A 122,674-nucleotide genomic window follows, 5' to 3' on the forward strand; every position below is an offset into this window, starting at 1 on the left:
AATATGGCATCTATGCCATGCTTATGGTACATAAAATTACCTGGGGTGTCCCTAGGGGGGATAGGAATTTCTTCCTCTAGTATCCCTTTCCTAGTTCCTATCTGCTTTAACTTGTTGAAAAACGGCATCTTGTTTACTTAATACTGAATGCTCAATCCTCACTACTTAATACTGAATGCAGCTAGTTATACAAGAACACATTAATGCACATTAGAAACAATCACACTCATACCACGACATTAATCACATGAAAAGACATTTTGAAACATATATGACTACCCCCTATACTGGATGTACTGCTAAACAGCACAGATACACTGCTAAAGCGGTGCAGAAACTTGAAATAACGGATGTACTGCTAAACAGTACAGATACACTGTCTAAAAACAGTGCAGACCGGCCTTGTGTACCCAAACCCGTCTAGATACGTCCCAGCAATGGTACTCACCGGGAAGCACGGAAACAGAAGGCCTCGGAAAACTCGACTGGACTCGACTCGACACTTCGGAAAACTTCGGAAAACTTCGGAAAAACTTCGGAAAACCTCAGAAAACTGGTGGGCCTCTTGACACCTCGGACCTTGCTTCTTTCGGCTAGGCTCTGGTCAGGATCCTCCGCACTCCTCACCGCCTCGTCTGGGTACTGATCGTAATCTTCGTCACCTCCGTGGGCCAGAGGGAGATACAGGAAATCCTGCCGGTACGCGTAGTTTCCTTCTAACTGATGGCAGGGGACAGAGCTTACAACGCACCAACCGGCGCGTGAGGTGGGGGAGGGGTCCCTATTCGGGCGCCAAAATGATGTAAATATATAATTTACCGTCGTAATTTCTATGCAGGCAAGTACTTAATCAATAATAACTCAATCGGAAAGAAAGAACCAGAGTCCGTGGTGTTAGAGTTCTTAGGGGTTTTATTCCTTAAAAAGGAATGGTCAAGACCAGGATATCATGTTCTTCCCACCACAGGGGTGGAAGAAGGGATAGAGCAATGTTTTATTGACATAGCTTATATACTTAATTTACATCGTAGGAAGTAATAGAGTAGGCGTAACAGCTGAGAGTAGACAAGATAACAGCATCCACGTGTTACTAGTGCGTAATCAGAAGGCGTGGACTAGGCGTAACTGGAGGTGTGTGCTAGAAACGTCACAGATAGGTGTCACAAAGGGGTGGCACTAAGCAGAAAGTTGCAATGTCAGCAGAAATCAGAGGCTTGGATGCGCGCGCAGCTGCATGACGTGTGATTGACGTGAAACTGGAGGGTGCAGGGGGCTTGACATTTGCACTGACGGAAAGAGACAGAAGTCTGACATGTCAGATCAACTTGTGCTTCTATCATATCTGATATCTGGTGTTTAGGAACTGAGCTATCTGGGCGGAAAGGTCTCTGGGGCAGAGGCTATTCTATACTGACTGTGAGTGCGTGTATAAGCGCCTGAGTGTCTGCATGAGAAGCGTGGGGCCATGGGCCTTCCATGGGAGCATGGTAACAGAGGCTATGAATTACTGGAATTACTTGCACGGAGCCAGGCAGGTCCTTTGGCTCTGCAGCTGAGGGGGATGTTTACTGAAGCTAGTAGGAAGGAATGTATTTTCGAGGAGCGGAACAGATAACTCGAAGGTTGAAGTCAGTCTTGGCAGGCAGCAGGCTGAGCTAAGCGCGGTGGGCCGTGCTGGAAGTAAGTCAGAGTTCACGGGTACAGAGGCAGCCTGGGCTGAGGCCTTCAGAGTCAGGAGGAAGAAAAAGGCTCGATGGCAGGACTTCTGGGCCTACTTTGCCAGAGCTGAAAAACATGTAGAGTACACTACAAAAAGACGTTGGCATAGCATACGTAGGAACGGACTATCCAACCCATTCAGGGTGGGTCTGAAAGAGGACATGTTAACGTTGGACGCAAATGTATTTGCGTCTTCATAGCTGGCGCAGGAGAGAAGTTACATGCACTTTAACTCGTACATGGAGACGGTGGGGTACACGCTAGGGAACACAACTCGACCAAAATTTATATTTCCTCAAGAGCGAGCTAATAGACTGCTTAAAGATGCTGTTCAGACAGCTATTTCCTCTCACAGTGATGTTAAAGATTTTCTTGGAAATAAGTTGTGGTCATATAATATCTCTCCTCATAGTACCACAGGAATATCTCCATTTTCTTTGTTAAGGAATAGAAATGTTCATACAAAATTGTGTCCCAATTGGTTATGTCAGAAGAATTTCAAGGCTAATCTTGACAAAAAGATTTCAGAGAATAATAATTTTCATGATGGTAATTTGTCAAGTAGAATTTTACAAAAACCAAATGTTATGAGAGACAAACATGATTTTGGAAAATGTTTCAGTTCAGTTGATTTAAAAATTGGTGATTGGGTTCTTATTAAAAATCCAAAGAGAGTTTCCAAAGGTCTTTCCAAGTTCTCCACTCCAGTTCAAGTAACCTCTGTTAGCAAAGCATCTGCTTTGCTTGGTAGTAGAGGGTGGTGGAATAAAAGAGCTTTGGTTCACTTAACCAATTCTCAAGCACGCTCTTTACTTAATTTGACAAAGGAACAATGTGATTAGTCATTTTGCATGGATGTACCAATTTCAAGTAACTCCTCCACATTGTGTTCTTCTTCTGATCAGACAGATTCTTCTTCCTCCACTTCTTCTGAAGTTTGTGAAGATGTTATTCATCAAACTTCAGAATCAACTGTAGAGGTGCAGAAAGTTACCTGTCAGATTTAATAATTATATTTTGGGATAAAATGTGTTCATTGCTTTGGAATAACAGGTTCTGTTTTAATTTTCAAATGTTATATTTGTATTTCATTGTAAAGGGGGAAAAGTTGTGGTATACTACAATTGTAGAGGGTACATTTCATGTTGTATTTATTCAATCGTGTTCTATGTTCTTTTCACTCCGTTCTGTTCCAGTACTCTAGACAACGAGAGTCAGTTGCCTGGAGTTGAGCGGGTGCGTTCACCTGTGGGTGTCTCTTCTGAAATTTAATAAAGAAGATTTCAAGAATAGAACTTCTTCCAACTTCATTTACATACTACAGTCCAACATATTGGCTTTGCCGATGCTTTTCATAATAGCATGCATGCACGAGTCAAAATGAATGCACACACAAGGATAGTAATTTTGAAATAGGTTTTTTATGTTAAAAAAAATCCATTCCAAGATGGCCCCCAGTGGAAACGCATGTGTTGAGTCATTTGTACAAGGGCATTGTGATGCATGCATGCGCGTGCTTCATGTGCCGACAGCCATTTATTTCCACCGGCAACCCTTGCTCGCTGCCCTTATTAGTTTAAGGTGAATGTAGAACATTATGCTGCCAAGTTGCAGCTAGGATTTATTACAACGTTTGCTCAGCCTATTAGTCAAATTTTATTTAAACAAATCAAAAAAAGCCTCCTGGATAACAGTTGAAAAATCTACATTTTCGGCCAGTCTACTGCTTCACAATGTGCTCTTCACCACGAGGGTGCAAGAAGCGTGCATATCCATGCTTTAGTGTACGGAAACATGAGGCAATCATTTTGAGATTTGTGAGAACATAGCTAACTCACTTCTCCTTTGATTTTAAATGCCACAAAGTATGAACTTTAACGGGCAAGAGAAATATCTTCACTAGCAGTTCCACACTCCTGGTGAAAAAGTATCCCACATATGATTGGGTACTGTGCACAAGAGTGGAGCAAGTCGAAACAACCACAACCTTGTCTGCATCCAAGGGGCTTTTTTTCATCAAACAATTGTCAAATGGTCCACCTTTGAGGTGCCTTGTGAAAGCCCGCCACCCAACCAAAAACTGCCAAAACCCATTGACAAGATATGGTGGAATTTATGGAGCTATTTTCACAAAGTTTTGTTTTGCAACGGATAATCTCACCAACAATGTAAAAAAATCAGTTTTTAAGCTCTGTGCCACTATACCAATGAAAAAATAATCAAAATGTGAAAGGTAGCTACAAATGTAATATAGTGCTGCATCCCAACACTCCCCCTGGTCAAATAGGAAGCCAATATTTAAGGGTGCACGGTCAGCACTGGACAGGGGATAGTCAGACCGCAACCATGTCCAGTATTATCAGTCACACTCACCCGGGGACAAACAGTGAGGTAAGCTGCAATCAGATTCAAAGGCATCTTGAGGCATGTAAAATAGCATGTGTAAAACACTTTTGTGTGCTTTTAATGCCTTTGTGAATAAGCCCCAAAACGCCTAAAATAACAGCATCCAGGGAATCTTCAGACATGAATAAAACATAGAACTGTCTCACAGGACGCTTCGGGCTACTACACAAAGGCATGTAGGAGTAAGCAAGAGTACTCTTTCCACAGTCGTAGAAGCTTTTGTGAATCAGCCCCACAGTCCTATAGTTAGGGCAGAAGAATAATACCATTTTGATATGTGAACTTTCCTAAAGGACCGGCAAACAACACGTTTCACAGATTCCTACATTCACTGGCTCAACTGACGAAAATGGTGGCAAGCCTGTTCCCAGAGGATGGAGATGCTTCAGAGCACCTGCATATGATGACTTATGAGGTGGCAATGTGATGCCTTCTAGAAAGGAGACCACCTCCTGGAAATTAGAGCGCCGTGAGGTATCCTAAAGAGCAACGCATCTCTATAACCTAGGCATACTGTGGATTTCACCCTTGCTTTCTTCTCCTTAATATTTCTTCTCTTCAATAGAGTAAGACATGAACACAAAATGCACCTCTCTGCCGACTTGCAAAGTAGGAAAATCCACCAATGTGTTCTAAGCGAGGAGCTAGATTGCGGAAGTTACCTGGCAGTCACTGGGAGCAACACCCTGTGTCAAGAGGCTTCCCTACTCTGCATCTTTTTTTTTCTTCAATCAAGCATACAACTACTACCCACAGACGAGTTTTAATGTGCATGGCATACATGGAGTAGCAGGGCCATGCCCTGCATCAGTAGACCCAACTCATTCTCTGTGTAATTACTTTTGTATGGAGTTTTAATGTGCATTACAAATCCTGTTAAAACCCCCCGTGCCTTTCATCTGCCAGGAGAGGATGAAGGATGGACAGTGACAATTCAGACGGCAGTGGGGACCAATCCTGGACAGGATGTATTTAAATCTCTTAACAATGGGGAAGTCCAGGGAGGTGTAGCTTGCGTGGATCCTCCAACATTTTCCTAACTAGAATCTCCTGCAAACCTCAAATTTAGCTGGAAAAAAATCAAATTTTCCTCACATCCTGTCTAGTTGTCAGACATGTCTGGGTTTGGTAGATTCCCTAGATGGTGACCGGGCCAGAGACAAAAACCCAGGTGACCACCCCTGCAAAACCAGGTCATTTTGTGATAGGTAATTTTGATGTCTCCACAATACACTTTGGGCCCTTCCCTGCCGTGGGGACTTGGCCCATCCACACAAGTGATGTTTCATTTTATCTGGAGACTTTGGGGAATGTGGGATAGGTGGAAGTTTCTGGATCCACACAGATTCCAGAACATTCCATCACCAAAATGTGAGGAGAATTTGTTATTTTTAACAAAGTTTGAGGTTTGCAAGGGATTCTAGGTAATAGAACCTCGTGAGAGTCACCCAAGTCACCCCACCCTGGATTCTCCTGGGTGTCTTGTTTTCAAAGATTTATAGGTTTGCTAGGTTTTACTAGGTGCCGCCTGAGCTTGGGTCCAAAATCCAGCTGGGCACATCGGGAAAAGAATTCTGTTTTCTCTAGAAAAATGCGATATATATCAATGTTGTCTTTCGGGCAGTTTCCTGTCACAGGGACTAGGCCTACCCAATGGTTTTTATCAGAAGACTTAAAGGAACACAGAATAGTAGAACAAGTTTTATTATCAATTGGCTTTCTTTGCATTTCTGCCTTCCAAATATAAGACAATTTCTAAAAACAAAGTAATTTTGAAAAATGGCCTGCAATTCAAATGTTTGTTTGGGTACCTACAATTTTGGAGATGTGCAAATATCTTAAGTTACTTACCTGTAATCCTAGTTCTCTTCCAGGGGTATCCTCATCACAATCATAAGCACTGAATATTCCCCCCCCACGTGCGGGGACCCCGGAAATAATATAAAATTATATATGTAAATTACATATAAATAGCTCCACATATGTATGCACATATATCATTTTTTCTCACACCAATGAAGCCCCAAAATAGAGGCTAAACAATGTAAATACTTATACATACACTGTAATTAGCAAGGAAACAAAAAACACATTAGGTCAAATAGCCCTTGAACTTTGTGTTTTAATGAGCAAAACACTCATAAATCCTGAAAATTGCTAATAAATATACATTGTTAGCCACAGGCTGCATTGAACAGCAATAGCATAGAAAATGAAACAATTTTCAACAAAAACTGGCACTGTGCCTTTAAGGCAGCCATGACCCCTGGCTTCCCATCATGCCTCAGGGGTGACAGTTAGGTCAGTTGTTCTTTGCATAACCCTGAAGTCAGGGCTCAAGCACAAGCCTTAGAACAGACAAAATCTCATTTACCTGCGGAGGCGGGTGGGTTGCTTATGACTTTGATGAGGATACCCCTGGAAGAGAACTAGGATTACAGGTAAGTAACTTATCCTTCTCTTCCAGGGGATCCTCATCAATAGTCAAACACTGAATAGAATACCAAGTCCAAACACCACCTGCAGGTAACTGAGACATACATGACCCAACCGAAACATTTGTAGCAGCCAGTACTCAGCTGCTAAACTGATTCCGCAAGGAGGCCTGTCCTACCTGGGTATCTGCTTTAGTGTCAGAATCAAGACAGTAATGTCTGGTAAATGTATGGATGGACCTCCAGGTCGCCGCCTTACAGATCTCAGACATGGGCACATTTCGGAGAAAAGCTGCAGTCGCCTCTCTACCCCTGGTGGAATGTGCCTTGGGAGAAAACCCCAGAGTTTTCTGAGCCAATTGATAGGAAAGCCTGATACACAAAACTATCCATCTTGAAATAGAACGTTTCAAGGCTGCATAACCTGCTCTGATCGAACCATAGTTGATCAGACCTACAAACAGACTTGGACCGATCTAGAAACAATTTTAAAACCCTTTTCAGGTCCAAAAAATGCAAAGCCATCTCAGCTGGAATAGAGGGATTAGGGAAAAAGGTGGGCAGAGAGATGGTCTGATTTACATGAAAATCTGACACCACCTTGGGTAGTAAAGACGGATGTGTCCTCAGAACTTCTCTATTCAAGTGGAACACCGTATAAGGTTCCTTTCAGCAGAGGGCCTGAATTTCGCTCACCCTATGAGCTGATGTGATTGCTACCAAAAAAGCAGCTGTCCAGGAAATATACTGCAAAGTAGCTTTATGAATGGGCTCAAAAGGAGGACCCATTAATTTTGACAGAACCAGGTTCAGCTCCCAGGGCGGGGAAGGAGGACGCACTGGAGGGTACACTTTTTTCAACCCTTGCAGGAAGTCTAACAGCTGGCAGTTGGAAAAAAGAAGGTTGTGAAGGTGATCGCCTATACGCCGTTATAGCCGCTAAATGCACCTTAATAAAATTAAACTTTAAGCCTGCTTTCACCAGAAATAATTAATAGGGAAGAACGACTTCTTCCTGACCCTTAATAGGATGATGACCATTTTGCATGCACCACCGATAAAAGCGCTTACATTTTCAGGCATATTAATGTCTCGTGGAAGGTCGTCTTGCTTCCTTCAGGATGGACATGCAGTCCTGTGGCAATCCTAGATGGCCATATTGTATGACCTCAGGAGCCACGCTGTCAAGCTCAGTGACAGACGGTTGGGATGATGAATCCTCGTGTTCATCTTGGATAAGAGGTCCGGCCTGCATGGCAGTCTCTTGTGAGGAGCCACTGAAAGATGAAGCAGGTCCGTGTCCCACCATTGTCTCGGCCAGTCGGGGGCAATGAGAATCATTGTTGTGCACGAGTGTGTCTGCTTGCTCACCACCTTCGGGGTCAGTGGAAAGGGTGGAAAGGCGTACACAAATTCCCCTGACCAGTCGATCAAAAGTGTATTCCCTCTTGTTCCTGGACGGTAAAACCGCGAGGCAAAGTCTCAGCATTTGGTGTTTTTGTCGTCCTCGAACAGATCTACGGTAGGACAACCCCGAGACTGAAAGATGCCGTTGAGAACCTCGTAGTTTAGAACCCAGTCTTCTCTGTCCTCGAAATGCCGACTCAGCACGTCCGCCCACACATTCTGTTCTCCTGGGAGGTGGACCGCCATGACTGACAATTTGCGAGCCAGAAGCCAATGCCAGATGCGCTGGGCTTCCAGTGGCAGAGTCAGTGAGCGCATTCCTCTCTGCTTGTTTAAGTAGTACATCGTGGTGGTGTTATCTGATTGTACTAATATTGATGTATCCCGAATCGAGGGAAGGAACGCTTTGAGAGCCAGGTGGACTGCTCTCAACTCCAGCATGTTGATATGTACATTCCTTGGGGGACCACAAGCCTTGCACTTGGAGGTGACCCCCAGCCTTGTAGAGAAGCATTGGTGATCAAGGTCTGTGCAGGAGGAGGTTGATGGAACAGAATTCCCATCTGCATATTCTGCTTCTTTGTCCACCATGGAATGGAAGCTCAAGCTGTTTCGGAAAGAGAAATCCGATCGTCCCAGCGAGCTGACTGTTGGTCCCACTTGTCCTCCAGATCCTGCTGAAGAGGACGAATCCTGGCATTCGGGACTAGAAAGATGCATGAAGCCATCAAACCTAGCAGGGAGGCAATCTTTCGCACTTTCTGAACCTTGTGGCGGAGTACCAGCTGACACTTTAGTGTATAGAAAACTGTCTCTCCTCCGAAGGAAACACTTTTTATACCTCGGAGTCTAGAAGAGCTCCTAGGAAGTGAATCTTCTGGGTGGGCTGAGAGACTGATTTGCTGAAGTTGACATGCAACCCCAACCAGTGACAGACCTGGATGCAGGATGGAATGGATTCCTTACAGCGTCTGGGGAAGGTCCTTTCAGTAGCCAATCGTCCAGATACGGGTACACGAAGACTTCCCTGCGTCGTAGAGCGTCGGCTACTACTGCAACACACTTCGTGAATACCCAGGGAGCTGACTTCAACTCAAAGTTGAATTGGTAATGAGAGGTCTTCACCTGGAACCGCAGGAACCTTCTGTGTTTGTGGTGCACTGGGACATGGAAGTAGGCATCCTGGAGGTCCATATAACACATCCAATCTCCCTTCCTGAGATTCGGATATATTTGGTGAAGTGCCAACATGCAGAACTTTTCTTTTCTGGTATGCAGGTTGAGCGTTCTGAAGTCCAGAATGGGCCTGAATTCTGCCTTTTGTCCTTTTTTCTGACCAAGAAATATCGGGAGTACACTCCTTTCCCCCTTTGAGCGAGTGGAACCCTCTCTATGGCTGATTTTTCGAGAAGTATCGCCACTTCCTTTTTCAAAAGGACGAGCTGATGATTTACGGTTTGCCTTGGAGGAACGGTGGAGGCAGGTGTTTGAAACAAAGACAGTACCCATGCTGAAGTATAGTCAACACCCATCGGTCGTGAGTAATGTTTTTCCACTCTGGCATATGATGCGTAATGCTTCCCCCCACTGCAGTGGTCAATGGCGCTTGCGGAAGAAAGGACTCATTGCTTTGGCTGGGACTTATTAGAATTGTTGCCCTGGCGTTGATTTTCACCTCCTCTGGAATTACGCTTGCACCTGAATTGGAACTTCTGTTGCCCTTGTTGGTCCTGACCCTTCTGCCAGTGAAGGGTTTGAACCTTCGGTTTAGAAGAGCACTTGTTTTAGGAGCGGTACTTCCTCTGAAAGTATTTCTTCTTTTCAAGCCCTACGTCCTTAAGAGTGTCCAACTCAGACTTCAGGCGTTGCATTTCTTCGTCAGCACTTGCCCCAAACAGTGATGTTCCCGAAAAGGGCAGGTTCAATATTCTAGCCTGAGCCTCAGGTTTTAAGGCTGTCAGGCGCAACCATGAAGACCTTCTCGCCGTTACTCCATGCGCTGCAAGGGTAGCCCCATCTGCCGCAGCACCTATAATCTGATTGGAGACCTGGCTGCCACCCAAAAGAATCTCCTCAAAATCTTTGCGGTCCTCTTGAGGGAGTTTATCAATAAGCCCACAGGGATCTGTAATACCTCCCCAAAAGGGCTTCCGCATTAGAGACTTTGAGGAAAGAGGCCGAGGTGTAGCAGACTCTTCTTCCCCACGAATCTGGCAATTTGCTTTCCTTATCCGGAGGTACTGTGGATGAGGAAGCTACAGCTCTGGATTTCTTCGCCGCCGCAATGATCACAGAGCCTGGTGGTGGGTCAGACCTGAGGAAAAGTATTTCCTCTTCTGGCTCGCGATACTTTTTAAGAATCCTTGTTGGGGGGGGAACTTTATAGTTGCTGGAGTAAGGAAGACCTCATTCACGGGATCTATAATTCCAGGTACCAAAGGCAGCAGAGGCTTGGGTTCCGATCTGTGATACAAGGTCTCAAAGATCACAGAAGTCTTGACCTGTGGCGTAGTCATGGGCACTCCCAGTTTCAAAGCACCCCTGCCAAAATGTCTTGAAAAGAGAAAATGTCATCCATAGGGGACATTCTCGATGGAGGACTGTCCGTCAGAGTCGGAGAATAATTGATATGAGAACGGGTCAGAGATGAAGAAGTAGTTGGAGATGTGCAAGCCCGTCTCCTGCTCCTAGACCTCGATCTTCGCCTACTGAAGCGCACTCCGTAGCGCGATCGCTCTCTGGGTCGGGAGACTTGGTTGTCCTGATGAGCCTGCAAACTGGCTGCTTTCTCCTTGTCTGGAGCCCAGTGATGGAGAGGCCTACACCATCTTGGAGATAGCCTGATGGAAGGAGACTTCTGGGTGCGCTCTCTCACTGGCGAACATGCCGGAGGAGGCAGATCCGTTTGCCGTGCTGCGAACGTGCAGGAGAATGCCTGGACCTCTCACTATCTGAGGAGTAGACCACATCGGAAGATCTTCCACGGTGAGAAGGCCGGGAACCCGAAGAGAATGAGGACAGGCTCACCGGAGACCCACCTCTGAGATGTCTGGAAGTAGACCTTGTGCGACTCCTTGAAGCACGCTCGTATGATACTCTTCGACGAAGGAAGCTGCGACGTCGAAGATTGGTGATGATGCTTCGGCGCCGGCTGTCTCGACGTCAAGCTCCTATGCTCCAACGGAGACCTTTCTCTCGACGCTGCACACCCCGTAGACAGCCACGGAGGTACCTTGCCTCTCGACGCAGAAGTCTTCGAAGGAAGTATCCTCGTCTTAGTTGACGGCCTCTTCGACGCCGAACCAGATGCTGAAGGAGAGCAATTCGGGACTTCTCTCGACGTCGATCACGTCCTGCGCCTCTTTTGCCTCTTAGGAGACCTACCTCTCTCAGAGAAACCATAAATTCGAATTCTCTCCCTATCTTTGAGAGTTCTCCTTGATAAAGTATTGCAGTGTTCACAAGAACTTGCAGAATGAGAGTCAGGGAGGCAGAGGATACACACAGGATGTGTGTCAGTCTTGGCCTTCTTCCCACAGGAAGGACAGTTGTCAAAGAGAGAAGGCATTTTTGACAGAAAATTTCCTTTTTTAAGACTCAAAAAAGGCAGCACTAACACTATGTCCAAAAGACGTCGAGTGAAAGTAAAAATTGTAGAAAATCTCAAGTATTTTTTGAAGAAAGTCAAAAAGAAAGGGAGCTGTTGAACCAGGGCCCTGACTGAAGGAACCGAAAGAACAACTGACCTAACTGTCACCCCTGAGGCCTGATGGGAAGCAAGGGGTCATGGCTGCCTTAAAGGCACGGTGCCAGTTTTTGTTGAAAATTGTTTCATTTTCTATGCTATTGCTGTTCAATGCAGCCTGTGGCTAACAATGTATATTTATTAGCAATTTTCAGGATTTATGAGTGTTTTGCTCATTAAAACACAAAGTTCAAGGGCTATTTGACCTTATGTGTTTTATGTTTCCTTGCTAATTACAGTGTATGTATGAGTATTTACATTGTTTAGCCTGTTTTGGGGCTGCATTGGTGTGAGAAAAAATGATATATGTGCATACATATATGTGGAGCTATTTATATGTGATTTACATACATAATTTTATATTATTTCCGGGGTCCCCGCACGTGGGTGGGAATATTCAGTGCTTATGACTATTGATGAGGATCCCCTGGAAGAGAACCACTGCTTCTAAACTCTATATTTTGTTCTGATTTCAGAAATATATAGGTTTCCTTGGTACCTATTTTTCACCCTTTATATTTTACCAAATTCATTGCTATAAACCCGGTACACAATGAAAAACCCTTGCAAGACGCAGCTCAGTTATTGGCTCTGGGTTCCTCTGGTTTTTTGGTGAACCTACAAGTCCTATATATCACCACAGCCAGAAGGTTCCAGCAGATGTAGCGGTATACTGCTTTAAAAAATCTGGCATACTTGGCAAAAGTTACAGGTGAAAATATTGGCACAAACGGCTGTTTTTTTCAACTCATTTTTAATATTTCTTATTATCAACTATTAGTTTCTAGTAAAAAAAAAAAAAAAAACCTTGAATAATCTACACAAATTACCACTTGCTGAATTCAGAATGTTGTCTACATTTCGGAAATGTATAGCTAACCGTGATACATTATTGGTTTCACACCCATTTCTACCATTAACTGGAAGGAGGTTGAAAGTACAAAAAGTAGCAAAAATAGGCTATGTCCCAGTAAAATGCCAAAATGGTGGAGAAATGTTTTGTTTTCTGACAAAGGTCTGTCTGTCCCTGAAAGCTGGGAAGATGGTGATGTCAGCACCACAAACCCTCTGCTGATACCATTTTCAGGGGGGGGAAAAGATGCATTCTTCTGCAGCACTTTTTCCCCATTTTTTTAAACCCTAATGTAGCTGTATTTTTGGCTAATTTCTAGGTCCCCTCCAGGGGAATCCATAAACCCTGGGTACCTTTAAAAATCTCATGATGCTGAAAGAAAAGGACACTAATTTAGCGTGCATACCTTATGTAGACACAAGGTTACAGGGTCCAAAGTGCGAACTACACCAAATAACCAAAAAAAAAAGACTGCATGGTTGGGGGAGGAGGGAGCAGCGAAAAAGTTAAGGAAATACCATCCTGTTTTTTAAACTCTCCAGCTGTTGCCTGGAATTCATGGAAGGCAGCATGGAGTGTCTCTGACAACAAGCACCATTTTCAGTATTTTATCGATTTCAAAAATAAATACAGACAGGCAACCCATTGTTTTCCGTCTGTATTAATATAGAGAATGGGACGGGTAGTGTTAGGTAATAAGTAAGGTGGATAATGAGTAGTGGTATAATATGCATACATCATGTTTAGTGGAAAGGACTGTTTAATTTAAAGTTAGGAAATAATTCAAATTGATGTAAATGATTGTGATTACGGTTCAAATTAATTTATGTGCATATGTAAATTCCGTGTGACATAAGTTAAGAGAGGTGAGAAGCACATTTTCTTATCTCAAACAAAATGGAATGAGGCAGAGTGTATACAACAGGCAAGCAGTTCCCCAAATGTAATTTGTGCTTGAGCCAATAATAAATGCTAATTATTTTTAAAGGACAGCAAAGGTGTGTCCATGACACTCGTTTTTGGCACGGTAGGATTGCAAAGAATTGAATTTTGCTGTCTACTGTTAATGCTGTTCACACGGCTATAAAGGAGGGACAAAAACCATAACAGTCAGTCGCATCAATTGCAGGTGCATCCACCACATATGCATGTGTATGCAAAATTAAGCAGCATTTGTTTTTTTAGTTTTTTTTTACTGATCCTAGGTGTAGGAATGTGGATATCTGACTATGGTTACCCCCAAACTTTTTGCCTGGTCTTTAGCTGGTTTTTGACATAGTTGGCCAGGGATCCTTCTATTCAGGGCCCCAGGCAGATTGCTCTCTCCTTAAATGGACTCCATGTACCTTAGGTGCATACACAATTGGAACTGGTTCACCTTATAGGCCCCTGTAACAGTGTACCATAGGTACCCAGGGCATAGGGGTAGCCAAGGCCTACCAGGGGCTGTAGCATGTATTGTGCCACCCCTGGCCTGGCCTCCATATTTTGACTCAACTGGGGTAAGTTGGTGTAATCACCTCTTGCTTAGATATAGTATCCCTATATCTAACCTTAACTGGACACATGTTAACCTATAAGCCATTCCTATGGAAGGCCCCTGCAATCCTGGGGGCAGAGTGCATGGTTTCATGTGAGATGGTGCTCTAGCATGAGCTGAGCCTGTATGCAGCTGTCGGAACCAACTCCCTTAGCTGTTCCGGGATATTGCCATACCATATACTCTTAAGTGCATTAGAATCCTCACGGTTATATGCTAACTTTGGTTTGGCTTTATCAAAACATGTCGAGTAAGGTGTCATACGATTTGGAATACTATCCCCTCGACAGTTCTGTCGACAGGGATAGCATTCCTCCCTTCTAGAGGGACACGACATGTACATAGCCTTAACCCCGGTTAAAGTTAACCAGAGCCTTAGCATCACAAAACGGATGCTGCCACCACAGACACAAGTCTGACCTCCTGCTGCTGGGAGTCCTTCCAGCGAGGGAGGCTTGGACAAAGGGTTTCCTGCCTTGGGAGGTGCAAGCACCACCCTAGACAGGATTTTGTGTATTGGGTAGAACAGGGCTGAATAGATTGAGACATGCCCAGGGCTCACAAGGTGTCCTCGTGCATAAGCCAATCCAAACCGGTCCTGGGACTTTCCAGACCCAGGCCTGGCGAGGAGCTGGACAAAGGAAAGGGGGTGTAACCGCCCCCCTTCCTGGTCCCACCCAGAGGAGGGACCTAGCAGGTGATCCACCCCTCAGATTGGGAATAAGAGTGGGAGCAGTGCCTAGCACCTCAGATCATCCTGAATCAACTTGAAACTAAGAAGACAACTGGACTTCGACATTCTGCTGCACAGAAGACTGAAGAGCATCTCCCTTGTGGCCTAGGAGTGGCCACCCTGTGAACACAGGCACCATCCAGCGACTCGACATCTGCTTTGCCGCCGCCTGCCGCCGGAGCCCGAGCTTAGAGCCTGACAAGAGCCAGACTCCCAGACTTCTCACAGCCCGATCCACAGTCCCTGCAAAGAAGGGACCCGTGGAGGCACCGAGAGACGTTGGACCAGACCTCTTGGAAGACACCCGAAGAGCTGACTGCGCAGCATCCGAGGCACCCTCGGCGTTGTGCTTTAGGGACCGAGAAGCCCCATTACCAAGCAGCCCTTGCACCGAAGATCAGCCCCCCAGCATCTCCACGATCTGAGTGGGGCCCTTTTGCATCGTGCCACTCAACGCGCCATCCCGGCCACTTGCCACGTGGTCAGCGGCCATCTTTGCGACGAAACCTACAAACTACACTGCGGGTCTGGTTGCTCCAGACTTGCCCTCGCTCCTGTAAAAGGGAGCACCCGCTCTGACCTTGCTGGTCCAAGTAATAAGCCTTTTTCGATTCCTGCGTGGCTTGGATTAGCCAAGGCCTGTTTTCTCCAATCAAGTTGCCGACACCGCCAACAGCGAGAAGCCTGCGTGGGACAGCTCGTGATCGACTCCTGGACGTCCTTGACCTCTTCGTGTCCACGTGGCTGTAGAGAGAAGCTACACCTCAACGCCTGTTTTCACCCGACATCGCCTGGTTCCAACCTGGTTCCACGGTAGTCACTGGCTAGTGACTTTGAACATTGTCCCCTCTGCTTTCAGGTCTTCACAACTTCAGATCCACCCTTGGATCCACCGGAACTTTTCACATCGAGCCGTCTTCAGCTCCAAGCACCATCGACCAGCGTGGCGAAACCCGACACTACTTCGCCCCTATGCACCCGCGTCCTGTGGGTGAGGTAACTCAGCAATGCCGGTGTTCCCACACTGGTACACACCTCTAGTGTCTGTGTCTTAAGTTTCACTCCTTTAGGTCACTCGAAAGGTTCCTAACTAACTAAATAACTTTTACGCACCATAGACATTGCATTGGTGAGTGTGTGCACTTTAAACACTGCACCCGAGTCCCGCGGGCCTTTCCCGACTTAGTTACTGTTAGTCCCAATCAGCTCCAGCGATTCCCAATGCCCTAGGCCTGTTTCCTTTTCGATTGGTATCTCTTATACCACTTTCTTAGTATATGGTTTAGGTGGCCCCTAGGGCTCATCCATATTGTGCAACTTTTCTGTATTTCAACTGTGTTTTGTTTTAACGCTTGTGCTTCTGTGCTCATAAAGAGTCCAGGGGATATTTGTAGTTAATAAATATATATATATATTTTCAATATATATCTGTGTGGTGTCCTTTCATTTGGTATTCAAGGGGGTTGTATATGGTAAAACAGCTTGCTTCACATGCCTTTCAGAGTTTAGCCTAAGACTGCTTTGTCCACGCTACCACTAGGATAGCTGGTCTATAAGGTTGGCTTACAACCAATCATCATAAGGGTTGCTTGGCATGGTACAAGGTGATCACTAGAACTAGTGAGCATCATATACCAGGCCAACTTCTCACATTGGTGAGCAGCGGATTGGGATCTGAGCTTGCTGTTTGTTTTACCATTACAATCTTTGAGATTATCATTTGAAAGATCATACAGGTACCTGCTAGGTACATATAAAACAAGACTAGTATACTTAAGTTCTACTGAACTTAGTTGTTGTAGAGGATAGGGAGTAGCACACCCTGACTACAACTACTAGATAGGTTTAGTAGGTAAACACCAGTGTAGGTAGATTGCAACATATCCACCCACACTAGAGCAATGTCTGGAGCAGAGGGTTCCACTGGGAATGTCTCTGTTGAGAGTGACCCTTCAAAGGCACCATCCAAATTTGCTATATTCTCCTTTAAGGAACTAAGGCAGCTTTGTGCCTTAAGAGGTCTGACGACAGGGCCATCCCCTACTACAGACCACCTTAGAGAGCTCTTAGACCAGTCTGAGGCTCTAATGACCTCTAAAGCAGACCCCACAGGGAATGCTGATGGAGGCCCTCCCACTGAAGATGACAATACTGATACCCCTGTCCAGATAGATGAGGATGACCAAGTCACTGGAGCTCCTCAGGTAGAGGAGGAGGAGGAAGAAGAAGAGGAGGAGACAGAAGGAAGGAGCAGTGATTCTGATGATGGCAGAAATAGTCAGGTGCTAGTCAGCAGGCTTAACCAGGCTAACTTAAGTGTATTTGGGACTGAAGCAAGGATGACCTTGCCCAGACACCCAGGTGGACTTAACCAGGAGCGTAGGAGGAGGCGGAGGAATCACTCAGGTGAATCCAATACCTCCCAGGCTTCTAGAGGTTCTCATGGTCACTCCAGAAGGGAGATGACTAGCCCTCAGAGAAGGGAACATGAGGCCAAAATGAGAGAGGCTCCGCTTAGGATCCAGAGACAAGAATTAGAAGTTGCGCTGGCCCAAGAGAAACTTGCTAGAGCAAGACAGCCTAGAGAGAGTGGATTAGGATCCACTGGTGGCAGCACTATCCCTAAGGATAAAGACAGGTCTTTTGATACAAGAAACCTGAGTAAGATTGTGCCCCCCTACAAAGCTGGGGATGATATCCACAAATGGAGGACTGCACTTGAGAGAGCCTGCAAAGTACAGCAGATCCCTCGGGAGCAGTGGGCAGCAATCTTGTGGCTCTCCTTTGAAGGTAGAGGCCGAGACAGACTCCTCACAGTTAGTGATGGGGATTCTAGAAACAACCTGGTCCTGAAGAGTGCTCTGATTGATGGGTTAGGCTTAACCACTGAGCAGTACAGGTTAATGTTCAGAGATACCCAGAAGACACAGATTCAGGACTCGTCAGAATTTGTTGAATGTGCCACTAAGGCTCTGGAGGGCTGGTTGCTGGGAAGTAAGGTTACTGAGTATACAGGATTGTATAATTTAATAATGAGAGAGCAAATCTTAAGTAATTGTCAAAATCAGCTTCTACATCAGCACCTGGTTGACTCTGATCTGACCTCTCCACAAGAATTGGGTAAGATGGCAGACAAATGGGTCAGAACCAGGATAAGGCCTAAGAACCAGGGTGGTGACCAAAAGAAAGAGACTACCAAGCCTCAAGAGAAAGGTGGGGATAAATCCAAAGAGAAGACTTCCCCAGGGGAACAAAACTCCAATGGAAAGGGTGGGCCCCAGAACACTTCCTCTACAGAGAAAAAGCCTTACTGCCATGCCTGTAAACAGGTTGGACATTGGAAATCAGACAGCTGTTGTCCAAAGAATGGTAACAAGGAAAATATACCCCCAGTTAAAGCTCCAACACCTCCTGGCACTGTTAGCAGTGGTCCCCCAGGTGGTGGGAGCACCCACAAGAATCTGGGTGGGTTTACCTTTGGAGCACAGGTGGATTCTGGCCTAACCAGGTCCCCTACCTCAGATACTCTTGTCTATGAAACTGGCATGGTGTTTGCAAATTTCACTGCCTGCCCAAACACTTTGAGCAAGTATAGACAGGAGCCCCTCATCAATGGTTTGAAAGTTGAGGCCTTCAGAGACACAGGGGCTAGCATCACCATGGTGGCTGAATGTCTAGTCCCCTCAAGGCATCTTTTACCTGATGCCACATATCAGGTAACAAACATTGATGGAATAGAAACCTAACATCCCATGGCAGTAGTCAATCTTAGCTGGGGAGGTGTCACTGGCCCAAAGAGAGTGGCAGTGTCAGCAAACTTGCCTGTAGATTGCCTACTTGGTAATGACTTGGAAATCTCAGCCTGGGCTGAGGTTGAACAGCAAACCCATTCTAGAATGGTAAATCTCCATGGAAAGGTTAGTGGGGCTGTGATGGCTACAGCCCCAATCTAAGATGTCCTTCCTGAAAAGGTTGGGAGGGCTGAGCAAACCTCAGCCCCATCTTTAGCTAACTTCCCTCCTGAAAAGATTAACAGGGCTGTGATGGTAACAGCCCATACCCAAACTGAGTCTCCTCCTGAAAAGGTTGGTGGGGCTGTGATGGCCACAGCCCAAACTCAAACTGATACATGGGTAGTGAAGCCTGAAATGATGGATCACTCCACCCAAACTGAGAGCATGGAAGAGGAAGAGAAATCTCCCCCTCACCAGACATTAGGAAAGGATCAGCCTCCTCTGGGAACTGATCTTACCCTTGATGAAGGAACTGTCCCAGAGGTTGTTAGGCCTGGCCTGACAGAGCCTCTGATGGCAGTGGACCCTTCTCAGGTGGGACCCAGTCTGGAGCAGGTAACCTGCCCCTCTCTACCTTGCCTTAGTCAGCCCAGGGCTGCAGAGGACAAGAAGGACAGTGAGCCCCAAAGGGCCCCCTGTCAAATAAAGCACCCTCATCAACAGATTAGGGGCACCAAAACTAGTAGCCTTAGTGAGGTGAAAACTTTAAAAACTCCTGAGGGAGCCCCCTTAAAAGTAGTTAGGGACCTCCCACAGATGGATTCTGTTGGGCACAGCCAAACCTGGGACCCCAAGGGCCCAAACCTGAACCGTCCCTCCAGTAAGCCAACAAGAGGGACCCAGCCTCCAGCTTTCGGTAGCCAGAGGTTGACCCTGAGAGCACAGTGCAACTCAGTCAAAGAAAGTAAGGCACACATGGTGAAGAGTGATTGGAGGAAGTTGAGTCCTACAGAGGACTCTCACTTCAGTACTCCATCCCCACACCAGCCTTTAACTTTGCAAAGACACACCACAGGTAGAGATTCCCTATGGTGGAGACCCTCAGATACCCTTGGGGTGAGGGATTGCTTAATGGACCATGACACAGTGGGTAACCAAGCTAGAGCTGGTACTCCCTTATATGGCCACTTAGGCAATATAGGCTTACCTGGTCAAGGATAGCCTTATCTCCTTTTGTTTGGGGGGGTTATGTAGGAAGGTGGATATCCGACTATGGTTACCCCCAAACTTTTTGCCTGGTGTTAAGCTGTTTTTTGACATAGTTGGCCTGGGATCCTGCTATTCAGGGCCCCAGGCTGATTGCTCTCTCCTTAAAATGGACTCCATGTACCTTAGGTGCATACACAATTGGAACTGGTTCACCTTATAGGCCCCTGTAACAGTGTACCATAGGTACCCAGGGCATAGGTGTAGCCAAGGCCTACCAGGGGCTGCAGCATGTATTGTGCCACCCCTGGCCTGGCCTCCATATTTTGACACACCTGGCTGATCACACAGCTGGGGTAAGTTGGTGTAATCACCTCTTGCTTAGATATAGTATCCCTATATCTAACCTTAAATGGACACAGGTTAACCTATAAGCCATTCCTATGGAAGGCCCCTGCAATCCTGGGGGCAGAGCAGTGCTTAATTTGTAAAATATGAAGTGCAGGTGCTCAAATGTTTGTCGGAGGCCACACCTACTTTTCTCTGGCTCCACCCACTTCATCCACTGGCTCCACCCACTTACTATATTAGCTCCACCCACCTTTTCAACTGGGACTGCTAAAAGTCAGAGGTAATATATATCTGGCTGATCCGAATTTGAGCATTGTGAACTAACTCTCTGACAAATGAATAGGAAGTGTTTTTTACATTGTGAGCCATCCACAAGAAAGGAATTTACATATGTTATCACTTACACACTTTCTTGCACAGATCTCTACTTCAGGAGGGCTAAAAATGTCTGGTTTTCTTTGTGTTCATTTGTAATTTTAAGTTTTGTATTTACTCATGCATGAATTAAAGCATGTTTTCTTTTAAAAAATAAAACACAGATTATTTTTTGATTTATTCAGCATCAGTGTTTGCTTGGTGGAGTTCTGAATTTGTAACACGCTCTAGTTCTCTGAATAAGTCTTGCACAGCAAAGACGCGCTACCCGAAAAGTCCAGTGCTAAACGGGAGATAGTGCTCGGTCTGGATCCAATAGTAATGTTGCCACAGGATACGAGAGATGAAAAAAATCAAACTGTCAAAAGCAGAGCCCAGTAACCCCGCGTTACACTGGCTGGGACCACCCAAACAATTACCAACATTTGAATCTGAACTGCAATATAGATGCAGTGTTAGTTCCCTCTGCTGTGGAATCACACACTTCAATGGCTGCAGTGCTTTTCAGTGCTGAGAAAAACAGCTGTAGCATGGCAGTGCATGAGTGCCGGCAGCAGGGCTTGTGTTCATGAGAAGTTGAAGTTCCTCCATCTTTTGACTTCCAACGGGCAGATCTGTGGGACAGGGACTTGCTTTTTATTTTCTGCTTGCTGTTTGGGTAGCAAAAGCAGTGTGGTCTGTTGGCTTAGCAGATGAATAGGTCCACTGTATAGGTCTGTGTTCGACCTCATGGTCAATGGTTCAAATCCTGATAAGTCCACTCTGCCTTTCATCCTTCTGAGGTCGATAAAATGAGTACCATTGAGTTGGACAACAATAAACATCTGTTATTCAGTGGCAAGAAGCCTACGAGTGAACGTGGGCTTTACAAATACACTTTATGTGTGGTACAAAGTTGACATAGAAAGCAGCAGTTACCAATGACATGGAAGAAAATAAGAGACAATGGCTGGTCTGTGATATGATAATAAAAGGTGGATCTGAGTGTGAGTTGTGGTTCTACTGCAGTTACTACAGGATTTGTATTGTATCAAAAAAGTAATCTTCTCATGGCACTCTAAGACCTTGAATTAGTGTTAACTTTGGCTAGGAGAAATTCTATACCCGACAGCAATATATTTGCCATGCCTGGCACAGGAGCAGGAGAAAAGCTGCCCATTTCAGATTTATTTGTCACTGCAGCATGGAAACATTAAATCTGGCAGTGGACGACAAGTAAAATGTCAGGTACCACTGATGGGTTTACATTAAATGAGCAAATCCCAATTAATTTTCCAGCATCCATCTATATGATGCTGTAGCTGGGATATTCAGACAACCGTGCAGGACAGGCAACACAACAGATTATTTTTGAGGCTGCGTGCCCTCCCTGCCCTGAAAAAAAACGAAACCGAGTCTGATCTCCACTGCCCTGCAAAAACGAAACCGAATCTCCTGATCGGTCCAGCAGCCAGGCAGTCTCCAGTTCTGAAGGCGCATGGCCAGTCGGTCTGCATAAAACGGTTGAAATTTGAATAGAAAGAAAAGACAAGTGACACGAAAGGGAGTCGGGGTGAAAAAGAAAAAATTGAATTATTGGAAGAGGTCAGAGGATGGATAAAAGGAGATAGGAGCTTGGTAAAAAAAAAGACAAGAAACAGAGAAGTCAGAAGAGAAATGAGTAGGTGACTGTAGACGATGAAGATACGACACTGAGGTTGGAAAGGGTGACGTGACAAGTGGAAATGCGGCAGGCAGAGGAGGGGAGGGGGACAGGGGCGGGGAAGGGCAGAGGGTACGGGCGTGAAGGGGAGAAAAGAAATGATCAAGAATGCGAGGGATGGGGAAAGAAGAAACAAATTAGTGGGAGAAGAAGGGTCAGATCGATGGCTGCGTGTACTGTGGCGTCATAACCAACAAAAACCCCATATAGGGTAAGACCTGGTGCCCTAAAGAGGAAGCATGATGAAACCAGCTTTATGCAAAACCCATAAACATTCCATATCATTCTTCATGTATCCACCAGCCCTGCCACAACTGCGCATTAATAAATAGCCACTTCCTGGGCACTACTGCCCACTGCAGTGCACTGGCATTCTGACAACAACATGATCACGTTGATGACGATGACGTCGATGATCAAACCAGGCGGGGATCAAAAACAACATTAACCAGTGACTGGCGTGACCCACGGTAGGCCTCAACTGCGCAACTTTTTTTTTTAATGTCACCGGCCGGGCCGGCCTATTACTACAGTCTGTCCCACCGTAGGTAGGCCTCAACTGCGCAACTTTTTTTTTATGGCACCGGCCGGGCCGGCCTACTATTACACCGCCTATCGTATCGGTCCTAAGTTAACGTCAGTGTCACCACCAGTCTCCCCGGCCCCGGCAAGGCCCTGCCTGCCTCGCCCTCACCTGCTGAGGAGCACTGGTCCAGAGAGTGACTGAGCTCCCAACTCCTGCTACGTCACCACCACCACACTGGTCTCGTCTCAGGCAGGAGCAGGGCTGGTCTCAGGGATGGCTGCCGGCCCTCACGCTGCTGCTGGTGAGGAGGTGCGGGCGGGTATGCTGGGGTCGGGCGGGCAGCCAGCGAAAATGAGTGTGCATGGGCATCTGCGCATGCGTGGCTGCCTCTGCCGCGCACAGCTCCCACCCCCGCAGCAAAGCCCTGCCCTGGCCTCCAACCAGCACAAGAACAGACTCCCACCCACACTAGGGCCCTGGCATGGCGACTCGACCCTGTGGCGGCCTGACCCGCTGCTGCCAGCAACTGGCAGGCAAAGGCAAGTTTTGAAGAAGTTGAACAGTCAGAGACAGTAAGGTAGGACTAGACTACCTACTACTCACGTGATACTGACAAGAATCCTGGAGAATCGAAACAACAAGTGCAGTGGACTGGCTCACGTCACGTCATCCCCCCCCCCCCCCCTACTAAGACTATCTGTCAGTGTCAACGAGCCCGGCGGCCGGCCCCGCAGTAACTAACACTCGGAGTCGGAATGCAGTATTTAACGCACGAGTAGTCACGACTAGAGATTTTAATTTACACAGTCACAGGTGCACTTAATCAATGCCGCGGCTGCCGTGACCTAGACCCGGCCCTCATAATTAGGTGCCGGTGCTAAGCACCGGCAAGCCCCGGCTCAAATTAAGCCCTGGGGCAGAGTGCATGGTTTCATGTGAGATGGTGCTCTAGCATGAGCTGAGCCTGTCTGCAGCTGTCGGGACCAACTCCCTTAGCTGTTCCGGGATATTGCTATACCATATACTCTTAAGTGCATTATAATCCTCGCGGTTATATGCTAACTTTGGTTTGGCTTTATCACAACATGTCGAGTAAAATGTCATACGATTTGGAATACTATCCCCTCGACAGTTCTGTTGACGGGGATAGCATTCCACCCTTCTAGAGGGACACGATATGTACATAGCCTTAACCCCGGTTAAAGTTAACCAGAGCCTCAGCATCACAAAATGGATGCTGCCACCACAGACACAAGTCTGACCTCCTGCTGCTGGGAGTCCTTCCAGCGAGGGAGGCTTGGACAAAGGGTTTCCTGCCTTGGGAGGTGCGAGCACCACCCCAGACAGGATTTTGTGTATTGGGTAGGACAGGGCTGAATAGATTGAGACATGCCCGGGGCACACAAGGTGTCCTCGTGCATAAGCCAGTCCAAACCGGTCCTGGGACTTTCCAGACCCAGGCCTGGCGAGGAGCTGGACAAAGGAAAGGGGGTGTAACCGCCCCCCTTCCTGGTCCCACCCAGAGGAGGGACCTAGCAGGTGATCCACCCCTCAGATTGGGAATAAGAGTGGGAGCAGTGCCTAGCACCTCAGATCATCCTGAATCAACTTGAAACTAAGAAGACGACTGGACTTCGACATTCTGCTGCACAGAAGACTGAAGAGCATCTCCCTTGTGGCCTAGGAGTGGCCACCTTGTGAACACAGGCACCATCCAGCGACTCGACGTCTGCTTTGCCGCCGCCGGAGCCCGAGCTTAGAGCCTGACAAGAGCCAGACTCCCAGACTTCTCACAGCCCGATCCACAGTCCCTGCAAAGAAGGGACCCGTGGAGGCACCGAGAGACGTGGGACCGGACCTCTATGAAGACCCCCGAAGAGCTGACTGCGCAACACCCGAGGCACCCTCGACGTTGTGCTTTGGGGAACAAGAAGCCCCACCACCGAGCAACCCTTGAACCGGAGATCAGCCCCCCAGCATCTCCACGATCTGCGTGGGGCCCCTTTGCATCGTGCCACTCGACACGCCATCCCGGCCACTTGCCACGTGGTCAGCAGCCATCTTGGCGACGAAACCTACAAACTACACTGCGGGTCTGGTTGCTCCAAACTTGCCCTCGCTCCTGTAAAAGGGAGCACCCGCTCTGACCTTGCTGGTCCGAGAGATAAGCCTTTTTCGATTCCTGCGTGGCTTGCAATAGCCAAGGCCTGTTTGCTCCAATCAAGTTGCCGACACCGCCAACAGCGAGAAGCCTGCGTGGGACAGCTCGTGATCGACTCCTGGACATTCTCGACATCTTCGTGTCCACGTGGCTGCAGAGAGAAGCTACACCTCAACGCCTGTTTGCACCAGACATCGCCTGGTTCCAACCTGGTTCCACGGTAGTCACTGGCTAGTGACTTTGAACATTGTCCCCCTCTGCTTTCAGGTCTTCACAAATTCAGATCCACCCTTGGATCCACCGGAACTCTTCACATCGAGCCGCCTGCAGCATCTTCAGCTCAAAGCACCATTGACCAGCGTGACGAAACCAGACACTACTTCGACCCTATGCACCCGCGTCCTGTGGGTGAGGTAACTCAGACACTAGAGGTGTGTACCAGTGTGGGAACACCGGCGTTGCGGTGTCTTAAGTTTCACTCCTCTAGGTCACGCGGAAGGTTCCTAACTAACTAACTTTATAACTTTTACGCACCATAGACATTGCATTGGTGAGTGCGTGCACTTTAAACACTGCACCCGAGTCCCGCTGGCCTTTCCCGACTTAGTCACTGCTAGTCCCAATCAGCTCCAGCGATTCCCAAGGCCCTAGGCCTGTTTCCTTTTCGATTGGTATCTCTTATACCACTTTCTTAGTATATGGTTTAGGTGGCCCCTAGGGCTCATCCATATTGTGCAACTTTTGTGTATTTTAACTGTTTTGTTTTAACGCTTGTGCTTCTGTGCTCATAAAGAGTCCAGGGGATATTTGTAGTTAATAAATATATACATATTTTCAATATATATCTGTGTGGTGTCCTTTCATTTGGTATCAAAAGGGGGTTGTATATGGTAAAACAGCTTGCTTCACATGCCTTTCAGAGTTTAGCCTAAGACTGCTTTGTCCACGCTACCACTAGGATAGCTGGTCTATAAGGTTGACTTACAACCAATCATCATAAGGGTTGCTTGGCATGGTACAAGGTAATCACTAGAAGTAGTGAGCATCATATACCAGGCCAACTTCTCACACTAGGTGGATCGGTAAATAAAACAGGAACACAAAAGTGTTCTGTGTTTTTTAAAGCAGGAGGAAGCAACACAGAGAGCAATGTGTGGCAACAACACGGAGAGCGAGGGTGGGAGAAAGTAGCACAGAGAGGGCAGGGAAGGGAAATGCACAACACGTAGAGACAATACCGTGGAGCAGGGAAGATTCTCACATGTATAAGGGAGAGTAATGAGGAGCTCGGGGAAGAGGGGAGTTTGGGTGTGTGGATGGGTTGTGGAAAATGGAAGAAGCACATGGGGAAAACAATGCAGGAGGAGAAGCACAGGAGGGCAAACAGACATGGAGGAGGCAGGGAGATGCACAGGCAAGAGAAAGCAACGAAGAGCACAGGGAAAAAGTACACAATGGAGACAGCTGGAGAAAAAAACATGTAATGCGCCCCTCGCAATGCGGTCAAATCTCATATCACAGAAGAGGTATAGTCAGAGTACCTAACATCTCACTTCAATCATCGGGATGAACCGAGACGGCTCAAGTAAACAGGGGCTTCAAAGGTGAATGAACCCTCTGAATTTAAGGACGAACTAAAATAGAAACACTATGTAAGGGCATGGAAGAACAAACACTGACATCAGAACAATTAAACGCCAGATCGCTAAAGGCAGGAGAGGAGCGCCAGAGCCAAACAACATCCCCCCGCTTTTTTTAAGCAGGACGCTGACTTTTGGGCCGGGGTCTTGGGTCCATTAGTCCAGGAAGTTATATACTTGGGACATGCACCCTCCTCTTGGGAGGGCTCCATTATTGCCCCCATCTATAAAAGTGGTGACAAATCTGCTCCGAGAAACTACCATCTAGTTGCCTTGATGGACAACGAAGCTAAATATTACACGGGCACTATACTGGAAGATCTTCAGCTATGGGCAGCGGAACAAGATATTATACCATTCAACCAAACCGGCTTCGCTAAAAACACAGGAACTTTAACCAATATCTTAACATTGGCATTACTTTTGGACAAGGCAACAGCAACAAAACAGTCACTTCATCTGTTTTGTAGACTATAAGGCAGCCTCTGATAATATTGCGAGAGGCAAACTTAACTTTGGGAAAAACTGGTAAACTGGAAGATCCCGCAGGCACTGCTGGGTGCAATAATATCTCTTTACACAGACACTTGGGTGAAGATCAAACTGGGCGACAGCACAAGCCTATCTAGGCAAATTCTAACAACCAAAAGACTCAAACAGGGTTGTGTGCTTGAGCCGACTCGGTTTAACCTCATATGGCCGACCGGATGCAGACCTTGAACCAAGGCAATGCACCCGCTCCAAGGTTAGGAGGGAAGGCTCTAACCAGCATCCTGTACACAGATTATGTAGTATTGGACAGTGACACCCATGTGGCTATGCAACATCTTTTAAACGCTCTTCAAGCTAACTGGAAGCAAATCTGGATAAAACTAAAACAATATCCATTAAAAGACGATGGGAAAACCCCCACCACTGGCACTTGGGGAATAAACAGCTACAAAACACAACAAATTACAAATATCTAGGGGTAATATTTGACAATAGAGGCCAGTTTACAAGCCAGCTAGAGTCAATCAAAAAGGAAAGGTGCGGCCCTGGCAACGATGCGGAGGCAAATAAAAACTTAGCTCCTGGGCCTGAGGCTTTCTCCACTTCTGATTGCGCAAGCCAAATCCTGCACACGATCACATACAGCAGTGAAGCGCTAAAAGGAAGAGAGACACACACCTTAGACAGCACCTGAATCAGGGCTTATAGAATAATGTTTAACATGCTCTCAAACGCATCTGCCGCCCAGATTCGGCTGGAATTTGGCCTCATCAAACAGTTAGGAAGGCAGCGGGGGTACATAACTTGCTGGCACAAGATCAAGAACGCCACCACAAACAGTCGAATCATCTACTGTGGCAGGAGCTTAAACAGAGAACAGCGGCTCCAGCAAGCAAACACCTATATCAGTGTCTACAGAACACCGGCCTTAGTCAGGTCTGGGAAATTCCACCCACACATGCAGTCTTGAAGAAAATTGTGGAGAAGACGATAAGGAGTATGACGCTTGTAGAAGACAAAGTTACCTTAGCGCAGAAAAAATACGCTTGGATAATAATAAACAGCTTTGTATCACTAAGGCCACAACCATATTTCAGTGCAGGGTACTCCAGGACCATCAAGGAAAATTTCCTGAAACATCGATTAGGAAAATTGCCAGCTGCTCAACATTTACCACCATGGCTGCGGGGTCAAAAGTCTCCAAATTGCAGCTTGTATAGTAACGGTGTCGAGGACATGGCTCAATTGATATGCCCCTGCCCCCGCCTAGGAAGAGCAAGATTGTGTCTGCTCAGGTTTAATTTTAAGCCGCGAGGGATCCAAACACGAAGGCAAGCTGTGATAGCCTGCTTTAACTCTGACGACCCACAGATAAATTGTAAGCTAGTAAATTTCTTAGCACGGATAGAGGAGAAGCTGGTCAACTGTGGTTACACCACAGGCAAATGTTAGAACTTCGCTGCTCAGTGGAAAAAACGCATATGATTAACAAACTGTTACAAACCTTTGCGCAAACTGGTTGAAGAACAAATCAAGCAAAGGCACAAGAGGGTCAAACCCAAGGACTCATGAACTTTGTCTAAACTGGCCTGGCAATTTGCACAATAATTTTTTTAACCAATAAATGTTTTTCTATCTAGTTTTAATCCCATGTTTTAGTCACACACAAGCTTCATTTTCAAGCTCTTTTTATTGTAAAATTTGTATTTATTTATTTTTTAAATATCTTTATTCAGATTTTTAACCATTGCTTACAAAATCCTTAACACCCACCCCCCTCCGTGATGGACAGGTAAACCATACTACACATTGTCATCAACAGTATTACATTGTGATTTACCATGATGATATAACAATCATATAAAACATTTTCAGCATACAATTTCCAAAATCATGTGTATTATTCTGAGAGAAAAAAAAGGAAGTAAAGAGGAAAAGCTACAAAAAGATATCCAGGAAAGCTAGTTAGAAAACCTTAAAGAAAGCTGAGAGCAGGAGGATAGTATCATACCGCTGTATTACTAATTTTGTATGGCGTGCCATTGTGTGAGAGGAGTCCAGAATCTGAGACCCCTTTTGCGGCTCTGTTTACCTTTCCGTTTGTAAATGGCTGCCTCAATGTTATGTATGGCCAATAGCCTAGCTAACCACTGCTGAAATGAGGGTGCAATAGGGTCTAACCATGCAGATGCGATGCATAGCAGCAAAACCACCATTGCGACAAATATGAGCTCATGGCTGCTGCCGGGATTGTCTGGATCGTCTGCCCCTAGTAAGATTACCTCGCTTGTCAAAGTGACCTCTCTATAGAGGACGGACGTCAAGAACCTCTCTATATCTTGTTTTAAAAATGTTAGTGCAGAACAAGAGGCGAAGATATGAATAGAGTCGGCATTGAATAATTTACATCTTGGACTGCAAGTCCCTTTGCCAGTTCCGCACTTAGCGATTTTGTCTGGTTTATAGTATAGAAAGAAACAGGTTTTATAAAATTGTGCCTGAAGCTTGGTAGAAATAAGAATGGTTTGCTCTAGCTAGTAGGTGTATATAAATCCCTCGTTTGAAATCTCAAGTTTGCTTTGCCACTTCAGTGATGTTTTATCTAAATCATCCGGGAATATTGCCATTAAAGAAGCGTAGACTCCGCTGATAGTGTGGTCCCTAGAGTGAATAATTGTCTCAACCGGGGTTGACTTTTCCCCTAATGTCCTCCCCCGAGGCTTGCGTAGCAAAAAGTCCCCCATTTGAAGATATTTTAAAGTCAAGTCAAACTAGATGAAATTCTTCTTTCAGGACTTCAAAGGATTTTCTCCCCTATGTTGTAAACAGACATCCTAGCTGAGTTATTCCTATCCTGTGACATTTGTTTATGCAGCTATCCCTGAAAATACTTGAATTGGATTGTTCATTACAGGAGTACAGTGCAAAATGTGTCCTATTCCTAGTATTTTACAGCTTTCCATACCTTAAAGCTACTGTACAAAGTCTTGAATCTAACTTTTTTTGTGCTAGCTATCATGTACATGCCTCCACAAGTAATCTCGGCTAGAGTTCCCCAAAAGCAGCTGAAATATAGATGGTGTATGTTCATTGCACTTCTTTCATCTTGTAGTAACTCCCTGCTGTAGAGTAATACGGACGCCCAATAGTACCTTCTTAGGTTGGGGAGAGCTAACTCGCCTCTATCCTTAGGGAGGGTGAGATATTTATAGGCTCGCCGGGGTTGTGCATATGCCCAGATAAATCTAGAAAATGTGCGCTCAACTGTTGTGAAACACTGATTGGAGAATTCGAGACAAACTACCCTAAATAAATATAGGATTTTGGGAAAGAAAACCATTTTCACTGCATTTGCTCTTCCGATTATGGATAGGTGGAGGTTATCTAGGCATTGTAGATCTTTTTGTATTGAGCCCAACATTGGTTTAACAATAATATCCACCAATTCCTCAAGGTCAGAGGAAATTGTAACTCCCAAGTATGTCGCTTTCCTCACCACTCTAGGATTGTCCATCGCACTTTTTTGGTTCAGGACAATTTGCATCTTCCCTAGATTGAGCGCGTAGCTAGAAACTAGGCCAAATTTCCTAGCTTCAATCTCGATGGAGTGCATTGCAATCGTAGGGGCAGTAGTGACTATAGCAATGTCGTCTGCATATGCTAATGTTTTTGTGGAGTATTCTTGCAATATGATAGGAGCTATTTCGTTGTTCCTTTCTAGGCAGCGGATAAAAGGATCTATATATACATTGCGAAGAGCAGTGGTGAGCATGGGCAGCCCTGGCGTGTTCCTCGGGAGATAGCAATTTACTTAGTTAAGCTTCCATTAACCAATACTACGGCCTTGGGATTAACATACATTTTTTGTATGGCCTGAATGAAGCTAGTTTGAAATCCTACCATTGCCATTGCTTTCCAGAGAAACTGCCAGGAGACCCTATCGAAAGCCTTCTCTGCATCCAGAAGGATCAATGCCATAGGGTCTCCTGCAGTCTACGTTCCGACAAAGAGCGTGATAGCTATGGATGTGATTTATTGTTAATCTCCCAGGAACAAAGCCATGTTGGCTTTGGCAATCACCTTATGTATTATAGGTGCAACCCTGTTTGCCAAGAACTTTGAATATATTTTTGAGTCTGCATTGATAAGAGTTATGGGGCGGTATGATCCTAGATGTTCTGGAGGTTTACTTTTTTTAGGTAAAATAACAATTTTAGTGCGGGACCAAGAATTGGCAGGCTGACCCCCAGAGAATATATGTATAACCAGATCAGTTAAGATATGCTTGATTTGTTCTAAAAATATACCATAAAACTCCGAAGGAATACTATCTAGTTTAGTGGCTTTCCCTTTTGGAAGACTTTTAACAGCGGTTAGGACTTCTGCTATTCTAGGGGATTCCTCCAATACCTTCTGATCGTCATCCTCTAATCTTACACTTTCACCATTCTCTAGATACCTCTATTTCAACTACGTCCCTCCCTACCATCTTCAGTATATAGATCTCTGTAAAACCGCCAAAAGGCTTCTCCGATATGTTCTGGGTCCCTTAATTGTCCTGCCACCGGATTTTTTATTTCTCTGATTAAGTTAGAGTTGGTCTGTTGTCGCATTCGAACCGCTCATTGGTGGCCCACTTGCTCATTAACTTAGTTTACGAATTCCTTTCGTGTTGTGGCTTTCCGAATTGCTTTATCTGTAAAGATGTTAGTGATGGGTGCTTTAGCAATTGCTACCTGAACTAGGATGCAGGAGATTTCTATGGTTGTGTCTCCTCCACTCGTAGCAATGGCCAGTTTTTCTTCTGCTAGCCTAAGTTCGTCCTGTAAACTCTGCATGATTTCCCTTTCTTGTTTATTTGCACTAAATGAGTACTGCATTGTCTCTCCCCAAATCCCGGCTTTCAAGGTGTCCCAAACAATACCTATTGAGGTGCTGCCGATATTCTCGTCTAGGAATTTGTGGATCCAATTTCTCATATGGAGACAGTACTTCTGATCACTCAGAGCTTTTTCGAATGTCCAGAGAGTAGGCTCTAAATTTGCATATCTAACGGTTAAGGTACACAAAAGGGGATTATGATCAGATAATACTCGGGGCAATTTCCTTGTTTGGCAGTTATTTTTAAGTGAATTTGATAGTAAAATATAATCTATTCTTGCATGTGTACGGTGTGGATTAGAAAAAAAGGTATACCCCGAGTCGGTGGTACTGGATGTCTGCCAGCTGTCAACAAGTCCATGTACAAGACACATATTTGTTAGGGAGCGATATACCTTTGGTTTGCGCCCCTTGTATACCCAGTCATCTTTCAAAGACCAGTCGGCAGGGAGGTTTATGTTGAAATCCCCACAAACCATTAACGGGAGAGGCCAGTGTGAGAGCTCATTAGAGATTTCATCAAAGACCGCTGGATCATCTGTACTGCTCCGATATATAGCGCATATTGTCAGTTTTTGGCCTGTTTGATATTGGCATTCAGTAATAGCCCATCGGCCTAATTTGTCAGCTTTAGAATGGTTAAAACAAAACCCACTCCCTTTGGACATAATGGCAACCCCCGTACCCGAGCCCCTTGTGAGGTAGCACACACCAATTTGTACCCTAGTGCATTTAACAGCTGGCTCTGAGATCCTTTGATGTGAGTCTCTTGAATGCATACAATATTTGTTCCCCCCCCAATTCCGTAAACCAATAGAGACTGTTTGTCTTTTTTTAGGATCATTCAGACCACATATATTTAGGGATAGTATGTTTAACCCACCCATATTTCTAATGGAGTTGTACCAGAGCTATCAGTGTAATATGCAGGTTATAACATTGTTTATACCATTTTTACCCTTATACCTCTCCTTCTGTCTTTCTATGTCCCTTAAGTGCTTGTTCCTATTCCTTCTTGACATGAATATTACTAACCTGTCCGTCAGTCCCACACCCCTCTTACCAACCCCCCCCCCCTCCCAGGTCCTCCGCCCACCACCCATCTTGGAGGTTACCTGGCTGCAGGCCAGGGGTGTGACAGCCGACCAACAATCCCTCAGTGAGCCCCCCAAGCCGTCCCCGTGTGTATAAAAACCTTCATTGTAGTGGTGGCTATGAAAAAAAAAAAATGTTTACAGACCCCATTTTTTATTATTATTTTTTTTAAATAAAAACACGGCATTTCAAGCTGAAGAGGTTCCCCCTATTCCCATAGCACATCTAGCTGCTCTAACAAAACAAACCATCTCTTGATGTGCTTTTAGTTAAGTGTTTAGCAAGGGGTTTAGTGGAGTGAGAAAAAGCACAGCAAAGAGTTATGATAATAGGAGCAGACATAGTTTGGTTTCCAAATGTGTCTACCTAAGACGGATCCATTTATATTAATGCCACATTAATATTGTATTTGATCATGGTTTGTGGGCTGCAATTTCCTCTAAGTAATTTTGGGCCTGGATTTCGGAGATGAAACTACGAGTAGCCCCATTAAAAATAACCTTGAGTCTAGCAGGATTTTGTAGGTATACTGTAGCCCCCAACTTCTGAAAAGGGTCAAAGAGTTGTCTTAATCTCCACCTACGCTCGACCGTGGCGTATGCGAAGTCTGGTCGGGTGAAAAAAGCGAATCCTTCAAATGACCGTTTGTTGTTGGGTCTTGCCAATTCAAATAGTGTTTGCCGGAGCAGAAAATTTCCAAAGAATACCAGCATGGCCCGAGGATGTTGTTGTTATGTCTGGGTTCGCTTGTTAGGGAACATTGGAAATCGATGGGCTCTTTGTACTTCTTTGTCCCAGTCCCAATCCTTCAGCTCAGGAAAAGTGCCTTTGAGAGTAGAAATCAAAGTTCCTAGGATCGTCCTTTTCAACTCCCTCCGGGAGCCCCAGGAATCTCAGATTGTTCCGTCTCTGCCGGTTTTCTTGCTCCTCTACCTTCCACATCAGACCCTTAACCGCTCCCTCATGTTCCTCAATTGTATTCTTGAGCTTGAGGACATCCTCTTCAAGTTGTTCAGTTCTCACTTCAACTGATGCCATACGATCCGCAATCTCTGCGCAAGTCTTTCCAACTTTTCTGACTGCCCCCTGTAGCTTCTTAGCGGCTAGGCGGGATCTGCGGCTGTCTATTTTACCATCAGCCTGGAAGCTCTTGATGATCTGCAAGATATCCGTTAAAGCAGGTTCCTGGTTGTGCTCTTGAGGCAGGATTTCTCTCCTAGCAGTATTTCCCGTGGTAGTCTGGGGTCTATTCAAAGGTGATTCAGGATTAGAAGGTACTGTAAGAGTAGTATCCTCATAGTCCCACTTTAGCTCAATATTGTCATCACTGTTAGAGGAGTCCTATTCCTTTGTTTTGCGTTGACCCCGGTGGTTCTTTTTTCTGGCCTTTTTAGTGGGCTGCCTGTGTTTCAAAGGGTCTGTATTCGAACTGCTATACCATTTGACTCCATCTACCTTCCCATTGGGAGCCTGCTACCGAAATTTTGAGGTGCAGTCAAAGGAGTTGAATTCCTGCTTTGGCTATTGTTCAGGGTATTGGAGCACTCTGGGCTCTTTGTCAGCCCCTCTGCCGCCACCCCCCCTCCTGTTGATTTGTAGGGGTGATAACAACTGTGGGTACAACATTAACAGGGGAAGATAATGTATTTGTACCTTCTTGTAGCAGTGGCAGCAGCACTTGGGCCTCACACACTTCTTTTTCCTCCTTTTGTGCCATTAGTACCAAGTCATCAGCATAGCTTCCCCCTACCATGGAGCCATTTCCTGCATTCATTGCTTTGCTTGTAGTGCCAAAGCTCGTAGTTACTAACGGTTGTGTGCTGGTATTGTCTTTGATGAGGCGCGCCGTGCCTTTCTTAGTAACAGCAGACTTTATCACCTCGCACTCAGTGCCCTCTGTGCTAGCAACTTCCACTTTTTTTCCTTTATCCCCCCCCCACACTTCGGCCTTGCTCCCAGGGACTCAGGTTTCTTTTGCCGTGTCAGAATCGGCGCTGTGCCACCCCTGGGAGGAGCTGGAGACATTCTTTATCTTTCCTCCGCAACACCCCCTTACCGGTCATGCTGTCCTTCCCAGAGCTGAATTGTAGGAGCGCTATGCCGATGCTGGTGCTTCTTTTTCGAGGCTGCAGAGTTCCCCTACGTGGTGCAGCAAATCTGTGATTCCTTTCCGCGTCCCTCCCATGTCGTGATGCGAGCGCTGAGATCGGATGGAGGTCACGCAGGGCAGCGGCAATTAGGGATACTAGAAAGGTGCAAGAATCCTTGCGGCGTTAAAACCAGCGTATCTTGAGACAGCAAGTGTTCCGAATGCCGGTGAGGTCTGTTAACAGCATCCCTTAGGTTTGCCAATATCCAGTGACATGATACGATTTTCCAAGGTGAGTCATAGCCCTTGGAGGCACTCTTCACACAGGGATGCTCAGCGGAGCTGCACTACGGCACAATCAGCCGGACGCCAGCTTTGCCTCAGGGGTCATATGATGCACCAATTTGTATTGGTTTTAATTAAATAAATACAATAAACTTACTTAAATGGGCTCAGCTTAAAACCGTGGGAGTGGAAGGACACAAGTAGTTAGGCCATGCTTCAGGCGGGGAACAAACACAAGAAGAGGAAGGAAAGCTCAAACATCCCAAGGAAACAAAATCATCAAAAGAGAAGGACGAGGAAGCTAGCCGATGGTAAGCAATGGTGCCTGACCATACCTCTTTTCGCAAACCGCTACATAGCGCTGTCCGGTAGGAAAGACCTAACACAAAGCCTATATCTAACAGGAAATGTTCTCTAAGGAAGTGTAAGATATACACACATTAATAAGTAGGATATCTGTTTTTAACTTGGGGCAGGCAGGCATACATACAGTCAGTAAAGAAGAAACTTGCAAATCTAAATAACAAGGTAGATAACGTGAAAAATATTTCCCATAATTCAAGTAGCATTAAGTTGGTCACCAGCATTTGATACATTTCGATGAAATGAAGTTCTTCAATGGAGGAAGTAGCGGCTCCATCACAGGCATTTGCAAGTCTGACAGACCGACTGGTCTAGTTTAAAGTGACACTTACAGTCCCCATTTGTTCCGTTAACAAATCTGCTGGAGTGGAGTGAAGTCTGAGAGCACCAATTACTTGATTCAGAGTATCTCTTATCCTGAAAGAGTGCCAATTTTATTTATATGAAGTGAAACCACTCCTCATCAAATGGAGAAACTCAGTGTTTCTTTGGAATTTGAATATTTACACAGCACTCACTAACATAGTCCATACAACTGTATTTTTGCATACCAAAAAAATAAGCATGCAATGAAAACTCAATATGCCCCAACTTGCCCTGGATATTAGATGTAACAGTAATTCTAGTGCACTACACATTTTAAATTTGGAGGCCACATAGTTCGCCAACAGTGGTATCTCGACCAATACATGAGGGGGAAAAAAAAGACATCTCCTGAGATGGTTTATTGGCTTGCTTAAGCTGCACCACTTTTGTGAAGGAATCATTTCTTTAAAAAATATTTTGTGTACAAAGCAGTTGCTATATCTTGGTACGGAGTGTCAGAGTCCGACTTGGTGCTGGGAATTCGGAAGGCCTGGCGCAGTTTTGGAGAGCGGAGAAGAAGATTGTGTGCTAAACCCACACAACTGGAGGATAACCAGTACAACGCCATAGACTAGAAGAGAGAATAATTGAAACAGGAGTCATTTATCCGACTTGTCATAAAAAATAGTGTACAAAATCTGTTGTGGATTCCTTTAACAAAAGGAAAGATCAAATAGTCAAACAAACACAATATCGAGAGAGCTCACAAACGCATTAGGAGGATTGTATACCTGGCACTTTTCTCTAATAATAGCTACCTCTTGATTTTGTGGTGCAGTTCAGGCCTAACCAAAATAATGCATCAATACTGTACTCTGCCAGCTAATTGGATAAAAAAAAAGTCTAGCAGGTCGCTTTTGGAAATGTCTCATGCTGAAGAGAAGACATGTTTTTGCTTGGAAACAGCATTGGGTAGGACTGTCTACAACAGTTACCACGCATCTTTTACCACGAAATACTGTTACAACGAAACTATTACAACGCAAGTGTATTTACAACGCAAGTATAGGTAAGTTTATCTTTTTTATAAAACATTTATTAGGGGTATTGGGTTATGGGGTACAGGAGTATTTTTAGGGTTCAGGGCGAAGTTTAGGTTATGGGGTACAGGGGTATTTTTAGGGTTCAGGGCTGGGTTTGGGTTATGGGGTACAGGGGTATTTTTAGGGTTCAGGGCTGGGTTTGGGGTACAGGGGTATTTTTAGGGTTCAGGGCTTGTTTTGGGGAACAGTGGTATTTTTAGGGTTCAGGGCTGGGTTTGGGTTATGGGGTACAGGGGTATTTTTAGGGTTCAGGGCTGGGTTTGGGTTATGGGGTACAGGGGTATTTTTAGGGTTCAGGGCTGGGTTTGGGTTATGGGGTACAGGGGTATTTTTAGGGTTCAGGGCTGGGTTTGGGTTATGGGGTACAGGGGTATTTTTAGGGTTCAGGGCTAGGTTTGGGTTATGGGGTATAGGGGTATTTTTAGGGTTCAGGGCTGGGTTTGGGTTTTGGGGTACAGGGGTATTTTTAGGGTTCAGGGCTAGGTTTGGGTTACAGGGGTATTTTTAACATATATTTACAAATTCTTAAATAAAAATTAATATTAATTAAAATATTTAAATAATGATAATAATAATTATTAGTTACATTATTTTAAAATATGATATACTTACCTATACTTACGTTGTAATGGTATGCGTTGTAATAGTATCTGCTTTGTAGTGCAATGCGTTGTAAAGGCATTCGTTGTAAAAGGTCCTGCGTTGTAAAAATTGCGTGGTAATGGTATGCGTGGTAAAAGTATGAGTGCTAACGTCATACATCCGGTAGGACTGGTTTCTCTGTAGTATCGCACAATGACATGGTCAGTTTGCTGCTCATAGCAAATGTTTTTAAATCACTCCTTTCACTAGGCCACTTTGGGTCTATAACCCAGCCGCTCAAACTCTCCTAACTGTACATCTGAAACACCAGCTACTTGGTCCCGCGAGACCCTGTCACCTTTCAGTTGTCCACAACATTGAGCTCACATTTTTACCAACTTCAGGACTATCACACCTCCATGCTACTAAGACTCCTCTTTTCTAGTCCTGGTCTTTTCTTTCACAAGTCACTGTCTTCAAGTCTATTGTGCCATTAGGTTGAACGGGAATCAACCAAAACAACAAGTCTCAGAACGGACTAATGTGATGAATGAAACTCTACACTAAACAAAGATCTCTTCACGACAAGGCATCATGTGGCAACCATAAATATGTGTTATCTAACAGGCCATGTACAAGGACAACCCAACATTCCTTACAAACAAGCTTCCCTCAGTTGACAGCACCCACAAGGTCCTTCAAGACCAGAACCAAGGACAATCCCTGCAGGATGACGACATTCATTTAGTGTTGTGTCCCTGCATGTCTCCAGCCAGACCTTCCCCCACCTTGATGCATCTCCGTTAACTCCCTAAGACTAATTTCAAGGTATAGATCTATTAAAAATCTATGGGAGTTCTAAAATACAAAGGCAACCCGTAACCAATCCACATACGTTCAAGCATATAACTTACAAAATGATTCAGCCTACCCAGCCAATATTCCTCTGTGCCCAGCCCTCCTACCGTCTCCCCTTATTGTTCCTCAACTGCAAGACCCAATTTGGATCCTGGATCCCAAAGATCCACCCATCACACCATCCGGACTAAATAGAGAACATTGGCTCCGGTGGCTACATTGCTGGAGTACTAAAATGTAAATGGATACTTGTATAGCGCACTACTCACCCGCAAGGGTCTCAAGGCGCTTGTACGAATACTGCTGTGGTACCCATCCTGGCTTTCCCTGTGAGGCGTCCACTCCTGGGCACCCACAAGGTGGAGGCCAGGCATCCTTAGCGTTGTGGAGATTAAGCAAGCTTTTGCCCAGAGTTGCAGAGTGGGACTCCATGATTGGAATAGGCACCAAGGCGAGAATTATCAAGTTCGTGGAATTTGAGCCCAAGACCCGCCGAGGCGGGGAATTGAACCTCTGCATCAGGGTCTGCCGCTCTAACCATTGAGCCACACTTCTCCACGCACTGGAGAGTAACGTAAGATAATTAATATTTCTAACACTATTAAAAGCAGCACCACGGTCCATGTGACATTTTTGGCATGTAAGAAGAAACAAATAAATATTAATAAGCACCCCTTCGATTCAGTGTGAGGGTTCTACATGGTGGATAAGCTGCCTCAACAGGTTTTAATGGAACGATGCTTAAGGACAGTGGATGATACAGACCAATCAATGGTACTTACAGAAGGAACAGTGGCAGCGATGGGGATCATAGCTACAGAGACTGCACGGATGAAGTTGGTAACATACTTCTGAAATCTGGACAGCTCAACTTTTCTTATTGCAAACATCTGTAGAAAAAGATACCTTTGATTTCAAAATGGGAAACAGCTGGTTGCTGGAAGAAGAATGGCTTCAAAGTTTAAAAGCAGCAGAAATCCACTAACACAAACACCACAAACTTCAGATAGAGAACACCCAAGTGTACAGTAACACATGTACATCAATATTGCTGCCTATCACACTGCTCACAACTATGCCCGCTACCCACTTATGTCATATACTACATACAATTCTTTAGACTGTCAAATACAAGTTTTTCCCAACACTACAAAGCACCTAGAAACACAACAGAACAAGGCAAATATCTTGCAATCTAGGAAAACAATGTGCGGAATATTTAACATACTTTGAAAGGCTCTACAGAAGATGTGCCTCCTCAGAGCGACTCATGGGCAGGCCCAGGGACCCTGTGAGCGAGGCAGAGAGAGGGTGGACATTTCGTGACTCAGGGCTTGTTACGGAGACAAACATAGGTAGATGTTTTGTGTACACCTGCCAGTGATGAAGACAAGAATTGAAAGCAATCTTCTTCATAATGAGATTTTAAAAACAATCACCTCCACGATGAGCAAATTCAGGACCCCTAGCGAGATTGGAATAATCCACGTGGAATCAGGAAGAGTGAGGTCAGGAAACCACAAGGTGCCGCCTTCTGCTAACTGCATCCGAACAGATTCAACTGTGAACCAAAAACAAGTATTCAGCTCTCTTATTGAAACAGGATTATGCATAGAAGTATTTTCAGTAAGAGACACACATCCAGTAAAAGAAACAACTCTCATTAGAAATATATGTTCCCTCTCAGTGTTGCATTGATGGCTCAAACGCGTGAGCAAAAACAAAGTGTAGGTCATTAAAATAAAATATTTGATCTGTCATGCAACTGAGTTGACCTAATGTTTGTTTGAGTGTGATCAAAGGCTTTCAGGCGTATCTTCAAAGTGTGACATTACAGTGGTCAAATATGGTTAGTGTGTCCCTGCGGCAATGACACTGAATCCAAAAGTATTCGTCATTCAAAATCTTCCTAGCTAATGAATGTATTGATGATAAAGACTAAGGGCCCTATTCAGAAAAGTAACTTACACTTTTGAATAAAGTTACACTTTTGAGTAAGTTTACTACGTTTCAGTAGTCACAAAATGCAGTTTTGTAGTTACTCCACTTTTGTGGCAACCACAGGTACTGCAACACCTTCCCATTTCAAATGAGGATAGGGACTTGAAATAAAACCATATAGGAAATAGGTTAAATTAAATTTAAAATAGTGAAGCATATTAACATAATTTAATGTTAAAAAGTATGCAAAAACAGTAAATATGTACTATTGAATTATAAAATATTTAATGTTTTGAATTTAAAAAATAATGTAACTATTAACAAAACCACAAGTTACTACAAAAGTGTAATTTGTGAATACCGAACTAGTAAACTTACTCAAAAGTGCAGTTTTTGAATCAGGCCCATGATTCGCTCTGTACTCTCCCGAAAAGCTTTTACTTTTTATGTGTCTCTACCAAGTTTACCAAAACCACAAACCTTCACAGGACATTCACTGACACAGATAACCTGGTCATATGGCCTAAAATAAGGAAATATCCAAAAAGAACAAAGGTTTAAAATAATAACTTGGTTAACTGTACCTCCAAAACAGAAAACAAAGCTAAAGTGACAAGGTATAGCAAAAAAACACAACTACAGATATCAAGCCAACAAATTTGAGTTAATGATGGAAATCCTTTATGGCGGATGCCCGAAAGAAAGCGTTACGATAAATTCGGCCACTGAAAGGGTAACTTTGTGACTGGTTCCTGGTGACGCAGATAGGAAGGAAGAATTTAAAGAAGACACTTATCGCATGGAATGTCCAGACAATGTTACTGTGTTATCTTGACATTTTACCAGTCCACTCAGTCTACATTATTAATCATATATCGGATCCCTCAGTGACCGATAATATACACAAGAGTGAATCATCCAATTGTCAATGGTAATGATTACCACATACACAAGTTTAAGGTTAGAAAATAATGGACATTCTCCTACAAAGCATTTTTGAATTTGAAAAATAAAAATGCAGATTGTACAATTTAACATAATATACATGTGAAACGTAATACTAGCAGGCTGCTCCAAAAGATGAAATGTGAAAGATGCAAAGTGTTTGTGAGACTCACACATAGTAGTATCAGGGAAATATAGTGGGCATTTACATACAGGTATGGCTACTACAGGTTTAGTTGCATCAGCTGCAGAGACTAATAATTTCCTCTGGGTATTGTAACTAAGGAGTACTGGCAGTTCATAATGTAGGAAGCGGACTCTTTACATAGTATACCAAAAAGAGGTATACTGTGCAAAGAGTCCAGGTTTTCCCTTATGAGTGGGCAGGGAGCTTGCTCTAGCAATCATAAGGAGCTCTTCTGGGGTGATAGGGGGTGGTCAAGCAGCCTTGGGCTTAACAGAGTAGTGATGGACTTCTGCAATACATACAGTGTCAATAAATGATGCACATGACTCAATAAGTAGATCCAGACCAATTTATAAAGATAACTCATCTTTATATATGTTTCGGCAACAAGATCAAAATCAGGTAAGTACATTTTGAGATAGAAATACTTTTAGGTCTCAAAAGTGACAGTGCAATTTTCAGAGGCGCCAAGTTATTGTATGGAAGGAAAGAAATCCTGCATAGAGGTACTTCACAGCGACATACAGGACCAATCTATTAGACTTAAGGCGAGTATGGGGCAAGGTCCAAGGCCACACCAACAGGTCACCTCAGGAGGCTCTGAGACATCTGGGTGCAGAGGCGAGTTGAGTGTCCAATGTTAGTCAAAGTGGATTGGTCAGGTCGGAAAGAGGCTACATGTTCAGGCTGGGAAGCTAGTTAATCTAAATCAACGGGGGAGGGGGTCACCCGATTTTTGGGGATGTGTGGACAGTTTTGGCCCACTTCTACTTGGTCCCGGGGCGACGGGTGCAGAGATGTCTTGAGACGTCAGGATTTTTACAGCGGAGTCACTTGCAATCAAGGAGGCTGCACAAAGAGGCTGAAGGAGGCATCTAGGAGTCCCCTCCTGGCAAACCCAAGGTGGGCTACTTCTCTGGAGGTCTGGGGGCCAACGCTGGTACCATTAACCCACTTCAACTCGGGCTTGGAGCGACAGGTGTAGTGGGCTTGCTGGAGTTTTCACAGTTCTTTCTTTGATACCTGCAGGGTGTAGGGGGAACAGCTCTATTGCTCCACAGGAGTTCCCGAGTCTGGGCAGAGTACCATAGGATACGCTTGGTATCCATGAGCCGAATGTGCCTTAGAAATGTTCAAATGTCACCTTTTATTCATCAAATGAAGCTAGCTCATACTCCACATCACATCTTACAAACCTAAAAAAGCCAACATAGCTACAAAATGATTTAAAGTGAAGTATTAATTAAAGCCCTGTGCGCTAAGGTTTACCAGTGCAGTCGTTTTAATTAAGGCTTACCTCCAAAGCTAGCAGTAGGAATGCTGAAGTTCCTGAGGGCCAAAGAAACAAAGACCCATATTGGGATCTGAATCCAGATCAGGAGGCTGGCCTTGAACGGATGACAGTTATCGCGGACGTACAAACCAGATATGATCCTTCGGAGATTTTTCCTGAAATGGAACCTAAAAGGAAAGCAAAATGGTCGAACCGTGAAATAGCTCATTATTTATACTTATTTCAGAGACACACAAAAGTTTTAGAAATCTATCGCTGTGAACAAACAAAACAAAGAAGATCCTTTTTTAGGAAACGTAAGAAATGTGAAAAGGTGTCATAACACGAACCTTTATCCCCGCCACACAGTTTTTCGGACACCCAGGTTGTCATGTGGGAGTAGAAAGCCTCTGTAAACCCCACACAGTAGTAGTATGGCAAACATCAGAGCAAACATAGAAATAGATTTAGTGAGATAAAAGTGAAGACTCTAAGAACTGTACAATTTCTAGTTAGTTGGGAGATCCGGACATTCTATAGATAGTTGGAGGATCTGAGATTAGGCTTGACAGGCAGCAATAAGACCCGGGAGGCAGTTCACCCATGGAAATCTAGCAACTAAGCCACAATCTCAGCAAGCCCTGACACAAGAACAACCCGATGCACCCGTAGTGAGCAACCGGCAGGAGAGATAAGGATCCTTGCAAGGTGTTGGTAGAAACACGGACTGTGTCAGTAACAATAAGATAAATCAACATGATATAAAGTACTTCTTTATCATACAATCACTTCAGAACAACAAGTGGTTTGAATATTTTGAAGACAAAGCATGAATAAAAATTAATTTAAACATTTCAGAACAAAAATCTACAGAACCAAAGGCACACCAGCAGAATGAGGTGACAAAATTATATGTTCTCAAACTCACATAAAAGAAGTGAGGGCACATTTGGCCTTTAGTAAGCTGCTCAGGGTGATCTTAAGGAATTGAAGTGTCTTGGAATAGTAATCACCAGAACAAGCCTTTGTTGTAAAGGTCTCTACTGGATACTGGACAATATATTATAACATCATTACATTGAAAATAGAAAAGAAACCCAATCATTAATGAGACTTGTGGGTAGGAAAAAGAAAGACAGTGTGTGACATCGGGATATTAATGCACTCGACATCTAATACAGAAGGCCCTTTAACCCCTTCACTGCGGCGGCTATTCCGCCGCAGTGCTAAGGGGGCGGGGCGGCCGCATGCTGGTGACGGAACCGCTCCGTCACCAGCGTCGGTTGACCTGTGCTTGTGACTGAGCGGTTCAGTCATGGCCCGCCCCGCTCAATAGAACGTCAGCGCAGGCGCGAAATTCGCGCCGCACAGGCCCGCCGAGCGGGCCATGACGGAACCACTCCGTCATCAGCACAGCTCACCCGTAGCTGATGACGGAGCGGTTCCGTCATCAGCACTTAAGGGGTTAAAGTACAAGCCAGGCAGCAACTGATGAAAACACAACAGGTGCCCTTTCCAGAAGACCATTTTAAAGTATAGCGAGTTACACACTTACTTTGCAACTTTCTCAGACCAGCCCTTCTGTTTTCCATACACCGATACTTCATAGCGGAGTTGCTTGGCTAAGTTGTCTATCTCAGACTGCAACTTTTCCACCTAACTAGAGAAAGAGAAGATTTTATAGGCAATCATTTAGATGTGGAATTTGATAAGCTATATTGTTAGAACAAGTATCATGTCTACCACCTAGAAAAATGGTACACATTTCACAAATCCAGCACCAAGACAGTAGTTGGAAATACATGACCTGTGTGGAGTATGTCAATTTGAATGAAAAAAGTGTGCTCGATTTGTCGAGATGTCCATCGTCTGGGTATGGATGTGCGTTCACGAGGCAGATCCAAATGACTGCTAAAGCACCTAGAGAAACACAATTCTGATTACACTTCACAATGAGACTTAGAGAGTGAAGTACTACCCAAAGTGATTTTAGCGGTCTGAGAAGAGTGACCCGAACGATTGATATATATATACACATATATAGCGGTGGAATATCTATGTTGACACAGGAATGCAGTCTGTAGATTAACTAAGGGATATCAATTATCTATTCAGAAATGGATTCGCCATTTTAGAGAGACCCATTAGAAGCAGAAATTACATTTTTTTTAATTCTATGTTTAATGAAAATAGATACATCTGAGGATGTGTGGAAGTTTTTGTCCACAGTCTAGTCTTTTAAATAAGGATTTTACCATAAATGGATTTTGCAATCAAATAAAGGTTTACATCAATTTCTGTAGAAAGATTATATGTTTATTTCCACTTGTCACATTCCTATGGTGTTGAGGTGAAGAATGCCAAGGGTTAAATACAAAGGACCAGGAAGTGAAATTGCGTACAAAGATAGATGAAAGGGAGAATGACTCAATGGTTTTTAATAGATTTTACACTCGGAAGAGGGTAAATTGAATTTACAAAAGGGTAAATACGTAAAGAAAGTTTTGGGCCCAATGTGTTGAAGGGGTGGCAGCTACTACTGAAGATTTAAAGGTAAACAAAGCTTCCAGCTATGCCGGGTTCCCCCTCAAACATTATAACTCCTCTGCTAAGATACCGTTGCCCATGCGAAAGAACTATACAGGAACTTATAAAATTGAGGAGAGTTGCACGCTATCCGAAGTGGTCTATATGGTGGTTCACAAACAAGGAAAAACACGAGTGTGTTCCTTTTATAGTCCCATTACATAACTAAACAGAGACGTTTATGAGAGGGTGACAGTTTGGAGTACATGCTTTCAGCCTCAAACACGAAAACCTTTGACAACATAAGGAGACTAGATCATGCTCTCAAAAAGGTTACTAAAAGAAGATGGCAAATATGGTCTTACTGGATGCGAAGAAAGCCTATGACAGGATGAGCTACACATTCATAGGCACGTAATGTTGAGATTTGAACTTGGGTAGGAATATAAATAGACTGTTGGATGGCGAACTATAAATCCCCTAACACATGTATTATGTTTAATGAGAAATTCTCGGAAACCTTAACAGTGTTCGAGGGGCACAACATCAAGTTTCCCATTACTGTCCCTGTTGTGTGAGCTGGCAAGTGAGGAATTGGCAATTAAAATAAGAGCCACAGAATAGAGCTGGGATATCCGTTTTGAAGTTGCAAACAAAAAGATATTGGTATTTACATGTGATGTAATAGTTTCACTCAAGGACCCAATGGTATTACTCCTACCTCTGATAGAAGAACTAGATGAAGATCTTCCATCTTGGGCTTTAAAATTAAACGAGAAGGTCAAGCTACTACACAACGACCAAAAAGATACAAATATTTTCCAAGTAGAAGTGAGGGCTTCATTCAGTATCTGAAATATTTGCATATCAGCCTCACCCCCATTAAGCTGGATAGTTCTACACGGCCAACATTACAATATTTTTAAGGAATTCTTTGGAAAGGTGCTAGAACCTATATTTATCCTGTGGGGGATAATGTTTAAGATAAAATGAATACCATACTCTTGTTAGTTACTTTTAAAGGACTTTATACTTAGACAGAAAACACATTTGGCAGAAAACCAGAGGGACTATGAAAACAGAGTAAAAAGTCAATCAATCAATCAGGGATTTTTTTTTAGAGCGCACTACTCACCCGTGAGGGTCTCAAAGCACGGGGTGGGGTAGGGCAGCTCGGTCATCCGAAAAGCCAGATCTTGAGGAACTTCCTGAATTCTTGCAATGTAGGGCTTCGTCTGATGTAGGAGAAGGATCTGCCTCCCGTTCTGGCTCTTTAGATGCAGGGGATTTCGGGCCAAGGCTAGGTCAGCGGAGTGGAGGTTTCATTTGGGGATGTAGAAGATTAGTTGTTGAGGTATTGGGGTCTGGTGTTGTGGTGGGCTTTGTAGGCATGTGTAAGCAGCTTGAAGGTCACTCTTTTTTCGACGGGAAGCCAGTGGAGGTCTCGTAGGTGCTAGCTGATGTGGTCTTGTTGTGGGATGCGGAGGACGAGTCTGGCTGCGGCGGTCTGGATGATCTGGAGTTTGTGGAGTAGAGATGTGTTGATTTCGGCATATAGGGTGTTTCCGTAGTCCAGTCTGCTGGTGATAAATGTATGGGTGACTGTCTTCCTGGATCCGTGCAGAGTATGCAGAGGGTGTTGAAGCAGAGGATATGGCGTTGATCTGTTGGTTCATGGTGAAGGAGGAGTAGAGTATGATACAGAGGTTGCGGGCGTGGTCTGTAGGAGTGGGAGGGATGCCGAGGGCCACCAAGTGTCATCCCCACGCGGATCGGGTGGATACGAGGATGAGGATTTCCATTTTCTCTGAATTGAGCTTCCAGCAGCTGCTGCTCATCCAGGTTGCGAGGTCCTTCATTCTTTCCTGGAAGTTGTGCCTGGCGATGTCGGGTTCCTTGGTGAGGGAGAGGAAGAGCCGGGTGTCGTCGGCGTAGGATACTGTGCCAAGTCTGTGTTTTCTGACAATGGTTGTGAGGGTGGGCATCTCTTCTACATCTGTTGAAGAGCGTGGGGCTGAGGGATGATCCTTGGAGTACTCCGCATCTGATCTCTGTGGGTTCGGAGAGGAAGGGAGGGAGTACAATTCTTTGAGTTCGGCCGGCGAGGAAGAAGCGGATCCAGATGTATAAAAAATGAAAAATTGCATTGTGGACAGGCCCAACCACAGTGGTGTATGTTGTACTAATAACCAGTGTTGATTTCAAATTGTTGAAACTATTTTTACATTGAATAGCCTTTACTCTGAAATCTTCCCCTTTTTCATTTTACTTCACACACAAGCACTTTCTCTGCACCCCTTTTCCCTGAGCAACCTTCCATTTCGAATACATATGGTAATGTCTTCACCTTACTTGTGCATTTTTTGAAAAGGTTAAAAACGAAGATTTCTACTAAAATAACAGTGGGTGTTTTCTTTTTTTGGTGCGTATCGATGAATGTTTATGTTATGCATTACTTACTATTGCTGAATATTTGACCAGCAAAGTACCTTATATTCTAAAAATAATTTTCCTTTGTGTTTTTCGAAGTACGCCTGGGACCACTTGTTGCTCATATTAAATTATAATGTGTGTCTGTGTGTGTGTCCCCTTACCCACGCTGCTCTGCAAAGGCCTACCATACCAGAAGTTAACAGTAGTGATGGTTACATTGTCTCTGGGCTGTGACAGTGAAAGCCTTTTGCCCATCTATCAAAGACAATTAAAGCCAAGTCCTGACAGACAATGCAATTTGTGACCGTGCAGATGCTGTTGTATTGTGGGCATTATGCCAGAAGTGCTGAGGTACCGGCAGTGGCTCGATTTCTACGAGATCTCCAGGACAGACAATCATTTGGTGGGCTCCATAAATGCCCGTGTGGACAAGCTCAGCAGACAGCATGTGACACCAATCAAAGGCATCTGCACCCAGGGATGGCTTCACCCTGGGTATATCTTTTTGCTAAAGCTAAAAACACGCCTCAAGGACCTCTGGGAGATGCAATGAGCTGGCAGTGGGACTACGGTCTCATATATGCATTTTTATCACTGCTGTTTCCTCCAAGAGTTCTGAAGGTAAGAAGGGAACGAAGCTCCTCTCATCCCGATAGCTCTAGATTGTCCCAGGATAGAGTGGTACTCCCATCTACTGAGCCTGTAATTTTATCCTCTCCTCTTTCGGCCTCTTTGGGAGACCTCCTGTCTCAGCAACAGGGCAGCATTGTACACCTGAAACTACATCTCCATGCCTGGTGATTAACAGAATGGTTTAGACATGCTCACAAATGTGATGACAGAATAGCTGCTTGGCACCATTATGCAAAGTCGTGGCTTGGTGCGAGGGCTGACCGTCTGATATTTGTTTTTTCACTAGCCCAGCAAGGCTTTGATGTGGACACTGTTAAGGGTTATTTTTCTGACCTTTCGTTCTGTATGTGTTGCCTGACCCACACTCATTGTGTAAATCACCAATTGTGATGCGCCTTTTAAAAGGGCTCAGATGTGTACAGGTTTCTCCTGCACCCTTTGTCCTGACACTTTGGGAACTTAACTGATGTGCACACTTTTAAGCTTATGCACAACTGTTCCCTATGACTGTTGACCATGCAGACTATTTTCATTATTGTGATTTCTGCTATATGCTGTGTCAGTGAGCAGCAGACGCCGTCAGTACAACCACTGTATTGTATAACTCCTTCACTGCTGACATATTGGTGCCTCAGACTCTGGCATAGTTTCTACTGAAAGAGGTGTTGCCTCTCCAAGTGGGACAGGACATCCATCCCCATCCTCTTTCTTTGCCACATACTTCTAATGAGGAGGAGCTTCAGAGACTGAATATAAAGAGGGTCCTTAGCTTTTAAATAGACTTGACTAAGGATTACCAGGTGAACAATCAGCTTTTTCAATAGGTTTGCTGGAGCAAAGAAAGGAAGGGCAATTCCAAAACGGTCCCCGTCTAGATAAATTATCCTATACATTAGGATTTGTTAGGCCCTGGCCAAGAAGGAGGCTTCTGGGGTCTTTGGGCACCTTGCACAAGAATCAAAGCCAGAACAGCATTGGCGAGGGGTGTCCCGGTGCTGAAAATCTGTTACGCTGCTACATGAGTGTCCGTCCACACTTCACCAACATTACTGTCTCGACTCAAGTCCGCAGAGACGGCCATTTAGCTCACTTGGTCCTGCATGACTGCCTAATGTAAAGTCCACTCATCACTAAGTGGAGCGTCTGAGAGGTGCTACTTGTATCTATTCAAAAGATGAAACATTTGAGGTTAGAATTCGCCTACATAAAAAAAAAGGTTTTTACCTTACCACATCCACAAAAGACTCACCAATGTTGGCAGTGTTTTATTCACATATACACCATAAAAAGCGATTTAAACCTACATTTGACTGGAGTAAATATCGAGCAACAAGTTTTCTCCTTGTGTGCTTGCATCCCTTAAAAACATTACTAGAGATGACCTGTGATCGGACCCACTCATTCTCAGAGATCTCTAGGCACACAAGGATGCCTGCCACTCTAACGTCTCACCTCCAACACCAAGTAGCACTCTTCGCTCTTCAGTCCTAAGAACTGTCTCTTTGTATATTATTACTAAAATGTACAATATTTTTCGAACTTCTGTCTTGAGGGTTTACATTTCTCTTCCTTGCTGCATTGGAAATATTAACCAACAGCTGCCTCTGCAGCACTCTTTACATTGACTGCGATACCCCACCCCTACCTAGAACTTGACCATGCCAGGGCTCTGCATAAAGTGTTGAGCAGAGTGACAAAACAAAATAAAAGACTGGCAGAGCGAAATATTGAACGGTTGCAATAACGTAATACAGTATTACAAAAGCATTTGATTTCCAAAATTGAAGCGACTTGACTGCTTTTGCAAACACACTACATTTCAATTTTAAATGCATGGAATTTCCTCTGCGAAGACTATCAGCAAGCCCAGCATCATAGGCACACTGACCGCTTCAGAAGCAAGCAGCAAGCCAGAGGGGACCGTGGCCCGTCTCCACACACTCCACCATTGTTACAATGTTTTACTATGGTCTAATGGATGGCTGTAACAGTGACATTCTCCACAAACCTCCCTGTGAAATTCGTTTAAACAAATGCCTGTTGTGATGAACTTGTGGTGGATACAATATGCAATAGTAATTGGTGGAAATTCTCTGGTCATAGTGCACACTTGAATAATGAACCCTGTACTCATTTTTGACTGAGGAGACTAAACTGCACATCATACACAGAGGCAGTAGCAAACGTGTGTTAGTGTTTCACATTTTGTTCACATTAATGCATTCACCACAGATTCAGCAGAGCAATTCCTCCACAGAGCCTGGGCAATAGATCGCTTGGGGAACAGAACAGCATTTGTGCCGGTCCTATATTGCTCCACTTGGTATTGTCTGGAGCCCACAGAAAGTGCACAAGTATTACAGGGAGTGAAAGACACTACTTTGATCCTCCTGTCTTTAAAGTTATTGCACTTCACGTGATTAGACGCTGCTCTGCTCACCTTATGTGACCACCTTCAGATAGGGTGACCAACTGGCATTGGTGCAAATTCAGGACGGTGAGTGTAAAAATTCAGGACAAAGGGTCAAAATTCAGGACACAAATTCAGGACAGGAGGTCAAAATTCAGGACAAAACTTCAGGACAATAGGTACGTTTTACAGACACATCAGAGGTTGCGTAATAGTATATAAGTAAGCCCAGCCATTTCCAAACATATTCAATCATTTGCAAACCTACCCATCATGTATCCTTCCATCTATCATTTCACTCAACCATCCCTTCATCCATCCCCTCATCCATCCTTTCACTCATCCTCCATTATCCATCCATCCATCCACCCTTTCACCCTATCCATCTGTACACTTATCCATCCACTCTTCATCCCATCCATCCATTCACTCATCCATTCAGCCATTTACCCTTTCACCAATCCAGCCATCCTTTCACTTACTAATCCTTCCACCCATCCACTCTTTTAGTCATCCATCCATCCTCCCTTTCTCTCTCCATCAACCCTTTCACTTAGCCTTCTTTCCATCCATCAATCCACCCACCCATCCATCCATCTACTCATCCACTCATGAATCCATCCATTGCCCCTATCACTCATCCATCTATCATTTCACTCCTTCACACATCTATTCATCCTTTTGTCCATCTACCCTCCCTTTCACTCACTCGTCCATCCTTACACCCACCCTTTCACTCATTTCTCCATTCATTCACCCTTGCACTTATCAATCCATCATTTCACTCATCCACCTACCCCCCATCATCCACCCACCCACCATCCACCCACCCACTCATCCATCCTTTCACCCACCCACCATCCAATCCATTGATCCATCCTTTCATCCACCCACCATCCACCCACCCACTCATCCATCCATCCTTTCACCCACCCACTCATAATCCATCCATCCATCTTTTCACCCACCCACTCATCATCCATCCATCCTTTCACCCACCCACTTATCCATCCATCCATCCTTTCACCCACTCTCCATCCATCCATCCACCCACCCATCATCCATCCATCCATCCATCCATCCATCCTTCCCCTCATCATCCATCCATCCTTTTCCCTCATCATCCATCCATCCTTTTCCCTCATCATCCATCCATCCTTCCCCTCATCATCCATCCATCCTTCCCCTCATCATCCACCCATCCTTTTCCCTCATCATCCATCCATCCATCCATCCATCCATCCATCTGTCCTTCCCCTCATCATCCATCCATCCTTTCCCTCATCATCCATCCATCCTTTCCCTCATCATCCATCCTTCCTTTTCCCTCATCATCCATCCATCCTTTTCCCTCATCATCCATCCATCCATCCTTCCCCTCCTCAACCATCCATCCTTCCCCTCATCAACCATCCATCCTTCCCCTCATCAACCATCCATCCTTCCCCTCATCATCCATCCATCCGTTCACCCCCCCTCATCATCCATCCATTCCCTCATCATCCATCCATCCATCCTTTCACCCACCCCCTCATCATCCATCCATCCACCCTTCCCCTCATCATCCATCCTTTCACCCACCCCCGCATCATCCATCCTTTCACCCACCCCCTCATCATCTATCCATCCATCCTTCCCCTCATCATCCATCCATCCTTTCACCCACCCCCGCATCATCCATCCTTTCACCCACCCCCTCATCATCTATCCATCCATCCATTCCCTCATCATCCATCCATCCATCCTTCCCCTCATTATCCATCCATCCATCCTTCCCCTCAGCCATCCTTCCTTTCATCCATCCTTCCCCTCACCCATCCATCTATCCCATCCATTTATCCTGCCCCTCATCCATCCATCCTTCCCCTCCATCCATCCATCCTTCTCCTCATCCATCATCCTTCCCCTCCCCCATCCATCTATCCCATCCATTTATCCTGCCCCTCATCCATCCATCCTTCCCCTCCATCCATCCATCCTTCTCCTCATCCATCATCCTTCTCCTCATCCATCATCCTTCTCCTCATCCATCATCCTTCCCCTCACCCATCCATCCATCCATCCCATCCATCCATTTATCCTGCCCCTCATCCATCCATCCTTCCCCTCCATCCATCATCCTTCCCCTCTTCCATCCTTCCTTCCTTTCATCCATCCTTCCCCCTCACCCATCCATCCATCCCATCCATTAATCCTGCCCCTCATCCATCCATCCTTCCCCTCCATCCATCCATCCTTCCCCTCATCCATCCATCCTTCCCCTCATCCATTTATCCTTCCCCTCATCCATCCATCCCATCCATTTATCCTGCCCCTCATCCATCCACCCTTCCCCTCCATCCATCATCCTTCCCCTCATCCATCCTTCCTTTCATCCATCCTTCCCCTCACCCATCCATCCATCCATCCCATCCATTTATCCTGCCCCTCATCCATCCATCCCCTCCATCCATCCATCCTTCCCCTCATCCATGTATCCTTCCCCTCATCCATCAATCCTTCCCCTCATCCATCTTTCCCCTCATCAATCATCCAGCTACCCTTCCACCCATACATCCAGCTATTTACATTTTCTCTCCATCCTTCCCCTCACTCATCAATCCATCTATCCTCTCTCATTATCCATTTATTCAATCTTTCACTCATCCATTCACCCTTTCACTAATTCATCCAGTCATTCACACATCCCTTCCCTTACTTACTCGCCCACCTTTCCATATTAATTTTGAGCTGAGCCCTTTTGAGAAAAGAGGCCCATCAAGAACTTCACCCTCGCTGCAGGGGCCGTTCCAGGACTGGGACAGAAGCCACCCAGGGCGGAGACAGGATTATTATTATTATTATTATTATTATTATAGAGCGAGTAGTCACCCGGAGGTATCCCAGCGCTAGGGGGGGACAGGAGCCACGGGGGGGGGTGGAGGTGGACTGGAGCCAACACATGGGGGGACAGGGGTGGGCATGCAGTATTCTAGTATCATCTTGGGTTTCTCGCCCACTCCTGCACAAGACAACGAGAAGACAGGCTCTCTGTCCAAAATGCCATCCCCCACTGTGATATACAGTACTTACAGGAGATATTCTAAGAGAACTGATTGAACTGATTGTCCTCCATACTTAGTTAATCAGTGTGGGTGTGATTGTGCCATTTCTTTATTGTATTACATTATGCATCTTTGAAGAACCAAGGTTTGCTTACAAATTAGTGACAGTAATTAAGCTCGGTGAAGAGAAGCAGGTGCTGCCTCGATGTAATCAGGGGTGTAATCTGGCCAAGTCTAGGATGTTTTGCGCCCTGGGTAGAAATGGAATGTGTGAGACCCCCTCTACATAGCAGATACAAGACACATTCAGGGCTGTTTGCATGTGAATGGATGCCCCCTGCTCCTGAACCTGCAGCCCTCCCTCTGTCACCTTCGAGCACCTCTTAACAGCTCATCAAGGGCTGGAGGTGTGAGGGTTGCCATCCCGCTGTGCCTCTACAGTGCTGCTGGGGGTCTGAGCTTTCACACAGCATCGGAGTCAAGAAGGGAGGTGGGGGCAAGCTGTGCCCGGTTAAAATTACGGACAAATGGCGTCCGTTAAAGAATCCTTCACGGACAACGGACAGACAGCCAAAATTACGGACTGTCCGTGAAATTTACGGACGGTTGGTCACCCTACCTTCAAATTCCGAACTCCCCCCACCCCCAAACACCCAGCTTTTAGAGATTTTGCGAAAGGCGATTTTCCATGAAATTTCAGAGGCAAACGGTTGCCGCTATTGCAAATACATTTACCACAATAAAACAAATGACTGCGCAATGTTGCGTGTGTTCCCCACTCATCAATGAAGCAGCCCTCCCACCAGAGGGCAGGCTTCGCTGCCTCAGAGCCACTTTTTAGGTGGCAGACAACCGAAAGTGAGGCAGCTTTCTCCCCATCCTCCTCCCTGACGCGAGGAGTCCATTGTCTCTTCGAGCAGACTCATGGCGACTCCTATCTGTGAAGCATATTTCGGTACCCAAATGGACACAGCACATACAACTGGTTCCCTCTTAGATCACCAACAGCAAGGTGGTGGAGTGGGGGCAGAAATGGTTCTAAGTTCATGTTTAAAAATCATCCCTTTTCATAAATAAATGTCTCTCAATGCAGTTTTAATCTGATGTACTAAGGTGAAAGGCTTTTACATGTTAAAAAGATATACTTTTTGAATTTTAATGGTACCTTATTTTCTACATGATGTTTGCTGGATTATTTGCATGCCAAACATTCCCGTGGCTTTAGTCATGCAGCTAGGGGTAAAACGATTATATACACTGTTAGATTTGGGGGTCTCTAGTTGGCACAGGTAAGTACTTGTGACGAATAGGGACCCTTGCCTCTAGTCAGGATAAGGGGATTACACTCCTAAAATAACTCCTGCTCACCCCCTTGGTAGCTTGGCACAGGCAGACAAGCTTTATCTCAGAGGCGTTGTGTGTTAAGCATTCGTGACCACATACAGTAACCCAGTGACAACACTACAAATGGACCACACACAGGTTTTATATAAAAAATAAGTATACTTTATATAGTTACCACAAGACCATGAATGACAAAAATACACAATACTGTTACTTTAAGATGGTAGATTAAGCTTAGTTCAGTTCTTAAGAATAGAGACTTGCGTCAATGTACCTTAGGTTGCAATGCGCTTCCACGACAAGCAATGTCGCAGCGAGGGAAATGCGGCAAAGTTCAGGTGCAAAGAAATAAAGACGTGAAGATCTACCAGGTGCAGTACGCTTCTCAGGGATGCGAGAAGTTCTCGGTTCCATGCGTGGACTGCAGCTGCGACACCCTTGCAATACGACGGCAGCAGCTCCGGTGGCGACACTCTTCTCCCACGATGCGTGAAGCTTCCGCTCGATGCGACAACTACAGCGGCGACATCTACGATGAGACTGCAGCACGTCCGGCGCGCTTCTCTGTGATGAGATGTGCTCTTGTTTGGTGCAGTGCGACAGTTCCAGCGGCGACACCCTCCTTGGAGTTGTGACAGCAGGCACAGGGACAAGCTCCGACTTCGTTGCGAGACATGTGGTGCAATGCGACAGCTACAGCACAACACCCTCCTTCGGAGTTGCGACGGCAGCAGCACGACACGCTGCCTCTTCGTTTAGGCACCCTTCTCTCCGATGCGGTGCAGTGCCACAGTTCCAGCAGGTATAAAAGGGGGGATAGGCCCAGAAACTAAAGGAATATAGCGTAGTTTTTTGCAAGTTAAAAAAAGTGTAAGTGACAAGGACACCAGGTATATTTTTGGGTACACTACAGTTCCAGTAGCGACACCCTCCTTCGGAGTAGTGACGGCAGGCACGGCGACATGCTTCTTCTCGTTGAGTCGTGCTTCCAGCTCCTTGTGACAAGCGGTTCCTCAGAAGGCCCAAAACAGCAGCAGGCACTTCCACAACAACTCTGGGGAGCTGGGGGGTGAAGTCTGTTGTCCCTGAGACTTCAGCAGGAGGCAAGCTCTTTTCCAAGCCCTTGGAGATCCTTCAAAAGTTGAAAGCAAATTACATAAAGTTCCTTTCTCCTTCCTTTGGCAGTAAGGCAACCACTGCAGGCCAATCCCCCAAGCAGCACTTCAGCTTGGGAATAGTCTCTCCTCAGTTTCTTCAGGTTCCTCGCCTCAGTAAGGTTTCTTCTTGTACTCCAGAAGTGATCTAATTTCTTGGGATCAGGGTCCCAATATTTATACCCAGAAATCCTTTGTGCCCTGAGGGGAGAGGGGCTTTTGCCCAGTCCAAACCAGTTCTGATGCACTCTGTTTACCAGACTTCTCCTTTCCTTTCACAGTGCAGGGGCAGGCACATCAGACGCCCCACAGGAGGTGGAGCCAGCCTTGTGCAAGGAAAGTACAGTCCTGGAGCACTTTGTTTACAGGACTCCTTCTCTTCTTTCAGTGTGCAGGGCAGAGACATCAGCCGCTCCACAGGGGGTGGAGCCAGCATTGTGGAAGGCAAGCACAGTCCTATTCAAGGTTCAGGTGCAACTCCTCCCTCCCGTCTAGATGCAGATCTCTCTATTCACCACTGGGTGACTCAGCCTGTCTCTTGGAATCCCCCAGCCCTGTCAAACACAAGACCAGAACAAGCATTTACAATGCAATAGGTCTCGCAGCATTAAAGTTTGAGTTATTGGCATTGTGTATGACAATGCCAATAGTTATAGCTTTTGCAAATATAACACCTATAGCATTTGTAATGCAATGTGTTGTATTTATGTGACTTATATGTATTGATATTACAAATAACAATGGCTTTTAATTTTTTTAAATAATTAATACTTGAATAAAAGTTATTGTAATTGAGTCGGTGGAAGGGTGAAGTGGGTGGGGCAGCAAGTTGTAGTGGAGAGAAAGGAGGGTGAAGTACGTTCTTTTTGTTTTATACTTTATGTTCATGTGGTTGGGTTAGATTAGCTTACTATATATACATTGCTATACGTAGCCCTCTTTTTTACGAGTTAAACGCTCACCACTGACATCGGAGGTGATATGCGGATCACAAATTCAAATCCTCGCAAACATCCTTCGGAGTGTGGTAAATGTGATAATATTAACGGCCTTTGTTCACAGATCTTAGCAAATCAAAAATGTGATAAAAAGCGTTACATAAAAAAAACAGTAAGCAAATATACTAAAATGATCACTAAAAGACAATCGGTATCTGATAAAACTATTTTGGCGAGAGTTCGTAATTAAGTGGAATTTTATTCATGCTTGGGTCTAAACTGCTTTACAAAATCACTACATACCACAATAGTTTTAAAGTGCATTTATCAACACAACTAGGTGCCCCAGGCTCGTGTACACGGAGCTAGGCTGTTATTGGGCATTCGACCTCAAGGCAACATGTCTGAAAACAAAACCAATGCAAGTCAAAACGCAAAGATAATAAATATATAGCCAAACAGCGCCAAGAATCGGGACATACTTGAGAGGTTAGGCGCCTTGTACAGCTGGCAACTTGAAAGGTCAGTGCGTCGAGCGCCATTTTAATTCCTATTTAAACCAGCTGTCATTAGTGGGCCGGTACACATGTGGTATAGACTGCTTCGCGTGCAGTTTAATATTTTACAGTCCAGCTCTGGTCAAGTTGGCACTTTTTATCGAGGGGGTGTGAATTACCTACCAAGAGCTGAATTTCCCAGGCTTCGTGAGATCCTCTGATATCAAACACAGCCAAACACTGACACCTACAGGCATGTTGCAGAATACATTTCTCTTAGGGGCGTATCAATGTCTCCTATCTATGACTCCGCAAACTTATTCTTTCGGGCCTACTCAATCACATTCTTTGGGAGGCGGAGGACAAGTACGGACGCATTTTTTATAGTCCTTGGTACAGTGCACTGACATGTTTTTTCATTTCCGGTACCTTTATGAATTTATATTTGGACATGTATACGCTTGGACAGCGTTAAAGCAGACACGTGCATGCTGGTATAATTTTACTTTTAATGATAATTCACCACCAATAAAATAGTGGCATCTTAATACTAACACTCGGGCACAACCTATTTTTCAACAAGTGTCCTTTCTTGTCCCGAGCTTAAACCGAACCAAAACCTTGGGTGGGACGGGACTTCAGTGGGGCGGGACTTCCGTCTTCGGAAGCCCGCGCACGCGCCCACAGAGAGAAGCAGTGCTGGTGACGCGGGGCTCCCATGCCCGAGGGAGAGCCCCGCGGAGGCTGCAGAAGTGTAGAATGGCGGTAAGTGGGGTTGGGGGGGGGGGGTGCACTTGTATATATGTATGCGGCGGCGAGGGGGGAGGGGTCTCTGTATGTGTGTGTGCGTGCGTGTAGGTGTGCTCGTGTGTGTCTGTGTGCGGATGCGTGCAGGGGGAGGTGTGCCTGTGTATGTTTGCACTTCCCAGGAGACAGCCACGGCGAGTTCGCGTGCGCGTGGCCTGCGCCGATCGCCTTATGCGAGATGCGCACGGCCAGGTGCGGTCTCCTGGGAAGCTGACTCAGTAACAAGAGATCTCCTGGCGGACACAGCGCTAACGCGCGGTTACGCCACGAGACCAAAAAAGGAATACACAACCTAGCAGAGGCAGGTTTGAATGGTTAGACAAGCAAATAACTACTTTCTAGAAGTGGTATTTGCAAATACAGAATGTTAAAACCAACTTCACTAAAAGATGTATTTTATCATTCTGAGTTCAGGCATACTAAACTCTAATTTCTACCATGTTCTCTGAGACAGTTAGGATTACAAACATGTAATAATCTAACAGCCCATTCTGGCCTATGGAGAACAGGTAGCCTTGCAATAGGGAAAAACGAAAATGGCTGTAATTCACTATTAGGATATGCCACATACATCAAGGTTTGTCCTACCTTATACTTGCAATGCACCCTGCCCTTGGGCCTACCATAGGAGTTACTGATATGAAGAAAAGGGAAGGTTTAGGGACTGGCAAGTGGGTGCACTTGCCCAATCAGCATGACAGTACCAGACTGAGCGCAGGCTCTGCAATGGTAGACCTTAGACACATTTTACAAGGCGGCTTCCATGGGTGGCACAACCAGTGCTGCAGCCCCACCAGCAGCATTTAGATTTACATGCCCTGGGCACACTCAGTGCACTAGGCTAGGGTCTGACAAGTAAACCAAATAGCCAAACATGGAACCACTGATAAATACATCAATTTACAATGGGGAGCACTTGCACTGTGGCACTGGATAGCAGTGGAACAGTGCCCAAAGCATCTAACATCAGTAAAAATACAAGAGGCAACAGCAAAAATGGGAGGGAGACCCACGCCAATGATGCCAGGTCTAACAAGTGTCCCCTCCAGCTGAAATGTGGGGAGAGCTACTCTAACTCCTGGAAGTTCTCATCACTAAGGCGGACAAATCTGGACAGACCATCAGCGTTGGCGTGTTTTGTACCAGGGCGGTGTTCCACCGTAAAGTCCATACCCTGTAGGGAAATAGACCACCTCAACAGCTTTGGATTCTCACCCCTCATCTGCATCAACCATCTGAGGGGCCTGTGGTCTGTCTGAACCCGGAAGGGAGTCCCAAACAGGTATGGTCTCAACTTCTTCAGTGCCCAGACCACAGCAAATGCCTCACGCTCAATAGCACTCCACCTCTGTTCCCGTGGAAGTAACCTCCTACTTATGAAGGGTACAGGTTGATCTAGGCCCTCCTCATTCATCTATGACAGAACAGCCCCCACGCCATGCTCTGAAGCGTCTGTCTGAACGATAAACTCACTTGAAAAGTTGGGTGCCCGGAGCACGGGCGCCATGCACATGGCAGCTTTCAGGGCCTCAAAAGCATTCTGACAGGTGTCAGTCCTGATCACCTTCTTGGGCGGCTTCCTGGAAGTCAGCTCGGTCAAGGGTGCAACAATGTTGCCATACCCCTTGACAAACCTCCTGTAATACTCTGGGAGACCTAGGAAGGCTCTCACCTCTGTCTGGGTTTTGGGTGGCTCCCAAGCCAGGATGGCTTCAATCTTGGGTTGTAGAGGCGCCACCTGGCCGCTCCCAACTTGGTGTCCCAAGTACACCACAGAACCCTGCCCGATCTGGCACTTACTCGCCTTGATCGCTAAGCCTGCCTTCCACAGCGCCACCAACACTTCCCAGAGGTGGCGCAGATGTTCCTCCCAACTGGCAATGAACACTGCGATGTAATCCAGGTAGGTGGCACTGAACTCATTCAGTCCAACCAACACCTGGTTGACCAACCTCTGAAAGGTGGCAGGGGCAGTCTTCATCCCAAAAGGCATAAAACAGAACTTGAAATGCCCATCTGGTGTGGAGAATGCGGACCTCTCCTTTGCCCCATCCGTCAAGGCGACCTGCCAGTACCCAGACGTTAAGTCAAACATGCTGCGGTATCGTGCAGCCCCTAACCGATCTATGAGCTCATTATCTCGGGGGTGGGGTGTGAGTCAGTCTTTGTGACCGAATTAAGCCCTCTGTAGTCCACACAGAACCAGAGTTCGGGTGTGGCACGCGGCGCTGCAGCCTTCGGGACCAAGACCACTGGGCTGGCCCAAGGACTGCTAGAGGACTCATTCACCCCTAGCGCAAGCATCGTTGAGACCTCCTCTTTGATGCAAGTCCTTACCCGGTCAGTTACCCTGTAAGTTTTATGCTTCAGAGGTAAGCTGTCTCCTGTGTCCACATCATGGACGCACCAATCTGACACCAGGAATTAGGGGGAACAGATCATAAAACTGTCCCAGCAACTGGCGGCACTCATTCTGTTTCTCATGGGTCAAGGTGGATGAGAGGTTAACACCATCCACTGACCCAGCTTGCTCTGAGGCTGACAGCAGGTCAGGAAGAGGCTCAGTCTCCTCCTCTATCCCAGCATCTATTGCCAAGAGCATGCCCACTTCAGATCTCTCTAAGTGGGGCTTAAGCCGGTTGACATGTAGTACCCTCAAGGGGTTCCTAGGAGAATGCAAGTCAACCAAGTAGGTAATCAGACTCTTGCTCTCCACAACCTCAAAAGGTCCGGTCCACTTATCCTGGAGCGCGCAAGGCTCCACGGGGGTCGTGACCCACACTTTCTGGTCAGATTGAGGCTTTACCAGAGTGGCATTCTGGTCATACCAGAGCTTCATCTCCTCCTGGCTGGCTCCCAGATTCACTTCAGCGAGTTGTCTGAAATGCCTAGTCTGGTTCCTGAAGGCCAGCATGTAGCTATACATCCCGGGGAGGTCTCCTGGGAGATTGCTCCCAGCCTTCTTTAACCAAACTCAGGAGATCCTCTGACTGGGTGTCCATAGAGAAGCTCAAAGGGACTAAACCCTAGAGATTTCTGCGGCACCTCACGGTATGCGAACAGGCATGGTAAGAGGACGTCCCACTTACACCTCTTAATCCATAATCATGCCCTTTAGGGTTCGGTTGAACCGGTCAATCAACCCATTTCCTTGGGTGTGGTAAGGAGTGGCAAACTTGTAAGTTACCCCGCAGTCATGCCACAGGGACTTCATATACTTGGAAATGAAGATGGTTGCCCGGTCAGACACTTCCTCGAGAGGGATTCCCACTCTGGAGAAAATTCCCATCAGTGCCCGTCCCACCACGGGGGCCGTCACTGTCCTCAGAGGTATGGCTTCCGGGTACCGGGTGGCATGGTCCACCAGAACCAGGATGAACCTGTTGCCCATGGCTGTCTTGGGGTCCAGTGGCCCCACAATGTCAATTACCACCCGCTCAAAGAGAGTACCGACTACAGGGAATGGCTGGGGAGGAGCCACTCTTTCCACTTGCCTGGCAAGCCTGACAAGTTCTGCAATGAGTATCTGAACTCTTGCGCATTTGGGGCCAATGAAAGTAGGCAACAAGCTTTTCAAAGGTCTTGTCCTGCCCAAAATGTCCTGCTAATGGCACATTAGGAGCCAGCCCCAGTAGGAAGGCTCTGAACTTCTGGGGTACTACCAGCACACGGGCTGACCCAGGTTCAGCAACCTTAGGCTCACTATACAGGAGACAATTCTCCCAGTAAATCAAGTGTGACCTAACTGATCACCTGCTGTCTGGCTTGTAGCCTGCTGCCGCAAGCCCATAAGAGAAGAAGGGCATTCTCTCTGCTCCTTGCAAAATTTCTCCCTGGAGGGGCCTCCTTCTTGCTGCCAATGGGTCAGCTCAGGCAGGTCCCCCAGTTCAGCTACTTGCTCCCTGGTAGGCCCCAGGGCATCCCCCTCAGGGTCTACCTCCTCCTGGGCCGTGGGAACTTTGGGGGACGGTTTCCCGCGCCCCCCGCCACTTCTCTCTTCGGCAGGTTCCTGGGCCTCCCTCTCAGGCTCCAGTGCCTCTTGAGAACCCCTACTGGCTGACATTGACCGAGTAGTCACGGAGGCCCAGTCAGGCAGTCCAAACATCTTCAAGTGAGTTGTTTTCTCCACCTTTTCCCAAGAGGAGCTCTTCAAATCATTCCCCAACAAACAATCAACAGGCATGGCGGGCCTCACAGCTTCCTGAAGAGTACCAGAGACCCCTCTTTCCCTCGCTCAAAGGGAACCAGAGGATTGCGGTGAGTAGGCGGCTGCCTGACCCCACCAACATCCTTTGAGACAAAAACTCTTGGTGTTTCACTTTAAAAATTGTGCAGCGCTTTACGTATTTCTTTTCAAACTTAGCAGCGATTTTTAAAATGATTCGCGATTTTAAAAACTGTTAAATTTGCCTAACTTTGCACACTTATACGACTGTACCTCTCTTGGCTCCCGCCTCGGTCCCCGCAGCTGTGTGAGGTTTGTGTGGAGGGCGTGGAGACCGGGCACTAGAACGCGCAAGGCGTTCCCGGCAGTACATGGGGCGGAGCCGATCACGAGCTTCGCTCACTATTTAAGCTAAGGATTCATTACTGCCCTCTGAGGATTGCGGTGAGTAGGCGGCTGCCTGACCCCACCAACATCCTTTGAGACAAAAACTCTTAGTGTTTCACTTTAAGAATTGTGCAGCGCTTTACGTATTTCTTTTAAAACTTAGCAGCGATTTTTAAAATGATTAGCGATATTAAAAACTGTTAAATCTGCCTAACTTTGCACACTTATACTACTGTACCTCTCTTGGCTCCCGCCTCGGTCCCCGCAGCTGTGTGCTGTTTGTGTGGAGGGCGTGGAGACCGGGCACTAGAACACGCAGGGCGTTCCCGGCAGTACATGGGGCGGAGCTGATCACGAGCTTCGCTCACTATATAACCCATGTGTCAGGGCGCGCTCAGCGGGCGCGCCTAAGGCAAGCCCGTCTGCGCCTGTCTCGCGCCCAGCGCCGGTCACTCTGCCCAAATCGACACGACAGAGTGCCGCAGGTGGACTAGAGAGAGTCTCCTAGAACTTAGACCCACAATAGAAGGTAATCACACATGGTGCAACCCTGCGCTATTTCAGGAACGGTTTACCTGTACAGACTGCCCTTTTTCCCTCCCTCCCCCTCTGCCACGTCCACGCAGGGACATGAGAGAGGGACGCTTCCCTACCCCTCCATGTGAACTTAAAGCTTGCCTAGTTAATTGCCGGTCCCTGCCTAAACATGCAAGTGATATCTGGCTCTCCCTCATGTCTAACGCCTGGGACGTGAAGTTCCTTATGGGAACATGGACTAAAGATGCCTCTAACCCTGATATTTCTCTAGCAGTCCCCCCAGACTATCAATTGGTCGGGTTAAACAGACCTGGATCAAAGACAGGTGGAGGCATAGCTATTATTCTCAGATCCCACTGGAAAATTTCCTCCAGAAAATTAGTTAACCTGGGATCTATCGAAGCCATGTACTTCAGCATCTCCAAGGCCTCTCTTCTTATCTGTGCGGGCTGCTGATTTATAACCCACCCAATACCCCCCTACCCATATTACGGATTTACTTACGATCTTGGCCGATCTCTCCCTAAAACACCCCCACTTCACTGTCCTTGGTGATTTTAACCTACATGTAGACGACAGTAATTGTGCAAAAGCATGTTCCCTAGTAGAAACTATGGCGGGCATTAACCTTTTCCAGAAAGTTGTGGGCCCCACACATACAGCTGGTCATACTCTAGACCTCATTTTTACAAACTTACCAGGCCTCTCTACCTCGCCCCCCTCCGTCCGACATGGTCAGACCATTTTATCATTCCTTTTAACCTTAAATTCCCCCCTACCACGGCCCCCATATGCAGGACAGAGAAAGTGGGAAGAAAGTGGTTCAAAGTAACGCTTGAGGCGATAGAGCCTGCATTAGCTGAGCTCAAATGGCAACCATCCAAAGATATAAATATTGATGTAGCGAACCTAAATCAATACTTAACCATGGCCATTCAGAGCATCGCTCCCTTAACTAGTCTCTCTTCAGCCAGAACTAGACCTTCTGCACCCTGGTTCTCCCAGTCGTTACGGGAAGATAAAAACAAAATGTAAACGGTTCGAACGCCTTTGGCGCCGTACCTACAATCCAGTTGCCAAAACAACATATAGAGTGGGGCTAAAAAAAATTCACAAAACTTAAAGCATTATGAAAGAATATTTTGCCAGCAAAATTAAATCCGCAGACAACTCAGCAAAGGTGCTCTTTCAGATTGTGAAAGACTTCACCAACCCTGCGGCCCTCACCCACCTGACAGAGCCCTGCCAAGAGCTGTGCGATGGACTGTCGGATTTCTTCCACGAGAAAATCACTGTTATCTATGCCTCATTTAATGCGGCGAATAGGTCCGGCACAGAGGTCGCACTTCCCACGCATTCTCCAGCTAAGGACATAAGGCTGAGTGCGTTCAAACCTATCACCTTAGACGTAGCATTGAATAAATTACAGCTATGTAAATCAGGTTTGCCCCTAGATCCTATGCCCGCCCAGGTGTTCACTGCAGTAGCTCCTGCGATTGTACAACCCCTGACAACATTATGGAACTCCTCCCTCTCTTCAGGTCAGTTCCCGGGGACATAGAAACAGGCCATTCTTATCCCCCTCCTGAAAAAAACCCGGGGCTGACCCTGCTGTATTCAGCAACTATCGCCCTATATCATTGCTCCCAAAACCAGCTAAAATCCTGGAAAAAAAAAATTGTCCAAGAACAACTTTCCGACTATTTAGAAACTAATGAACTTCTACAAGACTCACAGTCCGGTTTTAGGACCGGGTATAGTACTGAGACAGCACTAATGGAGGTCTCGGAGACCGTGTGGGAGAGCGTGGACAGAGGAGAGGTAGCCATGCTTGTGCTCCTCGACCTGTCCTCAGCTTTCGCCACGGTCTCCCACGCCATCCTCTTGAACAGACACCTAGAGATGGGGGATTTGTGATACCCCGCTGGCCTGGATCACCTCCTTTTTGACAGACCGCACCCCGCTGGCCTAGATCACCTCCTTTTTGACAGACCGCACACAAGTTTGGTGCCGACCATTTTGGTCTAAAAATAAGAAACCACTTGGCTGTGGGGTGCCCCAAGGATCTGCCCTCAGTCCTCTTTTTTTTTTAACGTTTATCTCGCTTCCCTGGCAAAGGTGATTGAGACATTTGGGGTTAGAGTGGTCTCTTACGCTGACGATACTCAGCTCATTTTCTCCTTTAGAGACCACTCGCCCCTCGGTTTAGAAAATGTTAGAACCGGTCTTTCCAACATTGTAGCCTGGATGACTGAACACGCTAAAACTTAATACAGACAAAAACGGAGGTGTTGTTCTTTAATCAAGCGACCCCCCTGTTACCCGCCACCTGGTGGCCTGCGGAACTCAACCCTCCGCCCACCCCGGTAAAGGTGGCACCCAATCTCGGTGTCCAATTCGACAACGAACAGTTTCTATGTGGGACTTCCTGCCTACCTTCTCCACAGGCTGCAGATCGTGCAGAACGCCGCAGCCAGGCTGATTTGTAAGGTCCCCTACCGACATTCCAACTCACCTCACCCGAGGAAGTTGCATTAGCTCCCCATCACTGCTCGCGTCAAATTTAAGGCCCTTGTACTAGTCTTCAGGGCTTTGAATGGAAAAGGCCCCAGATACCTCAGACACAGACTAAAAATAGTCCAATCGTCTCCTAATCTCAGATCAAACCACCTCCGTCTCTTGCTCCCTCCCAGATTCCACCTTGCAAGAAAGGGTGGTAGAGCATTTGCAGTGGTGGTATCGAAACTCTGGAACTCCCTACCCATCAGTCTTCGTCTCATTGAGACCGAATCACAATTTAGGGGTAAACTGAAGACCTTTTTATTTTCCAGCTGCTAAATTCTCTGTTCTTTCCGCTTGCAGTCCTCAGCGCCGGGACACCCCCGTTGGGGGTTGCCGTGCGCTCAATAAATGTCAAAATAAATAAATAAAATAGGACAATGACTGTTGTCGGCTGCAACAACTGGGCAGAATGCATGTGGAATAATCTGCTCTTAAGACACCAGGTGACACCTGACAGCTGTCACACTGGCTCCTATATCTCCAAGAGCCTCCACCTTTTGCCCATTGATGGTCACTAGCTGCCCATATTTCTTCGTTTTCCTGGGTAGCTGAGCTCTCCTAAAGAGACTAAGGTCATCTGTGTGGGACCCTAGCCACCTCGGACATCAATATCCTCCCTCAAGGCTACACCACCCATCTGCCGGGGCGGAGCACCAGTGGGTGTTGGTTTACCAAACAGGCGCACCTGGTATCATTCGTCTTATGACCCAGGTCGCCACACTTGTAACACTTCAGGGGCCCCTGGGGAACAGGACTACCTGTCGGGCCCCTTGCTTCTTCTCAGGGGGAGGCTGGGAACCTTTCCCTTGGGGACTACTTTGGGGACCCTTTGCGGAACTCCTTCTGTTTACCCTTGTCTCACCCCCCCTCTTCTGCTGGGGACCCTGCCCACCTTTGGCCGAGTCTCCCACATGACCCTTGTGGACCCGGGCGCCTCCTCAGCAAGCTTCCTAGGGTTAGTCAGCTTGCTATCTATCAGATTCTGGTGCAGCTCTGGAAAACAATTATCAAACAAGTGCTCCCATGCAATCAAAGAGACCTTGAAAATCATTAACCTTGCTGCCCTTTACCCAACCATCCTATGCTCTGCAAAAGAAAGTGACATATTCAGCCAAAGTACTGTTTTCTAACTTTTTGCATTTCCTGAACCTCCGCCTGTAGAGCTCAGGTGTCAAACCATATCTAGACATTAATGCATCTTTCATGTGGCTGTATGAATTGTGGACTTCAGAAGGCAAGTCTAACAATGTGTCCCGTCCCTCACCAAGGAACCTTCTCCACAACCCTGCTTCCCAATCTCTCCCAGGGACCTGGTGGGAAGAGAAGGCTACCTCATAAGCTCTGAACCACTGACCAATATCCTCATTTTTGTAAAACTCCTTCACCACATCCTTGGGAATATACACTCTACTTTCTGTATGTACTGACGGTATAGTGCCACCAGAGGGAATAACTTCTAAACTTCAACTCCCTCAAATCTTTCTCATGCTCAAACTGCATTTTATTTTCCTCCATGTCTAACCTTCTATTTTCTAATTCCAGTTGCCTTCCTCTATGTCTAACCTTCTATTTTCTAATTCCAGTTGCCTTCCTCTATGTCTAACCTTCTATTTTCTAATTCCAGTTGCCTATTCACCTTGAACTTAGTCATCTCCATTTCATGTCTTCTTGATCTCTCTCTGTGCTCCAACTCCTCTGGAGACAGACTTTTGCCTGAACCAATGCTACTGCATGCATGGGGTAGGCACTCTCCTTCCTCCTGAGCCCACTGACCCTTCCTGTTGCACAACTGCCTGGTTATCCTCTTCCTCAATCTCAGGAGTTTTCCTTGCTTCTACCCAGGCCCTCAACGCCTTGTAGAATTCCTCCTTTACTTTGAATCCAGAAGTGGAAACCTTGAATTTCTTGCAGAACTGCTTCAGCTGATTTACTTTGTAGCTCTCTAGCTTCTCTTCTTCCCATTCACAATCAATAGAGGCTATGGATTCTGTATCTCCCATGACAACTAAATCAGGCATTTTAAAGAAATAGAACAAACATCCAAAAAGGAAACTACCAAAAAGTATGTGTTTGCGTTATGGTCTGAACTCACTACGTAGTATTCACCAGTCACTGTACATGAGTCACAAATGCAAATCCAAAATCCCTTCCGCTGACCAACAAGGTTAGATTTGGGAGTCGCTAGTTGGCACAGCAAGGTACTTGTGACAAATAAGGACCCTCGCCTCTAGTCAGGATAAGGGGATTACACTCCTAAAATAACCCCTGCTCACCCCCTTGGTAGCTTGGCACGAGCGGACAGGCTTTATCTCAGAGGCGTTGAAAGTGCAATTTCCTTTTTTATATATCATGGAACTTTTTACCCCTTTGTACGCGTGACATGGATTTACTCCAATTCTTAGCCTTAACACCTCTCTCCTTAATGAGCAACTAGGTAGCCTGTCAATATAGGGGAAGTGTAATTCCTTTTGCCACGCTATGGCCATTTGGAGAACTGAGCTTTTCCTCAAGAGGTAATCTTGGTCCTGTACTTGAGATATTTCTTTTCTCAGGATCCTAAGTTCCCTCTTATCTATCTTAAGTTGAAGGGTCTGGGGCACAGCTTAAGCTTTAAAATATTACATGCTTTCTTGACAATATCTCTGGTCTCTTTTACCCAATTTAGCTCACTATTTACAATTTCATTCCTACACCATTGGGAGATTTTGTGTTCTTCACCCAAACGTTGCCAAAAGCGTAGTAATGCCATGCAAGTTGTTATACCCCATGAGGTAATTCCCAGTTCTAGCCTCACTGCCTTCACCATTTTCGATTTAGGCAGAGAGAATAGATTTTTCAAGCTATTTCCCGCTTCTAAGTCCCACCGATTTCTACCGCTCAAGTAAAGGACTTCTGCCCCAAAAAAGAATTGAGGTGGAACCATTGCGGAGTAGGCTTTTAGGACCGGCCGGTCAGACATTTCGCCATACACATTGTTAAATCTTTTTAAACCCTACACAGAGGTCGCTGTCCTCAGTTTTAGTGCGTCGAGATGGGTACGCCATTGAAGGCTTCTTTCAAACCACATCCCCAGGTACTTATATTCTATTACTTTTTCCAACTTTTCGGTCCCCAAATACCAAGAAAACCCTGTTTTCCTTCTACCGAAGCATAAAATCTTGGTCTTTTCCATATTAACCACTAGTTTTTTGACCAGGCAGTATTCTTTAAACATGTTTATTTCCTCTGTAAACCAATTTCCGTCTGGTCCATGATTACCACACCATCCGCATAGAGTAAGCACGAAATAGGTTTCCCACCTTGTTTTAGGCTTGCCCCTTTTGCATTTTCTAAAATATGGGGCAAGTCTGCGATAAACAGGGAAAAGAGCAGAGGGGCCAGTACGCACCCCTGCCTTAACCTTTTACCAATTTGGATTTTCTGCGTTAAACTCCCCTCTAAATAGGATAACACTGAAATTGCCTTATTACATTTTTTAAGTGTAATTTCTAATTGGGAAGAGATACACCCTTTAAGTCTGCTGTCTGTGGAATCACAATTTATAATCTAAAGTTATGGGGAAAGAGGATTTTAAATTGCAATTCTGAAAATGACACTTTTATAAAGTTCGATAGCTTACTAGGTGTTGGGCCTATTTAACATCAGCATGGCTAGGCCACAACAATATCAAAAGAAAAAAGCAACACCAGTGCTGGCTACAACACAATGATTTCAATTGTAATCACACAACTTAATTACTATGATTCCCCCTTTAATTCTTCATTGTACATAAATCATTTATACCATATTGCGTAAACTGTCAATGACAGGAACATCTGCATATTACAAATACAGAGTTGTATTACATAACTCAAATTAAATAAACATACGCATTGAGATAATCAATTAAATATGCACAAAAAAAGTAGAGCACACACAACATTCAATGGATCAGTTCTGAATTTGAAAGCAACCAAAGGGGTACAAGGTAAAATGCCCTTAATGAGCTCCCACTTTATTGGTCTATAACCTAGGAGAGTAAAAATACCCTTTCCTTTAGTTTAAGGCCTCACATTGGGATCCTATATTGGTCTTTAACATCTGTTGGTTATTCTTGCTGGCATGAACAACAGCAGGAATAACTGAGACATTAATCGACATGTTTGAAAACTAAGACTGAAAGAACATCCGTCCTGAAAAAAACAGTTGAAGGGTTGCACTGCAAATAACTGCACCAAAATATTTCAAAGGAGACAAGATTGATATATATATGCACTGTGTCTGAACTAAAAAATAGACAAGAACAAAAAAATTAGGAATAAGATTACGGTAAATATTAACACGGTCATAGGTTTATAGTAAAGTCCTATCTTCCTACAGTTAAGACAACAAACATTGCCTGAAGCAAGCTCAAATCACGGAGCCTTCCATACATTGAAAAATACTTACACAGCATGTGTTAAGTTCAAAACAGCCTCAATCTGCAAAAATGGAACCATTTTTTGCTATCCCATTAACTAATGGAAGGACACTTTTTTTGGGGTGCCCGGGTCCATTTTCATTTCCAATTCGATCCTGCCAACAGAGCAGTACCTAAAGGAGCCTCGGAAAGAAAGACAGCCCTGTATTTCATCTTATGTTGCACTGCCCGCTATAATGCAGACATGTATTGTTACAAAGTAGAAATCAAAGTCTGTAGGTCGATTAAAGCTTTTTAATATGGAAGCACTGCATTGCCAACCCCTCACAAGAAGACAGCCGAAATGCCATCCTGCATTCCACAGGTACCTGTTCAAACATAAATGCAGCATCCACACGTTTACAATATACTAACGAGGCAACATATATATTTTTGTTTCTAATTTGATTTGTGAAATTCTTTCATCATCAGGTGCCTCTTGCACTGGACCCTGGTGTAATGGTCTCGAGTAAGCCCTTGCAAAAGCTAAAATGCAACACTGCAACCCACCTTGGCGATAATGTGCATCTGATAGACCGCCAGAGGGAGGGTGACCACTGTCCGCAGCACCACGGTGGCACAGACGATGTTTGCCCACCATGGCAAGCCGGTGGCTTCATGCAGAGAGAGCAGCAGGCTTTCTGCCAGGTGGACCGGGGCGGTGTCGGCCACGCTCTCGTACCAGCCCAGCAGGCCCCCGCTGCCGCTGCTCGCAGGCCCCGAGGGGGCCCGCAGACAGGCCGCCGTCACCAGGGTCCTGGTCTGGCGGTGCACGGGGAGGCTGGGTCCCAGGAACAGGCCTTTAGGGTGAAGGCTGGGGGCAGTCCTTGCAGGTTTCCCGGCCGGTTGGACACGTCCCTGGCGGGCCCTGGTGTCAGAGACCAGGCCGGTATGCTGGCACACCCGCCGCCATGGAGGGCGAGGCGGAAGACCGAGCCCGCACCGGCGGGCTGCCGGAACAAGGCACCGGCCGAGCATCCTCAAGTCTGAAACGTTGAAATAAAGAGAAGCCATCCTCTCTCTCTTCTCCAATTAAACGTTGTCCTAACCAAGAGACTACCGGCACTTCAAACACCCTTCAATCGACATGTTTCTAAGAGTCCGAGGGCTGACCTCAAACCTACATGCAGTGACAACCAATCAAACACCAGTTCGTGCTGATTGACAGAAGGAGCGACTGTTCTTGGAAAGATTGGTTGGGTGTACAAGTGCCATCAATTTCACGATTGGTTAGGGAACATAAGACCCGCCTGAGGAAAGGCGCTTGACGCTCCGGAAGTAAACGCCTCGGAATACGCAGGAAGTACCTGTCCAGCCGCTATTGAGCCGCCATTCATTCTTGCAAGGACATGGATATAAATGGATGCGCAGCGCTCTCCTTTCACTTGAGGATTTATCTGTCGCTCGGGTGCTTAGGGAAAAGGACAGAAGGGTTATATAGTGTCAGTTTTCGTAGTTGGTGGAGTGAAGCTAGATGGGACGCGAAAGTGTGTCTTTTGAGGGCTCATTTGCAAGGCTGGAAGTGGTGCTTTCTTGACAGAGGATGATTCACATACGTCAACATTTATTTTCGGAACAGAGAGAACATGATCAAAATCTGGCTTTATTTTTGTTTCCCATTGACTGACATTGAAACAGAGGCAGTTTTAGGTGGGAGACCGCTAACAGTTCATATTGCGCTTTAAAAATGAGGAGTTTCACCTAAATGTGTTATATTGGCAAGTATGTGGTCTCACGACAGTACAAGACTGTTAAATTGAAGACTTAAGAGAAGTAATGTTCACACATGCAATAGGTTTTAGAAGTTGAATGGATGAATGCAGTTAATTAGCAAATTATCCCACTTTAAGTGCTTAACATATGTTTTGCCACAATAATTTAACACTACGAGATGGCCACCATAGTTCTTTACGCTTCTCTGCCATATTTATGCCTCTCTGACAAGCTTACAGGACTTGACAAGTGATCCAGCGCCCCTATAGAAAATCTGTCTCAACAACACTACCCAACACCATGATACTCACCATTAATCATAAACCCTTCACAAGGCCCATAAATAACTGAGACAAATAATGGGCAGCTGAATCATGTGACCTAATTAATCGGAACTATTCACAAACTATTTACACATTATATACAACTGCAATTTGTCATCATCATAATCAAAAATATAACGGAATCATTTAATTAAGTCACTTTAGGTTAATGGATCAACTGAAGGTAACTAGACTAAGAATAAACAAGACCAGCTTGTCATTTCAAAATCTATTTTATTAATTTTATTTTCAAACAAAGAGCATTTTAGAATTAAGAAATCTTTTTATTAGCATTTATGAAAGCATCCTTTAATCAAATAAAGGCACATTAAACTGGCACTTTAAAACAGATCAGCTTGTAAAGAATTAAAGCAGCAAAGGTCTCATTCCCTAATTTCTATTTCCCTGACTAATCTCATTAAAACCTAAAAGGAAAAGTCATTAGTTCGGCTATCCTTACGTGAGTCAAAAGTCCGACAGCACTTCACGCCCTTCAGGAATCAGGAACGAGCCAGCAAAGCTCCTCCCAAGGGGTCAGGTTTTATACCTTTTCTCTATCTAAAACTAACTAAAGATTACTTTTTCTCCGTCATTCAGCATTTCTATTGGCTGAAAGCCGTCAGTCCATATGATATCATAACCTTTTTCAATCCAAAGTTGTGCCTTTCTAAAACGTCTTTGTCCTTTGTCCACAAGCGACCTTAGCTTCCGAGGATTTTGCAACATCTTATTAAATAACAGTTCGCTGCTTCCTCAGCTTACTGACGGACATCATTGTGGCAAACTTTTCCACGTTCTTAGCTGTGCTCGGCTCAACACGACAGGATTCCAAACACCCTTTTAAAAAGCTAGGCCTCAGGCCTCTTTCTTGAATGCTAATATGCAAAGAAACACAACACATTAATTAATTCGAATAATGAAGATTATTCTGTTACCCACCCCCTTGCTAAATATTAACCCATTAGTTTATGTTAACTAGCTTTAAGCACATGAATGCAGCATTATAAAAACCTTCTTCTTATAGGCCTCCAGGATTCTCCACGAGCCTTTGCCACATAAAAGACACGACATAGACAAAAGCACATTAAAAATAAGCACATGCCATTAATTAAACAGCCGCAATTAATATTGACAAGACAAATAGACAAGGTTAGTTCATTATTCTTCAACGTACTTGCAAGTGCAACAAAGAGCACATAATGTTAAACCCATATGTCGTGAATGCATTTTAATCTAGGTTGATTAGTACATTTTTGTGCATAAACTCATTAATATAATTAATTATTATGGAAGTTTAACTTCGCGAGCCAAAAACAAAAATTCATTTCTGAAACTCGCTTCATCACAAGCAATGTTCAACATCAATAACAGCACCTGCAGCTCCATGTCAGGAATGATTTAACAAAATGGGGAGAGGTCCCCATAGCTGCCAAGGTTTTAATTGCTTTGTGTGACATTTTCTTAATTTCTGTGTAATTATGAGTGACATTGTTGTGTTGTAGAATTCTTAGTTTTGAATGTAGGGGCATCATTAGAATAGGAATGTATGAGTGGGGATTCCGGGGAGGGACAGTTGATGAGGGAACGGGAAGATGTTATGTTATGTTAACAAAAATGTGTTAAATGCTCTGCAGCCGACTGGTTTCCTGGCGCTGTTAGAGACAGAGGACGAGTCAGAGTTTAGGGCCAGGACGTAAGCAGTATGCTTGTTGGTAGAGCCAGGTCTTTAGAGATTTCCTAAATAACAGAAGGTCTGGACATAGTCGAATCTCAATGGGGAAGGCATTCCACATGCGGGGGGCCAAGGTGCCGAATCTGCAGCCGCCCGAGCGTGTGCGTTTGAAAGATGGTATCTGTAGGAGACATTGGTGTGCCGAGCGTAGATTCAGGGACGGGGCATGCTTCATGATGAGTTTTGTAATACATTTAGGGCTTTTGCAATGGAGCGCCTTAAAAATCATGCAGCCGACTTTGAAGGTGCAACGCTGAGCCACAGGGAGCCAGTGAAGTGCCTTCAAAAGGGGAGTGGCAGGTTGCCATCTGGGCTGGTTCAAAATCAGTCTGGCTGCTTGATTTTGTACCATCTGAAGACGTTTCAGAAGATACTGAGGGAGGCCTAAATAGATCGAGTTTGCGTAATCAAGGTGGGAGATTACAGTAGCAATCACCACCTGTGTTAGAGCTTCTAGGGTCAGGAAACGACGGGCCCTCCGAATTTTCCTGAGTTGGAAAAGGCACTTGGAGACCACCTGGCCCACTTGTGTTTTGAGAGAGAGGTCGCTATTCAAGGTGACACCAAGCGTCTTTTCCGAAACGGAGGGGATAGGTGCCTGACCCATGTCTGTAGGCCAGTAATGTGAGCCCCAGTATTTGACACTGTCCCCTGTCAAAACCAGCTCTGTTTTTCCTGGGTTAAGTTTCAGATGATTTTGGTCCATCCATGCTTGGATGATCCTCATTGTAGATTGAAAGATGGAAATGGACGTTGCCGAGTTATCAATTGTAAAAAGTAGTTGCAGGTCATCCGCATAATTGAGCACAGTAACCTGTTTATTTCTAAGGGCCTGGATTAAGGGGAAGATGTAAAGGTTGAACAAGTGGGGTGATAGGGACGAGCCCTGAGGTACACCGCACGTGATGACCTGCTTAGTGCCAACTAAGTCACCCAGACGAACTGCCTGGGAGCGGTCTTCAAGGAAGGACTTCAGCCAGCAGGCCGCCGTGCCCCCAATGCTGGCCTGGGTGACACGGTCGATCAAGATGGTATGATCGACCGTGTCAAATTCGGCCGACAAATCCTATAGCACCAAAGCCTGCGGAAGACGTTTGTCGGCACAATCCTGAAGAGTATCTATTACTGAGACAACCACCGCCTCCGTTGAATGGGCCGGACGGAAGCCTGCCTGATGTGGTTCGAGGCAGTTAGCAGCCTCCATAAAGTTGGACAGACAGTTGGCAACATGGGCCTCCATCACCTTTGCTAAAAAGGAGAGAAGGGAAATTGGGCGATAGTTTGCCTTGCAGGTGGGATCTGCCCCAGATTTCTTTAACAGTGGTATTACTGTTGCTTCCTTAAATGCAAGGTGAACTTGTCCAGAGGCTAATGATTTGTTTAAAAGGGTGTAGGCAGGGGCCGGAATCACTGAAAGACATTCTTTCAAGATGTAAGGAGGGCATTTGTCCGAGGGTGCACCTGACTTTACTCTTACCAATAATTCCTGAAATTGGTCTGAGGTGATGGGAGTAAAGCTGCTAAGTGAGCCCATGATTTTAGGATTTACAGTGGTCGGGAAAGTTGAATTTGTAATTTGTGGGATACTGGCTTTAATGGTAGCAATTTTCTCGATAAAAAAGACGTTCAGTGAATCGCAGAGCGTCTGGGTCGGGGGTAATTTCGGGCGGGCATTGTCAAGGTTCGTTAACTCATTGAGAATGGAAAAAATGTCCTTTGATTTATTTGTAGAATTGATAATGCGAGAAGAAAAATAAGCAGCCATCGTAGACAGGATAGATTTCATGTATTCTTTCCTAGCTATGATGTAGCGGGACTTAAGGTCAGGGGCGTAATTGCGGCGCCAATGGCGCTCTAGTTGGCGCAAGGCCAGTTTCTTTGCTTTAAGATCTGGCGAGAACCATTTTTGGGCGTCTGCGCTCCGAGCTATTTTCACCTTTTTATATGGAGCATGGAGATCGCTGGCTGTTTGCAGCCAGCAAGAGAGGTTGTTTTCTGACATATTAATGTCAGTGTGATGTAATGGAATGGAGTTGGCAAGTGTTAGTAAAAATTCAGGCCTGTCTAGGGAATTCCATTTCCTGGCATATCCGCCTGCTGTCGTGGCGGTTATCTTTTTAGGAGAATAAATGAGATTAAATTTAAGAAGGAAGTGGTCAGACCATAGACATGGGCTAGTTACCGGGGTTGTAACTAAGAGAGAGTTAGACCAGACCTGATCCAAGGTATGGCCTTTGCAATGGGTTGGGGAAAGCACTTCTTGTTCGAAGTTTAAATTTGTGAGGAGCTCAGTAAATTCACATGATTGAGGGCCTTCCAAAGGGTCATTAAACCAGTAATTAAAACCCACTACCAGGAGAATCCTGGCGTGGTCAACAGCTAGATTAGCGATTTGTTCGCTAAACATAAGAGGGAAAGCAGGCATATTGTTAGGGGGTCTGTACAAGAGGACACAGGCCACTGTTGTGTAGGTGGTGTTAATTTTTAGCTCCAGATTTTCAGTGTCTGGGAGGTTCAGACTGGTCAGGGCAGTGACTTCCAAATCATGGCGGAAAATGGCCGCCACTCCCCCACCGAGTTTGCCTGATCTGCGATCAGCATGAATGATGCAGTAGTTTGGGGGCAGAGCCGCTATTATGTCTGGGGAAGAATCTTGGGTCAGCCAGGTCTCGGTGAGTAATAGAATGTCCGGCTTATCCATATCTAATTACAGAAAGAGGTCTAACTTATGTTTCACCATGGAACAGGTGTTTAGATAGAGTATAGACAGAGAATGGGACAGCGAGCTATGCTTTGTGTAGCTAATAGAATCTTGTTGTTTTGTTTTTGGGTGGGAAGTGCAGTTCGCTAAGATCCCCAGTCTCTGGGCCCAGTTATATGTTGCCTCAGACAGGTGACCCTGGCCATTATTGATGTTTAGCAGCTCCTCACAGGAGTATGTAGTCGTTCCGGCAGCATAGCTGGGCCCAGGGCCCGTCTGGGTGCGGACGGGCGCAGACGGGCTTGCCTTTGGCGCACCTTCGGCACGCCCGCTGTGCCCGTCCGCTGCGCTCCTGGGGCAGGGGAACCATTTTGTACCAGCGTGGGCGGGAGGGGTCGAGCACAGGACCGCTCGCCAATTCTTCACTCAAGATGGCGGTGGCAAAAAGCTGTAACCCAGGCAGCGCCTAATCGGCTGCAATGGGCCCGCGACAGAGCAAGGAGAATAATTGGCGAAGTATTCAGCAGTCCCTTGTCAACACGGGAGTGCAATTCAAGTTAATTAAAATTATCGGCGAGGTGAGTTGTAGACATCGCTTAATGATGTATCGTAGCAGAGTTGCCAATAAAGAAGACTTGAATTGAATCGGAGTATGAGTTGACTTTACAGACATTTCAACGACTATGAGTGACACTTTCTCCCGACTAAAATCAAGCAAAGAAGACGAGTGGAACATATAGGTTACAGCCAGCCAGGGTGCTGTTGTGTGTAAAACAGTATGTCTGTCCCCTTATGGGAAAATCTGAATATATGACAGACGATGACACGCACCAAAAGAGAAACGGTTAATGTTTGACACAGACAACAAAAGGGGTATGCAGTTATATATTTTTTTTAACACACCATACATTTTGGGGGGAAGGAGTACTTCTTTATCAGTTTCCCAGCTCAGGACGAATCCCAATAATCCTAAACACAAAAGCCTGGAAGGAGTAATACAGTCAGAAAGATTAATGGTAGCAATATGGAAAGTGTAATGGCCATTCCTGAATGACATTCCCCCTTAGTAACCACGTTGAAGAGAAGTCATAAGCATGAAGAAACTTTATATATGCACTGTAGCAGCATATAAACAGGTAAAAGCTGTCAGCCAGACTATCAGTGACAGAGAGAGAATAAAAGAGAGCTGCACTCGAGAGACAGTGAGTACTGTGGACTGATACTGAGCTACAGTTGTTACCTGGCCTATTAAATATAACGTGCATTGTTTTAAATAGTTTTCTTGCGCGCGTATTTAGCAAGAATTTATTTTCAAATTATATTGCTCAGTGACACTTATGCAGGTTACGATTTTTAGTGCTACAGTGCGTCAGGATTTTAAGGCAAAAGCAGAAGAGCTATGTTGTGCTCTCTACCCTGCGAAGTGAATGAATTCTTTATCCTGCACTTACCTTACTCGCATCTTTTATTTGGCTCACGCAACAAGCTAATAAACTATAATACAAATCTTGCTTTAAATTATTCTAGGTAACAGTCACTGTATTCGTGGCCACCTCTATTCAGGAAAAACACCAACTTTTCCCTCGCAAAGCTCGAGGTTAGCACAGCTCAGTAATGAGTATCCATGTCACAGTATCTGCTGCATATGAAAACATTGTCACTCTTACCGTCATTCAGGTGAGGCAGGTATACATGTCAAGTGCATGCTGATGATAATCTACTTCAGAGGTAGCAGATTAGTTGCTTGGCTCCCATAACACTTAACCAAGTCTGCCCTTGAACTTTTTGGCACGCCATAAATTACAGGCAGGCTCGGGCCGCCAGCCACCGCGGGGGACAAGCAATTAGAGTATGTACCCCGGCCTGCCTCCAGTGATAGTCGCACAGGCCTGGGCACTGTCCTGTCACTCTTGCGAGTTCCGGGCGGCCGGGGACGCCCAGTAACAGACTGTCCTGGCGGCTCTTGAGTCACAAACTCCTGTCGTTCGGCCGCAGTAAAATATTGAATTCTCTGGGGGGTTGGGTGGGAATAACAACAGGTAGCACGCAGGGGACAGGGTTGGAAAGAGCCCGAGGCTGGTGCCATGCGCCCTGATTATAAGCAAAGCTCCCGGCTGCTCGCAAAACGTACTCCTCGCGCTTGGCAGGCGGATTTGACATCCCGACCCACGTGATGACGTCAAGCTTGCTGACAGTAGGACCTGAGCCCCAGCAGTTGGCAATGTATCACAAATGTGTGATACATTGTACCAGCTGAGCTAAAGCTACCACCAGCTTTAGCACAGCTATGAAACGCATGCCTGCTTGATTTGAAGCAGTGCGCGCAAGTCACAGGCTGAGCTATGCTACAGACTCGCGGTTTTTCTCAGCGCTTTTAGTGACACACAGCATAGGCGTGACAATGCATTTCAGTGCGGTAATGCGGAGTACCTCACTGAAATGCGTTAGTCTAACGCCTGATGCGTGATACTTGGCAGGACTGGGTCCCTTACCTGTGGTACTCATCTGCAGCTTTGTATATTACCAATGTAATACTCTGGTGAATGGTAAAAAAATATTTGCAAGCACCTCTTGTTTTTATGTGACAGTACAAACAAATGGGGAAAAACAAGCGGCTCAGCACTTTCATGTATTTATATTTACTAATCTAAAAACAACCAATGCCGCATTACTCAAAAGAGCTTTCTGTTACTATTTCTTATACAAGTGTTACTGCATGTGTCAGATTTTGTTTCTAACAAATGTCGGCTTAAGATATTAGGCAGTCTTATCCGCAGTGTAGGGTAATTAAGGCTGATGTTTTTCTTGCAGTTTTAAACACAGTGTCTTCAAGGAAAAAATAGACCCCCCTCCCTCATAACTATTTTGGTATATCTCGGCTGCTGCTTTGGGGTTATTGTTTTGTTTGGTGTTTTCATGTGAGCTGCCCCCTATTTCTCGCATACATTTCTACAAAAAATGTGCTGAGCCCCATTTAAATTTTTTGCATTTGCAAGCACATGACTGTTACGAGTGTGTAGTACATGCATTACGTGTATAATTGAGCCAGAATATTGGAGGCCGAAGGTGCCATTCCATGGCCTGTTCCTAGGCAGGTGGAGGTGATGTTGTTTTCCCAAACAGTGGAAGTGTATTACTGACATTACTGAAGCTGGAGGGACAAGACCAAGACATTGAAGTGGGGGAAGAGGAGAAAGGCTCCTTTGGAAATTAAATTAGGCTCTTTTAGCGGGAAGGGCTGCTGCTTTGAGCTTGGTTGAGCTTGAGTGGTTTCAGAAGATGATTCTACTGAATATAATGAAAGTTATAAAGCTTTCCTGGACGCATGATCAAATGATGTTTAATTAGGGGATTTTGCTTGTTTGAAGAAGAGTCCTAAGCAGATAACATCCAGATTACGCAAAAGACATATAAAAGACTACAGTGGCCATCAATGAATGGACATTTTTATATTGCCTACTTAGGAGTCATAATATAGTTCTGTGCTTCTATACTGAGCAACATAAATGATGCAAGTTTGAACTCATTATGGGAAAATGTTAAGATGATAGATAAGTGGTGTTCATTAAGTTGATATTCCTTTAACCTTTTAATTTGGCAAGAATTGTACATTAATGTGTTCCATTTAGGGGTTAACTAATTTGGCACAATATGCTTAGAACATACAATGAGATACATTATTAATGACTAAGCATTGTATTGTCATCATTATTGTTGTCAAGTCCTGTCTTCTTAAAAAAAGCATGCGTCTGTCTTGACAGAGGCAACTTTTAATTGCCTGAAATACGTGTTAGAGTGTTGTTCCGTGCTTTAACAGGGAACAACACCAATGATGCGAGGTCCAGCCTCACTAATATAGTCTATATATATATATAGTCTCTATAGCAGCACAATTAGCAAAAACAAAAAAGCTCCATTCATCTTGGTGCTGGCTTTAGACAAACAACTTTGCGTTCCCCAGATGTGGACATATCATAATGGGTTGAATATAGTTGGAATGTCTCACAACTGAAGCACCCAGTGGCTATCGTACTGGTTGATCCAAAATATGTCTGACAATTTAATCTATGCAATGTTCCTTAGTACAAAAGACATAGAGTTTGAATGGTATGTCAAATAAGCAATGCTGGCCCAAAGCCTACTATGCATTGTTAGTATTATTTCTTCTTATCATTATTATTATTATTAAATGTATTAGTAATAAAACATCTGTTATGTTATGTTATGTTAAATGACTCTTGTAACGCGCACTGTCACCAAAGGTGAAGGTGAGGAGAAAGCTTAAGCTGTCTCCAGACAATCTGGTCACAATTATGAATTACAAACTCAGAAAATTACCACCTCTGTTCGAGTGCTTTCCAAACTTTTCATGTTGGTGACACACTTTTTAATCATGGATCATTTCGCGACACGCTAATTCAGTTTTACTAGCAACCCGGAGGTTAAATTAACTGCATTTTTAGACATGCATCATTTTGCGACACAGTAATTCAGTTTTACTAGCAAACTAGAGGTTACATTAACTGCATATAAGAAATAGGGATAGATACATATGTCCTAGAAATTGTAAATGACAAAATGTATGGGGACGCAACATATCTCACAAAATCCTTCGCTTCACCAGGCCCGGGGAACGGCAGCGCAATGCTCAGTTAGGGTGACTCCCCCTCTCCTTCCATCCGCAGGAAGCAGCAGCGAGAGCCGAATAGCGACCCCCAAGCCTAATGGAGCTGCCGGCCTCCACCTGCCCCTGCCGGTATAGGCTGGACGTGTACAGGACTGCAGAGCAGCCAGCTGGAGTCGCTACAGTATATTATTTAGCGCCGCTGCAGCGGGCTCGCAGGAGAATGGCAGCACAATGCTCCTCCTCTTCCCCCTTCTGCTGATAGAGCGCGCAGGTTACCTGACTCTGTTTTACCATACTAACTTCGGCCCAGAAAAACAACATATAATGAGTTTTAATCAGGCAACCTGTGCTTTTACTCTTATCAGTGATTTATAAAATTTCATTTAGGACCTATACCATTGACTTAGCAATCCTTGTTATCGATACCTATAGTCCTAAGGGATCAAAAGGATTTAGAATAATAGGTAGAATAATAACATTTGCACTCATTTAATAACCACAAACTCGGGAAAGGTTTAAACTCTTTACCTAAATTTCTTAAATCTCTTAATCCAAATATTAAAGATCAGAAATCTTTCAATCAGGAAAATAATGATTAGAATGAGAATATGCAGAGATCTTATAAAGCAGTCTTTACGCATTTGACATTAGGGTGGGAAGAGAGAAGGAAACAGTACAATGACATACCCACATTGAATATTTACCTAGAATGGTATGAAGAACTAACGCTGGCCACGGGTCAGTTAGAGGATAGAACCCAAAGTGCAAGTGCCAGAGAGTCAACAGGTGCCGACCAGAGATCAGGACACGTGCAGCCAAATTTGGATCAGGACAGAATCACCACAGGCTAAGACCGGCACCCACAGTTAAAGTTGCTACACCAGCACTACAACCCTCTCTGCAGCTAACAGCCTTACCCCGATTGGGTTATCGAATCTTCGGTCAGAGTGCTCTGCCAGCACCCTTGCTCCTGAACCCTGATTGGGTTATCGAATCTTCTGGCAGAGTGCTCCGCCAGCACCTCTGCTCTTAATCACCTATTTAGTGCTTTGGGTCAGTGTCAGGTCAGCTATTCGGACAAGTCGAACAAAATAGCTAACTAAGCCTACTCTAGTTATACTATTTTCCAGGACAGTGTACCACCTCCCAATGTTGCAAGTGTAAGGATCCCACATTTTGATTGGACAAGAGATGGGGAGAGATCATCACACCATACTAAAAGGAAACTTTTACTTCTGAATATTCTATTAACGTTCCCGCCCATCAATTTTAATTTTCCGATGCATCTTTACTCCACCCAACAATGGATATTCTCATAGAAATACAATGTTAACAATATTTTCTTCCCCTTTGGGTCAGCAGGTTAGATTCCCAGGCGCATCTTCTAATGTACTGTAAGTTTGGCATGGTTTCAATGTCAAATGACTTCGTCTTCTTCTGGAGTTTGACATGTGCAGTGTGGGTTTTCAAGATGGAGTAACAACGCCTCCCAGGCCCAAGATTATCGTTTCATGAATAATAGAAAAGAAACAGTTTTAGAACACGAAATAAATGAATGAACTGTATACCACTTATCTCTACTCTATTCCCATTACTTTAATTCAACTATTGTGTTAATGATTAGGCAAAACAAACAGCTTAGCTAAAGCAGCAGTGCAAGCTTCATGCATGCTGTAACACAAAGCAGCCATCTTAGTTCTAATGCGCAGAAGCTAAAGTTTCCCTCCAGGCTGAGAAAGACGTCATGTCACATGAGTATGACAGACGCATGCCCAGTAAGAAATCCCGTGTAGCAGCGGCCATTTTAGTGCAAGCGGATTATTGTTAGTAGAAACACATAAGCAAGCTTCTTCTAGATACCCAACGTGTCGTGAAATGGAGTGTTAATAAGACAAACATCTTAGTTAGTACATTAACGTTATGTCGAGAGGACTGAATACAAGCAAGTCGCATTACCTGCGAATCTTTGCTCCATCACCGCAGGAACAGGTATTGCGGCACTAGCATACGTAGTACTGTCCTACATGATGAATAGACCACGTCTCGTCGTCGTGCGACACCCCCACACATGGCAGCCAACACAGTAATGTGTTGCAACACAGAGTTTGGAAAGCTCTGTCCCACACATGGATGGTGCTTCACTGTCAGGCAAATTATCATAGAACAGGTCTAAGATCACACTCATGTCACGGGAGAGGCCTAGGTTTCTGCACAAACATAAGATTTTTTTTATTTTTTTATTCACTCCATGAAGCCTTGTTTTTCAAAAGGTGTCCCGTCTGTGATGAATTGAGATGGGGGAGGGCAGGGAGGGGTTGAGAGGGGTCGAGATGTGGTGGAGGGGAGGATGAAAGTGAATTAGGAATGTTAGGGAGGATGCATTGGTTAAGGGGAGGTTGGAGAGAGAGCAGGGGGGAATAGAAGGATAGTTCAATGTTATTGATTTTATTCGTAAAGAAGCTGTCGATTTCTTCGCATCTATCCACAGAGGCTGCTAATTTAGGAGCGCCAGAGGAAGTTTGTTTTTTAACGATATTAAAGAGTTCTCTGGGGCGGTTTCTAGCCTGGTCAAGTTGAGAACGGAGAAAGGAGGCCTTTTCGTTGAAGATATGTTTTTTATCGTGGGTTCTGGTAGTTCTCAGGAGAGCCAAGTGATCAGAGGTGGGATGACTCCTCCAGGCACGATTGTCTGAGGGTCCGCCTTTCATTATTAAGTACGGCAATGAACCAGGACTTGGGAGGGATGTTTTTTTGTTTTTTGAGTTTGATTTGGGCAATTAGGTCGAGGGCTTCACAAATGGAATTATTGTAATGGCCAGTAAGGTCGTTGGTGTTAAGAGAGGGAGGGGGGAGAAGTAAGCAAGTTTTAATTGTAGATTCCAGTTCGCCAGGTGGAATAAGGTGAAGGCTGCGAGTAGGTTTCATAGGTAAAGTGCTCACAGGGGTGGGGCGAGTAATGGGGCTATTCAGGGTGAAGAGGATAAGGTGGTGATCAGACCAGTCTACAGGAAGTATATTGGAGAGAGAGGCCAGATCCTTGCTCGTCAAAATAGCATCGAGGGTGGCACCTTTAGAGTGAGTCGGAGCATGGCAGAGATGGATCAAGTCAGTGATGTCTAAGGCTTCTTTAAATAGGATGACAGCAGGGTCATCAGTTTTGTTCCAGTGAATGTTGTAATCACCAAGGAAGAAATTCTTGGAATGGGAGAGTGATGCTTGAATGATAAGATCAGTCATCTCTTCAGTAAAGGGGAGGCAATTTACGGGGGGGGTGGTAAATAGTGTGTAGCCGAGTTGTGGGAAAGCCAGGAAAAGTGAGGTTGGCGCAAAGGTTTTCAAAGGATGAGGGGTCTTGGAGCTGAACAAGTGAGATGGTAAGTTCATCTTTAAAGATTAGGGCAAGGCCTCCTCCTATTTGATCGATTCTATCTTTCTTAATGATAGAGTAGCCTGGTGGGATAAGCAAGTCAAGAATAGGAGTGGAGTGGGCATTGAGCCAGATTTCAGTAAGGAATGCGATGTCTAAGTTTTCATTAAGAATGGTTTCCGCAATCTCAGTTGCGTGGCAGGAGGCGGATCTGCAGTTTATCAACATGCAGCAGAGGGGACAGGTAATGGGGTGGGGGGACAGGGGTGGATAGGTCTAAATAGTTGGGGGGGTCTGGGAGAAGTCAGAAGCGGGGGAGTCTGTTCGTTCCTAAGAGAACTGGGATAGTGGATTGACTGGTAGGAGGGGATAGTGGATGAGGCAGAGGAGGGAAAGACAGGGGGGGTTCTAGACAAATTAGCTCCCGAGGTTATAGAGCAAATATCACTTTGAGGAGGGGAGGTTGTGTTGATATTGCAGGGTGGGACGCTTAAGGAGGGTTCAGTGTGTTTGGATCTGATAGTGTAGTTACCAGGGAGGGGGGGGGTGTTGGTGTTGGTGATACGAATAGGAGGTCTGTTTGTGGGTGGATTGAGATGAGTGTCGATGAGCGACGGTAAGGTGTGTTGTGAGGAGGTCGATGTGTGGACAAGATCTGAGGGGAGGGATTTAACAAGGAGTGAGATATTGTTTCTGAGAGAGGAGAGTTCTAAAATGAGGAATGAAAGGAGAAGTTCGAACTTAAGGAGTAATTGAGTAGGAATTGAAGAGAAAAGTGTATCAGTAGTTTTTGGGAGGTTGGAAAGGTAAGGGTTATCAAGGGGGGGATAGTTAGGGGGAGAAGGGGAGGAAATCCTGTAGGAGGTATGGGGGGAATTGTAATGGGGGAGGATCATTTTTGGGGGTAGGGGGTAAACAGGAGGTAGACTTAAGAGTGGCATTCAATTTAGGAGGACATATAGTTGAATGAGGAGGAGAGACAGAAGGGGTTGGTGTGTCTGGTATATTGTGGGATGTAAGGGCGAATAAGGGAGTGTGAGAAGGGGGTATCGGTGGAGGATATGGGGGGACTGTTGGGGAGGTGTCGGGGATGGTTAATCGAGTGGAGAGAGTATGAAGTGCAACAGAGGGTGAGGTTGAGTGGGAGTCAGAAGGAGGGAGGAGAATTGAAGAGAGAAAGTTATTAGAATGGGGGATATAAGGGGATAAGTGGGGGAGGCAGGAGGCGTCACTGAGGCGTTGTATAGGGTGGAGGAAAGGGGGGATTGTTCAGGAGGAGATCAACAGGAGGGGAGCGTGTAGCCGCAAAGGGAATTCGGGGTTAAAGAGGTAGCCCAAGTAGGCGTGGGGGTAACAGGGGAGTTGGGCAGTTTTGTTGGAAACATTAGGTGTGGTGAGAGAGTCATGAGTGGAGGGGGAAGAAAGGGGGACATGTACCTTGTAGGACTGGGAGACATTAGGTGACTGGGAGATATTAGGGGACAGGGAAACAAGGGTGTCGTAACAAGTTATAATGTTCAGAGCAAGGGAGGTAAGTAGAGATTGAGAATAATCCACTTGATTGGGGGAAGAGGAGTGTGAGATGGTGAGAGGGGATAAAGGTGGAAGAAGGTAAAGGGAATCAGTGTTTGTAAGGGAGATGGAGGCAGGGGAGGTCAAATGCTGTTGGGTAAGGGTAACGATGTGGGGTGTACAAGAGGGGGTTGGTAAGTTAGGGAGAGGAGATAAGGGGGTAGGTGAAATGAGGGATAAAGAAGGAACTGAGAGATGGGGTAAGTACGAGAGATGCAACAGGGGGGCAAGGGATAAGATGGAAGGAGTTGGGTTTAGGGGTTCCGGAGGTGAGATGGAAGTATACAGGGATTGTGTGAGGGATTGGGATAGCGAGCTAAAGTGGAATTCAAAGATGTGGAGGTGATTTTCAGATGCTTGGATGAGAATGTTTTCAGATTTAAAGATGGAGATATCAATTTCGTCCGGAAAGGAAGGAGAGGGAGTGGTGGAACGTTTCAGACCTTATGGGAAATAGCGGGAATTCGTGATAGGGAGGTGTCGGAGAAATAAGCTTTTCCATTTCGAAGTGCGTTTGGTGAAGAAGATGTAGTTGGTGATAATGGAGGAGTTAAGGCTATTATGGTGATCAGCAAATACGGTTTCTGGGTGGAGACAAAGAAGTTTGTGCTTGAAGTTTTTCTTACCATGTTTGGAGAGATGGGAGGGGTAGAGGATAGACCAAGAGTTAGGGCCGAGTTTAGAGATGTGTGAAGTTGAGATAGTGGGTGGAAGTGAGAGTGGAGGCATGATTAGCAGTATAGGGAGAGAAAGTAGGAGCAAAACAGGTTAGACCGTACAAACCCACTAAACAAAACTATAAAAAGCGGAAGTGGGGGAGTCAGGAAGCGTTTAGTCAAAGCAGATTCAAACAGTGAGGGGCATGGGTGAGGCCAGACAGAGGGACACTGTGTGGAGGGGTAGCGTATACAATAGAAATATACAGGGCAATCTAAGAAATGGACAGCCAACGAATAGTAGGAAGAGGTAGGAAAAGGGAGAGTGTAGTTACGTTTAGTCAATGCAAAAGTAGCAGCAAATGTGATAATTCAAACAGATATAAGCTAAAACCTAAAATACAACATATACAATGAAAAAGGGACACATCATAAATTAAATATAAAGAGTTAAAATAAAAACGAAAAGGATGTAAAACAAATTAATACTGACACCGATGTGAGCCCATAAAAGTGAATAAATGCCGCTGAATTAGGATATAAGCTGCGACAATAGAGCAATATAATATAAATATGTAAAAGCAAACAACATGTATAAATAAAAAAAGGGGAGATATACAAAATTAAACCAACAAAATATATCACAATAATAAGAAATGAATAATGCACAACAAAACGAGGGGGGATATAAATATGTATAACCAATATGTATTGTCAATAACGAAAGATTTAGATTAGAGGGGAAAAGTAGAAGAGAGCATCAGTGGGATGAGAGGAAAGGTGAATATGGCTAAGAAAGATATAGAAGAGGGATAAAAAAAACTTAGGGTGAATATGGCTAAGAAATATATAGAAGAGAGATAGGGAAATCAAGAAGAGAGAGGAATATAATTTGAGGTGATGAGATAGTAGGCTGGAGTTACATTCAACTTGTAATCAGGGCTCTCTTTAAAGATGGCCGCCGATTTTGTGGAGGTGGAGTGAGTCCTTTCTTAGTGTCTATTAATCAGCAAGGCAGGGGACAACAACAACAAAATACAAAAAAGGCATAATGGAGGCCTAATAAAAATTGCTCGTGACTTAAGAGACAAAATGGTCACCACAAGTTTGAGACAACAAGGGGAACCAGCCATACCATACCTAGGCAGAGTCATGAGGAGAAACAAACAAATAAACAATCCCAGAGGGTAACAACATAAAGGTTAGGGAAAAAACGTGCCAGAAGAGTCGTTTATCAACATCTTGACATGTTGTAAATAGTCATCTCAACTGCGTGCCGGGCTCAAGAACGTCATAGCCGAGACAAAGGCAGCCTGCTGGGGCAGATTCGATCCTCGCGAAATCTGGCGGACCAGGGATCAAACTCAGAGGAACTGCGGCGGCCGAGGAAGTGTACTGTAGAATGAGTGAGGTGTGGGCAGGGTGGGGCGGTCGGTGAGCCGAAGTAGCAAAACGGTCACGAACATAACCGGGGCCCAGAAAGCCTCCTCAGCAATGTGGCAAAATAGGGACAAAGGCTCAGGGAATAGGAACTACGAGCCGCAGCCTCAGCGTCATGCGGGCAGGATGTGGACGGAGGGCGCAGTACGGCCCCGAGCAGCCTGCACAACCCTGTCCCCAGCCCGAGGGGAACCGGTGCAGCACCACAGAAAGAGGCCCAGGACAAGGGAGCATCCAGATTCCAGAAGACGGCAATCACGGCAGCCCAACAGGGAGCATCGGGGCGTATGATCGAGGCGACGGAGTCATCAGCCCTCACGACGCTGCAGCATCAGACGGCGGTGAACAAACCAGCAAAGTTGCCCCAGGCTCAGCACCACCTGCGGAGCCCGCGCTGCTACGTCTTCAAGGACAATCCAACCACGTACCATACAAACTCCCCACAGTGGTGCTCGAGAGAGGCGGACGGTCCAGACAGGTCCACGGGAGCCGATTCCAAGCTCAAAGCGGCCGAACAAATCTTGCCACGGCGAAAGCAATATATATTAGATATCTGAATGTATACATTCCCAGTGCAGACATATCATCCTTTAAAAACCCCAGCAACATAACTATTGGGGTTATCTCAATCTGCACTCCTGTGACTTCCGGTAAAAAGATCTGCATCCTATTGATCAATGATTTTATATCTGGGCATGTGGCGAACATGTGAACTATATCTGCCTGATCCTCCCCGCACCATTTACATTTATCCCCCCCCCCCACGTGCAATTTTCGCCCATGTATAAAACAAATTGAACATAGTTTTATACTGCTGTGTTTTTAGGTTGGGCGATATTAGAAGTTTGTCAGCTAATATAATAGATTCTAGTAAAATATTACCCTCTACAGACAGCCTGGCATTCCATTTAGTATTTTGTGCCTCCACGTCATCCTTTTGTATCCTTTAGTGCTTAATATATTTTACCAATTTTTTCCTGGCCCTTCACAACTTCTAATAGATTATTTTTCTGTGCTAGGCGTGAGGCATCACCTCTTTTGCTCAGATAATTTAGAATCTGTAGATATTTGAAAAAGTCTGCTTTGGGAAGATCGTAATTAGCCATTAATGAAATATATGTCCTAGTACCACTACTGTCTACTAGGTTTCCTAACGTCAAAATTCCTTTGGTTCTCCATCTGTTCATGATGCCATCCAAGAAAATAGCTGGCAATAGAGCTGTGGCATCCGTAGGGGTATACTGATTAATCCTACTCATCTTCAGATGTCGCCTAATCTGAAGCCAGGCCTTGTGGGCAGCCTGAAGCACCTTAAAACATTTTTATAATAACTGGGCTCGAGGATTTTAAAGAAAGTTCTCTTTGCCGTGGAACCTAATAACAACTGAAAAATATGAGGAGTGTCCTCTATGTTTTCCTCATTTGCCCCAACCAATATACTGCAGTAGGCACGCCCAATAGTAAAACTGGAAATTAGGACCTGTCCAGCCCCTTCATTCACGCGGAAGGGTCATAAATGTCCACGCTCGACAAGGTTTTCCCTGTGCCCACAGAAAACTAGAGCAGATAGACTGCAGTCTTTAAATCTGTTTCCTTGTAATTTCAAGTGGGACTGCCCTAAAAAAATAACAAACCTTTAGTAAAATGTCTATTTTTAGAACATTACATCTTCCCAACATAGATAAGTGAAGACCTTCCTATCAAGTTCGTTTTTAATCTTGCACTGCAAAGGCTCCCAATTAGACATGACCATCGAGTCAAGGCATGCATTCAAGCACACCCCCAAATATGTTGCCTCCTCCATGACTCTTGGGTCATTAAAATGTGCTTGATCAGTGCATATAACCTGTGTCTTTGCTAGGTTTTGTTTGTATCCTGAACTCCTCCCATAAATTGCTGCCAGTTGTTCAGACTCTACCAATGAGGTGGTGGGATCGGGTGAGACTATCGCTATATCATCTCCGTATGCAAATATTTTAACCTGTTCCTGTCTAGGGCCTAATAGTGGTGCATTTAGCCTTTGTTTCAATATGTTTAAGAACGGATTAATATATAGCGCAAATAGCAGGGAAGAGCAGGGACAGCCCTGTCGGATACCGTTTGAAATGGATACAGGGTTCGATTCTAGCCCTAACGCACTGTTGTGTGCTTATCTAGGATCCTGATCGATACTGTGACCTTATGCCCGTATTCGGCTATAAATCCACTTATTCCCTATATTGGCATAACCGTTCAAGTACAATATTCAGAAAGTCATCTCTGGCCTCACACGAACAGAGCCACATTCCAGAATAGTTTTCTCTGCCACTTCCTTTGCAACCAATTAGTGCAATGACAGAGCAGAAGTCACTATCTGAGATTCCTAGATTAACACTCCGAGTTCTTCAACAAGATAAAAACTCAGCAAACCTGGAAATCCCCGCTTGCTGTGTTTTGATTAGTAATGGAACTCTAATGAGCAACTGATAGCGATCACTTCCTAGTGACATCTTTAATTGACGTCTTATGTCCAGCAAACTTACGTCAAACATGGCACCTTTCAGGTATAAATATTACCAACGTTGCCTTAAGCAAATGCTGTGTTGCTGCTACCGTTGTTAGCTGTCGTTCGCTGAAGCTAGCACCCTGTTGCCCGTCGCCTGAAGCTGCTGTTATGCTGAAGATATCATAGCTGCTATCGCTACTGCTATCACTGCTAACTGGCGAACGATGGTGTGGTGAAACTAGGAGCTGAACAGCCGTCCTCTGCGAAGAGCCCAGCAGATGCAAGCTGCCCGCGGACGCTGTCCCCCCTCCTTCTCCTCCTCGACGCGCTGAAGAGAGACGCTGCCTTTCTCCTGCCGAGAAATCCAGCTCCAGCGTTTCTGGTCTACCCTTGCGGGTGACTGGGATACTGAGTTTCCCTGAAGGAGATACCAGACCTCCATCATTCTATTCAGAGGTATGGTGTTGACTAAACCCTTAGTGAGAATTCTTGAAGCAAACCTTGGCAAAACCAACTTAACTTGAAGCTACTTACTTACTCCCCTCCCACGTATTAGGCTTAGGTCAGGTACACTGGGGTAGGCGTAGTTAGAAGCACCAGTTGAGTATTTTAGCCTAATGTATATATGAATGTATATATGTTTTATTACTTTTAAACCATTATATGGCTAAGAAACCATATCAATGCTTTTACAGTATTATCTCGCAATACTTATCTTACTGTACATACTTTTTATAATAACAAGTCTTGCAATTGTGGCAATTCATTTCTCTTGTACGAGAAGAAAGACTGTTCAATAAATGTTAACCCTTTATTGACAAACGCCCGTCTCTCTATTCTCTACATATTGTGAAAGTAATCTGCACTAACCTGACTGAGTAAAATAACTGTCTATTGTTTCACACGACCCTAGAGATTGACTCTTGATCTGAAGAGCAAAGTTGTCATGTTGCACGGTTGTTGGAAAACTGAATCCCTTCTTGTCTGTGCCAGGGAAGCTGATCACTTCCTATTTCAGTCAAGAAAGTTTCCAGTGACCTCTGAGCTAGTTGGTAACAAACCCAATTAAGTTTAGCATAGTCAGTGGAGGCCTGGAAGATCCGCACTTCTACGTCGATACTACTGTTTATGTTATTCCAATGCGCAGGGCCTAGTGGGAAACTAGGAACTACACTACAGCACAAACTTGCGCATTTGGTAATCTGTACTTTGTTTTAATTGCCTGAATAAACCCAGCACCAAACCCATACCACCTCATTGTTGCCCATAAAAATTCCCAGGAAACACGGTCAAACGCCTTTTCTGCGACCAATAGTATCACCCTGCATGGCAATCTACGTGTGTTGGCGATATCCAGCATTGTCATAGCTCTACTTATATGGTTGACCGTGCCCCTACCTGGTATGAATCCATGCTGGTGGACCGACCTAAGGGTTTAATCACACGAGAGAGTCGTGATGCTAATATCTTTGCATAGGTATTCCCATCGCAATTTATAAGCGATATCGGTCTGAATGACCCTGGAAGTGTGGGAGGTTTATCTTTTTTAAGAAAAATGATGATACTAGCTTCATCCCAGGATGCAGGGGCAGCGCCCTCTTGTGCCTCCCGATAAACAGCTAGCATGTCTGATTGTATTTCTGGCAATAGAAGTTTATATAAATCTAATGGAAGCCTATCGGGCCAGCAGCTTTCCCTGTAGCTAGTGATCCTACAGCGTCTATAAGCTCTTGCATTGAAATAGGTTCCTCTGGCATTGTCTGGTCTTCTTCATTCACAATTTTCCTATATGGATCCCTATACAAATCTTCCCCTGCTCTTTGAGTGTCACTGTCCTCTGAGTACAATCCCTCATAGAAAACCCAGAATACCTCTAAAATCCCCTCCGATGTTTCTACTATGTTCCCTGCTGAATCCTCAATTGCCGCAATGGAGTTTTTCACCTCTTTACATCTGATCTTTTTCGCAAGGCATCTACCTGTTGCCTCCCCAACTCGTAACACTTGCTCTTAAAAAGATGATATTCTTTGTAATATCTTTGGCCCATTCCTCATTCATCCTAGCTTTGCACCATGCCACCTCTGTTTGTGCCTGTACTGCTTCTATCAAATTGATTTGGAGCAGCGTAGATCCTCCTATAGCAACATTTGCTGCTGTCTAAGTTGTTTCTGCACATTTAGTCCAAAGCTTAGTATCTCTCCCCTGAGTCCAGCTTTCATTGCATCCCAGACTATACCGTACTTAGTAGAGTTGCGATTTATGGCCAGAAATTGTGTTACCCATTTTCGTATGTGACTAATAAACTCTTCATTTAGTAATAACTTCCTGTCATAGGAGAATGTACTTCTGGGTCGTATTAAGCCTTGTATTACGAGTTTCAATAGGACTGGGTTGTGGTCTGAGGTTATTTAGGGGAAAATCTGTATGTTTGCATCTTTTAGGTAAGTTTTTGTTACAAAAAATTGTCTAATCTGGTTAACTTTGGATCAGGGCAGGAATAGTGCGCGTACCCTGGCTCTGGATGTCTTAACCTGGGCCATACATCGACTAGACCATGTTTGTAAAGAAGTTGCTGTAAGGCTTTATATATCTTAGGTTTCTTGCCAACGTATTTATCTCCCACCCAACCCATGAGTCACCTCTCCCAATTAGATATTAAAATCCCCCGTAAATATTAGAAGGGTTGCCCAATTGGCCAATTCTGTATTCAAATATTCAATGACTTGCGTTTCATCATGATTAGAGCCATATACGGAACATATTGTACACTTCTTATTAGCTGTGATACATTCAATCATGGCCCATCGCCCATGTCTATCTGCTGAACTTTTCCCGATTTTTAAAAGGCCTTTTTTAGCAAGTATAGCAACACCTCTAGTGGTAGTCCTTGGGTCATACACACCTGCAACTCATATCCTAGCTCCTTCAATATTGTGTGTTTGTTTCAAGGAACATGTGTCTCTTGGATACAGACTACATCGGGTGACATATTCCTTATTTCACGTGCCACTCTTTGCCGTTTCCCCCTCTCGTTAAGCCCCCGCACATTAAATGTGCACACAGTTAGAAATTCCATTTTATCCTGGTTTAAAAAAAGCAGATATCGTTTCCGGTCTCTCTTAACATAATCTTTCTTTCTTTCATAAGTCCTGTAATTACTGCTGGCTTTTTTATGATTTTTACCCTCCCAGCCCCACCCCCCTTGGTAGCACCCTCCTCCCTACACCAAGGTGTCACCCCTCCTCCCTGCTTCTGCCTTCTCTACAAAGTGAAGGCCCCCCTCCGCTCCCCAACATGGAGGCTGATAGACCCAGCAGTCTACAGTGATGGAGATCCTCGTACCCACCCCTGTACCCCCGTATCCCCCGAGTGCATAATACCCCTAGCTCAAGCATATAGCAAAACACTAAGATAACGTTTAAACAGTAAGAAGAAGAAAAAATTCACTGGTATGTGACTCAGCATAAATCTACAAGAATCACAAACATTACTCCTGCCGGCATTAGCTAGGGTCTCCTTCACTTATGTGTTATCTTCCCTAGGACTTGATTTCTCTTTTGCTTTCATCTCGGATGTAAAAAATCTCATTTTCTCTTTATATATTATTTTCAACTTAGCTGGGCTTAGCAGAAATGCTTGTGCACCCTTTTCCTGAAACGGCTTGATTAGCTGCCGTAGTTGCCATCTTTTTTCCACAGTAGTGGGACAAAAATCGGGACGAACAAAGAACTCTACTCCAGCCGCTTTTCTCTGTCTATCTGGCCTGGCTCGATCGTACAGCGCCTGCCTAGACAGATAATTAGACAAGCATATCAGTATAGCTCTGGGCCTCATATTAGTTTGGTTCTGTTTCACTTGAAAGTGAAATCTGTGGGCTCATTGTATCTCAATATCCCATGTCCACTGGACCAGCTCTGGGAAAGCCTCTGTGAAAAGTTTCACGACAAATTTCCGTGGGTCGGAGCCTTCAAACCCTTCAGGTATGCCAGCGTAGACGATTTTCCATGTCCTCATTCTTCCAGGATAAATCATCCCCGTGGGTTGGCAACATGTCAGTGACTGTTTTCTGTGCTATCATCTCATCCTCAAGAGTAGAGATTCGATTCTCGGCTTCGGATATCCTTTCCGCAATTTCTGAACAGGATTTAGCCACCCGCCGAATCGAGTTCTGCAATTTCCTACACACGCCTTGAGTTTTTTGACTTTCCGCCCGGCTTTCTTCTCTATGTGCCATCATTGTCTCATATATAACTGTCAGTGAAATGTTCCCTGAGCGTTCTGCTGAGTTGTGTTGATCTTGTTCCCCTAATAAAGGCTCATTACTGGATCCACTACCCAGTTTCTTCTTTGAGGGTTTGACCCGGGGCGGCCTGTATATCAATCCGCTGTGGTTCGTGTGGTATAGTTTTCTTGCGTACAGTGCCGGAGCTAGACATCGGTTATCTTTCCCAGGGGTCTCCTCATCCTGGCATATACTGCTGGGTTCACTCCACCGCCCACTTGTTAAGCTGAAAGGGCCCTCAGATATCTGTAGGGATTCATCGCCGGATGAGCTAGAGTGATCCGAGAGTGAGAAAAACTTCCCCTCTACATCTGTCCCCAGTGTATTTACACCCTCGGCGTCTACACCATCACTAGTGCCATCTATTTTGTTTGCAAACAACCTGCTGCCAGATGGCAACAAAGATCCTGTTTCCAGGCTTTTGGGTACTTCAGAAGTCACCACAGCTGACGAAGCCTCCCTCCGAGCATCAGGCTGTGAGATCTGTCTTTGCATTACAGGATTGGAACATAGCTCAGAGTCCCCCTCTCTCCCTAACATTGTATTGGTCACAGCAGATCCTGCAGTCCCACCATATCCCTCGCACACCTTGGCAGAGGGTCCCAGTGCAGCAGCTTCCTCGGAAGTGCCCTGTCGCAGAGTCAGCTTTTTGCTTTTCCTGGCTGCCATGAAAATTGTAGGAGTCACTCTCTTCCCACAGTCGGTATTACTGACCGGGCTGTTGTTGCAGCTATCTTCCGCCGCTCCATGTCGTTGTTTGTTTTGGGCGCTTTCCGATGGCTTGCTCAGCACAACTTTTCCTCCTGCGCCGCGGGTCTTTCCACTTATTGCACTCTTCGGCGGCATCCCGGCCCGGCTGATAATCCGGTCTCGTCCCGCAGATACCCGCCAGAAAGCTCCTCAACAGCCATGGAAACAAAGCAATTGCGGGCAACCCGCTATGAAATGTTTTAACAGAAGTAATTCCCGCAGCATTCCAAGGGGTATTTAGTAGCCTGCTAGTAGTTCTTTCCGTTATGCATGTCGATCCACCATCTCACATGGGGGGGATCAAGGAGATCAGGTTACGAGCGCTTACTCAGCTGAGTGACCAGCCTCCATCATGCCTCCATATGCAGTCCCGGTGCCGCACACACACAAGATCAGTGTGAGTCTAGGGCCAAAATAAAAAATCAGGAAAAGAAAACAGAAAACCAAGAGTACAAATTTCCAAAATAAACAAACAGAAGTCAATAGTGCAAATTTCCATGGTACACCATTGGTTTTCTGCAGTCTTGACATTCTTCAAATGCTGAGCAGAGCCTCAGGATGAGTGACTATCATACACGGTGATCCTGCAGTTGTGGCTCAATGCTGCTATATAGTAACGAGAAGGAAATGGCTAATAAAGGGAAGGGCTTGGCAATCGCCAAATCATACTTGCCTTTTCATGAATTGGATGTTCCAGCATGGCCGTGAGATCTCCCACGGACCTTTTTTTCATTCCTCTACTCCCTCTTGGTCTGTTGTCTCTAAAAGGCTTTTACCAGTGTCTCTCCTTGCTTGTACCTCACCACCTGGTCATCGCTCTAGAATGTTCTCACCTGTTTCCTGCACAACCAGATGAATAGCTTCATCTGCACATTTCACAAAGCCCAATTGGTTGACACTTTCCTCCTGCAAGAGCTCCAACTTCTGTTCTCAACAAAGAAATAGCACAAACTCTTGTGAGAATTCGCCTCAAGCTTTGTGGCAGCTGCTGCTCACCCCCAGAGACTCTGATCCCCTTCACAAAGTGGCTTGGGTAAGTTATTTAGGCACCATGAATACAGACTCTTTAAAAAGACCTTTGCTATAATGGCTTTTAGTTGGTTTTGTGTAAATCCAAAGATGTAAAAACTTTTGAAAATCTCTTTTTACTAACATGGGTCAGCGGACAGCCTGGGCAATGAGTTGTAAAGGGAAGCATGCAGTTGAAGTATTAGCCTAGTGAAAAGAAGTATTTTTGAACTCAGGTCAACTTTTTCTTGGTTCGGGACAGGAAAATCCAGGAAGAGTTGCAAAGAAGGACTGGCCCACCTTCAGGTGGGCACGATAAATAGGCTACAGATCCTTCCCAACATTTACCTGTTTTTCCTGTTTTAAACAAGATGAGGAGATTAGCAGGTGCTGTAATATGGATTTTCTCCGGTATTCCTCCAGGCTGAGGCATACATCTTGCTATATTCCACCACAGGCCTAGGAAGAAAGTTTGGCAGAATATACATTCTGCATAGTTTGGAATTGATGTCTTGAAGCATGTCCACTTGTTTTTCTTCTTAGCGCAGTGCGACTAGGACGGAGACTGATGTGAGTAATGTGGCCTAGTCTAAAGGACACACACACACCACTCTAGGATGTAGAAACTGATGAGAAAGATGCCACACTATTACTGTAGCTTAAGAGAGACTGCAGGATGACTGCCTAGAATGGTGTCCACCTTCGCTCCATCCAGGTGATGCAAACAATGAGAGCCCTTCCTCTTCCTCCACCATTCTCCCCTTGAGGGACTATCCTGCGCCCAGAGGCAGAGTTATGTTCCATTCCCACTGGTCCGTCTCTGATTTAATGTGTATCAAGAATAAATACCCCGAAGTGAGGCAAAATCCCACTGGCTTCCAAGAGGAACTACAGTGTGTTCAAGGTGTACAGACTCAGCTGGGCACATGTAAATCAGTCCTTGTGATGGGTGATGAGATAAAGAAGGGTGGAGAAAGCGCTACGGCTAATGGTTTCTTCCATGAAAGTAAGCTGAAAGATTCTACTATACATGAGAAACATATGCTTTGAAATATACCTCTAAGTGTCAGAAAGAAAGAAAGAATTGTCTTTCATTTTATGTGATGTACAGACAGGGAGTAATATATACCTGGTCAGGTTATAATTGAGTTTTGATAAATTATATTACATGTACATATTTGAAGTATTAAGAAAAGGTGTACATTGGACAAAGCATGTTCAAGGTGTCAGTTCTACTGTATGACATGTGACAAATAGTTTTGGTATGGTGTACAAGACATCCACTACCATAGTTCACAAGAATCAGTGATTGAGACATGCTCAACCAAAGTTAACGATGCCACAAACAAAAAGGGAGAGCCGCAATGAATATTGGCTATTTACACGTTTTGTCAGCAAACATTCATCATACTCACCACACACTGCCAAATGCATTACACACATTACCAATATTGTGCGATGTATGTGGGACCAATGCAAACACCAACCATGTACAAACTTTGGTGAACCTGTGCTTATTAAGTTGCACAGAGTGTGATGAGCAGACTGCAAAGAACAGCTCGCAGTTTATCAAAAATAATTGTGCGGCAATGTGTGCATAAATGCATGACTCCACCAAGGTTTTGCTATCTCATCAAAAGACACATTGACATGCCTGCTAAAATGTTAGACCCAGTCACTATATATCCAGTAGACCAGAAGCAACTGGGTATTCCAAATTCTATTTAGTATCTGAAAACCCCACCAGTATTATACAGTACATTTGAAATAATGTTGGAATACCCTGCAGCACAGGTATTACTCATTCTCTGCCGTGAGGAATGGAAGCAACGAGGAACGCTTGTGCAGCCCAGTACTGTCTGGGGGTCAGCAATGCAATTACTTGAATGGTAATTGCATTAAGGTAATGCGCCTCCCGGCCCCTCACAGTTTATGAAAGTAAGTACAGAGCAGGGGAGCCTGTGTGGTGGTTCACCTGCTACAGTGCTGGAGGGACCTGGCAGGCAAGCGCCACACACAGGTTTCACCTGGAATAGTTACATTCAAGAGAACTGTGAAGGGTAATACAATTGCCATCAAGTTAATTACATTGCACAACCCGCATGGTGCTTCTATAAGCAACAATGTTAGGCTGAATGGAAAGGATAACAACAAAAAAACACTTACCTGGCTACGGCCGGCTTGCCGACTGCTGCCTCTCCTCAGTCCTCTTCGTCTTCTTGTCTTTTTCCAGTCTTGCCCGGCATCAGGAAGCAGCCGAACTCCCAAGCTCCCAGCTAACCACAACGCTGCAGCACCTGGGCTCCCAGCAGGGCCGTACTGGATGTAGCGGGCACCAGGCGTTTTGCCGGGGAGCTGCCAGGGTGTGGGCTGGTATTAGATCCCTGGGGGCCGTTTTTGTTAAAGGGGCTGTTTTTGAAGCATTGCTGCTATACCCGCCTCCAGCAACAAAAGCGGCACAAAGCTTTCCTTTCGCTAGCACAACGCCTTCCCCCAGGGAAGGCCAATCTATTTGCCATGACCGGTTTCGCTTCCGAGTCCGGCCCCGGCTCCCAGCCAATCCCAATGCTACAATGTAGCGATGTGATTGGTCTGAGCGCCTTGGTTCGGCCCTCAGGCAGGGACAGTGAACCTGAGCATGTTCTCCACCCAGGTTGTAATTCAGCCTGGGTGGAGAACATGCTAAGTGCGCATGACTGTTTGGCCGGCCCAAGACGGCTTGCCAAACTGTCATGCACACTTGGAGAGTGCCACCACTCCTCCCCCTGCAGTGCTCTGGTGTCATGGAACCCATCCCCACCCACAAGAAATAGACAGCTCAGAAGGGCTCTGGCAACGTTATCCAAAAGCGCAGGAAAATAGGCACACAGCCTTTGCTTACCTCCAAAGGCTTGTGTGACCACAGAGAGCGTGCAGTCAGCCGTTTTGTGTACATACAGCACAAACGTCTTCTGATAGTCTGGCATACCAAGCACAGGTGCAGAGCAAAGCACTGCTTTTAGTTGCTCATAAGCTTGTTGGCATTCATGCATCCAAGGCAAAAACTCATGCACATCCTTAGTGGTTAATTGTAGGAGGGGTTTTGTTAGTAGGGAACAGTTAGGGATCCAATGGCCACAATACGAAGTAGTACCTATGAAGGCACGCACATCCTGCTGCATCATGGGAATGGGCATTTTAGCAATAGTATTAATACGCTCAGGTGTTCCCTCCTTCAACAGTAGGTGACCTAAGTAGGTGACCTGTCGACAATATTGGAATTTCGAAAGCGACACTTTATGCCTGTGTTGCGCCAAATGTAGCAAAAATTTAACTGTGGCGTCTTTACAACCTTCTTCTGTGTCAGAAGTAGTCAGTAGGTCATCGACGTACTGTAGCAGTACATTACCTGAGGGGCATGTGAGGGAATCCAATCGAGGAATGGTCTCCAGACCACACCCAATATTATTCAAGATGCCGCCATATTTACCTAAAGGCAAGACAAACTAACCTGGTGCAAACAGGTCGAGCAAAGGTATTCTCCACTGCTGATTCTTCTGACGAAACAGTCAGATACAAGGGTTTTGCCTTTACGGACCCCAGTCGGTATGATCGCTGGGCGAGGCACCGCCCGATCAGACAGGCGGAGCAGCTGCGAGAACTAAGCTCTATCATGTCGGGATTCCCGATCCGCCCATCTGACCTGACGTTGCCCCGTCCTCCACATCCAGTTGCCGGCGAGATGGGAGAGCCCGGTGGAGTCCCTGTGCGGGCACCATCTGAAGGAAGTAGCCCGAATCAGGTCACCTGGTTCACTAGTGACCACCTCTTTGCCTTTCAAGAAATGAAGAGTCGAGAATACAAACCAAGCAATTTTATTAATAGTGCACTGCAGCGGATTCCGGTCTGACCAGCTTCATAGGATAGCTGCCAAGGGACTGACTCCCCCCAACATTACATCAGATATTATACATTTCCAGATCCCTAAGAACCTGCCCAGACTGGAAAATTCTAGTCAGGTCACTTATGAACAAAGGGGGCATAGAGAGAGGAGCTACCACCTGCAGAACGGGTACATCTTATCACATTCGCAAGCTTGCCTTCCTTGAGCCCAGCGCTCTTCAACGTGGGAGCAGGGATACGAGAGAGGAAAGGCATGCGAGGGCAGAATAAACCATTTATTAATACATTATGCTACAGCCTTGAATATGATACAGGGAAATAACTAAATAACTCGAAGCTGCCTCCTTCGTTGAGGCAGGCAAGCAATGAGACAGAGTCTTACTTTTCGATCATAGTACAAAATGGCACCTACATACAAAATCTTTTGACTGGGGGAATGTGTGACATTGATCCACATTCGGTCCATCACTTGTTGTTTTTGCAATTGCCGCCCTAAGTGCGCTGGGGATGCCCAGACGTGGGTCCCAGGCACTCCACACCACTTGGAGTCAAGCTAGCCGGGCTGATGAGAGGTGTTACCTCGAAACCGGTCCGGCCCTCGGATGCTTGATTCCGTTCTGGGAAGGACATGGCTTTTGTAGTTCGGACTGGACTGTTCCCATGGGGCAACAGGGTCAGAGCTGATTTGCATATCGCCATTGTCTAACCCAGGGTGGTGTGGAGTGCAAAAAAACGATGGATTTGGGCCCAGATCTTTTGACTGGGGGAATGTCAGCTAGACCAATTTTCAGTCCAACAACTGTGCGGTTGCTCTTCCAAAATGGACGCGTCACCATCTCCGTACTACCTCGAACATCAAGCTTCGCATAGGACCTTAATTGCCAGATTCATGCATTGCTTCTTACCACAAGATGTTCTGCCTCTGTCATGTTATCCTACCACATCCTCATTCCTCCGCATACTTTTTTAGGTTTCGCGTTTGGCAGCGCATGCGCTGCATGCGCTGTCTCAGCGAGACTTAAAGTAATCTGTATATTGGCTTCACCTCAGTGTAATTTCTCCTGCCCCTCGTGATTGGTTTAAGTTTGGCATTGCTGTTGTTTTCTTGATTTCTGTTCGCTGTTGGCCCTATGGTCACTTCCGTGTAGTCCCGAGGCAGCGGTGCCTAACTACAGTTTTCATCCACTTCTTGGCTCGCACTTAATTGCCTGATGGATGTGTCAGACCCTGCCGACTAATGGTTGGAGGCGTGACCCCCTTCCACTCCCTCCTCACCTTGTTTAAGACGCACTTTCTTTTCTTGCCGGTTTATGCGTAATATGAGATTTATTCCTGCTGTGTCTAAACTGAAATGAATGCATTGCTTTAAAGTGGATTTTTTACAGTTCTTCTCTACTTGTTTTCAAAAGGAAGGCTTTGGAGCTGTTATCTGCGGGTGAACTCTTTCAAGCGAAGAGATGGCAGTACATTTCCCTCTTTATGGGCCGTTTGCAGCGCTGTAATCCATTTTCTGTTTGACCCGACATAAAATCTGAGCCGCGTTTTACAAGCATGACAGGCGTACAGTGACTCCGCGCAACCCCCACTCTCACGGGCTCGAGAACAACAAGACTCACCAGTTCTACAAGTGGCAATCCATAATAGGATTCACCCAGGTTGGGGAAGGCGCTGCGCACAACAATTCATCGTGCCGAGATGCGGTGGAATTTGTAAGAGTAAAGATGAATGTCTGACATAATATCGACAGACAGAATATCTACATACAAAAATATCGACACAAAAATATCGAAATCAAAAATATCGGAGTCATATCTTCATAAAGGTAAGAACAAAAATATCAAAAAATTAATATCGTAGTACAAAAATATCGAAATTAAAAAGATCGTTTTTTTAAATGTATTAATAATAATGTAAAAATAATTTTAAAATACATACAATTTTACAAATATTAAATAAAAATATTAAAACATAATTAAAAATTAAAACTAATACATATACATTTAAAATAAATTAAAAACTTAATAATTTAATGTATTTTTTTTTTAATTTCATTTAATTGATTTAATTTAAAATTATTTTATTTTTACCCTGTACGACTGTACCCCAAAAACCCAAAACTGACTCTGAACCCTAAAAATACCCCTTTATCCAAAAACCCAAAACTGACCTTGAACCCTAAAAATACCCCTTTACCCAAAAACTGAAAACTGACCCTGAACCCTAAAAATACCCCTTTACCCAAAAACCCAAAACTGACCCTGAACCCTAAAAATACCCCTTTACCCAAAAACTGAAAACTGACCCTGAACCCTAAAAATACCCCTTTTCCCAAAAACTGAAAACTGACCCTGAACCCAAAAAATACCCCTTTACCCAAAAACTGAAAACTGACCCTGAACCCTAAAAATACCCCTTTACCCAAAAACTGAAAACTGACCCTGAGCCCTAAAAATACCCCTTTACCCAAAAACTGAAAACTGACTCTGAACCCTAAAAATACCCCTTTACCTGAAAACTGACCCTGAACCCAAAAAATACCCCTTTACCCAAAAACTGAAAACTGACCCTGAACCCTAAAAACACCCCTTTACCCAAAAACTGAAAACTGACCCTGAACCCTAAAAATACCCCTTTACCCAAAAACTGAAAACTGACCCTGAACCCTAAAAATATTCCTTTACCCAAAATTAATTAATATTATTTAATTACCAATTAATTAGTAATTAACAATAACAATAAAGTAAATATATTAGCACATTAGCTGTAATTAATTAAATTTAATAATTAATATTATTTTTTCCCAATTAATTAATTAACAATAACAAAAAATTATATATAAAAAAATTACTCTAATATAATTAACGAATTAATATTAATTAATTACCAATTAATTATTAATTACACATATTTACAAACATATATTAATTAATTAATTATTATTAAATTACTTCCCACCCTAGTCCCCTATAAACCCACAACCCGCTCTGATACTAAAACGCAAAATGTAAACAAATTTACAAATTTTCAAACATACATTACAAAACATGTTTAACAAACATATAAACAACATAATAAAATACATAACACTAAAAAAAATTCGATATTAGTAAAATTCGATATTAGTAACATACATACCTTAAAAAAACGATATTCTGTCTGTCGATATTTTGGACATCGATATTCTGTACTGTCGAAATTAAAACATCGATATTATTGTATATCGATATTTTAATTTCGATATTTTGTCTGCCTACCAGTAAAGATAGAACTTGAGGCCACACTTGCACTCATAACGGAGAACACATCCTGGAGCGATGCCGAGTTATTACTGCTAGAAACGCAATAACACAGAATAGCATCCCATAAAAAGCAGCCCTTAACGCCCCGGTGTCTGTTGGTTCGCGAGAGCTGAAAACTCGAAATAATGGCGAATGGTTTACAGCACCCCTGCATTTAATATTTTGAGTACATATTATAGTTCACACACTGGTCACTGTAAAAGACTAGCAGTGCATGTTTTACTTAGTGCTACGCGAAAATGAAACGACTCTCAGCACGACCTGAAATATGCGCCCCCATCCTATGGCCGGGATGCCCGCCACCCCCTCCCAACACCAATTCCCAATGGGAGTAGACAGACACAGGTTTGAGCTTTTGGAAGGCGGGGGGGAGTTACCCCCCCGGCCGTATTTATTAAAATATGAAACAAAATTTAAAACATTAAATAAAAGTTTCATGAATTATGGACAATTTTACATTTATTACATTTCGATGAAGACATGTTCTTTGGCTAACCTTAACAGATCTCTAATACAAAGGTTTCCTAGCCGAGTCTAGCAACCTGTAAATGCATACATTCTAAATTAAAATTGTACATCCTAGCATTAAGGGCCAACGGCAAGGTCTTAAACGGTGTCAGATCCCTACTACCAAAATCCCGCCCTCACGGTGTGAGTGGCGCATGCGCAGAGGACTTTACCCTCATTGCCTACTGTAACTTCCCTTGTCGTGGGGGCCCCCTTTTCACTCTACGCCATTTTTAAAGGTCGTCCGAGTTCCCGTGTGAGGTATCTGTAGGAAGGACAGCGTGGACTCCCCCCCATCCCCACACTCTCTATCCGCCGTCGCGGATATCCGGCCCCTGGGAAGTTCGTAGGAGGGGCATCTAGCCGCCTCCCCCCCTGGGAGGGGCCTATGGCCGTCTCCCCCTAGGCGACCCATCCTTAGTGGGTGCCGCCTCCCCGTGGAAGGGGCCAATGGCCGCCTCCCCCCGGGCGCTCCCACCATTCTGGGTGGCGCCCTCCTCTAGGAACCTTGAAATTACTGCTCACCGATCATGACCTTACCGCCCGACCAAAAAATAAATACGACAATTGTTTTACCTACTAAGGGAAGAAAATTCCTGACATAGCCTTGATGAGTCATCAACTTTATTTTCCTACAAAGGGAAACATTATCCTAAAACAGAAGCCACATCATTATGTGAACATTCCCTCACTTCTCTACAAAGGAAAAAAGGCCTATACATTTCTATCTAATCGAGCTTTATTACAACAAACATTGCCATAAGGGGCTGGTGGGTGGGTCAAAATTGCCGCTTGTTCCGTCGAGGGCTCACGAGCAACGAGTTGGTGCAGCCTTCAGAGCACCGGAACAAGAGGACGCTTCTTCGGATTCCCGCTCTATTTATCCATCTGCGGGAGGGCGGGGACCCTCCTCCGGGACGCCTACTGGGGCGTGGTCTTCCATGCGGGTGTCTAGGACAACCCCTCCTGGGCGGGAAAGGGCGCGCCCCGGCTACGCCACTTCGGGCATACCAGCCGAGCCACGCCTCCCGCCCAAAATGGTTTCCCGGGGGGATCGGGGCACCCAGCCATACGTTCGGGGGGACCGAGTGGTCGCCCCTTTCCATATGGCCGGGATGCCCGCCACCCCCTCCCAACACCAATTCCCAATGGGAGTAGACAGACACAGATTTGAGCTTTTGGAAGGCGGGGGGGAGTTACCCCCCCGGCCGTATTTATTAAAATATGAAACAAAATTTAAAACATTAAATAAAAGTTTCATGAATTATGTACAATTTTACATTTATTACATTTCGATGAAGACATGTTCTTTGGCTAACCTTAACAGATCTCTAATACAAAGGTTTCCTAGCCGAGTCTAGCATCCTGTAAATGCATACATTCTAAATTAAAATTGTACATCCTAGCATTAAGGGCCAACGGCAAGGTCTTAAACGGTGTCAGATCCCTACTACCAAAATCCCGCCCTCACGGTGTGAGTGGCGCATGCGCAGAGGACTTTACCCTCATTGCCTACTGTAACTTCCCTTGTCGTGGGGGCCCCCTTTTCACTCTACGCCATTTTTAAAGGTTGTCCGAGTTCCCGTGTGAGGTATCTGTAGGAAGGACAGCGTGGACTCCCCCCCCATCCCCACACTCTCTATCCGCCCTCGCGGATATCCGGCCCCCGGGAAATTCGTAGTAGGGGCATCTAGCCACCTCCCCCCCTGGGAGGGGCCTATGGCCGTCTCCCCCTAGGCGACCCATCCTTAGTGGGTGCCGCCTCCCCGTGGAAGGGGCCAATGGCCGCCTCCCCCGGGCGCTCCCACCATTCTGGGTGGCGCCCCCCTCTAGGGACCTTGAAATTACTGCTCACCCTTCATGACCTTACCGCCACAGGCCGGATAGTTGACCGACTATCCGGCCCCCCCACTCCTCCTAAAGGTCATGCTTACTCAAACCCCTTAACCATGCTATGAAGTCTCCTATGAGTAAATCATTTCTTTCCCTGGACAAGTGAACCCCATCATTCAGATACATGTGGTCTCCCCGAATACACCCGTGAGGAATGCTATGCAACTGCGCCGAGCGAAACAATTTCCCAACTTTATTGTTAACCCTTTTCACAGAGTGGTTCAATGCTGACACTGAAATGCCCCCCGCCAACTCTTCCTGGGGATCATGTGGGACCAGGCAATCGTGCACCCCGGGACTTTTTTAGCCAACCAGCTAAAAGCGCTGCGAGGCCCCAGGGCGGTTATGCGCTATACAAATGCAATTTTTCATTTCATTTCATTTCACTGCCGACAGGATGTGTTCTAATAACACCCGTCTTCCCAGTGTCACCAAGTCATTCCCCCCCAGGTGTACTATGACTACAGATGGCGGTGACCTTTGCCGCGCTAAAAGACCCTCAAAAAACGACTGAAATTGGTCAAAACAGAGCCCGCCCTTCCCATGGAAGGTCACTCTGTACCCGTATTCCCCAGATGCGGGAGTCACGTCACCTGCCTTGAATACGTCCCCGGCGCGCCTCACATATGAGTGGCCCACGACCCACACCACTCTCTCTCCAGTCGGTGATCCTCGACCGCTGGTCTCCCGGTCCTGGGTCGACTTCCAATTCCGCCCCGCGTGACAGGCTCGCGAAACTGCAATGTAAACAAAAGACAAGAAGCGTGAGTGCATGTCAATTGATCTTTACAACATGTGCAATCGCACATACCTCTTGAAGCAATTCGAGGACCAACGGCCTAACTGCTTTACTTCCTCTGCACTCCGACCCCGGGCTGTAGCCTCAGTAGCAGCCCCTATCCTGAATGAGTGGGTCCCAAAATCGCACGGGTCCATGCCCGCGGCCGCGATTGACAGTGCCAGCACCCTCTGAAACTGAAATCTCGTCAGTGGGGTGCCATCCTTGTGCCTAAGCAAACTCCCCCCCCCTGCCACTGTCCTTAGTGCCAAGTATTCCTCTACACACTGTATCGGACACGTGGAGGACCCTCGTGCGCGCTGCACAATAACACTATCTCCCATAGCTCCCTGGTCGGTCTTGGACCTGGCTATAGAGATTACCATCGAATCACCCCTTATTTGGACGTAATCCCTGCCCAGGCCTCCCTCTACATCCTTCTTGTTCCTTGCGACTAGTCCGCTCACCCGCATAGCCCCATGGAATGCCAAGGCGAAAGCTGCCCGGAACAAAACTGCTTCGAAAAGGGAGGAGCACGTCTCATCTAGCTTCGCTAAAAGTAGAGACAATCTGTCTAAACCAATCGGGCGCCTCGTATCCTGCTTGCGACCTTCGAGGCGCTGCCAGCCACGGAGCGCCTTCCTGACCAAAAAGGAATCCGTCGGATCTCTTATGCCATGCACCTGTGCCATGAATGAAATGGCCACCCTATGCCTACCGGCCGTTGCCGCTGACCGGCCTTCTCTGTGCAGCGCAACCAGGAACCCCAGGAAGGATTCCTCCTGACCCCAGTTCTGTCTCCCTGATGGACCCAAAAATGTGCAATAGGAACGAAACGCTCCTTCGTATGCCTTCCTCGTCCTGGGAGCTAAGCTGGCTGCCACGAGGTCTTGTAATCCGGGGCACCGATTAGCCATAGTGCTTCGGGAAACGGTGCCGCCACTAGGTCCGCTGTGGGTAGATAGCCCCTGAAAGCCTGCATGTGTGAACGAGAGAGTGCATCAGCTGCATAATTTAGTACGCCTGGCACATGTTTTGCCCTGAACTGTACATTCAATCTCATGCAACGTAATACAATTTCTTTCAATAACCTCAAGATCCACTTGCAGCGGGCTGCCTGCTGGTTAATGCACTCAACCACACTCATATTATCGGACCAAAACACCACCGAGCGGTCCCTGAAGTTGTCTGGCCATGCCATCAGCCAACCCATATGGGGAACAGCTCCAAGAACCCAATGTTACCTGTCAGACTGCTGGAGTGCCACCACGTCGGCCATACTTGCGCCGACCATCGGTTACCAAAGATGGCGCCAAATCCCACGCTCCCAGCTGAGTCAGTCCACAAACCTAGCTCATCCGAAGATGCTGGCGGCGTGTTCCACACAACTCGACCATTGAAGTCAGCCAGAAATGCCAACCAAATGCGCATATCCTGGCGAACCTCTGCCGACAGTCTCGTACGGTGGTGTCCCTCCTTGAGGCCAACCATAGCTTGTGCAATAGAGCGTGAGAAGGGACGGGCCATCGGGATCACCCTTAGGGCAAAGTTAAGCTGACCTACTGTTTGCTGCAACTGGTGCAAGGTCACTTTCTCCTTACCCAGGCATTGTGTCAAGGAAGCCCTAAACTTGGCCACCTTTTCCATCGGTAAACGGAAACATCCCTCCACAGAATCGAGCTCAATTCCCAGAAACTCCAGTGAAGTAGATGGTCCAACCGTCTAACCTGGTGCCAATGGGACTCCGAACTCCCGCATGAGAATGCAGAAGTCCCGCAGCGCCTGCGCACATGTCGTATCGCCGGCCGTCCCCAGAAACAAGAAGTCATCCAGATAGTGCATAACATGCTTATGCCCTGTGGCCTCGGTGAATGCCCACTCTAAAAAACAGCTGAACATTTCAAAATAGGAACAAGAAATGGAACAACCCATAGGCATGCATTTATCCATGTAATAACTCCCCTGAAATGCAAAACCAAGCAAGCACTGATCTCGCGGGTGTACCGGGACCAACCGGAATGCCGATTCGATGTCTGATTTCGCCATCAGCACTCCGGGGCCCAGGTGATTTAACATGGCCACGGCATCATCGAACGATGCGTACCACACCGAACAAATATCTGGGTCAATGGCTTCGTTCACCGACGAACCCCTTGGGGCAGACAAGTTTTGAATGAGTCTAAACTTCCCTGGGTCTTTCTTCGGGACCACCCCTAGCGGGGAACACACGAAATCCGCCACCGGCGGGCGGTGGAAAGGCCCCGCCACCCGCCCCAAGCTGACTTCTTTGGAAAAAAAATTTGCAGCTACGTCTGGGTTATGTTGTACAGATAACTGATTTTTACAAAAGGAGTCCCCCCGAAAATCCCCCGCCGGGATGTTGAAGCCATATAGGAATCCATTCCTCAACACCCCGGCGGATACATGATCAGGGTATTTGTTCAACCAAGGAGTCAGAGCCATATTATCGACAGGTGAAGACAATCTGTTACGAAACACCACCTCACTCTTGCTTAGACCCCCCTTTTCCTCCCGTTCCGCTGTTTTTAGATCTACAGCTACTCTCCGGGTCTGAGGAGTTCCCACAGCCCGCACACGCATGCCTGAACCTACATGTTCCCTGGGGCCTGCTACAGGTGCCTTGATTGAAGCCCCAACAAACCCCCCGCTTGCCGCCATTTCCGCCGGTCTTGGGCTGATATTCCCAACCGGCGCCCGCTCGAAAGGTCTCCGCGGGCTTTTGGCGAGCTGGCCCCGACCCGCTCCCGCCCGGCGAGGACGTACCTGCCGCCCCAGGCAAGAGCTGCTTGTGCCATGACACCGAGTCGAGGCAATCCCAGGTCAAAGTTGCATCAAACTCTTTCGCTTTTCGGAATTTCATATCGTAACCTTTCCACTCATCCCCCTCATACATGGTATAAAAATCCATAATCCTATTCTGATAACAGGTCAACTCAGTCATGACTTCAGGCTTTTGTTCCCCCATGACTGCCGTAAATATCGAAAAGGCCTTTACCCAATTCGCTACCGTCTCATCGACCCTAAATTCCGCCATCTTGGCCCGCCATACACTGGGGTGCCATAAATCCTTCTGGGATTTCGCATATTCCATCTCACGATGGTCAGTCAACAATGAAAACATATTTACATATTTCTCCCCCCATATCAGTTCTTTTGTGGCCGCAGGGATGTGCTGGGCCACCCTTTCGCGCCTTGAAGGTAACGAACCCTCCCCTGCCATTGGCAATGCGTGCTTACCAGGTTCGACCGTCGTGTCTGCCGCCTTTTCCCGGTTAACCGCAGGTCCTCCCGGCGCCACCTGTGGGGGAACAAGAGGAACATTCGCCGTCGCGGCCCCTTCGACTGCCGTAACTGCTCGATTATTAGTCTAGCCTCCTCGGCCGGGTCCCCTGCGGCCACTGCCCCCCCCGCTTTCTTCTTGAGCCATGGCAACACTGCCGCTAACTGGATGGCCAGTTCCGGGGGCATCTCCTCATCATTAACAGGAGTAATTACAACGGGGATTGGTAAACCTATATCCGCGTTAGGTACCGGGCTGTCCGCCGGTGTGGTGGGGGCGACTGGGGGTACCTCAGGAACCGGATCTTCCCCAGAAACCGCCCTCCTCTTAACACGCTTTCCCCTACCCTCCGGGACGACTCCCGGCAAGGCCGGGCCTATTACCTTCTTAGGACGGCCTGAGCTGTTCAGGGCCGCCAACTGTTTTTTAACATCGGCCAAACCTCGGCCGATCGATTCAACTTTACCGAATTTTCAGTCCATATTCGCCATTCAGTTCGACAAGGTGCGCAGTACCTACTCCAACTCAGAGCTCTTCCCTGCTTTCTTGCCGGCCATAGCTTCGTGTACTCTGCGTTGGTTGATCAACGAGGTCCTGGATCTTTCGTACGCCAAATAACTGAAAGAGAAACAACAAGATTACAAGTTCTCAAAATTGCCGCTTGTTCCGTCGAGGGCTCACGAGCAACGAGTTGGTGCAGCCTTCAGAGCACCGGAACAAGAGGACGCTTCTTCGGATTCCCGCTCTATTTATCCATCTGCGGGAGGGCGGGGACCCTCCTCCGGGACGCCTACTGGGGCGTGGTCTTCCGTGCGGGTGTCTAGGACAACCCCTCCTGGGCGGGAAAGGGCGCGCCCCGGCTACGCCACTTCGGGCATACCAGCCGAGCCACGCCTCCCACCCAAAATGGTTTCCCGGGGGGATCGGGGCACCCAGCCATACGTTCGGGGGGACCGAGTGGTCGCCCCTTTCCAAACCTCTTTCAATTTATAACCGCACAGTGTTATTTCTGCACAGGCTTCCTCAGTTTGGTTGCTGTTAATGTCGCGTCTCTTCGAGACAGCCTCTTACCGTGATTGATCAACAGCCCCCCACACACATATTAATCAAATTTTTGCAGATTTTCAGGGAGACTCACCAGGGGGTAGTAAACGCTATAACTACAATTTAAGCATCAGTCGAGAAGACAGCAACCCATCTCTACTTTGTTTACATAACCAAGGCGCCTTTATGGAATCCATGCCTGTCCCTTTTACGACTTAAATAGCATTTCAGGGGTGCAGTTACGTTAATTGAAACAAATGGGGTCAGCCACTGACCTCAATGCACATAAATTGTCCTTGTCCAATTTGTCACATTTGTCACTTGCTCATCAGAAAAGATCAAAGAGGCGTGCAAATTGCAATCATATGTGACTCGCGCCACAGGAGCTGGTGGCGCGCGCAGTATCAGTGCAGAGGTCATTGGCTGAGGCGGGATTTCATTGAGTAATCTACGTACTTATGAATAAGCATGGGCCATACATTATTCCAACAATTACCAGCAAGTTATCTGATGAGAAGACCCAGCAGAAAAAGGCATGCGAGTGGAGGGGCAGTCCGAGCGGTAAAGGAAATCTTTTTAGTTCTACCATGCTCATGTGAAAATGTTATACAATGGTGAATGTGCACACTGGTTACAAAAATGCATTTATCGATCAGTATAATCTGTTAAGAAAGGCATCACGGAAAGAGAAAAAGCAACACACTATAATTTTAGTTTTTTCCATGAAGGCATTAGTGTATATTAGATCTTATTTGAATCTGGTGACATCTCCTGAGGCGGAAAGCCGGGAGAATTAGCTGCTGTTAATTAAATTTTAAGACTGCTGATATATTTTTTTTAAATCGTACAACCTACCTCTCCTCACTTGAACATTTCCCCTGCAGCCGATTGGCCCAATATGGAGCAAGCCGCCTCCATATTGGGGGTAAGACCGGGTTGCCGGCATAGTTGTTGGGACCTCCCGCTCACCTACACCTGCATATAAGTCGCGCCCACAACCACGCGCGCTGTTAGAATCTGGTGACATCTCCTGAGGCGGAAAGCCGGGAGAATTAGCTGCTGTTAAGTACATTTTAAGACTGCTGATATCTTTTTTAAAAATTGTACAACCTACCTCTCCTCACTTGAACATTTCCCCTGCTGCCGATTAGGCAATGTCACGGGGAGCAAGCCGCCGCCATATTGGGGGTAAGACCGGGTTGCCGGCATAGTTGGTGGAACCTCCCGCTTACCTACACCTGCATATAAGTCGCGCCCACAACCATGCGCGCTGTTAGAATCTGGTGACATCTCCTGAGGCGGAAAGCCGGAAGAATTAGCTGCTGTTAATTACATTTTAAAACTGCTGATATCTTTTTTAAAAATCGCACAACCTACCTCTCCTCGCTTGAACATTTCCCCTGCAGCCGATTAGCACTGTCACGGGGAGCAAGCCGCCGCCATATTGGGGGTAAGACCGGGTTGCCGGCATAGTTGGTGGGACCTCCCGCTCACCTACACCTGCATATAAGTCGCGCCCACAACCACGCGCGCTGTTAGAATCTGGTGACATATCCTGAGGTGGAAAGCCGGGAGAATTAGCTGCTGTTAATTAAATGTTAAGACTGTTGATATCTTTTTTTTAAATCGTACATCCTACCTCTCCTCACTTGAACATTTTCACTGCAGCCGATTAGGCGCTGTCACGGGGAGGAAGCCTCCGCCAAATTGGGGGTAAGACCGGGTTGCCGGCATAGTTGTTCGGCCACTCCCTCCTCACTGTACATAATGAGCACTTCCTGCCGGACGTGCAGCGGACGCGCCGCTGTCGCGCCTAAGGCAAGCCCGTCTGCGCCCGTCCGTGGCTGGCTGGGGCCAGGGGCCATAACCCCTGCACCTTTTACTGGGCATATTAGGCGCTATAGCCCCAGTTCTCTTTTTAGATTAAGAACCAGGTTAAAAGATACGTGTTACCATTCCTCCCAGCCTTTAGATCTGCCCACCATCTGTCCTCAATGTAACACTGAGCTCAACGTTACATCATAAAAAGAGGAAAGACTGGAACTCACAATGTATCTCTTGAACTGTAGGTCCCTGCCCAAACACCGCACCGAAATTGCCCTGCTGCTAGATGAACTCGGGCCAGACGCCATTTTCCTGACGGAAACTTGGTTAACCCTGGACTCCGAACCCGACTTAGTTCAAGCACTCCCCCAGGGCTATCAGATCGTACGGAAAGATCGTTCCCATGACAAAGGAGGTGGCTTGGCAATTATATATAAAGATCATTATACGTGCCGTTGCGCCACTGACCCTTTTCCAGACTGCGAAAGTTTGTCTTTTTCGATTGAATTTTCCCCGAATAACAGCTTTTCTGAAACACTCATATACCGCCTTCCCGGACCCCCAAAACAGTTTCACACTGCCTTACCCTCTATTGTTGCCGATCTAGCCACCACCCCCTCCAACTTCACGTTGTTGGGCGATTTTAATATCCACTTCGACAATATTGCGGACCACACTGCCTCAGAGCTGATGGCCAGTCTCTCCACATTACAACTGGAGCAACTTGTCCTCTCCCCCACCCACATTAAAGGTCACCTTCTTGACCCTGTGTTTAGTAATTGTATCGATCTTGCGGTAGGATCTCCTATCTGTCTCCCCTGGACTGATCCCTTCACTTGGGAGATATACACAAATCCCCCTCCTTAACGCCTATCCCACGAAAAGTACGAAACTGGTCCAAACTTCCTTTAGAACAATAGACCAGAGCTCTAGAGGCCTTCAGACCTCCAATTAATCATGAGCCCCTATCAGCTAACAATAATTACAATAACTGGATTTCAAACTCTCTCGATTCTATACTTCCTCTTTGCAAAACTACTCCAAAACAACTTTGGAAAACTGCCCCCTGGTACTCGGTAGGGCTTAGGGAGAAAAAACGACAGTGTAAAAAATTAAAAAGGAAATGGCGATTGGACTATGCTGCTTCAAATAAAATGTCCTATAGAGAAGCAATAAGATCTTACAAACATGAGATAAAAACGGCGCAATCTGCATACTACAAAGGAAAAATCACTGCGGCCAGTTCCAAACCTAAAGAAATATACCAAATTGTGAAAAGTTCTATCAAAGTTCCCCGAACCCCTCCACCCAACTATAACATACAATCCCATTGTAACGATCTGGCGGAATTCTTCTTTCAAAAAATCCATCAAATTTATTTATCTTTTCCAGATGCAGTTAAGGACCCTCACGCCGATGCTTTATCCCTGACCCCCCAAGAAACTGTGTGCCACTCTTCAAATATTTTGGATCAGTTCCCTCTGTTGGATCCAGAATCACTTGTACCCATAATGCTGCAAGTAAAATCAGGTTCCCCTTGTGACCCAGCTCCCCCTTGCACTTTAGTCACTGCCACTCATACTATCCTCCCCACCATGCTTGACCTACTCAATGCATCTATATCCTCAGGTATTGTCCCGCCTATGTGGAAACAAGCCATGGTACGAGCACTCCTAAAAAAAACCAATTTGGACGCTAACAACTCCAATAATTATCGCCCTATCTCTCTGCTTCCCTGGGCGAGCAAAATCCTCGAGAAGCATATTAATGGGCATTTAACGTTGTTCCTCCAGAGTAACCATCTGCTCGATGCCACCCAGACGGGTTTTCGCCCCAAGCGTGGGACAGAGACGGCCCTGCTTGCGGTAACAGAAGAAACCAGAGAGATTCTGGATCGGGGGGAATCGGTGGCAGTCATCCTCCTCGATCTAAGCGCCGCGTTTGATACGGTGAACCACAGAATTTTACTGCACCGACTTCTTAGTTTAGGAGTATCAGGGAGAGCGATAACCTGGCTTAAATCTTTCCTGAGTGACAGATCATTTCAAGTCTTTGAAGAAGATATTATCTCCTCCAGTAAACCATTGGGTTGTGGGGTACCGCAGGGCTCATCTTTGAGCCCTACATTATTTAACGTATATATGAGACCACTGGCTTAGATCGTCCGTCCATATGGTATTAAGATCATTACCTATGCGGACGATACTCAGCTAGTGGTCTCCCTCGCGCAGAGGGACAGCAAATCAGCACCAGCTGATTTGGTGAGTTGCTTGGAGGAAGTAAAAAGCTGGATGACAGCATCATGTCTCAAGCTCAATTGAGACAAAACAGAGCTTATGCATCTTGGCTGCTCTACCTCGTTTACCGTTAACTCTATTTGGCCCCCCTGTCTGGGTTCGCCTCCAATACCCAAAGATACCATAAAAAACCTTGGTATCTGGCTGGACAAGACTTTGACCTTTGACAGCCAGACTACCAGGCTATCAGCCATCTGCTTTGGTCTTCTCAGACGCCTTAAGAAAATTCTCCCCTCCTGCCCTTTGAAGCAAAACAAACTGTGGTTCAAGGCTTGATTCAGTCCCGCCTGGACTCTGGCAATGCTCTCTATTTAGGAGCCCCTGAATACACCTTACGGAAACTCCAGCTGATCCAGAACTGTGCCGCGCGCACGTTGCATCAGCTCCCTCGCAGGCTCTCAGCCAAGCCCGGGCTGAGGAGCGAATCAATTTCAAATCCCTGTGCATCTCCCATCAGGCCTATTGGAAAACAGGCACGGTGATTAACCATTCACTAATCACTCCATGTCAGCTTAACAAACAACTGTGCTCTGCCATGCCTTTTTGGCCGTAGTCCCTAAAATCAGGAGATCAAGATCAAGAGGCTGGTCATTTTCCTATAATGCGGCCAAGATGTGGAATTCACTCCTTCTTTACCTGAGATCCAACCCCAATTTGTCCTCATTTCGTAAACAGTTAAAAACTATCCTTTTCAATAAACACGACTAAATTTCTTTTTGCTAACTGGTCTCATCAGGTAGCACCACTTTCTTTAGCGCTTGGATACCTCAGGGCAGCTATCGCGCTCTATAAAACCCCTTTTCATTTCATTCATTCATTACATGTTGCATCCTCACCAGGATATTTTCGATATCGGAAAGTATTGGAGCATCAGCGAGGCCCTGCAAGCCTCTCCGCCACTCAATATCACTTTTATATTTAGCCCCTAAGACAACATATAACTTAGTAACGAGCAATGTTTAACTCTGCAAAACAACGTTGGCATAGATGTAAACGCAACAGCACAACATCTTGCAAACTCTTGAAAAGATAACTTATTAGTACTTTTATATAGCGCGAACTTGACCCGGTATCGGATATCAGAGCGCTTTACATAGCACCAGTTGCATTACATGAGGACACATTCAGCTTTTGTTAGGCATGGGGAGATTAAGTGATTTACCCAGAATCACAGGATGCTCAGCATCATTGCTGAGACTCGTACTCGGTTCCCCGATTCGAGGTCGACCACCCAAGCCGTTAGGCCAACTCCTCTCCCCATTTAGAAAGATAAAGCAAGAGTGATATGCTACAACTTTGGAAAATGGGGACATATTGTTGGACTATTTCACCAAGAAGCAATATCTGCTTACAGACGAGCTGGTCCGGGTTTTAGACTTACCAGGATGTCTTCCGTTAGGGATAAGGGGGTAAATCCATCAGCATCTTTTAGCGCAAACACACTCCTAGATGTGGCTCAAGTTAGTTGAGAAATACGAAATCTACTTAAAACTCAGAGAAAGCTTAAAGAGTTTGCCTTCATCTTACCACACTTGTCACACTGGGACCAAATTGTTGCTCTTTTAAAAATACAGAATATTTCTTATTTGATGGCTGCCTGAGAAAAAAACAAAAACTGTATTTAATTTTTCATAGAATGGTAAAACACACTGTGCAATGAAGTGAGTGTTTTTTTCTAGAAATGTCATCAACAAAAGTACAATTGCAGGCTAAAATAGAAAATAATTGTTCACTCTTATGATTGCTTTTTTATATCTGTCCTAAAGATAGCTTTAGCTGTCTTGCTAGTCTTCGCTTTTCCCAAAAAATAATTATGCTCCCTCCACACAGTACAAGATATTGGGTCGGCTTTCTCCAGCCATTGGATACCTTCAATTTGAGAGACTGCATTTAGCTATTCACAACACAGCCGCTGAAAAAGAAATCCCCCTTTGTTAAACAACTGCAGGGACTTGTATTCCCCAGTGGCTACGAGTATCTATGTAGAGTATAGTGTCATCACTTTAATAAAATACTAGCAGCCCGCCCCGGCGTTGCCCGGGGGCAGAAGGGGGCTGGGGGCTGCATTTTGAGTATTAGTGTAGTCCCGGGCGGAAACCCGCCCCACCGCCCGCCCTCCCGCCCTCCCGCCCGCCCTGACATTGCTTGTACCGCTGCCCTCCCGCCTGCCTCCCGCCTGCCTCCCGCCTGCCTCCAGCCCGCCCCGGCGTTGCCCGGGGGCAGAAGGGGGCTGGGGGCTGCAATTTGAATATTTCTTTAGTCCCGGCCGGGCCCCCCGCCCGCCCGCCTCCCGCCTCCCGCCTCCCTCCTTACCTCAGTCGCGCTCGGACTTAGCCCCCACTCCCAGGCCCACGCCAGCTCTGACTTGCCCCTCCCACCTCGCCTTACCTGAACCGCCGCGCCACTCGTCACTCCTCGCTGCACTTTGCCGCTTGTCACCGCTCCTCCCCGCGCTTCATCACGCAGGTGGACGTCGCGTTTAGCGCTACGTCGTGGCCGGCGCTTGTTTTAGGAGACTACTTTTTTTTAAACTTAATTTTTTTGTAATTTACGTTTATTTTTTATTTTATGCAGCCTATGTCCATCTACACACCCTGTGGTTTACAACAATGTATTGGGTGTGTGGATTGGCGCTGTGGTTCCTGAGTTTACCTTGCCAAAAGGTTTCTGTTGATTTGTTTCTTAAATTGAAGCTTATGATATCGACTCACTATCTTACACCAGCTTTGGCATATTGATATTGGATGAAAAACAAGTATAAATTAAGATTTTAAAAAACAAAAACACATATTGAGCCATGACATGCAGTCTTTTAATTTTGAGACTTCATCAAACTTATCGCCGATCCTTTCTGCCAAACTTGAGTAAGTCTCTTTGCGCCCAACCTGCTCTTCTTTCTGTGGTTTTTGTAATAGGTGGCGGTCTAGTGGTCGCCGTGTTCTCATCCACCACATCCGCAGGCCAGGCGTGGCCTGCAGGGAGTCAATAAAAGGAAGGCGGCCGCTCGGGGCAGGTCACTTCCGACCAAACCACCGGTGTGGTTATTGTGTGCCTGCAAGAGCGCTCCCACCCACGCGCTGTCCAAGTAAGCCCAGCAGCGGCCTGCGTACACCCCCGGGGCCGGCACACAACACTGGCGACGAGCAGAGGGGGCCCAACCGTCGCTCGCACCTCGCCCTGCACACAAGCACGTCTGTCTCCCATACGCGGCACCACAGTGGTGCGCCTCGTATTGCCTGAGCTGCCGTGTGTCTGCGGTGCTCATGCCCTGCCCCTGCATTTCCGGCAGCCGCGTTTGATGTATCGCACCCCCCTGCCGGCAGGAAGTTTACCGGCTGCCAGTGCCTGAAGTGCCCGAGTCGGGCTGTGCATGAAGATTCATGCCCTACCTCGTCACCCTTGCTCAATTCTTTGGCCTGGCATCTGGGCTGCTGTGGGGCCCACAAAGCACTGCCTGCCTCGGCCGTAATGAGCTGCCCTGCCCCTCCTGCTGCCCCTCAACACTTGGACACAGCACAGGGGGGAGAATAATAGGAAAACACGTCATAACACGTCATCAGGCATTGGCATCTACAAGGAGTCAATGAGTCATCAAGCATTGGCAACTCCAATGGAAAACAAAAGTGTGTAGGAACATTTACAAATAAACACAAACAGGACAGAAAGAGGAGGAGGCTACACAAGTGGTGCACCAAGATAGCCCGCAAGCCAAGTAAGGAGACAGTAGGGATCCAAGCACTGGAGTGTCCTAGGAGAATACTGCGACACAGCAGCACACGCAGCGCCCAACGCCATTTTGTTCCTTAATCCATCCATAACGTTCCAGTACACCCACTGCTAGGCACCATGGTGGACGACAATAACGCTGTTGCACCAGCCGCATCCCCTTACAGGATGCACCATCATGGGTCCTACCCCTTTTCAGTGAACTGGAAGATCCCGCGTCAGCCTCCCCCCGGTGGAGGACATGGATAGAACGCCTCAACAACTACTTTGTTGCGACCAGGGAAACAGACGAATAGGTAAAGAGGTCCCTGCTACTACACTACGCCGGTGATTAAATCTTCAAACTCTTCAAGCACCTGCCCAACACAGGGGCTGCGAACGACTACAATGTGGCAGTGACTGTGCTAAATGGCCATTTTGACCCGCAACTAAACCTGGATTTTGAGGTTTTTAAACTCGGACAAGCCAGCCAGAGAGAAGGAGAATCCATGGACTCGTTCTACGCACGACTTCGGGAGGTGGCCAGCACGTGCACTGACGAAGACCAGCCGAAGAAATCAGGAGACAGCTAATTGTTGGGTGCCGAGACAAGACCCTGAGAGGCCTCATACTGCGCAAGCCAAGAATCACACTGGAAGATATACTGATACTGGCCAGATCCCACGACTTGTCCGCAGCTAGAGCTAACAAAATGGATCAAGCCCTGACCAAGCCCCATGCCAAGCCAGTCTCCATCAAGGCAAAGCGAGCTGATGCCATAAGGACTAAGCCCAGGGGAGACATGTACAGAGGGCCGAAAGGAGAAGCCCCCAAGTCAAGATGCGGATACTGTGCTCACGAGCCGCATGGGCTAAAGACTGTCCCTCCCAGGGGAAAACCTGCACCAATTGCGGAATACCCAATCACTTCGCATCGGTCTGTAGGAGGCGTAACAGAAAACGAGAAGTCCGAGGGCAAAAGCCCCCAACAAGAGCGGTTTGGCAGCTGTCGGTAACAGACACCGCGCCACCTGATCAAGCACAGAGAGGACCCGCGAGGCACCTACCAACCATTGAGCGTGTCTTTTACAAAGGAGCTCAAGCAACGCCGCAGACCACAGCCCACTTGCATAGTGAAGGTCGCGGGAACTGAAGTGAAAGCAGTTATCGACACCGGAGCGACGGTGAATGTCATGGGCCTACAACAATACCGAAGCCTACGCCCTCGCCCTCCAGTGGTATCATCCAAAACGAGAATCTACGCATATGGAGCAGACACACCCCTACCATTGAAAGGAAAGATCTCTGTACTCATCAAGGCAGACGACCTTGAGGTGATGGCCACAATCCACATCATCTACAGGGAAGCAGACACCCTTCTGAGCAGCCACACTGCTGAAGATCTGAAGCTAATCGCCTTCGCAAGGCAGATCTGGGCATATCAGGTAGAGGCGGTTCCAGGGCAGTTTCCCGAGCTGTTCAAAGGCCTTGGGTGCATCAAGTGTGACCCCATCAAGCTACACATTGACAAATCGGTCACCCAGTTGCCCTGCAACACAGGAGAGTTCCTTTCCACCTGCGACCACTCGTAGAGAAGGAACTGGAAGCGTTAGAAGAACAAGGGGTCATAGAAAAGGTAACAGGACCGATGCCAAGGGTATCCCGATGGTCATCGCGGAAAAGCCCAAACAGCCGGGAGCCATACGCCTGTGAATCGATATGCGACTACCCAATAAAACGTTTAAAAGCTATTCACAACACAGCCGCTGAAAAATAAATCCCCCTTTGTTAAACAACTGCAGGGACTTGTATTCCCCAGTGGCTACGAGTATCTATGTAGAGTATGGTGTCATCACTTTAATAAAATACTAGCAGCCCGCCCCGGCGTTGCCCGGGGGCAGAAGGGGGCTGGGGGCTGCATTTTGAGTATTAGTGTAGTCCCGGCCGGAAGCCCGCACCCACCGCCCGCCCTCCCGCCCGCCCTGACATTGCTTGTACCGCTGCCCTCCCGCCTGCCTCCTGCCTGCCTCCCGCCTGCCTCCAGCCCGCCCCGGCGTTGCCCGGGGGCAGAAGGAGGCTGGGGGCTGCAATTTGAATATTTCTTTAGTCCCGGCCGGGCCCCCCGCCCACCTGCCTCCCGCCTCCCTCCTTACCTCAGTCGCGCTCGGACTTAGCCCCCACTCCCTGGCCCACGCCAGCTCTGACTTGCCCCTCCCGCCTCGCCTTACCTGAGCCGCCGCGCCACTCGTCACTCCTCGCTGCACTTTGCCGCTCGTCACCGCTCCTCCCCGCGCGTCATCACGCAGGTGGAGGTCGCGGTCAGCGCTACGTCGCGGCCGGCACTTGTTTTAGCGGACTACTTTTTTTTAAACTTAATTTTTTTGTAATTTACGTTTATTTTTTATTTTATGCAGCCTATGTCCATCTACACACCCTGTGGTTTACAACAATGTATTGGGTGTGTGGATTGGTTCCTGAGTTTACCTTGCCAAAAGGTTTCTGTTCTCTCTTTATAATAGTAGTATAGATTTGTTTCTTAAATTGAAGCTTATGATATCGACTCACTATCTTACACCAGCTTTGGCATATTAATATTGGATGAAAAACAAGTATAAATTAAGATTTTAAAAAACAAAAACACATATTGAGCCATGACATGCAGTCTTTTAATTTTGAGACTT

General features: G+C 46.0%; 1 protein-coding gene and 1 pseudogene across 1 annotated transcript; one reads left to right on the top strand and one right to left on the bottom strand.

Moving 5' to 3' along the window:
* The first annotated feature begins 17,870 nt into the window (after positions 1–17,870).
* On the top strand, positions 17,871–19,793 carry LOC147725962 (uncharacterized; annotated as a pseudogene).
* Positions 19,794–28,696: 8,903 nt separating this feature from the next.
* On the bottom strand, positions 28,697–71,924 carry LOC147725963 (cytochrome c oxidase assembly protein COX18, mitochondrial-like). The gene is made up of 6 exons (XM_086960085.1): positions 71,319–71,924; positions 44,489–44,589; positions 42,958–43,121; positions 40,027–40,148; positions 39,370–39,477; positions 28,697–36,675 (listed from the first exon to the last, which is right to left on the bottom strand). The coding sequence occupies exons 1-6, from the start codon at positions 71,820–71,822 to the stop codon at positions 36,502–36,504; spliced, it is 1,173 nt and encodes a 390-aa protein (XP_086816211.1). The 5' UTR covers positions 71,823–71,924; the 3' UTR covers positions 28,697–36,501.
* Between the last annotated feature and the right edge of the window lie 50,750 nt (positions 71,925–122,674).

Source organism: Lissotriton vulgaris, chromosome 3_1 (assembly GCF_964263255.1).
Source record: "Lissotriton vulgaris chromosome 3_1, aLisVul1.2, whole genome shotgun sequence".
Lineage (NCBI taxonomy): Eukaryota > Metazoa > Chordata > Amphibia > Caudata > Salamandridae > Lissotriton > Lissotriton vulgaris.

Excerpts from the sequence above, each read along its gene's own strand:
- LOC147725963 (XM_086960085.1), bottom strand. The coding sequence starts at position 71,822 with ATGGCTTCTCTTTATTTCAACGTTTCAGACTTGAGGATGCTCGGCCGG. Across the intron at positions 43,122-44,488 it reads TGGTCTGAGAAAGTTGCAAA|GTTCCATTTCAGGAAAAATC; the intron begins GTAAGTGTGTAA and ends CTTTCCTTTTAG. Across the intron at positions 40,149-42,957 it reads TCCTACTGCTAGCTTTGGAG|TTGAATCTGTTCGGATGCAG; the intron begins GTAAGCCTTAAT and ends TTTGGTTCACAG.